General features: G+C 49.1%; 7 protein-coding genes across 22 annotated transcripts in view; 3 read left to right on the top strand and 4 right to left on the bottom strand.

The window, feature by feature from the left end:
* Positions 1-23153: 23153 nt before the first annotated feature.
* TAFA3 (TAFA chemokine like family member 3) lies at positions 23154-38626 on the bottom strand. Of its 5 annotated transcripts, none has more exons than XM_053963947.1 (7): positions 38512-38626; positions 34022-34106; positions 33826-33899; positions 33636-33754; positions 26491-26640; positions 25414-25538; positions 23154-24088 (listed from the first exon to the last, which is right to left on the bottom strand). In XM_053963947.1, the coding sequence occupies exons 4-7, from the start codon at positions 33751-33753 to the stop codon at positions 24077-24079; spliced, it is 405 nt and encodes a 134-aa protein (XP_053819922.1). In that variant the 5' UTR covers position 33754; positions 33826-33899; positions 34022-34106; positions 38512-38626; the 3' UTR covers positions 23154-24076. The 5 variants fall into 5 exon arrangements, with proteins under 5 accessions (XP_053819922.1, XP_053819924.1, XP_053819920.1 ...); XM_053963949.1 differs by having other exon boundaries at positions 33826-33883; XM_053963945.1 differs by having other exon boundaries at positions 33636-33899.
* Positions 38627-44344: 5718 nt separating this feature from the next.
* On the top strand, positions 44345-53080 carry PPM1J (protein phosphatase, Mg2+/Mn2+ dependent 1J). Its single transcript, XM_053963944.1, has 10 exons — positions 44345-44610; positions 45583-45709; positions 46175-46498; positions 46979-47091; positions 48658-48742; positions 50283-50401; positions 50577-50640; positions 50808-50915; positions 51059-51210; positions 51475-53080. The coding sequence occupies exons 1-10, from the start codon at positions 44345-44347 to the stop codon at positions 51620-51622; spliced, it is 1506 nt and encodes a 501-aa protein (XP_053819919.1). The 3' UTR covers positions 51623-53080.
* A 2026-nt stretch (positions 53081-55106) lies between these two features.
* On the top strand, positions 55107-64295 carry RHOC (ras homolog family member C). 5 transcript variants are annotated; one of them, XM_053964038.1, is made up of 7 exons: positions 55107-55253; positions 56510-56776; positions 56904-57031; positions 62424-62581; positions 62815-62935; positions 63225-63355; positions 63511-64295. In XM_053964038.1, the coding sequence occupies exons 3-7, from the start codon at positions 57028-57030 to the stop codon at positions 63682-63684; spliced, it is 588 nt and encodes a 195-aa protein (XP_053820013.1). In that variant the 5' UTR covers positions 55107-55253; positions 56510-56776; positions 56904-57027; the 3' UTR covers positions 63685-64295. The 5 variants fall into 5 exon arrangements, with proteins under 5 accessions (XP_053820013.1, XP_053820014.1, XP_053820015.1 ...); XM_053964039.1 differs by lacking the exon at positions 56904-57031 and having other exon boundaries at positions 56510-56736; XM_053964037.1 differs by lacking the exon at positions 56904-57031 and having other exon boundaries at positions 55108-55253; positions 56510-56582.
* A 370-nt stretch (positions 64296-64665) lies between these two features.
* On the bottom strand, positions 64666-71357 carry MOV10 (Mov10 RISC complex RNA helicase). 3 transcript variants are annotated; one of them, XM_053964120.1, is made up of 22 exons: positions 71133-71357; positions 70279-70372; positions 70050-70183; positions 69729-69967; positions 69406-69646; positions 69097-69219; positions 68855-69008; positions 68612-68766; positions 68315-68491; positions 68085-68232; positions 67833-67994; positions 67635-67738; positions 67305-67402; positions 67094-67213; positions 66903-67005; positions 66619-66742; positions 66348-66539; positions 66144-66218; positions 65916-66041; positions 65644-65732; positions 65371-65492; positions 64666-65208 (listed from the first exon to the last, which is right to left on the bottom strand). In XM_053964120.1, the coding sequence occupies exons 1-21, from the start codon at positions 71264-71266 to the stop codon at positions 65378-65380; spliced, it is 2907 nt and encodes a 968-aa protein (XP_053820095.1). In that variant the 5' UTR covers positions 71267-71357; the 3' UTR covers positions 64666-65208; positions 65371-65377. The 3 variants fall into 3 exon arrangements, with proteins under 3 accessions (XP_053820095.1, XP_053820096.1, XP_053820097.1); XM_053964121.1 differs by having other exon boundaries at positions 64666-65149; XM_053964122.1 differs by lacking the exons at positions 70050-70183; positions 70279-70372; positions 71133-71357 and having other exon boundaries at positions 69406-69626; positions 69729-69860.
* Positions 71358-72276: 919 nt separating this feature from the next.
* CAPZA1 (capping actin protein of muscle Z-line subunit alpha 1) lies at positions 72277-83500 on the bottom strand. 2 transcript variants are annotated; one of them, XM_053963708.1, is made up of 11 exons: positions 83392-83500; positions 79222-79285; positions 78927-78978; positions 78026-78089; positions 76493-76699; positions 76029-76108; positions 75520-75598; positions 74969-75040; positions 74346-74408; positions 74073-74113; positions 73604-73755 (listed from the first exon to the last, which is right to left on the bottom strand). In XM_053963708.1, the coding sequence occupies exons 1-10, from the start codon at positions 83428-83430 to the stop codon at positions 74102-74104; spliced, it is 732 nt and encodes a 243-aa protein (XP_053819683.1). In that variant the 5' UTR covers positions 83431-83500; the 3' UTR covers positions 73604-73755; positions 74073-74101. The 2 variants fall into 2 exon arrangements, with proteins under 2 accessions (XP_053819682.1, XP_053819683.1); XM_053963707.1 differs by lacking the exon at positions 74073-74113 and having other exon boundaries at positions 72277-73755.
* Positions 83501-83576: 76 nt separating this feature from the next.
* ST7L (suppression of tumorigenicity 7 like) lies at positions 83577-106399 on the top strand. Of its 5 annotated transcripts, none has more exons than XM_053963702.1 (17): positions 83577-83942; positions 85585-85667; positions 86629-86788; positions 87296-87350; positions 87877-87992; positions 89865-89943; positions 90753-90907; positions 91025-91122; positions 91537-91651; positions 93343-93415; positions 94119-94221; positions 97350-97500; positions 97640-97732; positions 100289-100428; positions 100668-101293; positions 105581-105650; positions 105872-106399. In XM_053963702.1, the coding sequence occupies exons 1-15, from the start codon at positions 83651-83653 to the stop codon at positions 100761-100763; spliced, it is 1809 nt and encodes a 602-aa protein (XP_053819677.1). In that variant the 5' UTR covers positions 83577-83650; the 3' UTR covers positions 100764-101293; positions 105581-105650; positions 105872-106399. The 5 variants fall into 5 exon arrangements, with proteins under 5 accessions (XP_053819677.1, XP_053819679.1, XP_053819678.1 ...); XM_053963705.1 differs by lacking the exon at positions 83577-83942 and adding an exon at positions 83980-84223; XM_053963706.1 differs by lacking the exon at positions 83577-83942 and adding an exon at positions 83996-84195.
* Positions 106400-111311: 4912 nt separating this feature from the next.
* The window catches only part of WNT2B (Wnt family member 2B), a 15993-nt gene continuing 4586 nt past the window's right edge, over positions 111312-122718 (bottom strand). The window contains exons 2-5 of the mRNA XM_053964192.1: positions 115868-116088; positions 114043-114320; positions 113383-113647; positions 111312-112341 (exon numbers count right to left, since the gene is read on the bottom strand). Coding sequence (XP_053820167.1) covers positions 112112-112341; positions 113383-113647; positions 114043-114320; positions 115868-116088 — 994 coding nt within the window. The 3' untranslated portion in view covers positions 111312-112111. The remainder of the gene's footprint in view (positions 112342-113382; positions 113648-114042; positions 114321-115867; positions 116089-122718) is intronic.

Here is a 122718-nt window from a genome sequence, read left to right as displayed (position 1 = left end):
ACCCAACTCTGAACTTACTTGCATAGAAAATGTTACCAGGTTAAAACTAATTTTCCCTTTCTGAGTGGAGTTGTTCTTGGTTCTGCTGTGTCAGCTCACCTCCCATTTTCCACACTGACAATAACCCCATCCTGGGGCTGATCCTGGTGGGACTATGTCAACATCCCAGCCTTCATCCTGCCACTGTGTCACTCAGTAGATAGTATCCAAAAGGTTATTTTGTTGGCATATACTGTATTTACTGTACACAGTAAATAGACTTAAATATTTGATCGAGGGAATCAAAATATTTTTCCTTTGCTTGCTCCTTTACAGGAGTTTGAGTTGATTTTTAGTTTGTCATTGGTAATTAAGAGTGGAAATTACCACTTCTAATTCCTCATTTTATTGTCCTCTGGTGCAGACAAGTTTCTGGTATCAGGGAATTTGCTGTCTGTGCCATGCACTCACAAGGGTGAGAGAGGGTGTGGAGCTCACTGTGTAAAGAACCATTAGAAGTGGCTCCAGGAGTCAATAAGCTCCCAGCTTCAGTTGTGTTATCAGTATTGATTCAGTTAAAAATTATTTATCTTAATCCTAGGCCTGCAGCTGCTGTTGGTTTAACCCTTTGGAGAAGGCGTGTTATGAAGGCATCTGCCTGGCTTCCAGGCTGTGGGAGGGTTTCTCCATGATGAAATCTCTCAGGGATTTTCTGCTGTGCTCTCCCCTGATAACTGACTGGAAGGTGAGATGAGTGGCAGAGCGGCTGGTACCTTGCTGGTACCTCGCTGGGATGTGAGTATTGATCCCACTCAGTGGATCTGGAAGGGGCTGGAGCATCCCAGTGCCAAACCCGGTATTCCCCCATCCAGGGGGTGTCCATTACTGCACTGGTTTCTCCTAAGACATTCATGCCATTTCTTGGCTTGACTGTGCCCCTTCACTCCCCTTAACCTCCCATACACCTTCCTCCTCCTTTGACTCTCCAGTATTAAACACTAGTTTCCCATTTATTCTCAAGAAAAAACATTCTTTAACTCCTAATAGCTTTCCTAAAGCCATAACCTGCTTTGTCTGCTGTTTAATAGGGAATCAATATTGTTGTAATACAATGAAATTTACATTGATTTGTCTCATTTTAACTGGCAGCTAAACCAATAAGTTATTAGTCCATGTGCTCCTACCAGGAGGCCCAGTCGGCTTCTTCAAGCCTGCCGTGTTTCTCTTTGCCAATAATTAATTACAGAAATCTGGCATAATGTTTGCAGAGGGGGTTAGGCACAATTACTACTTGCAGCACTTTTCTAAATTAATGAAAAAGTGGAACCTGTCAGACTGAGATGTCTCTTAAATGTGCTCACATTGGCAGGTGCAGGCTGGACAAGGACATCTACCTTGCCAAATCATCATAGAATCCCAGAATAGTTTGGGTTGGAAACAACCTTAAGGCTCATCTCCTTCCAGCTCCCCTGTTACAGGCAGGGACACCTTCCACTGTCCCAGGTTGCTCCAAGCCCTGTCCAACCTGGCCTTGGAAACTTCTGGGGATCCAGGGGCAGCCACAGCTGCTCTGGGCACCCTGTGCCAGGGCCTCACACTCAGGTGTGTCAACAGAGTTGAAGAGTGTGGAGCCCACGCCTTGGAGCCATCAGTGGGTGCCCAATGTCCTGATGATCTTACACTTATATTGACTTTCACTGCAACCATCTAATTGCCATCATTTCAGCTCCCTGATGCACACCCTGTTCTTCCACTAAAAATGTGGTTTTAGCATGAACTGTCTGCTCTGGAGACAGGGGAAGTCATTGTGAGCAGTGGTGCTCCTCTGCCAGTCTCAGCCCTGCTCTGTCCCTAACACAGCACAGGCAGCAAAGTGTGGGCTGGAGATCTGAGCCTGAGGTGTCCATGCCATGCTCTGAATACCTAATTAGCCAAACAGCTGCTGTAATTACAGCAGCACAACCTGCTGCAGGAGTATTCCCTAACTGGCAGCTTCAGGGAGTCGACTGCACATCTCTGTGGATCAGGAGGGACCTGAGAGGGACCTGAGATCGCCCATACAATGACAAATGCAGGGGGAAAGGTCAGGGTTCTTGTTGCTTTTGTTTCAAGAGCTGGTGTGGATCAACCAACAAGAAATCAAAAGGTAAAATGGATTTCAGACCAAGGGAAAAGAATGTCTCTGACTCAGGGGACTGGGAGAGCCATTTCTCGTTCTAACAAAGCAGTAATTAACTCAGAGACAGGCGGGACTACTCCTCTGAAACAGGAATGCTCCCAGCTGCAGTTTACATGGGATCAACGGTAATTCTGTTGTATTAATATAATTACCAGACAGTCCATTTCAATAACACAATCACAACCCATATTTCATTCCTCAATTAGAATTCTGATGAGAACAATTTCTAAGCCATAACCTCCTCACAAACCCACCACTAAAAAGAGAACAATCCAATAATTTGTCTCACTATGTTAAGCCAATTAGCTAGTGGCTACAGAGCAGAAGGGATTTTTCTTACTGGCTACTCATCAGCAGTGGAAAGAGAAGTTTCAGAGGATGTGCATCTGTCTCTTCAGAGGCCTATTTTTAAGATTGAGCCATTTCTCCAGTCTCTCAGTTCTGCCTTGGCTATGCTTTTCAATTTAGCTGTGGGGTTTTCCACTGTTTTTCCTGCTTCACCTTCCTGCACTTCAACAGTGTTTTCGTGCTGATGGTGACACCAGGCTTGGCCAGCTCCTGTTTCTGCACCCAGTGGAGGGAAGGGCAAGCGTGAGAGACAGCTGAGCTCAGAGAGGACTGAGACACCTAACTCAGAATTTTTGGACTCTCCCTGTCTCCGAGCTTGATCTGGTCCCAGCTGGTGATACAGCAGGTCACATCATCCTCCTGCAGGTCCAACAGCCTCCAGAGCCTGCACTACCTCCTTCTCCAGAGCTGCTTCAGGCATCAGCTCTATATATCCTAAATTTAAACAAATTACATTTTCACCTCTCAAGGATAACACAACAACATGCATGGGATGAATCCTGCTTACCTCATCACTGGAATTAGGGAGTAGAAATGTGATTGTTTGCCACAGGAAAGCAGTTCAGAAAGCTGCATATTACACATTATGTACATCATGTTATATATTATGGCTTTGCATTGCAGTCCTTGGAGATTGTAATGAATAAAATCTTGACAGAATTTTCTCCTGCATTAATCATTTTAAGCTGATCCTACAAGATACAAGGGCAGATTAAATTCTATTTGCAATTTCATGCATGATGCCCGGCACGGCCGATGCCTGAGCCATCAGTTTTTCAGTAAGACAAGCGTGTAAGCTGCAATTATGCAGTTACCATCTCCCACGTTCCAACTCTCTTATTACTGACAAATTTATAAATGAAAATGTATGAATGGTATTAAACTCACCTTCAAGGATGGAACAAATTAAAATTAATAGTTTATAAGACTGTATTTGAAGAAAAACACTACTTTTAATGGTTAAATGATAAATGGAACATGTGTGCCTTCACAGACTGCAGGGACCAGGAGGTTCTGATTCCAACCTGCTGGGGCACACCTGGAAATAAGCAGAGGCACACCTGGCTCCAGTGGGATGGTTGTACCCTGTCTAGAAGTGCTGGGTGAGACACCCTGTCCCCAGGCAGGCAGGGCTGTACAGGCAGTTCTCAGGCAGCACAGGGATGGGTCTTCAGCCAGAGATTTTCCAGACACTTCTGGCTCCTTGTAGTAATTCCAGTATGCTTCTTTCTTCCTTTTTAAACCATAAATCACAGGAGGACCCTGGCTATGGAGCACTTTAATGGGACAAGGGGGAATGACTAAACTGACAGAGAGCAGATTTAGATTGGGTATTAGGAAGAAATTCTTCCTGTGAGAGAGGTCAGGCCCTGGCACAGGTTGCCCAGAGAAGCTGTGGATGTTCAGCCCTGTGAAGTGGCAGCCAGCTGATGTCTGAAGTTCTGTACATTTGCATTATAAAGGATCAGATTCAGATGCAAATTATATATCGTGTTTCAACAGACGTTTTAAGCAAGTGAAGATTGTCCTTTGAAGAGCTGATTCCTGTGATAACAGACCTATACCACACTTGTGAGGAGCTCACTCCCTTGGCAGAGCAGGGATGGCAGAGGTGTGCCACCAGGAGCTGGTGGGGTATAAACAAAACCAAAATCTCTTGGCAAGAGCCACAGCCAGGTAGGAACTGGCACCTTGATGCATGGAGCTCACTTGGCACTGCTGGGCACAGACTGTGTGAAAGCCTCCAGTTTTTGGCAGCCTTGGCATTAAAACCTGTAAAAGTCTAGTGCTGCCCTCATCTGCTTGAGGGACAGAGAAAACTCACCGTCATCATCCCAGGGACTTGCACAGTAATTTCCCAGCTACATAATTTTACTGAGCCTGTCCCTGCCCATTACCTGTTAGGGTCACTCACGTGTGGGGTCAGAAGGAGGCAGAGGGCAGGGGGACCCCAGTTTTGCAGTCACCCCTCATCTCTTCACCTGGACAGCCTGCAATGGAGCAGACCTCTCTCCAGGAGGAAAAGAAAGAAAAAATGAATGTGCATGCTGTGCAGCTGGGGCTGCAAATAAATGCCTTTGCTGCCAAACAGTTGTCTTGATATGGGGGTGCACAGAGCCATAACCCCAGTTCGGCTCTGCTTGTGTCCCCCAGTGCCTCTCAGCTGGCTCCCCTTGCTCCCTGTGCCCTTGCATTCAGCCCTGTTCTCACCTCAGAGCCTCTGGGCAGCCCTGCTAGCATGTCTGGAGCAGCTCCTGGCACAGGACAAGTCCAGGCACTCCTACAACCTCTGCCCACACAGAGGTGTAGCTGTATCTGCGGAGGTCCAGAGCTGGTCTTGGATCACAGCTGGAATAAGACCTTTTTCTGTGTCTATGGGGAGATGAAGAAGTGGTTTCCACCCTGGGAGCCACAATCTGTCATGTACATGTTTTTGTTTTCTCCTCCAAACATATTTAGAGGATTAGAGAAAGCCCACATCATACAAGGGATTTAAAGGTTATTAAGGGAGAAATGCATTTTTCAGCACCTGCTGCCTGAAAAGTGTGCAGCCAAGTGTTTTAAATACCCTGGTGCTATTATTCATAGAAAATGCTTTTCTTTCCCATTTTTTTTTCTTTTTTTTTTTTTTTTTTTTTTTTTTTTTTCAGTGTAGCTGTAGTCATCACTCAGCCTTATAACTATAATGGATGGTTGCTAGAAGCTTTCCAAACAAGGCAGCCCAATGAGATACAGACAGTTAAGCCACATAAATTCTCTAAGGAAATTTCATGTTGGGCCCTTTAATTCACTGCTTTTGAAATTATTCTGATCAGTCAGTGCATAGGGCACTGCTGTAGGGAAAAGATTGAACATGGAATAAAGTGGAATGAGATTTGAAATAATAAAAATAAAGAAAAAACACAGAGGAGAGATTCAGGTACACTTCCAAAATTCTAATGAACTCATTTGCAGAGCTAAAAATTTCTCCGGGACTGCAGTTGATTCAAAGAGAAATGTATTTAATTTAAAACAACTCACTTCAGGGAACTCTGCACTGGGATGAAATATATTAAATAATTGATGAACCAGAGAATAAGAAAGAGAGGGGAAAAAAGAAAGGAAAAAAAAAAAAAAAGGGAAGAAAGGTACCTGGAGGGTGTGTGACCTGGAAATGAAAGCCATCTCTACCAGGAGGGTGGGTGACACACTGAAGGGGTGAGAGGGATCCCAGAGCCACCAGACTGTCCTCAAGGCTTGGTGGCACCAGCCAAAGCAGGGACACATCGATGTACCACTCCAGCTCTTCACCTCATCCCACTGGAGTAACACAAGTTTTATTACATTTCCTTCCAGTGCCAGAGTCACACAGAGACCCTGCGTCCTGTGTGGCCCCTGCTGTGGGATTGGTTTCCTTTCTGCTTCATTGGGTGTTTTACAAAGAGTTCAAAATGAAACAAATATACTTCATCCCTTCTCCTCAGCAGCTCTAAGGGCAAATTACAATGGAGCTGATATGAAAATCCACACTGACAATTTTTGTGCAGTGGCTTGGATTTGGATGTAAAATGGAAACACACATTTAGTGCTTGGCTGTGGCACTGCTGTGCATGCAAACAGCAATTAAAACCTGCAGCCAAATGCCATAAATCTGCCAGTGACAGAATAAATGCTGTTAAAGACAGAAAATGAAAAGGAACTGCAGCTCATTTGCATTTTGTAAGAGTAATTTTGTTCAGGCTACAGTTGTTCTGAATGAAATGTAACTTCTAAGTACAGTTTCACTGCCCTGAGGCCAGTCTGTGAGCAAGAGGCTTCAAAACACAGAGGGGCTGCTCTGGAACGGGCTGTAGAGAGCAGCAGGCACTGGGGCCCATCAGTCCAGCCTGGCTGGTGACCAGCAAATGCCCCCTCCCTCTCCGCAGGGAGGATCTGAGCAGCCCTATCCTCCTTGACAGCACTGCCTCTCTGCATACCCTTTTAATGATTTTTATTTAATTAGCTCCCCCTTATTAACCAAACCAGGAGATGGCACAGCCCTACAGACAGTATTCTTGATTCCAGCAGCAGGGAGTTGGTACATTCATACATCATCGAGTTAAGATCCATCTCTTTTTGCTGCAGACTTTGCCCACTCCTTGCCAGGGAGCCCCCAGACACATGGGCTGGAGAAAGCCTGTGTGAGTGTTTGCTGATGTCAGGGAGCAAAAAAAGGAGCAAAGCAGATGGATGCCCCTATAACCTCAAATAATTAAATTAGAGGCATAAATGTAATTGTTATCCATCTAATTTACTCTTGTCTGGGATATTCCTGCTCCATAAAACTGATTGAGGGAAACTGTGATGCACGTCAGATCATGGCTCTCCCCAGCAAAGACCTCTGTATAAATCACAAACAAATGCTGCTTGCTTGGAAAAAATTAACTCAAATTGTAGGGCTTATAAGGAAAGTGAGGCAGAGATGGAAGTGGAGGTATCATTTTATTCATCTTAATAGCAGATGATGAAGCCAGTTTTTAATTAATAGGTAAAGGAACCAAGAGGACAAGAGGAGTAGGTTCACATTGACAATGAGCAGGTTTAGATTAGATACTAGGAAGAAATTCTTGCATGTGAAGGTGCTGAGGCCCTGGCACAGGCTGCCCAGAGAAGCTGTGGCTGCCCCATCCTTGCAAGTGCCCAAGGCCAGGTTGGACAGGGCTTGGAGCATCCTGGGACAGTGGAAGGTGTCCCTGCCATGGCAGGGGGTGGGATAAGATGAGCTTTAAGGTTAATTCCAACCCAAACTATTCTGGAATTCTGCGGTAGTGGCTCTCCCTTGTGTCAATAGGCCAAGAAAAATCCATGGATTTAACCCCCTCCTGCCTCCTCTCTTTCCATTTACTACACCACCCTGGATTATTTTCTTTCATACCTCATTAGGATATATAAAATATACAAAACTGTAAAGAGCACAAACAGAATTTTGAACATTTGTTCCTCTGCCTTTGTTCTGAGAGTGTTGATGCCAGAGATTTCCAGCAATGTTTGCTTCTCTGCAAAACATCACTGTCAAAACCGACCTAGTTTGGGATACCAGTTGTGCTCCTCAAGAATTCAAAAGTGCTTTATGCTAAAAATCACAAGAGCTTTGTTTCATTTTCCCTTTCTTTCTAGATCCTAAATAAAAAGAACCATTCTGTTTTCGCATAAGTAAGTGCTTCAGGAGTATTTCAGCTCTCCAAGAGGTTTCAATTATCCAGCAAGCATTGGTACTCCTCACCAAAGGGTGAAGCAGAGGTTAAAGGGTCAGAAACACAATTGTTAAAAACAATTGGGACTTAAGACAATTCCTGAAGCACCAATTCTTTTTTGTCCGACAAGTATGTGCATATGTGGCATCATTCAACAAGTGAGATAAACCCTTAGGGTGTAAAGCACATTAAAATACACAGCTGAAGTCAAAGTGACAAATTAAAAGAGATTATTTGAGTAAGTGTGAATGTGAATTTTCGGTCCTTTTCTTGCAGGAGCATTTTTATCCTCTCCACACACCCAATTTCCCTGGCAAGCTAATTGTTGTGATTGCAACCAATTTTTTTTTTTTTTAATGTAAATTTAATGAAAGACTGTTTTCAATGTTTAACCAGCTCATTAGAAGGTTTTATCTTTGTGGAAAGGAAAAAAATAAACATGCAGTGACTAGAAACCCCGATGGGATGAGCCTCTATGGATCAGCCTGAACCCAAGGGTCCATTTCACCTTCCAGGAGTCCCAGGACTGGCTGAGCCTGAGGGACCCCGTGGGATGGGGATGCCAGTGAGGCCATGGCACTGCTGCTGCAGGAGGGAGCCACAGTGGTGGGCAGCGAGGGACCAGGGGTCCCATGGGGAGGGTCTGTCTGGGCTTCAGGGTTGGAAATGTCTTCACTGTGCATCTGAACTTCTCTGTCAGGCTGTCCCCACGGAGAGGGGCTAGCAAAGAATCCTCTTAACAGGGGCATCATGAGGTATGAACTGAGGAATAAATTTAGGCTGGAAATAACAAAACTGTTTCTGAGCTTGTAGCAGGGTGGGTCTAGGCTGTAAAGCCCTTCCAAGAACAGTGGGGAAGAAACCCACTCGACTTCTCCAACATCTAAGGTTTGAAGAGTTTCCACAAAGACTTGGAGGGAGCAGTGCTGATGGTAGGAGAGGACCGGGTTTCCCGGGCGCCCTCCAGCTCTGAGCTCTCGGCACAAAGCAGCACCAGTGCCTGGGGCAGATGTGCCACCTAAAGCAGGCATGTCACCTCAAGCCTTGCTGGAGTGGGGCAGGAATGCCCAGGCCCTGCAGGCTGCAAGGAGATGATGACCTGGGCAGTGCCAGGGCAAAGGTGGGGTCTGCTTTGTAGCAGGGTCAGAAGGGAGAGCTTCCAGGGAATGCTGAGGAAACTGATGCACATCCTCTACTGAATGGAATTGCACTGCTCAGCATGGGGAGAAGCCAGAAAATTGTAAAAATAATCCCAAAAATTCACCAAAAAACAACAAAATCAAAATCAAAACCAAAACAACCACCACCACCACCAAAAAATCAAACCAAAGAACTGAAGAAAGACAGACAGTGACAAACAAAAATCTTCTTGCACTCTCTAGAAAGCACCAGCAGAAGGAACCATGTGCATAGTACGGCCTTTGAAGTGTGCTCCCTTCCAGAGCCAAATGCATCCCTTGGAAAAATTACTGATTACATGGAAATGGATTATCAAGGGGCAGGTAGCACCAATGAAAGCAGTTAACTGCTTATTGCACTTTCCTTTGCCTGGTCCTTGGTGATTTTCTCACCAATGAATAATTCAACAGCCACTGACACATGAGTAACAGCTCCTGATTTGCATTGAGCATCATTCATTAGGAAGAGGATCTAGACCTCATCTGTCTGCCAGCTAACACCTCATCTCTGGAAGTGTCCAAGGCCAGGCTGGACAGGGCTTGGAGAAACCTGGTCTAGTGGGAAGTGTCTCTGCCCATGGCAGGGGGGTAGAGCTGGGTGAGCTTTAAGAGCCCTTCTATTGCAAGCCATTCCATGATTTGATGATAATGCTGTTCAGTTTCTTGTCCAGGACCTGGCAGCATAACACGTCCTTCTGTGGGCAGGAGGGGAGCACCATGCCCTGATCCCAGGGAGTCCCCACTCCATGGAGAGAATTTTGGGATCATCACCCCATTCAGTGCTGGCCACATGTGGCCTCCAGCCTCCATCACCATGGCAGGGATGGGAGCCTGCCTCTCCAAATCTGCCTTATTTCCAGCATCAGCCTTTTGGTGCATTAAATCACTGAGTGCTACGCAGAGCTGATAATCAGATTTACTGATGGAGCTTCTCTGTCTCAGACACTCAACTAATCCCTTTTAATCCTTTTCTTAAATTCTTTCTTACAAGTGCTTACAACAGACTTTATCTTTCAGCTTTGCATTTAATTTTTTGTTTCCAAATGTGTTTATTTTTTTTTCAAGCAAGCATGTAACTCTACTCATTATTTCTAAATGGCTGAAGTGGAACATATTATATGTGCTTTACAATTATTCCACTGGTCTCCCAGCGCATGCACTATCCTGAAAAATGCATCCAAACATACCAAAGGGGCTGGGAGGGTCATGAACATGGAGTCTGGCAGCAGTTTTGCCTTCCTAAAGGCTATGTGCCAGCATCTGCCTAACATGGGGCTGAGGCATGTCCAAGCTCCAGGTTGACAGAAAGGAGGTTTTTAGCTCAGGGATCATTTTTAGGAGAGATTAGTAGTTTGTCGTGTGTGATACACTGTCAGGATTGAGGCTCAGCAGTCCTATGGCTTCTTTTGTTCCTTTCCATAGCTGGCAAGAATCTCTCAAATGGAAAAAGAGTCCATTTTTAACCCGTGACCAATACTGGAGAGATCAAGCCGAGCAGGGACAAGGGAAGGAACAGCCTCTTGCCTTCCCACCAGCAGCAGGTGCTCCTCATGCCTGAGCAGTGACCTTTATGAGTGAGGTTTAGATGGGCTATCAGGGAAAATTTCTTTGCTGGAAGGGTGGTAAAGCATTGGAACAGGCTGACCATGGAAGTGGTGGAATCACCATTCCTGAAAGTGTTCAAAAAACATGTGGATATGATGTTGAGGGACATGGTTTAGTGGTGTACCTGGCAGTGCTGGGTTAATGCTGGACTCAGTGACCCTAGAGGACTTTTCTAACCTTAATTATTCCATGATTCTAAGTTCAAGGTGATTTAGAAATTAGTGGACAAAAATAAATCACCCATTTCCTTTTTTTTTTTTTTTTTTTTTTTTTTTTTTTTTTCTGAGTGGGCACTACAATCATTTCAACAAGTGATGAGATTGTTCTCCTGTGAACACCTCCTCACTGCATTCCAACTCCAGTGCCCAGGCACCTTTTGGAATGGCTGCAAATTATATAAAACCCAGCCTGAGTCACACCAATTAATCTCTTCATCCACAGCCCCACTCACTCCTCTTGCTTCTCCTACATGTGGGCTTCCAATCAACCTGCTTAGCCTGTTCCCATAGAAACTGAGTAGCACATCACTACAGAGTCAGGCTGCAAGGGCTTTTTAAGTTCTCATCAGAGCTTTGTTCCACCCCTCAGAAAGCCAAGCTGTTTGCTGTGACTGGGGACAGCCACTACGCCTTGGATGCAGAAAATGGGACTCAGCAGCCAATGACCTCATGCCAGCACTCGGGAAAGTTAGGAGCTGAAGTTTGCTGTCAATATTTGCATCTTATTAATCAATTCCAGCTGCAAATGAAGCAAGAAAGAGAGGATACAAGAGAGGGTAAAGTCAGGGATGTTTGTTTGCCTTTTGGCACCAATATTGGTTCCTTTACCAGTAGGTTAAAAACTGTTTTCATCATCTACTATGAAGATAGTTAAGGTCCTTTCAAAGCCAAACCATTCTATGATCCTATGATTCTAATACTAGCAAAATTGCACAACCTCTTCCATCTCTTCCTGTTCCATGACTGTGTCCAATTGCTGTGCAGGCATGGGCTGCATGCCAGCTCTTGGATCAGCAGGAAGATTGAGGCAGTTAAGTCTTTCTGCATCCCACCACTTCCAGAACATCCCTCAAGGGCTTGAACCAGGCTTGGGTAGCAGCAGCAGCAGCAGCAGCAGCAGTTTCCTAGTGTTTCTCAGCTGGGAGTTCCAAAGGGCTTTGGAAAAGGAGGCAATGACCACTCACCAAGCCCTTCACACAGGGAAATTGAGTTTAAGGCCTCCAGTGAGGGTAACAAGTTCTTGTGAGCAAAGGTCTTTGAAGGATGTTTCTGAAAAAAGTGCTGTCCCTGGGTTCCAGGGGATCCTTCCACATAAAGCCAGGCAGAGTCACCCAAAAAAATCCCACTCCACTGGGGAGAGCAACAAGAAACCAGCAAGTCTCAGAGCTGCATCTGGTAGGAAACCTTAGATCTTCTGACTGGAGTTTTGGTTTTCTATCTAAAGCTGCTAATATAAATATTTACTGGCAATTTTCTCCATTCTATTAACGATAGCACTTTGTGCAGGCTGAGTTTCTTAAGGAAATACTTTTAAAATCTACTTTACATATTCAATTAATCTCCAAATTTTTTTTCCCCAGGAGTAGAACTCCTGCACATATGGCTTTGCTTATACAACTAGTTTGATTAGATTTTATATTTCCATCTGTAATTTATGGTAAATTGCCTACAGATTCATTAAAAAAACCATCCTTTAAATATGTCCTGAATAATCTCTTCCATGTATTTTATATATAGAACAAAAGTGGGGTGATTCTGTATTCTAAAGGGACACCTACTGATAAGAACACGTTGCATTTGTAGCAGTTTAAATGCAGGGTATAGAAAATGTCTATCTTGTTGGGATTTTAAATCCCCACTAAAATGCATTTCAAGGAATCAGTCAGTACCAAGTCAATGTACAAGAATTGCTTTAATAAATCTAGAGGTGTCAGACTCTAAGTGAGTTGCACATTAAATAAAATCTGATTCTTCATTGAATGTATTGATTATTATCATTAAGAGCAGATCTGCTACTCTTGGCGAGCAGGAGGCTGACAGGATGACAGCAGCACTGCTGAGCTCCAGAGAAAGGATGCTTTGTGTGCAGCCTGGGAAGCATCACAGAATCCCAGAGCAGTTTAGGTTGGAAGGGGCCTTAAAACTCATCTGGTTCCATCCCCTGCCCTGGGCAGGGACACCTTCTGTTTCAAGCCTCACCCAGCCTGATCTGATCTGAAGGTCAACTCCGTGCACATCTTCCCTGCTCAGGTTGAGAGCCTAGGGTAAAGCAGGAGCTCACCCCTGGGATGGGGATGGTGGAGATTGTGGGGATAGAGGTGATGGCTCACACCTCTGCTCCTGACACAGCACCATGCCCTGCACTCACCCGAGCCACTGAGCCATGACTGTGGCAAGTTCTTAGTTCATTTCTTGTACACAGATAATGATTGTAAAAGAAAATGTTCAACCACTGCCCTTGCATTTTCTTTAACTCATTTAACCAGTTCAGGACAGATATTACATAAATATATATTCTCCCCAAAAGGCCATTTTCCAAGTATGGGTTTGATGTAAAACAAACTATTACAATGTCTGATTTATAAGGCATGTGAAGTTTCTAACTGAAAAAAAAAAAAAAGAAAAAAAAAAAAGATGATTAATTTCTCAGGTGTCTTGCTGATTTATTTGCCATGTGGCAATTGATTAGTCATGTCAGCAACTTCATAAGTAACACAATTAATTCTGAAGTTATCCTCAAGTTATCTAGGTCCTGTGTCACTGATGAATGTGTGATGAGTCTGAGTTATAGGTTGTCTCTGAACTTGACTGACTCGAAATAAGTCACCAAGCTGAGTTGTAAATCACAAGAGATGATCTGAGTACATCGCTGAGTCACAAGCAGGTTGTTAGATCACACACATCCCGATTTACGGGCTGGTGAGGTGGCCTCTGCTCTGTCTTACGCTTTGGGAGTAAATGTCAAAGTGTAAATCTGGGATGCCAATGTAAGCAGCACCTTCCTTGGGGACATGCAGCACCCACCCGCAGGCAGAGCCGTGATGCTCCTGTCACACGCAGGAGCACTCTGGAATCAGCACCGACATCTTCTTGCAGAGGAAGAACTCCAGGTGTGCCTCATGTTTCCGTTCTCACTCTCCTCCTGAGGTACCCTCAGTAAGCCTGACTGGTGCCAGCAGACATTTCAGGCTATTAATTAAGATGTCATTTACAGGCCCACTGGGTGACCTTAATTAAACTATAAAATGGCAAACACTAATAAGGAAGATCATATTACTGTGGGGGGTGAATCAAGCACATTAACCTCCTGGTGAGGAATTCTTTCTTCATCTGACAGACATAAGAGACCTCACAGCTTAATGCAAGGTGTCCTCAGGGTCACTGCTGGGCTGTTCATGGGACACGTTCCTCCTGCACAGCTGTGATTCCTCCTGTGGAGCACAACTTGGTGCATAACTCCTGCAGACTTCACACTGGCACAGGGAAGGTCCTTGGACCTCTCTTCAGAGCATCAGACACTGCTTTCTAGGAGCATCAAGATGGGGTTCCTTTCTTCTTGCCCTTCACTTTTTGGGCGTCTTCTCCCTTTTCTGTTTATTACCACAGACTGAGGTGGAGATCACCAGAAACTCTGAGGATGTACATGAAGCTCTTCTGTTTGTTTTCCTTCCTGTGCATCGCTCCAATGCTGTTACACTAAACACTCATTTCATATTCCCAGGAGGTGAGGGAGATGCCATGAGAGACACATTTACATCTCTAAACTGCAATCAAAGCTAATTAAACCCTACACAAATACTGATTAATAGAAGAGGGAACCTGATGTCAAGTCCCACGGCCCCATCCCAAGTAACAGTGGCTTCTTTTTTAAGACACAGATTTGCTTGTTCTCTTTAATTCCCAACATCTGGTGGCACATTTCCAGCTCCTGGCTCCAAGGCAGCTGTACTGCATTTGGAAGTGATACAGGGAAAACCATCTGACAGCCAGAGCTCTCCCTGAAATGCAGCTTCCCTTTAAAAACTCACCACTGGGACACTACAATATGACATAAGTTCCATCCTTGTGCTCATTTTGCACCAGGCCATTGGTTTAATTTTATTTCATTAAAGCTGAATTTATTCCAGCAAAGCAGTTAAAATATTAATTAATAGCCTTGCTGCATTTTAGAGTCCTAGATTCCTTGCTCCAGGAATCAGCTTTCCAGATGAGGTCTCAAATGGAAATAGGTGCTAACAGGAGAAATGAAGGTGCAGAAACAGCTCACACTGGAGTGAGTGGCCACAGCAGCACCGCACCTGCAACCCTGTGCTGAGTACAAGCAGCAGGAAAAAACCCCTGCCCATGGACTCCGTAGGAAAAGCACAGAGCATGATACTTGTTAAGCATGTAACGTACATGGAGCACTGAGGGGAGCTTGGGGGAATGGCACTCAAGGGAGAAAAAGCCAGTTTGTTTAAAAAACAAATTATTGATTATTGTGGAGAGAGCAGAATCACTGGGTGGAGTATGAGTGATGGACATTTCTAGGAATACTGGTTTGGAAGTGTCAGCTGTGGCATCAATCATCAGCTGTGTCCTGGCAGACACAGACCCACCTGCCTGAGCACCAGTGATAGGACACCCAGCACCCACCCCCGCCCATTCCCCCCAGTGATGGGAGTCAGGGAGCAGCAGCCCAGGGCAGGAGGGGCTGGGCTGGATGACAGAGGCAGGCAGTCCTCAGTGCTCCCCTCCCAGTCCCAGGGAGGCAGATTAGTTCTCTTTCATTCCCAACATCTGGTGGCACATTTCCAAGTCCTTGCTGCAAGGCAGGAATGTAATTAATGTCTGTGAAGAACCGTTATGACACTGGCTCATCTGGCATTTCCCTTCACAACGAGTCTTTATGGGGACGGTGCCTGACAGTCACTATTGTCACATCACAATTTTTCCACAGTATGCTTTCCCCTGGCAGACAGTGGGGATTTTATTGCTTAAATAGTGTGAAAACCTTCTTTATGAGGCTACTTGCCTTCTGGTCTACAACAATGGCCTTTTGCAGCATCCAACACTCCCTTGTTATCCCCAGCACTATTTGTTAGAGAGACAGCCTGTCCTCCCCTGCCCCACCATCCTGCTCCACAGGTGCTGCTCTTGAGGATTTAAAGATAAAGTGAAGGATGTAGATGAGGATTTCCAGGCACTGTAGCCACAGGTCGTTAATCTTCCCATTTCTTTCACAGGATTTAAAAAACATTTCCTGGTGGAAATGAGAGGTTTGCTCTGCTTGCACTTCTTGGGCTCTGCTGTGCAAGGTTTTTTGATTCAAAGTGAGGGTGGAAAAGCCAAACCCAAATATTAATCAAATATTGACCAGACCCCAGAGTGCTACGGCTCATTCCTGCCTTTTCCCAGGAGCGATACCAGCTCTGAGAAAGGCAGAGATGGGGCTGAAGTGGGAGGAGTTTCTGCCCAGGGCTATCCCTGTGCCAGGGCTCTGCAGGGCAGACATGTGGGTGGGCAAAGCTCTGAGGTCTCCTTGCCATCAGCCAATATCAATCTCCTGACACTGACAGTGGGTGGTTCAGTGTTCAGACACCCTATATGGCAAGGGCACCAGCTCACAGTGATCAGTGTCAGTCTGATCAGATAACGTTGATATTCTGCCTTCAGCTCAATTTATTAACCCACTGTTCCTTTCAAACAAAATATCACATTGCTTAATTATGTCTTGGCTGACCATTTGCAAATGCCACCAGATATGGAGAACATGACACCATTGCCTTTTGCCAGGCACTGGAATCAGACTGTGTGTCAACCTCTGACGGGAGTACTGTAAAACCCCATTAATCAAATTGTGTATCAGTCACAAAAATTGAGGAGTAATTTGTCTAAGTCGAGGCTGGGCTCAATAACCATTTGGAGATGACTAAGTAATTAATCAATAATGTGTTCTCACCTTTTCATTTCCCTAGGTTCCTGTGACTTGCACAGCAGAATGACTGGAAGATAACAGACTGAGTTGTCTGGTGGCTTCAGAAATGTTGGCTGGTGTTTACAGGGGAGTGGATTCAGTCCTAGCTTCCCTCCTGTGTGGCACGTCTCCAGCCCAGTCCCAGTGGGAGCTGCACCTCACAGCGACAGGTGCTGATGCACAGAAGACCATGTCAGGTCACATGCCACAAACAGAGGCCAAGGCATGAGCAGAGGCACCTTGAGAGGGAAGGAAAGCCTTGCCTAGTGCCTGTGTTCCCAGCCAGACTCCTGAAAGAAATCCTGCCCAAACCCTCTGGTGGGATGGCTCACCTCAGAGCCAGACACAAGGTGCAACTGCTCAATCAAAACCAGGTTTTTAACCTCAATGCTCACCCCATAATTTAAATAACTGTTTACCAGAGATCCTGTTACTCTAAATTCTACTCAATGTTTCTGAAAGAACATTAGAACCCTCTAATGCAACCCCAGAATAACCCATCATTGCAATGAAAAAATTTACCCATGAGACTGAGTTGCTACTTCTTCAATGCCATAAAAGTGATAACTTGATTAATAAAATGGTCAGATTTGCAGTACCACAAGGCTTTCCAACTCAATCAATCGCTTTACATCTATTGCTCAATGTTGAATTCACTGAACGCATTGTTGAACTCACTGAAAACTGTGTTAGCAATATTAAATAATTAGTGAGATTAATGCTGTTGCAGAGCTATAATCTGGGCAGAGTCCAGATTATTTAGAGTTAATTATCTTCTGCCCGCTTAAATAATTTATATTCTTATTTCCCTGCTATGTAAGAGCAGAAAACCCTGAAGGAAGACTGCTGTCCTCAGCATGGTCATGCATGCACCCAGTGGAGGATGTTTCAGAAAGATACCCCTCCCCAGGCAGTCACTGTCTCATATTCATTCTCTTTGTCCTCCTTCAAGTCAGGTCAGTTAATTTTGTGCATCCAGAACCCAGCACTCAGTCCTGTGGTCCCCCTGCATCCTGGATGGATCTGGCACCCCTGTGTCCACCGCAAAGCCAAAATTCTCTTCAAAGCCAAAATATTCTCAACTGAATTAATGGATTCAACACACTGTTTGGCCTGGAGGATGGATTCAGTAACTTATGCATGATCCTGGCTTTCTAATCAAAACTTCATTATTACGACTGATTGCAAGAGTTTTTGTATTTTACATTTTGTATTTTACATTTGTCTTTGCAGGGAATTTTAAACACTAATTTTGTCCCTTGATGCTGGTGTAGGTAATAATCCAGCTGATCCATATTCATGTCCTCCCAGCCTTGCAGTTCCTGCACAGTTTTCACAACTCATAGAAAAAAGTCCTTACAGAACTGAGTATCCACAATATTTATTATTGCTGTTAATGAACATGATCTCAGCCCCTGTAATAATCACAGGATTCCCAGTGTATTTAAGTATTATTGTATTTAAATAATTGATTGACTTAGAGCTCACTAATATGAATATATCCAGGAGTGTTTAATTGGATCATTACTTAATCCTGGCTCCGTGCACTATATCATGTTACCAATAAATCAATTTTGCATCTCTCTGCCTGCAAGATCTCACTCCTGATGGCTCAGAGGACCAGGCTGGGCTGGGAGCATTGCAGAGAAGGGGACACAAAGGAGTGGCCAGTCCTACTCCACAGGACTCCAGGGACACTGGCTCCTGACACACATGGGGAAGCTGAGAGCAGAGAAAAGCACACCATTAGAAGGAAATGGAGCATGTGCTAATTTGTCTGCATTTTCAGTTAGCAGGCATTTATTAGGGATGTCTGACTTGCTCATATCCAGGTCATCCTGGTAATATATTAACCTCTGGTGCCACAGACGTGCACAGGAAAAAAATCAAACCACAATTCACAGGGATTTTACACACTGCCCAAGGCACTTCCTGACCATGCCCAGCACTGGCAGCTGGAGGCACCACTGGTTGCCACCATCCATCACCCTGACAAGGGAGAGATGCTGAGGCTCCTGGCTCTGGGGCTCTGGGCCAAACAGCAGAGGATTGGGACCCCTGTGAGACTGGGAACAGGGGACTGAGATGCCCATGAGACAGAAAAGAGGGGATTGAAACTATCCTGTCATGGGGAGCAGGGGACTGGGACCCCTCTGAGACAGGGACCAGGGCATTGGAACCCTGTGAAATGGGAAGCAGAGGATCAGGACTCCCATGAGACAGGAAGCAGGGGATGCTGAATGGGTCAGGAGAGCCAGTGCTAGATCATAGACTGAATGCTCCTGCAAATGTCAACAAAGCCATACGCATATTTTCATTTCTACCTATTTGACCCATGAACTAACTGCAAAATTTCTCTCTAATCCCTAGTAGATGAGCATCAGAGCAGACCTATGGTCCAGGCTAATCCCTTTATTATGAAGCAATGCTAGGGAAATCAAATACCAGCAGTAAGTCGGGAGATTAACAAGCTGGGAAATGCACAAATTAAATTGCATCCTCCCTCTCTGCTCTGCCCCAGCCAATGGCTCTTTTTCTGTGGCCACTGCAGCTCCTCCAGCAGGAAAACAAGGCTAGAAATCCCTTTATAAAAATAAGCCTCTATTTAATCCCTGATCCAGGTAGTAAGCAGAGTCTGCCCAGGATGAACCCATGTCCGTGCATCCCCTCATGTCCATATGCCTTTCTCTATGATTCTATGATTCTGTGATTGTATGATTCTATGATCTGGCTTTGCCAAGCACGCAGGGATCCAGATGTGGAGGTGGACAGGAGAGACATGTGGTGCTTGGGACTCCGGACTTTTCCTGCCAGCTTGAGATGGGACTCAGGCATGGGGTTTTGATTGCAGCAAGATGGGACATGGGCACTGCTCTCTGGTGCAGTGCCACCTCTGCAGCTCTCCCCAGGCTGTCCTATGTCATCTGCCTCAGTGTGGCATAGGTGGACTGACCCTGGGCAGAAGAAAATATGCAGCAGCAGAATCGTAGAACTGTGGGATGGTTTGGATTGGAAGGAACCTTAAAGATCACCTTGTTCCACCCCTGTCATGGGCAAGGACACCTTCTACCAGACCAGATTGTTTCAAGGCCCATCCAACGTGGCCTAGAACAATTCCAGGGTTGGGGGAGACACAGCTTCTCTGAGCAACCTGTGCCAGTGTCTCACCATCCTGTTCAGCAGTAACAGTTCTAGGGCCAAATGGATCCACGGGTTCTGCATGGAGGGCTGCACCAGAACCTCTGGAGAGGGCTGGGGACTCCTAAGCAGGTGACAGCAAGGGCCAGCATCTCTCATCCACACCAGACAAATGGTGAGCTTCTTGGGGATGTCCTGTGCAGGGCCAGGAACTGGACGCAATGATCCTTGTGGGTCCCTTCCAGCTCAGGATATTCCATGATTCTGTGATCCCCAGGGATCAGGAGTCAGGCTGCCTGCAGCAGGGCCAGCTCTGCCCTGACCCGGCAGCATGGTTTCTGCCCTGACTGCCTTTATTGCATCTAAATGAATATTTTATTCATTCCCTTAAGAACATCTTCACAAATGCACATTTGAATAAAACATGAGGATGCATTTTTGGAAGAGCCATCTAATGCTTCCAACAGCCCCATCATAGTGCATTAACCAGACAAAAGACTCTGCTGTTGTATTTTTATCTTAGTGATTCTAATGGAGTCCCATGGCATGCAAGGCAATGGGGAAGGCGCCCACGGCCCCATGTCTCTATGGCCACATGTCCCCACATCCTGGTGGTGGGGGCTGTGGCTGCTGTTGGCTTCTGTCCTGAGGGTGGGAGGGATGGGGCAGCAGGTCTGGATGCTGAAGCCATTTGGTTCACATCCCCGAAACAGGGATATATCTACTTACAAACAAGCCAGATAGGGAAAAAAAAAGAGTAGAGTTTCTTAGTGAAAGGTATTGGCAAAGTAGGAAAAAACCTGACCCACGTGCTCACGTCCAAACATACTAGTGCCAGAACAACCACATGCACCTGCCACCTCTGCGAATCCTGTAAGCTTGATGAGACAGATTCTGCTTCTCATCTGATAAGCCAATTCCAGGTGTCTCCATTCCTGAGCACAGCACAGGAGATGCACAAGGGTGGTTTTGCATAGCTGAGATGATTCTAACAAAAATCTTTCTACTTCTGGAAAAGACAATTCTTTTCTTGTTTGAATTCATTGAAAAGCAGCAATAAAGCAAATCAGCAGAGAGGAGCAAGCAGAGCAACGGCAGGAGAGTGGAGGGGGCAGAGGTTATAGGGAACAGGAGCCAATTAAGCCTGAGAGGAGGAAATTTAGCACAGTTAAAGAAAATGTTCCTCCAGCCCTAAATTGGACTTCAACTCACCAGTGCAAGAGGCCACTGATGGTAGGTTGCCTGTGAGATGCCATAGGAGCAACATTTGCAAAAGTCACAAGGGTGGCAGCAAAGAGCAGCAGAGCACCAGGGAAAGGGAGACAGCTTTTGGGGAAGAGGATAGATCAGATGTGGCCTGAATGCACTATGGCTGGGTGAAGGAAAAGGGCACCAAAGATGTGACCCTTGGAGGCATCACCTGCTCCTACAGTGACACAGAGCTCACCATCCAGGAGAGCACAGCAGCCCCAACATAGACAAGGTGAGGTCTCTGTGAACAGCCTCCCTTGGAAAGCTCCTATTCTGGAATAGCTTGGCATCGCTGCTGACAGGTAGCACTGATTTATAAAGCAGAAATAAATGAGTCTGCTCTGCAATTTCACCTAATTTTGTCTCCCATTTCAATTTCCCATCTTTCAGCATAATGCTGGGTGGTTAATTATGTTTCCATCTTATTTCTTTGATAATACTGCACCTTGTACTGCTCAAAGGGTTTTATTTTACTTTTCATTTCACCTCCTAGCACAGCTCTACATTTAGTCAGCTTGTAATTTGGGGGTATTTTATGCATTATGCTTTTAGTATTTTTAGGTAAAATGGAATCCTTGTCTTTTAATTCACTGTCTAATAATTCTTCACCAAATCTTAATACAAAAGAATTTTTTTTTTCCTGAAGATTAATTGAATGGGGTGTAATTATAATATCCAGGGAGATGATATTGAAAGTATGTTAACTGTGACAGTTTCGTCTGACTAATCACCTCTTGGGCAACTTCAAATCTTGTCTCTGCAAGCTGCACAGATGTTCTGAGACGGAACTTGGCACAAGACTTCCCCACCAAGATGGGGACTTGGGCAGGGTGGATCTGGGACCCTGGCATGAGAGCTTGGGGCGTCCAAGCAGGGGTTGATCTGTCCTTCAGCGACCAGCAGTGTGGTCACATGCAGAGAGAAGTGATCAGGGTGTCTGTGGTCACTGGGGACCATGCAGGTGGCAATGTCCCACTGAGGCAGTGAAGAGACAGGGCACTGAAGTCCTTGGCTCAGCTCAGAGATGTTCCCATCACCATCACCCTCTTCCTCGGTTTACTGCTCCTGCTAGGACTGTTAAAGGAAAGCACTGAAAATACAGCGAGTGGAAGAAGGGCAGAGGGCCAGAAGTTGTGTCAGGAGCATCCTTCCCTGGCTGCTCAGGAGTCAGAGGTAACACCAGCAGTCCTGCAGGCTGCAGCGTTTTCCTTGGAAACACATTTACCTGCCAGGAGAGGAGCAGCAATTTGCAGTATTTGTGTACTCTGATGGTGTGATAGCAGCGAGGTCAGCACTCAGCAGAGACACCAAGGGGCTATTTCCTCACTAAACTGTGGGCTGCAGTAAGTGAAAAATAAGCTTCAAGGGTGCCTATTATGCAGACAATAAAATGTTTTTATATCAATGTAGGTGTCAAGCTCAACACTTCCGCAGAGTGGATTCTTCACATTATGAGCCAGCTATGAAAATGCTCAGCCACGCAGGGGTGTTCCCATCTACAGCCCGGTGTTTTCTACTGGAAATAAGAGATTCCCACTCTGTATTCAACAGCCTAGTTTCTCAGAGGGCAGAGGACTCCAAGTGGGAACCTTAAAATCACAGTCTGGCCTTTGGTAGAGGTAGCATCTCTGTGGACATGGCACTGCAGCAGTGGGAGCTGCCACACCAAGGTGAAGCAACAGGATAAGAGAAGCTCTCAGCAAAGCATCCTGTAGAAATGAATGCACTTTTCTTTAGGATCACTATGAGCTATTCAGTCTTTGCTGGCCACAACAGGCTTTCAGCTCTCCTCCAAAGCCATCGTTGCACAAGTTGGTTGGGACTCTGGAATGGCCAGGGCAGAGTCCCCAGACCCTTTACCTCAGATTCAGCAGCATGAGAAGCACTCCCAGAGCCTCCCTTTGCTGCTGAGTGAAAAGATCTTTTGCAGAGATTAAAATGAATTTATTATTTCACAGTCTGGTATTTACATCACATCTGGAGAGGGTATTACATACCCCATTACAAAAGCGTCGCAATAATGAGTCCTGTGGTGGAAGCCAGGGCAGGAGGCAGGTGGCAGCAAACACGCCAGTGACCCCTCACTACCATGGTCCTCACACCATCTCCAGCCCCTCCTGCACCAGCACATCCCCTGCAGGGTCCCAGAGCAGTCACAGAGCAGGGCTGGAAGTGTTGGTCCCACAGCCCCAGGGTCCCAAGCACCTCTGACATCGGGGGCACAGAGCTCACATTCTCCCCCACCCTGAGCTGCTGCACCACAGGAAATGGTGTGTCCTGGAGAAGGTCATGAGCTCAGGGCCAGGAGGTGGTACATTTTTCTTTATTTTGGATTACGACAACAAAATCTAGCTTGGTCTGAGGCTCTGTCTGATGCCCCAGACACCCCAGAGCTGCAGACAGAGAGATCGCCTCACAGAAGTCTGAAATTCAATTGCAAACACAAGCAGAAACTCAGTGCCTGGGATTTGCATGGTGGAAAACATTAAAATTGCAACCTGATTAATGCAATTACTGAGGAAGGAGAAACCAGCAGCATGCACCATGGGGACATCTCACCATCCCTGGGAGCCAACAGGGTGTCATACAACCCTCTGACTATGCTGCCACATCTGCTGCATGTGGTCATAGCAGGAAGGCGGTGGGGCAGGGAAAGCCCAGTCTCCGAGGGCAGAGCAGCCCCCAGTGACTCAGGATCAGGCTGGAGCTCAGCAGCTGCTCCTAAGAACCCCAGGGCCAGGAGCCACATGGGGAAGGGTTTCACATAACCACTGACTTCCCGATTCCTGACTGCAACTTGGATTCAGCATCTTGGGAGATAGGGAAAGGCAACTCACAGCAAGGATTTCAGCTATTCAGATTAAAGCCCATTGTGGGGGCCTGCTGCCTGTTGGTCTCTGCATTGTCAACTCTTACATAGTGGGAATATTTTATTTAAGAGGATTAGAAAATGAGCCCATTTCTTGGTTGGTGAATGTGTCCACAGAAAAGGAGGAAACCGTGGAGTGACGGGATTCTGGCAGCTGCACTGGGATCCCTGCCTGCAGCCTCCAGGGAAGCTGGGGCGCAGCGGATGCTCTGATCCAGCAGCTGTCACAGTCCTGCTGACAGGTGCAGCATGGTGGCCCTGGAGCAACCCACCTCTGCAGGCACTGGGCCACATCCTGCTGCTCACAGGAGCACCAGGACCCATGGCAAGGCTGCTCAGCCAGTGCCACGCTGCACGGAGGCTATCGAGTGACCTGTGGAGAAGAGGAGAAATTATCCAATGCATCCAGCTGATTCCCCATCCATGAATTATCAGCAAACAGCCTCAAGAGGTGCAAATAAGATTGGCTCTTTACTTTCATTTAATGGAGTGGCCATTCCAAATGGTACCTTAAGGATGGTTTGTGATTTTTGTGCTCTGGCTGCAGCTCCCACTGAGGTCTGTCTGCACAGTGGACTGAGATGCAAATCCAGCCCTTTGGCACCATTTTGAAGTCACTAAAGTCATCCAAAGTTACTAGAAGTCCTTTTGAAAACACAGATCTGTGTTCCCAAACTGCCACCTCCCTAAGGAGGGCATGGCACCCAAAAGGAGGTTGGCCATGGAGGGGTCTGCTGAATGAGGCAGACGAGCAGAAGCTCCTAAGTCCTACTCCCATTCCAGATGGGAATGGTCCCAGTGAGAATTCAAGAGAGCAAAGCCAGAGCAGAGGCTTTGTGCTAAGTTAGTTGCTGGAGGAAACCAACCAAACAACACTAAAAGGGGAAAAAGACAATGTAATGCTGTAGTTACTGATCAGTGATAGATGCTCAGGGCTGGAGGAACCTTTTTGGATGTCCATAAAAACACTTCAGCATGAAAGTGCTTTCTGTGCACAAAAGTAATAGCAGCAATGAAAAAAATCCTGACATTGCTTAATATGATAATTTTATGGTGGGGGATGTGGGGCGAGGAAAACGAAAGCATAAGGAATAATTACACTCAACAGTATGAACAATGATTACAAAATTATGCAACTGATTAACCATGGCATATATGTAATTACTAATGAGTTTGATAAAATTTTAATTACACCTTGTTCTTTGGGGCATTCAGCAAGCCATGAAAATAATAATCGTGTAGTGCTCTGTCACAAATGATTGCCTCAGACGGGGAACAGGGAGAGATTTGGGGCTGTGCCACTGGGCTGGGGAGGGCAACCTGCGGCCCCGGAGCAGGGGGCGGTGCTGGGGAGCAACCTGGACACCCTGGGAGCCCTGGGATGTTACACAGACACACCTAGGATGTCTGCTCAGGGGTTGAGCCATCCAACACCAAACCTTCCAGCAAGAATGATCAATGGGAAAAGCTCTGGGATCCACTCAGGGCTGTGGTATGCCTGCCAGCCCCTCCAGCAGCAGTGACAAGTGCACAGCCCAGCCCCTCTACTCTGCTTTGGTGAGTCCTTATCAGTGTGTGCCCTGACAGAGCTGGAGCTCTCTCCTTCCCCACAGAACTGTGGGTGCTCTCCTGAATTTTGCTTGCTCCAGGCGGGGGAAGGCACAGCTGGGTTCCCCCCATCACCTGACAGGGACGTACCTTGGTCGTTTTCACTTTGTTGCCACTGCTGCAGCTCCATCCCGAGAGGTCAGGCAGCACTTTGCATTCCTCCCCATCGAGACACGGCTCCATCTGGCACCACCACTTCTGCAGCACGATGGAGGCTGGAGGAGAGGAGGGGATGAGCAGCCAGGCTGCAGCACAGGCTGTGGAGGAGCAGCTCTGCCCACCTTTCAGTGACACCAGGAGATACAGCCCCTCTCTCCAGCACAGCTCACAGCTCAGCCCTGGACAAGGAGCTGCTCGTCACCTTCCTGGCCTCACCTGACCCAGCTGCTCTACCTGCCTCAGAACACCCTGTTTTCTTTCACTACCCAAGGGAAAAAAAAAACCAATGTCCTTGCTCCCAGGGAGAGCAGTGCTGTTCAAGAACCTGTTTCAGGCTCCACTTACAGAGCAAAGGGATTGTCTCCTACCACTCTGCTCTAACAGAATCTTATGATTCATGGCTCCAGTTTGGGCAGCCAGAGTGGGCTCTCTTATATTTGGGAACAATATGACCTGAGCAGCTAGGGACAACAAGAGCCTTCCCTGATAATTTATTCTGGCATTACTTGGTGTTGCACAGAACTGCAGTCACAGGGCACTGGCAGTCAAACAAATCCATGTGGCAGGGGCTGGCAGTGCTCCTGATGGCTCTTTGGTCATGGAACACGATGGCATTCAATAAAACATACAGTTTGTATGCTTGGTGCTCCTCACAGGCAAAAGTGCTGCGGGGCTGGAATCATATCCCTGCTTCCAGCTGTGGCAGCTGGGTGAGGAGATGTGCAGGAATCGGTGCTGCAGACCTGACCCCAGCACAGTGATGTTGGAGCCCCAGTAACTCCCCCACAGCACATAGCCCAGGGCTGCACAGAGTGGAGCATCACAGCCACACCAACTGAGTGAGTGACCAGTGAGAGAGTTTCCCCAGAATGTGCCCCCTTTCCCACTGCTCTGCTGCAGGATCCCAGGGCAGGTTAATGCCAGGGACATGGAAAGCCCACACCTGTTTAACCCATGAAGATGAGGTCAGGGATTGAAAAGGAAGGGGCTGCACCATGGGGTACTCACCGTCCACGCAGGAGGGAGCTGCCCGTGTTGTCCCTGCCACCTGCCCTGGGAAACAGGAGCATTTCACCGTCTGGGAGCGCTCCTCGATCTTGTTCTTATTGCAGCACCGGTGAGCTGCGATGACTTCGCATGTGCCTGGCTCTACGTGCACTGGAGAGAAACAGCCACTGTGAGACCTCAGAGAGCTCAGGCCATTTCCTGCCCACTGCCCTGGGCAACACTGCTGGTGGGAGCTGTGACCAAGGCACCAGGAGAGCCCAGTATGTGCAGCACTGTCCTGGCCTCTGGAATCACCCCTGGGGCTGCTGGTGACATACAGATGTCTGGGCACAGCATCTTCCCAGCTCACCTGTAAGGAAAAGTGGTGTTTCCTGCTCCACACCTCTTATATCTGAGCTCTTACTTCTAATTGCCCCCACACCCATAGTACCCTCCAAAATTCATCCCCTCTTGCCAGGGCCAAGCCAAGAGCTTTATTGAAACTAATGAGCACATTAGCTAATTGCAGCTGATAATGAGATGCACATTGCTACAAGAGGGGATGGTGCATTGTGCTGCTTTTGGCTTCAAGCAGAGCACCATCACTTCCGACCACAGCTACAATCAGTGGCTCCACCTCACCATCACCCACCCTCTGCATGGAGAAGGAAGGATCAGGATGGCGTTTCCACCCTGCAGTGGCAGAGAAATGTCACGGTGTTCATCGGCAATTCAAGCTGCTCTGCTGCTCCCCCTCCCAGTGCCATTAAAATATTAAGGAAAATAGAAAACTACTGTGTTGGCTGATCACCTCTGGGATCAGAGTTTAGAGCTGGTCAGCATCTCAAATCAGTGCTTCAGCTGGGTAATGGCCCACACAAGCACAATACAAATCAGCCACAAAGGGCTGAGAGACTTCATTCCCACGACCCCAGAGATCCCTGCAGGTCCTGCCTAATGAGCACTGGAGGAGCAGTGCAGAGCCACACATGGGCATGTCCTGGGTCCTGTGGGTCACCAGGAACAGGCTTTTATTCCCTAGCAAACAGGAGCCAAGCTGGGTAGAGGACAAGGAAGCTGCATTCCTGCAGTGTGGCATCCCAAAATGTACGCAGGTAGGCGGGCATCAGGGCATTCCTGGTTGCTCCATGCCCTTGGCACAGGACACCTCCCACATTCCGGAGTGCCCCCAGGAGCTGCCACCAGAGGAAAGGCTTGGAAGGAGGTACAAGCAGGACATGCAGAGCTGTGTGGAATGATGGCTGCTGCTGCTGCTGCTGCTGCAGGAACCTGTGAGCACGAGCCCCCACTCAGCCCTCTCCCAGCACGTGAGGCTCCAGCAATTGCTCGGACCCACCCTGCATTTGCCTCATCCTGCCCTTGCTGTCCCCGCTCCCAGCTCTGCCTGAACCCTGGGCACTGCTGGAGCGTCCTGCTGGGGATGCCATCCCCCCCAGTGGCACAATGTCAGGGGGACCAGGGCAGCTGACCTGTGTCACGAGGAGTGCCCCTGCAGACCTTGTCGGGTCCCCACACTCACCGACAAACACTGCCCAGCTTTTGGAACGCGGCCACTCCGCCTCTCCAAGGAAAGCTGAGGGAAATGGGATCTCTCCCCCACCACTGGGGGAAATCCCTTTGCCTCACAGACATTCTTTTCACATCCCTGCTTGGAAATGCTCATCTAAGTGTAAACGCCTGGCTTGTAGCAACTGGGCATGGCTCTGCCAGCTTCCAGTCAAAGCACTCCCTGCCCTTCTGTTCCCACTGTGTCCGAGCACCGGATGGGAGACAAAGAGCAGGATGTGAGGAGCTGCTCCAGGACACATCCCTCTGCCCGGCACCACCGCACAGGCAGGACAGGTTATGCAATCACCATGTCTTTAATTTACTTCATTTACTGCTATTTCATGGTCATTTTCTTTTAATGAACCCTTACTTTCATTTCTGTCCATAATAATCATACAATTATTATATGGAATATTTTGCAATAATCTCTCTGGCCACAAATTTTATCTTCTCTTTCAAATGTCATAGTAATTCAGCTTTAATAATGAATTCCATTCTTTATGTATACAGAAATGGTAGACTTCGGTGAAAGTTAAAAGGAAAGCAACTCTTTGCAGAACAAACATGACTGTTTTTCCCTTTCTTTATGCTTCATGGGATTTTTCAAATAATCTGAGGAAGAAGTAGAGATCCTTGCCTTTGGCTGCCTATGAGCCCACATTCCTATCCCACAAGGAGTCACTCTTTCACCCGATGCACCTCACCAGGGAATTTTACACCCTCAAGTCTCAGTGTTCACAGGTAGTTACAGGTTTGATTCATTTTCAGAAAAGCTTCATTAGCAGAGCTCTTCCCGGGAGGGCTGCCCAGGCAACCCCTCCGCTCCCTTGCAGTCCTGCTTTCCGGCTGCTCATTTTCAGCTAATTTTAAAAGGTTCAGCCGAGGGAGAGCCAGGCAGAACTGAGAAATCGGTCATTACAACCATGCAATAGCAGTTTGCTAACGTGTCAAAGCCCTTTTAATTTGCTCGGAAAGGTGCAGCTCAGAGATAAAGAGAAATTTGACTCCCTCTGCCTTACTGCAGCTAGCTGAGTGTGGGGCACTGCGGTGCTGGACCTGCAGCCTCAGAGTCCTTGCCCAGGAAAAGCTGCCTGTGTGGGGCAGGTACCCCATTGCCCTGGCACAGCCCCACAGCCCCTGGCACAACCCAACAGTCCCCTTGGGGCACACACAGCCTCACAGCCAGGGCCCTACTGATGGCAGAGCTGAAGAAGCAGCACGCAGCCCCAGGACCCATCCTGCTCTCAGGCCACAAAACACTTCCATTTGCCTGAAGGTCTTAGAACTGTAGAATCAGAGATTGGTTAGGGTTGAAAAGGAGCTTAACAATCATCTTATTCCACGCCCTGCCATGGGCAGGGACACCTTCCACTCGACAAATTTACTCCAAGCCCCATCCAGCCTGGCCTTGAACACTTCCAGGAATGCATTCAAGGACAGTCTGTGCCAGGGCCTCACCACCCTCACAAGGAAGAATTTCTTCTGAACACCTAACCAAAACTTGTCTCCTTCCAGTTTAAAACCATTCCCCATTGCATTGTCTTCTGACCATCTGGCACCCTGCCCTAGGACATGATGCCACTGGAAATTTGCCCCCTCCGGGTACCAGCCGCAGCCCTGGCAGCAGGACACAGTGCATCCCCTTCCCAGGCCCTGGCATTTGAGCAGAGGTGATGTGCCCATGGGAAGCCGGGTAAGGGCTATCCCAGCTGGCAAAATGCACCTCAGCTCCTACACACCAGATTCACTTGTTTCCCCACCTCTGGCCCACAGGCAACATGAACCATGCCAGCCCCCAGCATTCACATGAGCACAGGAGCTTGGGGAGATGTAACTGAGAGCAAAGAAACTCTGAGAGCAAAGAAAACCACCATATCTCTGCCTCAGATACGGTGATTCCCAGGATGTCAGCAGGAGACACTGCTGTTTCCTCGCTGCAGAGATGAGCATCACCACACCGAGGGACACCAGCAGGACAGCGGTGTGAGAGGCTCCCAGCCATACCAGAGGCTCCCTGCCACACGAGGTTTTCATGTCCCATGCCTGGGAAGTGTGAGCAGAGGGGCTGAGCCCACGTGCAGTGCAAGCAACGGGCTCCAGAGCTCCCTGCAGCTGCTTCTCCTTTTGCTGAGCAGCAGGAAACTTGGAATAAAAAACATATCAGATGGATGGTGCGTTTAACACCGACAGCAGGAAACCTCCCAAGAGCCTGGGATAAGTTCCAGAGCTTCTGGCATGCTTCTCCCTCCCATTTAACTGGTATTTCCCCACTGGAACCCTTTTCTAAAAGACACAGCTTATCTCGTGGAACCATGAAGAATTGTAAGAGCAAACGGCTTTTGGATTCTGCATGCAAAAATAAAATAAAAATGCTGTCCTACTCTGATTGACCTTTAAATGAGCAGCAGAACATGGGATTTTTATGGCATAACCTGAAATGACACATTTTGAGTGTCTCAGGGAGCGTGGGCACCACTCCACATGTTCAGTGTAAAATACTGCTTGCTGGGGGAGAGCTACAAAATGAAGAGAAGTTGGATGCATGTTAGTGCCAGGTAATGCCCAGAGAACCTCATTTCCCAAAAGAAAAAATCCCAGCTGACTTAAATATCTTTTTACTTCTGCTTCAGGTTGAGTGATGAGCATAAAGGCAAAGACAGCCCTTTGATTATCAGCTTTAGAAGGTGCTGGGACCACCTTTGTGGGAGTTGGATCCAGACATTCCAGCCTTGTTCATCATGAAGACCTCACTATGTTACACAGGGGATTAAACTTCTGATGAATCATTCTTCACCAAGGAGTCTCCTATTCTGTTTCCAAATGACTGTGCTTGATTCATGTGGCTCTTTGAATCCAACCACATTCTGCAGGAAGCAGTGCTTTGCTTGGACAAAGCAGCATCTCCATGTGCTGGGTGGGCACAAGGGATCTCAGGCACATGGTCTGATTTGTGTGCAGGGCCAGGAGCTGGACTTAATGATCCTTGTGGACCTCTTCCAACCTGAGATATTCTGTAATTCGATTATCAGACCTGGTTGCCACAGTCAGATGTGTCCCTGGACAGCAAACAGAGGGTTTGCATGTGGACTGTCTCTTCAAGAAATGTTTACATTTGAGGTCACAATTAAAGACCTTCCTCTGCTATTGATCATTTTTAAGTGGTTCTACCTGTGAATAAACACAATTCTTTAATGGGATGAAAGCTCTGGATGTATCTGTCCCTCAGCATCTCTGACTCTGGGGGTCTCAGGCATCAGTGACAGTTATCCCTGTTCAACTCCACACAGAAACAGAACTGCAGCTTCCTTGGACACAAATGTCACTGCCACTAAGAATGCAGCATTATGAAAGCAGCATTATTATGCAGCATTATGTTTCAAACATAACCTTCACTGAAAACTGTCCCAAATGCAGCAACAACAGGGCAGACAACAGGAGAGTAAAGTCCATTAACTCAGCAAGTACACAAAGAATTCTTGTTTTGAGACCATGGAAACCCAGCCCAAGAGATGAGGCAGTCACAGGAAGTTCTTACAATATCCGGAAAGCAGGATGGGCAGAGAGAAACTCTGTTCACAAAGACATAGAGCAGGGTCAAACTTTTAAGTGTTTGCTCCTGGTCTGCCCTCTTTTCTGTGGATCAAATTTTCCTGAATAAAAACCACACCATTTGGTCTGCCGTGGATAAGTCTGTGAGAGCAAAAAAACCCTGACTCAGGCCCTGCTGGCACATGAATCCATGAGCCTGGCTGCTCGTGGACAAGTGAGACTTATACATAATTCACACCTACCAGTACACCTGGGCATCTGCACTTCAAACCTCAGTGATTGCTGCTTTATTAATCCCAGGTATGACTCTTCCCCAAAGAAGCAGCTCCCTACAAAGTGATACCATGGAGGAGCACGGCTCTCTGGCACTGGGATTGGGCAGGTTGACTGAGTACTTAAGCTGCCAACAGTGCCCATATCCCGGGTAGACCTGATTCTGTGCTGAAAAGTCATCCCAGAAAAAAAGTGAAGAGATTTCTCCCAGTTAGAATCACAGAACGGTTTAGGTTGGAAAGAAGCTTAAAGCTCATCTTGCTCCACTCCCTGCCCTTACCAGGCCCACCTTCCACTAGACCAGGTTGCTCAGAGCCCTGTCCAACCTGATGGGATACCCAGGGTGAGGAGAAGAGAAAGGCAGGTAGCTGCTGACTGGTTGGGTGAGGGAGTCACTCCGGAAGATGTGTTTTGGTTTTAAGCAATGCGGGTGGGGATTACAGGATTAGAACTGCTTTAACTCTCAGGGAAAAATGACAGAAATAGGACAGGGTTAGGTGTGGGGTCAATCAAGAGTGTGAATGGTTTCAAATTAACCCATAAGTGCCCCTTCCAAGCAGAGGCATATGAAGCATACAGCAGGTGCCCTGGGATCCAAGTGTTCACCTGTGCAGCCAGGTGCACAGCTCTGCCAGTAGCTCCAGTACCACCAGCAACACCAGTACCACCAGCAACACCAGCATCCACCTCCCCATATGTCCTCCCACCATGCTCCAAGGAGCCCCCAGCCCTGGACCACCAGGTTCCCCCACTGGCCCATCAGGCTCCTGTGTGAGGGAGGATGGGCACAAAGGGCTGAGCATAACTTCTCAGGTGCTTCTCTTCTCCAGACACAAACTTCAATCATGGGTTCACATAACCCCTCCAAAAAATCACATCCATGCCACAAAGCAGCATTCCAATGCTCAGAGAGGAAATTTCAAATTCACAGCTGGGAATAACAAATGAACATCTCAGAGCCACAATGATGTTTTCCACCAAGACTTTCAGTTCTACATTACTTTACACTTGTTCCATCTTCCTAGATGATCTTTGCAACCAGGGCAAAACAAATTGTTATTTCTAATAGGTGGAGAGTGGAGTGAAGAGTGTCCACCACATATCAAGTGGGGCTTGTGATACTCATAGCAACTCGGGTGGAAAGAGTTACATCCACTGCCCACAGAGCAAGAATTACCCCAACAATAGGTTCACATAGATGTATCAGATGTATAGGTGGATCATTATATGTGTCTCAGATTCTGCTACAGACATGAAGAAATTCTTTATTTAACTCCTCAGACCATCCCAACTCACAAAGCCACTGGTTTTAAATGCCCCATAATGAGTATTCACAACTTCTAACTCAAGCAGCAGCTCCTATGGCTGCATGCTCCTACCCATCTTGAAGGAGCAGTCCCGGGAGCTTCCTGCACACGTGGACACTCCAAAAACCAATCCAACAGCTGTCACAGTGGCACTGTGTTGTGCCTCTTGGTGTCTGTTTGCTGGATACTGCCCAGACCCCAGAAAAAGGGAAGGACACTGAGCTCCTTGAGGCTGTCAGCATTTGGTCCCCAGAGAGATGCCCGCCTGCTCCTGGTGTGCACCACAGCCTGAAACTGCTCCTCCCCCCACCAAGAGATATGAGACAGAACTTCACCAAGCAGCTCATCCCCATGTAACCCCCACCTCAGGCATCCCATGAAGACCCCAAAGTAGTACCATTATCATGAGGACCCAGATGTTTGCACAAGCATGTGACACATACAGTAGCAAGGATCTTGCTCCCCTACCTGAATGGCTTCTGTGATGATGCGTGGAGGCCAGCGTCAGTCGTCCCCACAGCGTGGTAAGGCAGAGACTGAGCACGAAAACCCATTTGCTCAGGCTCTGTATATCTCTCTCACTCATTCTACCGAAAACAAGAAGAGATATGTGGAGGAAGAGGGACTGCGGAGGGCTGGGAGGTGCAGATCTACTCACCAATGCTCCTGCACGCAGTGGTATGACTCCTGAACGTTGTGAGGACTGGGGTGTCTGGCTGTGGGGACATGGCCCTGGGAGATGAAGGGATTCACCCACCACCCTCAGATGACCTCAGACTTCAGCAGCAGCATAGGCCATCTCAGCAGGACAGAAAGAGATCCCACCAGCAGTAGTACAGGTGAATGATGGTTACCTTTTACTGGTGATTCACGGTCACATCTGTGCATCTGCCAGCCTCAGGTGGGTCAGGTCTTTGCAAGGAGCAGACATCAGCACATCTGAAAGGAGAAAGAACAACATGGGCAGTGATACCTGCCATCAGTGCGAGCCACTGTGTCTCTGGGAGTGGCTGGGGACACCTGGGAGTTTCACCTACCCCACTTCAGGACACACACTCCCAGGTGCCTGTGTCCATTGCACCACTGAAATTTCTCCAGGAGCTCAGCCCATAACCCTGCTCACCCCTTTTTGAACAACAGGACCTGCAGAGCTGCTCCTGATTTTTACTGAGAGCTGAGAGCACAAAATCAGGTCCTTTATAGTAGGTTATTAAAGCAGATGACAAACACTACATGCACAGCCACTGTGTGTGGGAAGAGCCAGAGTAGATCAGCAGCAAGTCATTTCAGGTTTTGCCTTTACTGTGCGTGGTTATGTGCTGTTATTGTCCTTGTGTCACTGAGGTCCCTTGCAGTGATGCCCGAGGCTTGGCATTTGTAAACCACTTGCTGACAAACAGGAGGATGGGCTGATCCCGCTGGATGTCCCGGGGCCAGCACCCCACAGGAAGCCGAGGAACAGGGCAGCTGATTGCCAGTGGGATGCACCGAGCCCATGGCAGTGCCAGGACCTGCAGTCCGCTCTCTCAGTGCGTCACCTTCTTCTGGGGCTGCTCCTCCTTCCAGCACAGACGCCAAATTCATGCAACCACACACCCAAAACTGCATCGGCCACCCCTGGACACACCGAGAATCTCTCTTGGCACCACACTTGCACCACTCCCACTCCATGCAGCACTTGCTGGGAAGAAGCCAAGTTTTACATCATCTAAAGCCCCTAGGGAAAAATGTAAGTCCCAAAGGGTTTTGTATTTTACTGCTGAGTTCTTTAAATATGTTCTCTTCACTATTTACAGCCACAGCCCTTCAGATGGGAATAGCTCCGGCGCTCCGCAGGCAGTGGTGTCACTGCTTGGCACCTGCCAAGTGATGTGGTGACCTCCCAGCCTCCATTATCACCTGCTGGGGTCTAACCAGGTCCAGCAAACAACTATGTCTCCCATAAAATGTTAGTGCTGGATCATAACTTACTAACAAGACACCACAAAGACAAGTGGTGGTGACACTGAGGCTGGAGAGTGCTGCCAGGGCCAGCAGCAGGTGCCAGGGGTACCTTGCCCTGTACCAACATTGCACAGTCCTCTCCACAAGCAGTGCACAATTCCAGCAGTGCACTGGACAAACCCACACCTCTCAGAGAAGAAATCTTCAATTTTCAACCATGTTTGAAATTTGTATCTGCTCTGGACCATGAGACAGTGAAACCACAGACTCCTCTAATGAAGAGCCAGGACACAATATGCTGACATTTTTAATCAAAATGAAGTGATTTGAAGAGGTAAAAAGGACATTTCTTATTTGGAAGCATTTAAAAATGAATTTTCCTGTTTTAAACTGGCATTTCAAAATGAAAAATGCTTCGTTCCGAATTGGTGATTTAAAGTGAATTTTGCACTTTGATTCTCCCATCTGGAAGACAAAAATCAGAAAATGTCATCAAAAGTGTTGACATTTGCGCAGGAAGAAACCAAAGGTATATTGACAAAACCACATATTTTATGCTAAAAAAGAATTTAGAGGTAAGGAAATACTTCTAATTAGTGCTGTGGGATGGTCAGCTTGGCCAGGAGCAGACTGAAGAGTGGCTGGCAGCATCCCACTTGCTGTCCTGACTCCATCCCTGCCCAGTGGGTAATGAGGGGCTGCTCCTGCTCCAGCCCCTCCATTGCCAGAAAGAATCCAGTATGGCTCAATGTGCAAGAAAACCATTGCTCCTCGAGGTGATGTGGTGGGACTGTAAGACTCTCTCCTGTAAACCCATATTCAGGTGATCTCTGATGTTCTGGCAGAAAATGCTCTGCATGAGGCTTCTCAGAGGGGGATCATACAACAGCTGGTACTGCTGGAGTCCCTTTGGAGACGTGACAGCCCACTGTGTAAATACTGATGTCAGCTTAAAGCATGCACTATTTGCTCAATGACAAAGCAAACAGCTCTCTCAGACCTGCTCAGTCCTTCACCTGAATCCAGAGGCAGTTCATGCCACAGCACTGCATCCAGCAGGGAGTGGGGCACGTGCCCCACGCCTGGGGCCACCCCTGCACCACGCAGGAGCCGTGTCCCAGCTGGACAAGCACGCAGCTGTCTTGCCCCATGATGGGGCACATCTAGCAGCCCAGATGTGAGGACAGAAGACACAGTGCTAGTGCAATTTTTGCAACGGTGAGTCCCCAGTGCCAACGAACCTCCCATGCGCCTTCCAGCAGAGCAGCCAGGTCCTCATCAGGAGACCCTGGTTTCCTGGCTGCTGCTCCAGCTCCAGCTCCTGCTTCATGCAGGGAGAACAGCCCAGCTCCCAGGCACCAGGCCTGAGCCCCACAGCACACACCAGAGTCCTTCTGGAGGTGCCCATCCCCAGCTCACGCCCATGAGACCCTCCAGGCCATTTGAGTTTCCAGGAGACATTCCTAAACCTCTCAGCTGGACCAAAACCCAAGCACTCCACTGGTCTCTCCATCCCACAGAGGACAGCAACATGCCCCCAGTGCAAAGTATATTTAGCTCAGAAAGGCTGAGCTGTTTGCTATAGCCAAGGAAGCATAAATAAATTACAGTGTTATCAATAATGCAATCCACACTGTCCATGTCACACTCGGAAGGGAAACCACTGAGCTGAGCAGGAGCCATGCTGGTGGCCAGGAGAGCACATGTGGCTCAGAGGAGCAGGAGGACAAGGTGCATCCCAGTGTTCCATGCTGGCAGAGGCACTCAGAGCTCCCACTCATGCCCAAACTCACATTAGAAAACACAGCTCCACAGAAATTGCTGTTTTGACAGTTATCAACCTCCAGTGTCGTGATATTACAACTACAAATGTTTGGTCTGACTTGAGATTTTTCAGCCTGCAATGTCAGTGAAATGAAGAGTGGTGTTCTGGCATGTCAAAACACTTAATTTTGATTGAAAATCTTGGTATTCTCCATTCTGTTAGGTGCTGTTTGGAATTTTGTAGATTTTTTCACTAACATTTTTAAACTGCTTTTGCCTTTTGGGTCTGAGCTGGGACCTGAAAGAACTGTCAAATTCCTCAGTATCTCAGACTATCAATCTCAGTTGCAACCAGTGTGTCAAGAGTTTATGGTTCCTCTGTGAGGGTCCATGTCCCTCCCTGTAGCCACATGTGGGCATGGACCATCATCCACATGGGAGCTTCATGGAGGTTCTCCATCACAGACACACTACAGGAACAGCTCCCTGCTGCCCTCCCAGACAACGACCACTCTGCCTGTCACAGGAGCTATGGACGTTTTCCTCCTCCTCCATTAAAGCCAGATGTGGAATTGTGCCCCTCCAGCCAGGGACTGCAGTTTGCTGGAGCACAGCCCAGTGCCCCAGAGTGCTAATGAGGCTAATGAACAGGCCCCCAAGCCTCTCCCTGCAGCAAAAGGGATGGCTGATGAGCAGGAGGAGGAGACTCCTGCTTCCCTGCCTTGGCACCCACAGAATGGACAAACTCATGATGCCAGAATGGGACTGGCACAGCTCACGCTCTCCTCTGAGCCACTGAGCCTCTATTCATGGTGATGGGGCCATCTGACCCGTGCCCATCCCGTGCCCCTTGAGCCACCCCATGAGGTAGCTGGCTCTCAGTGTCACTGCCCTTCTCCAGCCTGGTGTTGGCCAGAGGCAAACCCATCCTGGCTGGAGGAGCTTCAGCAGAGAGGGAGGAAGCAGAGGAAGATTAAAGCCCCCCATCCCATCCTGTCCTTCTCACAGCTTTGGCCACACTGACAGCTTGTGCTGAAGGCAGCAGCAGTTGGGATCTGTGGTTCCTTCCAGAGTAAAGGAGCATCCTTGGCTGCAGAATCTGGGATCTCTCCAGCAGTGCTTTGCCTCCCAGAAAGGCGAGTAGCTTCGCAGTGCTGGCAAAACCGCATCCGTGACGAGCTCACTCCCGGAGCCGGTGGCCGGACCCACCGGGTCCGAATGCCCTCACAGCCCGCAGGGACCGTGGCCGCCGCTGCTGTCGGAGTCACCGGTACCGGGGAGCAGGGCAGAGCCGGCCCCGTTAAAGTCACTGCAGGGGCCCTCCCGAGCCCCGCACCGGCACCGGGGAGCCCCGGCGGGCGAGAGGGGACCGGGACACGCGGGGACCGGGAAGCGACGTACGGCGGCCGGGCGGAGCCGGGAGCGCCGGACCCCGCGGCGGAGCCCTGGACCGGCATCCCGGTGCCGCCTGCGCTCGCTGGCACGCCGATCCCGGCGGCTCCCCGGCCCCGGCTCCCCGGCCCTCGTCAGGACTCAGCGTCCCCTCGGAGCGGCGCCGGGCCGGCGCTCGGCACCGCGGCGGGGGTCGCCCCGGGGGTGCCGTCTCGACCCCCCCCGCCAAACTTTCCGCACGTACCTGCCGGTGGCTTCGGTGCGGGCGGGGCCCGACGCTGCCCATGGCCGGGGGCCGCTCCGCTCCGCCGGGTCAGCGCCGCCTCCGCGGGCCGCAGCCGCCGGGGGCCGCGGGCATCGCCGGGCGGCGGCGGCGGCAGCGCGGGGCTGGGCGGGGGCGGCGGGCGCGGAGCCGAGCGGAGCCCGGCGGACCCGGTGCCGGCGCGAAGGGGCGCAGCGCCGCCTGCTGCTGCCGCCGCCGCCCGGGGACCGGCCCCGCGATCCCGGGCTGGCACCGGAACCGGCTGCTGCCGCCGTCCCGGGACCGGCCCTGCGATGCCGGGCTGGCACCGGCACCGGCTGCGCACCGAGCCGCTCGCCGCCGCCCCCGCCCTCGAGGGCGCTGCCCCGCCCCGGTCAGCCCCGGTGCCCGTCAAGGCTGTCGGGGAGGAGGAACAGGCAGAGAGAATTTACCGGAAAAATTATTTACACACACAACCCCTTTCCCTCCCCCCCGCCCCCCCCCCCCCCCAGAAAACAAAGAGGGGGGTGATGGCCCGCGAGCTCCGAGGGATATGGAATGGTGCGGGGATGGACGGACAGCCAGCCAGACTGATTGCTGGCATTCTCCTCCTCAAAGGATGAGCCTGGTCAGAACTAATTTACCCAAAAACTAATTTTCCCTGCCAAAAAAGGTGTGATGGATCTGCGAGCACAGAGGGGTGCTGGATGGTGTGGGGATGGACAGACAGACAGATGGATCCACTCCTGCAGCCCTCTTCTCCTCAAAACATGAGCCTGTCTTTGGTGTCAAACCACCAAAACAGCTTTCCTGGAACTGAAATAGCACCACCAGCCTGGATGGGGCTCTGCAGGAGACTCTCCCTGACACAGGGGATTCCAACACCTGGGACCACAACACCAGCCTGGGCCAGTTCCTAAGCCCAAGGCAGCTCCAGGCTTGTCCAGAAAACCTCTCCTGGAGCCCCCAGAGCAGAGCTTTCATGGCTCCTCTCGCAACAGGCAGCAACAGACTTTAAAACACCAACAAATAGCAAGAACAAAGGTTGGATTTTCACAATTGTTGCCAGGAATTAGACCTGCAACCTCAGCACAGCTGAGATGAGAGGCTGAAGTTCCATGTACTCATTTTCGTTGCTTTGCTCAAACCTATTTGCACATCGATGAAAGCCTTTGGTTTCTGAGCACAGCTCACTGCTTACTCCTGGACCTTCCAACCCACCGCTCAGCTGGAAGCGTGGAAATATTTCCAAGACCAAGCTGAGTTACAGGTGAACAGCAGCTCTTCAGACAACTCACATGTGGGCAGTTTGCAAATTTCCCAGCCATTTGCTTTCCATGGGATCCCAAAGCCTTTGTGCATGCTCTCTCCCTTCCCCAGAAACCAGCCCTTGGAAAGGGCACTGCTGTGAGTCCCTGCCAAGTGCCACGTTGGGACCACTGGCACCCTCCTCAGGGCACCAAACAGATGGCAAGGCAGATGCCCTGAGGTGACTCACCAGCTCCTGGGGGACCCAAAACCCCCAAAATGCACACAGGTAGCCAGGGGAGAGTACCCCAGGCCTGACAAGAGTAGGTTATTTTGCTATTTTGTCCTAGGAAACTGAGTTCCTTTTCCCCCTTTATAGAGTCAAAATTGCCATATGTTAAATTCCAGTTAGTTAGACTTGGTTACTCAAAAGAAAAAGGAAAAGCTCTACAAGATTAACCCAAACCCCAGTAATAAGATATTAAGAAAATACAAGCATCTCATTCTTCAGATCAGAGGGTTTTAATAATAATGACAAAAATCAATATGAAACTAAATTAAATCTGCTGTTTATATTCATCAGGTAATTTGATCAAGAGCCTGCCAATGCAGGTCTCTAGTGCTGTGATAAGTAAATACAAACATACTACTTTCAGATCACAAAGTTTTAGTGGAATGATCAAGAGCAAATTAAATCAGAGCTATTTTCCACACCAGCCAAATTCCAATTAAATTAGGCCAGATTATTTAATAAGGAAGCCTACAAAACTCTAGCTCTTTATTGATGTAATGATACAGAAATATAAACTTGTTGCTTTCCAGATCACAGCATTTAAATGAAAGGGAAAAATTAAGATTCAGTAAAACTGGTTTCATTTAAATTCAGCTGGAAGTGAACATAGAAATTCCTTCTCATCATCATCCTGACTTCTTATCGAGTGTCCATCAGCAGCCTTCAGCCTTGCTTTCTCCCCTGGCTGTGACTCTTCAAGAAGCCCAGTACTTTACTGGATGAGGGGACCCAAGTTTCCAGTATCCATAACAAGCCAAGTTTGGAAAGGAAAGGAACTGCCCAAGAAAACCCTAGCAACATTTCCTGATGTATCCTTAGTGATAAATCCTGCTCCCATGTAAGAAATCTGTCACATGCCTGAAATCCTTCTGTACCTTCCAGGTGAGCAACCAGCTTTTTTTAACTTTTTCAGGAAGAAAACTCATGGATTTGGGCTTGAGGTACAAAAAGGGTTAGGGGCAAATGGTTATGCAAAGGCAGATGGACATGTCAGAAGACTTCAAATGCTCAGTGCAATCAACTTATCTGCAGCTGTTAATGGGCAGAAGGATACAAATTATTTTATTAAAGCTGGAAAAAGCAGAACTCCTGACATTTTATTCCTGGGGAAGATTTACCACACCCTGTTTTCAGTGGACCAGTGAATTAAGATTCAAGTTTATTTATTCCCTTCATCTGATGAGGCCCCAGTGCCTCCAGGCTGTCTCAGCACTGAGTACCTGCCTCCGAGGATTTTGTTCCCTTTTCAAAAGGTTTTGCTGACAACGGGGAATTTCAGTGCAGATTCCCAGCCTGTCAAAACAGCAGTCCAGGGAGATGATCTCTGGGAAGCCTGGGCAATGCTGCAAAAGCAGGGAGAAGTCCTGCTCCCTGCATCCTCCAGAATGTGGGTCTGAACTTCCAAATTGGAAAGTAAGTTCCCCAAAGGCTCCATAAGTGAGTGTTACTGTTATACATTTATTCTTCTTCTGTATTTCTACTGTCAGGTAATACTAAATGAGACCAGGAGGCTCATGAAGACTTTGAGAGCAGAATTGTGAATGAAGACCCCTTGGGAGATATGAAAATTGTATGGAAGGCTTTGAAGCCGCAGAGGGGAAAAGCCAAGTGACCCAAGGAGGTTAATGTGCCCCCTTCCCCCCTCCCCTTTGCAGGAGGGAAAGGGTAAAACCCTCTGAGAATCTGCACCAAATCCAGGTCATCTGCTCTGCAAAACACTGATGTACTCACCTACAGAGAGGTCACAGATATACCCAGAGCAGCAACACTCCAAAAGCTTCTCTGCACTCCAGCAGAAACAGACAGGGAATAAAGATGTGTGGTTGCAATGAAATTATCCCTTCAAAGAAATAACAATAAATGCTGAACTTCCCAATTACAGGGGACATACAAACCTTGGAAACCATTAAGAACCACTTCTTCTGCTGATGAATTATCCAGAGTGCACCGAGCTATTTGCTGAGCTTCACTGTACCATGCTAATTATAAATTAATATATTACTCATTACACAGTCAGGGTCTACAGTCAACTAATGCAGTGCTGCAAAGAGCCTGTTTTGAAACATCCTCTGGTACTTTTATGATCTAGATGTTTAATTTACTTCTGTTCTGGCTTAAATGCAACCAACATGTAATTCTTTCACAAAGAAATATCCCTGCCTCCATCCTACCTCCTCTGGGGCTGGGCAACATAGATGAAAGATGAAACTTAGAAAAGCTTTTTCAATGCTAAGCACTTGCATGATAAATTAACTAAAATAGCATAATTTAAGACTAATTTCTGTGATACTGATTTTTAAATCACTGTTTATCATGGCAGCATGCTGGAGTGCTTCACCTGAAGCTGTGTCCAGGGAAGGTGAGTACCTGACACCCCCATGCTTTGGGTGAGATGGGGAGACAGGGAAAGCATGAGCATCCCAGGCAGCACTCCCAGAGGGATGGGAAGAGTGAAGGGCAGAGCTGCTGGCATCCGAAGTGGTTGTTTATTGGCGTTAGTCTGACTCAGTCTACATCTGCATCCCCAGGCCCTGTGCCAGGCAGCCTTGTGAAGAGGAACATCAGCCTCGCAGATAAGGAGAAAACTTTACATGGATCTGTCTGGCAGGATGAACAGGGGGAAATGGAGCCCTCTTTCTTGGAAAACAGTCTTTAACACTGCATTGTTTCAGGGACCATTCCTGCAGGAACGTGTTTATTTGGCAGACCATTCTTTCCATGCTGTGCTCAACATAACGGAAACAACAAATATCAAGAGGGTCACAGAAGTCAGTCTGGAAACTGCCAATTCCTTCTTTCCAATGAAAGCATCCTGGTGACTCAGCAGTACAGGGCAGCTTGGCAGTCCCACAGTGGGGAGACACATCCTTTGGAGAATCCAGTGATTTTCAGCCTTAATAACACGATGACATTGCACTTAGAATATCTAAGAGCACCCCATGTGTGACCAGCAGCTGGACAGGGATGCTGTGAGGGGAAGGCATCAGGAGCTGAGGAGAGGACCCATGAATGCCCATGAATGACCCATGGACAGGAACTAGAGGGGTGTTGGCCTCAGGCTGGAAGGGTTGGTTTGGAAGGGACCTTAAAGATCAGTATTTCCAACCACCCCAAAAGGGACCTTAAAGATAACCTAGTTCCAACTCCCCACCCCCATGGGCAGGGATGCTGCCCACTAGACCAGGTCCTGAAGGGTACTGAAAGAGCCTTAAAGTGTACTGAAGACCTTAAATCTTGGGATTAGAAGGTGGGAATACAGGTATCACTGAGTCACTTCTGTACTGTGATCCTAATAATCTGGTACAGTTTGAAGATCTCTGGCTGAAGCTGGCTAAAGCCCAGAGGGCTCTCAGTTCTGCTTCTGCTTGTAACTTAGAATGCAAAAGCCCCGTGTTCACAGGAATCGGTGGTTCCTCTGTGAAACTGAGGCACAGGGGCACATGAATTTTAAGAAAAAGCCTCAATTTTCCTTTACAGTAGGCAAGTATTATGGTGGTGGTTTTGTTTGTTTGTTTGTTTGTTTGTTTGTTTGTTTTTGCTGTCACAGGAGTCCAGAGGCAGGGAGGTGCTAAGCCATGGTGTTTACGCTGGCGACTCTTCCCCTCCCAGCCAGGGAGGATGTGTTGTTCTGCATCAGCTAAATCCGCATCCTGCTCACGCTGGAGCGCAGCATCCTGGGTGAAAGGGAGGGAGAGGTTCGGCTTTCAGCCCTCTCACGGTACGTCCCTGCTCCTCCGCAGGCTGCGGGTTATTAATAGCGCGGAATGGCCGCGCGTGGGCTGATGAGCGCGACAGGGGTGACAGAGCGCCTGGCGCTGGACGGGGATGTTGTCCCGGAGTAGGTGGCTCTGCTGGAATCTTGGGACGACCCAGTTAGGAAACTCACCTGTCGGCAAAACGCGTGGACAGGGCCAGCCTGTTCCCCCGCAGCCCCACCTCCAGCCGGGAAAAGACTTTCCCAGAGCATTTTCTGCGCCGGGATGGTTCGTGTCCCCGGGGCTCCCGGCTGGCAGAGCAGGTCCCTCGCCGGGAGATCTGGACCTCCACTTCCATCCGGCTGCAGGATAACGGCGGGGGGGTTCATTACCCGGGAGGGCTCGTTCTCCGCCGACCGCGGGAGATGCGCGTACGCGCTGCGGCGCTGAGCTGCCGCGCCTGCTTCCCCCCCCGTACCGCGGCGGGGGGGGGGGGGGGGAGGCGGGGGGGGGGGGGGGGAGGCGGGGCGGGGCAGAGGGCTCGGCTCGGCTCGGTTTGGCCCCGCTTGGCTCGGTTTGGCCCCGCTCGGCCGGGCTCGGGATGCTGCTGCGAGTGCGCACCGCCGTGGCGCAGCTGGCGGCGGGGCTGGGCGCGGGGCCGGGCGCGCAGCCCCCCGCAGAACCCCGGGGCGGCGGGGCCGGAGCCGGGGCCGGTCGGGGATCGCCGCCGCCAGCCGCGTTCTGCCGGCCGGCCTTCCTCCAGCTGACTCCCGAGGAGCTGCGCCGCGCCGACGACCACACGGGGCGGGCGGTGCAGAGCCCCCGCGACGGCCGCCGCCGCCTGCCCTGGAGCACGGGATACGCAGAGTGAGCGGGGCCGGCAGCGGCCGCGGCAGCGGGGCGGCGGTTTGCAGCCTGGGGAGGGCTGAAGCCTTGGGGACGAAAGTGGGTCGCGGCGGGCGGTGAGCTGCGTCTGTCCCTTGTCCAGCAGCAGCAGCAGCAGCAGCGAGGAGCGAGGAGCGGGCGCTGTGGGTGCCCATGATGGGAGAGCAGCAGCGAGGGGCTGCGCTCCTACCGATCCCCGCGGGGTTCAGGCTCTTCTGTCCGTTTTGTTTTCTGCGCTTTCTGCACAACACCCGCTGTCACCGATGGGTACCGAGGGCGAGGGAGCTGCGGCGCCTCTGGCAGGACGCCTGGGGAGCAGGGAGCTGGGGATTTCTTGGGAGTGAGACTACTTGAGACTTCCCCTTCAAGGACCTGATTGTCGTCTTCTTTCACTAGCTGCGAGTTTCAGCCCTAACTGAAAGCGGGCGGGAACGTCACACTTTGAAGGCTTTTGCTGCTTATTGCTGTCGGCCCACTCCCACATCCCTTCCTCAATCTGATCTTCCCAATATCCTAGAGAGCTTTATGAGATGTCGATTTCCCCCTGGAGATAGTGGGGTAGGAGTACCCAGAATGAAAAAATCCCCTTTTCGGTGTCCCAAGAGTTCTTTCTGCAAACCACTTGGAAAGTCTGCCCGAAGAAAAATCACCCTGCTGTGTTTACAGCTTCTTCCTGTGATCAGGTTCTGCAATCTAGACCTGAAATCTGCTGTGTCAGCACAGGCTGGGAAAAGTCAGTGTGACTCTTTTTGCAAAATTTCTGCTGGTTTCATCATCATCACCTTCTCTCCTCCTTCCCTGAGCTCCCTGCTCCCCCCAAGAGGTGATGGGACATGAGTGAGATGTGATTCTCTCTGTGTGTCCCAGGGGTGTATATCTGAGGCTGATGCAGGTTTTGAGGCAATTATTCTGATGTGAAAGAAAGAGCCTTTACACCTTTTTTCCTCCTGGCAGGGTGATAAATGCAGGGAAGAGCCAGCACAATGAGGACCAGGCATGCTGTGAGGTGGTGTTTGTGGAGCAGAGGCCCAGTCCAAGGGGCTGGCTGTCATCCAGGGAAGGCAGCGAGGACCTGGATGGGGTGAGAGCCATGGTGGTTCACAAGCAGGGACATGACAGGGAAGATGCCCAGGGCATGGGATGGGACACATAGAAATGTGTGCACACTGGGGATCCCTTGGTTCGTGGTGCTTCTCTCTGCCTGCTCCTACCATCCTCCCTCCCCGTGTGACTACACCAGGGCTGGCCCAGGGACACCAGTGGCCCACGTACGCTGGTGGGCTGCAGAGGTGGCTGCTGTGCTGGCCCTGAGGTGCCTCCTGTTTGGAGGCTGCTGTAGGCACGAGGTGTCTGACGCAGGGCTGGGCTCCAGCCAGGGATCAGCTGTGTCCAGACATCCTTGGGCAGCTGCCCGCATTGCTCCTGCCAGCACTGAGACCTGTGAGACTCGTGTCACTGTCCTCAGCTGGTAGCCCCAGCTGCTCTGAATTGTCCATGCCATCTGCTTCCTTGCAGGCTCATTTAACCTTCCTTCTTCTCCCTGCAGGGCAGGAAAGGTTTTTATTTCCACTACTGGGCCTTGTTTGATGGCCATGCAGGCAGTGGTGCCGCTGTCATGGCATCCGAGAGGCTCCACCTGCACATCTGTGAGCAGCTCCGGGACCTCGTGGAGATCCTGCAGGACCCCTCCCCACCTCCCATCTGCCTCCCACACGAGGCACAGACTGGTTCTGCAGATCCAAACCAGATGTCCTATACAGAGGACCGTGGAGAGGTTCTGAACGATGCTGTGCCACGGTTTCACCTGGAGAAAGCAGTGTCCCATGAGAGCCTGGTGATTGGTGCCATTGAGAATGCCTTTAAGCACATGGTGAGGATCCTCTGCCTGTGGGATCTTCTAGGGCATCCCCTGAGAGCACCTCTTTGCTGTCTGTGTCTGCATCAGCTTGACCCCACTGGTAAAAGGCAGCTCTGCAGCAAGGAGGGAACTGCAGGGAGGGCTCCAAGCATGATGATCTCAGAGAGGGCTCTGTGATGCTCTGCATTTTGAGCTTTCAGAATGCACAGGCTTTGGGCTCCAGGCCTGTGTGGTGCAGAAGGCTCTGCCTCACTTTGTTCCAGGAGGCCCACCTGCTCCCCTCCTGTCTTGCTCTTTCCTGCCCCAGTGAAGCCACATCCCTGGCTGCCCCACAAGACCCCTGGCCCCTCAAGTCCTACAGCCACTCAGTGGCTGTGTGGGGAAAGGTACCCTGGCTGGTCTCTGCTTCCCACCTGGAGCTGAGGTGCTGCTGGAGCAGCCAGGTGGTATGTGGGGCTGCCCACCTACCCTGCAGCCTCTCTGTCTCCCCAGGACGAGCAGATCGAGCGGGAGCGGGCATCCCAGCACCTGGCCGGGGGGTGCTGCGCCCTGGCTGCCATCTACCTCATGGGCAAGTTCTACGTGGCCAACGCTGGTGACAGCAGGTACAGCCCCACAGGGCAGCCCTCAGCTTTTGCTCAGTGACTGGGGACACCCCAGTAGAGTGGGGTGGTGCCAGAGTTATGGCTGGTGAGGAACACCCAGCTCCATCCCTGTCTAGGGGAGGGTGAAGGTGGCAGAGCTGGGCAGTCATCGACTGCCTGCTCCATGCCCCGGTGACAATGCACTCTGCTGTGATCTCTGTGTTTGCCAGGTACACAGATAGGGCTGTAGAATTGCCTCCCAAAATCTGGGATGTGGTCTCTTCTTTTCTAACAACATCCTCTCTGCTACCCAGATGGCTCTGGACACCCTGGCCCCTGCTGCTGGCACTGGCCTGGGCTGCAGGTTGGAGAGTGAAAATTGCACTCAGCAAAGCTTTCAAAAATATGCAAGAAGTAATTTTAGAGTACACTTCATAGCAGAGACCTGTTTCAGGAGAAGGACACAAATCTATGTGCAGTGGGAGCTTGGAGCCCAAGAACTTTAATTGCTGTATGTATTTCCAGGGGTGGGCTACTGTAACTGCACCTGTGTGTGCCCACACCCCCAAGCAATGGCAGATGGGAAGGTCCACCTTATATTAAAGGTGACACTGCAGGTGAAGCTGGTTGGAATTGCCCTGTATTTATCATGGGATCAAAGAATGGTTTGGGTAGGAAAGCACCTTAAAGCTCATCTTGTTCCACCCCCTGCCATTTGCAGACACCTTCCACTAGACCAGGTTGTCCCAAGCCCTGTCTGACCTGGCCTTGAACATTTCCAAGAATGGGGCAGCTACAGTTGCTCTGAGTATTTACTGCAGGTTACCTTGTCCTCAGCAGTGTCAGACCAGCAAATACAGGCTCTGGTCAATTTTCTGAGCCTGGATGTGCTTCCAGCTCTGGGACAGAGAAGAAGGAGATCCCTTGTTTTGGGTGCAGGTCCCCCTCCATGGCAGCAGCAGCCAGGCACCGGCCAGGCAGGATGTCAGCATGCAGAGTCCTGAGGCTGTAACTGTGCCTCTGAGTAACAGCCACTGCCAGAGCTGAACTCAGCCTGGCCTTACATTGTTGGGGGAGACTCACAGCTGCCAGTGTTGGAGATCCTTGGGCCTACCATGACATCCAGAAACATCTCATAATCAGACCTTTATGTTTTCTTGAGACATTAAACTGTAAGAGCAGACCCAGCAGCAAGTCACAGTGCTGCTGTGGGATGGGCACATGTAATTCTGCTGCAGGCAATTTCTGTCCCTACTGTGTGCAGCTCCCCTCTAAAGGGAGTCTTTGTGCTGCTTTTCTAACCATATTCTGTCCTTTGATTTGGTCTGCTTCACTCCCCTCTGCCCCATGTTTCTCTCCCATTTCCCCTTCCTTCCTGCCCCTCTCCTGCACAGGAGGGAGAGATGCCATGCCCTGCCAGGGGGAGCAGTGAATCCAGGAAGCAGCCCCCACCTCAGGCTGGGAAAGGGGTGGGCAGCAGAGGGGAAGGGTTTGCACCACTCCTGGGAATCAGCCCTGGAGAGCCAGGCTCAGTTCCTCTGCCAAGTCTCCTTCTCTCTAATCTCATCCTTCCATGTTTCATTGCAGGGCCATTATCATCCGTAATGGGGAAATCATTCCAATGTCCAGGGAGTTTACTCCAGAGACAGAGAGGCAGAGGCTGCAGTTTTTAGTAAGAAAGACATTTCTTCTAACCTCATTCCTGCTGAAACACCTCATGGCCTCTTCCCAGTCCCCTGTGCTGCCTGCTGGACTGCTGCCATGGTGGGGTTCTGGACCCAAGGGCAGCCCCATGGCTGGGACCTGCTGTTGGCACTTGTCCATCCCAGACTGCTTCCTGGGATGGGAAGAGGCACTGGGATGCAGGGAGCTGGCACGGGGGCATCTTGTGGCTGGCAGAGCCCTGGTTTGCTGTGGGCTCAGTGTGAGGGTCTGTGACGGTGACACTGGCAGAGCTGGGACATGGAGAGCCCAGGCTTTTGGCATGGGGCTGGATTGGTACGTTTGCATGGAGCCAGTTTGGTCCATCTGGTCCTGTTGCTGTCCAGGGAACAGGGAGCATCCCCTGCCTGGGCTGCTGTGACCTGGAGGAGTGCAGCTTCGCTCCCTCCATCCGCTGTGCTCCCTTTCAGTGTCAGGGGAGCTGCAGTGCTCCTGCCGAGTCCTACTTTCTTCCCTGGCTGCTCCCCAGAGAGCCACAGCTGATGTGTGCCAACGGGTCTCTGTCTTTCGCCCTGGAAGCTCCTTGTCCCTCTCCTGGATGAACCCCCTGGTGCCACCCAGGGAGACTCTTTAAGCTTATAAAGACCTCTCTGAGGGCAGCACAGGGGAGGAGGAGTTTGTGTTGGAGAAGGTCTTGCTGGATGAAATTTCCTGGCTTGCAATGTACTTGGAAAAACACTGAGGTGTTTTTTCTTGAATCTATTTTTGAATGACCGAGAGGAGGAAACTGCTGTGATCAGAATCCTCCTCAGCTGGCTGCGAGGGGCAGGGCACAGGCTGGGCACAGGCACATGCTGCTCTGCCACGTGATGCTCAGGCTGTGGTCAGGGCTCCCCCAGAGTGGGTTGGGGGTCTCCATGCCTCTGCCCCAACCCCCTGCCATCCCATCTTCCCAAGGGATCTCCTCTTCTCTTCCTGCTTTTCTTTCCCCTTCACCATTTTCCAACACTCCCTGTTCCCGGTCCCCTCCACACTGTGCTCCACGAGGGCTTGGTGCTGCCCTGGGTAGGGCTCTGTGCTGCTGCTTGTCCCTTGTCACGGTCACAGCTGGGACACTTTCAGAAAGGACCCATCACTCTTTTCCTTGGGTGAGTGCCATGTCCTGCACTGAGCCTGGGATCCTGGGAGGTTTGCAGCTATGACTCCTTCTGGGTAAATTCTAGCTTCTCTTGGAATTTTTGGGGGTTTGATTGTTTGATCCCTTTTGGAGATCTTTATTTCCCAAAACTCTCTATGCAAAAGCTTCACCTTCTTGCTGAGTGCTGGCATGTCTGTCCTCAGCTCCAGTTTCCCCTCTGGCTTAGCACAGGTGGGTGGTTTGAAGCTGCTTTACCAGCATCTGTTCAAGCGGCTCCAAGCAGCCGTGGTTATCCCACCACGGAATGTTGTAGCCGAAGTCCCGGTGGATGGTGGATCCTGATCTGGGCAGGGCTGGATCCACAGATCCTGCTCTCCCAGCCCTGTGCCTGAGCCAACACTCCTTTCTGCAGGCATTGCTAAGGCCTGAGCTGCTGGGGAAGGAGTTCACCCACCTGGAGTTCCCCCGCAGGATCCAGCCCAAGGAGCTGGGGAAGAAGATGCTCTACAGGGACCAGAACATGAATGGCTGGTAACCCCCAACCCGCCGGTGGCACTGGGGTCCTGCTGCGGTGGCTGCTCATCTCTGGCACCCCATCCCACGGGGCAGGGGGCTCTGGCACACTGGGTACCCAGGTCCCAAGTGGTCAGCAGAGGTGCTGGAAGCTTCACCTGCTGACACCTTGTCTCTGGCTTATTTTAACCAGGGCTTACAAAAAGATAGAAGAGGATGACCTGAAGTTTCCACTTATCTTTGGGGAAGGCAAAAAGGTAAAGTACTGTGGCAGAAGCTTGGCAGGGGTTGTTTCCTGCCTGCTCTCACTGTTTTGGGGGATTTCAGCTCATTTTTGGTAGTGCTGTCATCACCAATTCTCAGCTGGGAATGGAACTGGAGATAAAGCTGCTTAAAGTTCTCTTTTGATTCCACCATTCTCCAGGCTCGGATGATGGCCACAATTGGGGTCACGCGAGGCCTGGGAGACCACGACCTCAAGGTGTTCAGCTCCAACATCCACATCAAGCCTTTCCTGTCCTGCTTCCCAGAGGTAAGCCTGGCTGCCAGCCGCTTTGCACCCAGGGGTCCCTGCAATAGCCAGAGCCACTCGGCAGGACCAGATCCATGATATGCCCAGGGCAGCAGGAGCCTCCTCTGCCGCTCACCCTTGCTTCTTGCCCTGTTGCCTGCCAGGTCAGGGTTTATGACCTCACGCAGTATGAGCACTGCCCTGACGATGTTCTGGTGCTGGGCACCGACGGGCTCTGGGATGTCACCAATGACAAGGAGGTGGCTGCTGTGGTGATGGAGGTGCTGACGAGCTATGAGCCCAACGACCCGTGCAGGTGAGCTGCAAGTGGACAGGGGGACGGGCATGTTGTGCACTCTACCACCTCCCCTTGGCCTGGCTCCTCGGAGCAGCGTTGTGGCCACGCATCCCTCTGGGCTCCACAGAGTGCATTGCTCCCCTGGATGTGCCTATCTGAGCCCGGATCTCTCCAGGGGACCCTTTCCTGCAGCTTTAGCTGCTCTAGCTTCTTCCTCCTTGCCAGGATGCTGCATCAGGGGGTCTGGGGTCACTGCTGAGCCGTACTCTGCTGTGCCTCCAGGTACACCATGGTGGCCCAGGAGCTGGTGGTGCGGTCACGGGGGGTGCTGAAGGAGCGTGGCTGGCGGCTGGCCAATGACAAGCTGGGCTCTGGTGATGACATCTCTGTTTTTGTGATCCCCCTGGGTGGCCCCGGCAACTACACGTGATGCTGAATGAGCCTGGGGCAGCAGGGCTCACCTTGCCTGGATGGAAACACTGTGGAGTGGGACACTAAGGCTGCCTCAGGGCCACGCCTCCTCTAAGCACTTGTTTTTTGAGCCAACTGCAAGAAGAGTGAGAAACCTGGAGCCTCAGTCTGTGCTGCTGTCCAGAGCATCCCCCTCCACCTGCTTGCATCCCTGTCCCAGGTGGAGATGGAGAGGCCTTGGATAGAGTGTGAACACTGGGGTTGAGGGATGTTTTTATGCTGCTACTTTCTCAATGCTGTGAAAAGCCTGAAGGCTCCTTGGCTCCTCAGCACATCCTTTGCCTCTTGCCATGCCTATGCTGACTGCAGCCCTGTGTGACAGCCATGGGGCCGCTGGGGCACTCATACCTGCTGCAGTCACCCCCAGTCTCCTGCCCTGTGATGCTTTGGCCAGTGACACTGAAGCTGCTGTTGGAGGTGGGAGCTGGGGCTCAGATGGGATGTGACTGGGAGTAAAGTCCCACAGGCAGCTGGGCAATGCTAAGCCTGGCACGAGTCCAGTTGTGGCCCAACAATGCCCATCCCAGCCTTGTGCTCCCAATTTTCACCCCCTCACACCTTCATTCTGTCATGGACTTCGTCTCAGTCTCCAGTCTGGGAGACTGGAGCAGTGACCAAGCTCTGCCATGCACCCAGAGCCCTGAGGAGGGATAAGCAATTGCACCAGCACTGGCTGTGCCAGAGGTTCTACCCCCATCTTCTCATGCCTTGAGTCGCTGCAGTGCTTCTGGAGCCAATTCTTTATTAACTAGAGAGCTGAGCTGGAAAATTTCTAAATCCTTTCTTGGTGTGGAGAGTCCATGAATGTATGTCTGTATTTTGAAGTGATTCTGAGTTAGCAGCCTTACACAGAGCAGCCCTATTCAGGTGAGCTTAACAGCTTAACTGCACTGGATCTGCTTAGCCCAGGGCTGGAACCCACAGTAAAAGCAGCTTGGTGTGACCAGGGCAGGGAAAGACAGCTCCCATGTTTTCCTTAATGATCTCAGAACTGGTGCAGAGGGGAGCTGAGCAGTTGATCTCTACACTGGATTTTTGCATCACACACGTCTCTAACCCAGAGCATCCATTTCCCAGACCTCTGCAGAGTCCTAAACTGTGAGGGATTGTCCCATCCTGCAGTGTGGGGATGGGGGGAGCTGAGCCATAGTTCCTTGTTTGGAAAGGGCTCTGTGGCACCAGTAGTTTGTGTCCTGTCACTGGGTGCAGCCAGCTTTTGTCAAGTGTCACCTCTAGTGAATGTTGTTTGTGTCCTGTAACCAGTGAGATGTAAATAAACTGGGTGCACACAATGGAAAGTGAAAGTTATGCACAAGATTTGAACCTGTTGGCATCCATGCTGAAGGGAGTGGTGCTGGGGCCGGGAGCCTGTCCTTGTGTAGCACTGTGCGTTTAAATAAAGATTTTGCCACTCACAGTCCTACTTCAAAGTCTTTCTTTGCAGGGCTCCTGCAAAGAAGCCTTAGTGAAAAGCCAATTAGCCCTGATTAATTTATGTAGGCAGGCAAACAGGCCTGCGCAGAGCCATGTATGCTGCTGTCCATCTGCCCTTGGCATGGTCAGAGCCCATGCAGCGTCCACCCAGCTCCCGTGGGCAGTGGGAACCGCTGGTGTGCTGCCAGGCTCAGCATGGTGCTGCCGCGGGATTCGGATCCCTGGGTCTGGCTGGGAGGCAGCAGCAATGGCCAGTCTGGTGGGAACAAGAACATCACACACGGAATGGAAGGGAGAAAAGGCTCATGGTTTTCCTGTCTGCGGGGGAGGGAGTGGGGCAGGCTGTGGCTCTGAGGAATGTGACTATCCCTCTCCGGGAGTTCAGGCACTCAAACAGCAGCTACTTCTGCCTCGAGGGTGGGCTGCCTGCCGGAAACAGCCATCCCCACCCTCTGACGGCCACCTGGTACCCCTGATACTCCTGATGCTCTCTTCACACTTGTTTGCACAGCCCCGTTCCCCTGGCACATTCCTTTTCATGCTGGTGGCTGAGAACTGGCTCTGCTTTTCCAGGTCACTGCCCGGCTGCTGGATAAGACAAGGAGGCTGTGGCTGCTGCATTTAAAGCTTCCTCTGTGGTTCCCTTTTTTACTAAGGAAACATTTCCTTTGGAACCAACTCCTCGCCTGGGGCTTGATAAATAAAGAAAAATAGTCTGCAAGTCCTTAAAATAGCAGCGGTTTATGAGCCTGGGTCTGGGCCAGGCTCCTGGGGCTGCCTTTCCCTGGCTGACGGACGGGAACTCTGCCCTGCAGCTGGATGTCTTGGGGGGAGCAGCCGCCTGGTCCCCCTCGACAGCCCATGGTGGGCACGGGGACCGGAGCCCCACCAGTGGCACTGGGGTCACCTTAATGCGGGGCGCGGCACGTCAGAGCCCCCCTCTGCCAGCGCCCCTTGGAGGGGACCCTGGGGACAAGGCATGTCCCTCAGCCACCTCTGTGCCTGTCGCTGTGGGAAGTGGCCTTTGCTGCTGCTCTTACCTGCCACGGGGGCGTTTGAGGGCAGCAGCTCAGCCCCTCCCGGCAGCTGGGGTCGCCCCCTCCCCACTTGGCCTCGGGAACCTCAACCGGTAAAACGCCCTCGGGGCGCCCACGGGCTCCGCGGGGAAACACCGGGGGCTTCGGGGTGTCCCGGAGCCGGGCGGCGGCAGCGCTGGAAAGGGCTCGGCTCGGCACAGCCCCGCACGGCTCGGCACAGCCCTGCACGGCACAGCCCCGCACGGCACAGCCCCGCACGGCACAGCCCCGCACGGCTCGGCACAGCCCCGCATGGCACAGCCCATCACGGCACAGCCCCGCATGGCACAGCCCATCACGGCACAGCCCCGCACGGCACAGCCCATCGCGGCACAGCCCATCGCGGCACAGCCCCGCACGGCACAGCCCCGCACGGCACAGCCCATCACGGCACAGCCCCGCACGGCACAGCCCCGCACGGCACAGCCCTGCACGGCACAGCCCCGCACGGCACAGCCCCGCACGGCTCGGCACAGCTCCGCACAGCCCCGCACGGCTCGGCACAGCTCCGCCCGGCACAGCCCATCACGGCACAGCCCCGCACGGCCCGGCACAGCCCCGCACGGCACAGCCCATCACGGCACAGCCCCGCACGGCACAGCCCCGCACATCACAGCCCATCACGGCACAGCCCATCACGGCACAGCCCCGCACGGCACAGCCCCGCACGGCACAGCTCCGCACGGCTCGGCACAGCCCCGCACGGCTCGGCACAGCCCCGCACAGCCCCGCACGGCTCGGCACAGCTCCGCACAGCCCCGCACGGCACAGCTCCGCACGGCTCGGCACAGCCCCGCACGGCTCGGCACAGCTCCGCACAGCCCCGCACGGCTCGGCACAGCCCCGCACGACTCAGCACAGCTCCGCACAGCCCCGCACGGCTCGGCACAGCCCCGCACGGCTCGGCACAGCTCCGCCCGGCACAGCCCATCACGGCACAGCCCCGCACGGCCCGGCACGGCCCCGCGCACCCGCTCCGCCCTCGGCGGGTGGCCCCGGACGGGGCGGTGCCCGGAGCCGCGCGGCGAGGCCGGGGACGGAGCCGGAGAGGGGAGCGGGACGGGGCAGCGGCGGAGAGAGGTGCGGCTCTGGGGCACTGCTGGGGGCTCGGGGGCTGCGGTCCGTGCTGGACGGGGGCAGCTGGGCAGTGGGGATACTGGTGGGATGGGGGATACTGGTAGGGAGTGGGGCCAGAGCTGGGGTCTGGGGGAACTGAGGTCTGGATTACTGGTTGTGATGGAGTCTAAGTTACTGGTGGAGTCTGGAGAAACAGGCTTTGTGGATACTGCTGGGGCTTGGGGGAGCTGGGATCAGGGTTTACTCGTAGAGTTTGGAGGGATTGAGATCTGGGGTTACTAGTGGGATGTGCGGCTACTGATTCTGGTAAAGTGTGGGCTCAAAGGTGGGGTTACTGGGGTGTGGGGTCAGTGCAGGGGTGGGGCAATGGGGCATAGGGTGGGTGGCCCAGCAGGGCTGCTGGGTGGGGTGCAGCAGAACAGGGTGGGGTGGGTGTGCCTAGGGTGGGGTGGGGGTCCCTGGGTGTGGTGAGGGGTGAGCTGCGCCTCAGTTACTGCAGGTTGTCATTCCTTGAGGGTGGCCTTGGGCTGTGGGTCCCAACTTGCAGTTGTCTCCCAGGCAGTGTCTGACCTGGGAAGAGAGCCTGGGGGCTGCTGCCCCATCCCACATCCCTCCCCACAAGCCCCCCTCCAGCAGTGTCCCCATGTACAGCCTTGCCCCTGGAGTGGCCACTCTGTGTTTTCTTCAGCAAGAGGGAAAAAAGTTCCCTTTCCTTACTGCTGAGCTCATTCTTAAACATTTATATTAGGGGGGTTTGTGGGGAGGGGAAATAATTGTGTAATGTCTTAGGAGCAGGGGAGCATTCCAAAAGCATGACTGCGTGGCCTTTTCCAGTGCTAGAAGTCTGGCAGCCAAGTCTCTCAGTGGCCGCCAACCTCCCCAAACCCAGCCCCAGCCTCTCAGCACCCCTGGGGAATGGGAGTGTGATCCCCGGCTTCCATCTGCGTGGGGTGGGCTGGGAGCAGGGGCCTGGCTGAGCCCCCCAAGCCAACATCCCTGGGAAAGTGTTCCAGGGGAAACTGGAGACTGGAGGTGGTGGATTGGCTGGCTGTGTGTCACGGGGACCAGTTGCATTTTGTTTCTATTTTGCCAAGTGCTTTTGGTGTCCAAACAGTTTCAGTTTATGTCCAGCTCCTCAGCTCAGGTAGAGACTGCATGAGATTTTGTGGACTTTCACTTGCATCCAGGCTCCTGACAGCTACAGCTTCTGCGGGGAAACGTGTAAGTGGAAAATAAGCCAAGTCACTGTCTTCCAACAGGTTATCAGGAGCGTTTAACCAGGCTCACCTCCCAACTTGCCGTTTGCACTGGAGAGGCGTATTGACATGAAAAGTAAGGAATTGTATTAGCAAACACTGATCGGCACTGGGGCAGGCAGGCGTTGCACAAGCACAGGCATCTGCTGAGATTGTGGCATGTTATTTGGAGCTTTCAGCAAGACCCTTGTGCTACCGTGAGGCTGGGAAGGCTGTCACTACTGCAGGAGGTAAAATAAGAACATGGCATGATGTCCTTTGGAAAAGGAGGTAAGGGCAGGCAGCTTTTCCCTCAGTGCTCAAACACTTGTGGTTTGAGCTTTATTTAGGCTTTCAAATTCTTCTGTTCCAAGTGCCTTTCTCTGTTTTGCTTGTGGATGTTTTTTGTGGGATTTAGCAATGAAAACGAGCCAGCCTGGACACTCTGCTCCGGGTCTGGGTCTGGACAGTTGCCCTTTGCCACTGGAGCGTGTGTTAAGCCCAGCCTGCCTGGTTGTGCCCAAAGAATATCTCCAAAAAAAATGGGTAAGGTCTAAACTTGAGCGCTGGGTTGAGCTCCTATTTTGACAATCACCTGTTTGGATACAGGAGGTCTAGAGGTCTGAGGAAGGTTTCAGGCAGTTCTCTCAGTGGTAAATACAGACATTTTCCTTGGAGCTGGGTAGTTTAGGCAGCAGAGGCAGGCGGGATGGCAGGCAAGCCAGGAGGCTGGGAGCAGTGGGCAGCGGTGGCACGGGTGGGTGTGGGTTCAGCCCGGGGTGTCAGCGATGGCTGTTGGCCTTGGTGAGGGCTGGGTGAGGGCTGAAGAGATGAGGGATGAGGGCTGAGGGATGAGGACTGAGGACTGAGGGATGAGGGATAAGGGATGAGGACTGAGGGCTGGTTTGCGCTGCACAAACAGCACAGCTGGGCCAGCCCAGGGGATGGATGAGTGTGAAATTACAGATGCTGCTTTGCCAAAGCCAGCGCCACTTGGATGGTCTTGAGCTGCGATCCACCCAGGAACCCACGCTCTGCCCTGCCCATTGCACTTCCCTTAGCATCACTGTTTGCTTCCAGCCTTTTTTGGAATTTTTTTCTGCCTTTCAACGTTAATGATTCTATGATTCTGTAGTAAGAGTCCCTCTGGTGCTTGCAACAGTGGCCGAGACGCTTGTCCTGCACTGCCTTGGCCATGGCTTAGGTGTCCCAGCAAATGAAATTCCCCACAGTGGGCATTCCTGTGGGACTTTAGTTTGGAAGTTTACTTACTTTATTATTGTACCAGTGAGTCCAAACTGCTAAAACCATTTCTGCAGTGGAACTGCCCCATGGCACTGGGGGTATCCCTGTTGAGGGTGTCCCTGCCAAGGGGCTGCTCCCAGCACAGCTCTTTCCCCCCCAGCCCTGCCCAGATTCAGAGCTGTCCCTCTGGCCAGGGCTGTGATCCCTGGTGTGACCGGTCTGACCAGGGTGGGGCCATCAGCAGTGCTTGGGAATTTCTGCTTTAGAACAAAACCCCTCTGTTACCTCTAGGAATTCGAGTCTGGCCAAGGAGGTTTGTTGAAAGATTTCTGTCCCTGTTTGGAGTCCTTCAAAGCATTAACATCTTTCTCTGCTATTCCTGAGTCCCCATAGCAGACACTGGATGATGGACACATCCTGCTGCCAGAGGAATTCCCTATATCCTGCTCAGCAGGAACTTCATATTTTGAGGCACAAAGCTGGGAGAGACCAGCAACACAAGGGCTGCCCTGGAGCTGGCTGATTTTATGGTGATGGCTTTAGAACAGTTGCATGGAAAGTAGAACAGAGCAATTTGGGGTCATGTTGCAGCTTTTTGGTGAGCTGAAGGAGATGCTTGCTCAGGATTTGGCTGGTGCTGGCAGTGGTGGCACAGTTTAAACCCACAGCCATGCCCGTGTGGGCCCAGCCTGCCTGCAGCAGCAGGTGCAGGGATGGGCACAGGAGCCCTGTGGGGTTGGGCAGTGGGAAATGCTGGCACACAGTTGCTGCTCCCTTTTGTTTTCTCCATGGATGAGCAGGAGGCATTTCCAGCGGGGCCCTGCGAGTGCTGCTCGCACCCAAGAGCTGCCAGTTTGGATTGCCAGCGTGGTCTGGGCAGCGCTGGCTGTGTTTTGGGGTGGTTGGCACTTTGCAGACTTTAAAATCTCAGCTCCCATGTCTGTTGTTGTGGGTGACTGTGTGCTTTTAATCATTTGGCCTGGTGGCACTTGCAGTAAAGCTGTCCTCAGATTATCATAGAATCCCAAAATGGTTTGGGTTGGAAGGGACCTTAAAGCTCATCCTTAAAGTTTCACCCCCTGCCATGGCAGGGACACCTTCCACTGTCCCAGGCTGCTCCCAGCCCCACGCAACCTGGCCTGGGACACTTCCAAAGATAGGGCAGCCACAGCTTCTCTGGGCAGCCTGTGCCAGGGCCTCAGCATCCTCTCAGGGAATAATTTCTTCTGGAAGGGGGTCTGAGGTCTCCCAAGTGCCTTCTTTTCCCCAGGCTGAACACCCCCAGCTCTCCAGGCTGGCTCCAGAGCAGAGGGGCTCCAGCTCCTCGCCTCGTTCCAGCAGCTCTGTGTTCTCCCTGTGTCAGGGACCCCAGGGCTGGAGGCAGCTCTGCAGGTGGGGTCTCACCTGAGTGGGGCAGAGGGGCAGAATTCCCCCTCCCTTGCTGCCCACGCTGAGGGATCAGCCCTGCACACGGGGGTGTTTCTGGGCTGCCAGTGAATGCTGCTGTCATGTTGAGCTTCTCATCCACCAGCACCCCCAAGTCTTTCCTCTCAGGGCTGCTCCCACTTAATTCTTCTGCATTTGTACTTGGGATTGTCCTGTTTGTCTTTATGAAGTTGTCTTCATGTTTTCCACTCTTTTTATCTGCTCATAATCTGGCAACAGTGCAAAGACCTTTGCATCAGAATCCTCATCCTGGGGTCTGGCCCCATCCTGCTGAGCAACAAGAGCATCCCCTGGCAAAGAAGCTCATCTCTCCTGGAACAGACAGCCGCTGGCATCTGGTATTGGTGCTGTGCCAGCTGCTGGGTCCAGGGCACGGACTGGGGCACCCAGCCGACCCCTCAGGCTCACAGCTCTCCCAGCCTCATTGCCCTGCTCGCCTTTGCACACCAGCTCTGGATTAGTAATGGGCTATTTCTGGATGGCTCTCCTGAGTAATGGAATGAATTGTGCTGAGATTTTGGGTGGGGACAGTGCCTCTGCCCTCTGAGTCACCACTCGGCGTCACGCCGGGCTCGGGAGCTGCTGGGGCCCGGAGCCGTCCCGGGTCAGGGAGGACGCTGGAGGCCGTGGGAAGCAGCTCTGGGCGTGGGGACTGTGCTCACATTGGGGCAGCTGCCGTTCCCCCTGCAGGGCAGGGCAGCATTCGGGCAGGAGCAGTGCCACTCCGGTTGGTTTTGGTTTCAATCCAGTGTCTGCAGCCTGGGCACGGACAGATCCTGGTGTCCACCTGGGAGCGGCTGTTTATGTCCTTGGGCATCTCCTGCTCCTTAGGCTGCAGATGTTGTCATCTGCCTGTGCTGTGGGTTAGATACTGGCACGGCCCAAACCGCCTTTCCTCTTGGAGATAGGGAGTCACAAAGCAGCATATCATGTTTTGCTGTGGGCAAAGAAGCTTTGTGTCCAAGTAAACAGGCTTTTTTCTCCCTGAGCTCTCTGTTTTCTGTGCTGTGGACATGTTGCTGGAGAGAGGACGAGCCTTTGGTCAGACAAGAAGGATGGTTTGCAGCAAGGGTTGGACTTGAACATCTTGGAGGCCTTTTGCAGCCTTAATGATTCAGTGAGACTGTGGGTTTGTCTGGACCAGCTGGGCAGGAAGGAGCAGCAGGGCATGAGGAATAGGGATGGGAGCTGTTTTCCCCGCCATGCTCAGCACTCGCCTCCCTAAAAAGTGCCCCTGGTTCCTAAAAGGGACCCTTTGGAGAACCTTTTTCTTTTTTTCTCTGACTTCAGTGTTGCACGAATGTGCTCACCTTCCTGTAGACATGCTGCTCCACTGGGATGTGAGCCTGACACCAAGGATCCCAGCTGAGGAACGTCCCATCTCCCGGATGCAGCCCTTGATTCTCACTCTTCTCACCTTACAAGTGCCAGCTTTCTATTTTTATTAACAGCTCAAGAGCACTCAGCAGCCATGAACCATTCCTGCCTCAGCTTGTGAGCCAAAATGCTTGGAGCCTACAAAGATCCATGGCTACAGCACGGTCTGGTCTGGGGATGGGTGAAAACTCTCTCTCTTTTGCCCAAACCATTGGGCACTGTGATTTGTGAACCTGGGGTGGTTCCCGGGGGTTTGTGTGACAGGGGTGACCTGCCAGGCACATCAATGAGACAAGCAGGTCTGCAGCCTGCCTTTGGAATGCCAGTCAGCCATTCAGGCTCATTTCTTAATCCTTCACTTGCAGCTAATTATGATGCAGCCGGACTCCTGCTTTACCCTTTTCCTTCCTTTTCTGTTGGCATAGGGTGAGGGTAGGATCACTGGGGCAAGGACAGATTCCTGGCCTTTGTTAAGGCTTAGTATGAGTGCCCTGGTTAAAGGCCAGGCTTGTGATATTCTGGCCTTCCCAAGGTGATCACAGTGATCCTGGAGTGATCCCAGCATGATCCACTCCCAGTGCTTGCAGCTCAGTGCATCAACATTGGTGTGTGTGTCCTTCCCACAGGGTTATTTCCTGTGACCCTTCCCCAGGCTTCCAGCATGAACGGCTCCTTCCCACCCTGCTGCCTGGGCAGAGGGTTTGGAGAAGGGATAGGGCTGAGGGGGAAAGCATGGAACATCCCTGCCTCCAGGAGAGGTTTCTTGGTCACCTGTAATTTTCCCCAGAGCAGTGTGAATTTTCAGGGATTAAACCCTGACACGTCAACCTGCGTCATTCCCAGGATCTCTGCAGGGACAGGGGGTTGGTAATGTGCTGAAGGCATGTAAGGAGTAGGACAGGCTCTTTGGACTGGGAATCTGGGGATGGAAAAGAGATTTTGGTCACAAGGCTGGGGAGGGATGTGGTCCTACTATGGCTGATTTTCTCATGCCTCATTCAGATGCTGTGCCAGGCACTTTGTGGCATTGTCCTGGCCGGTTCCCAGGCTCATCTGTAAACCCCTTTTGAAAGTGAGGGATGCAAAAGCATAGTTTTCCTTGCAGAACTGCATCCTTTTCCCGTGGGGCAGAAAGCTGCCTGCTTTGTCGTGGGGTTTCAGCTCTGTTTGCTGAGTGATGACTGGCACTTCTCCCACTGCCAGTGTCAGCGTCGGCTCTCTTAGTTCCATGGCAAAGGCTCCTTTTTCAGACAGGCTGGGATGGGGCCAGCCCGGTGGTGGGTGCCAGGCACACAGGTCCTGCTTGCCCAGACCTCCAAGAGCTTGGCTTGGTGTGCTCCAGCTGCTGATCAGATTATTTGGAGTCTGGTGAGCGTGCTGGAGTGAAATCCAAAGCACAGTTTCTGCCCTGAATAATTTATAATTTAAAATAAACCCAGCATATGCGTGCAACTCTGAGATTGTCTAAAATCCTGGTTACCTGGGTGGTAGCACAGCAAAACCAGGGAGGGTTGGATGTCTGGGGAAGGCAGAGTGGTTTGTCAGCTCCCACAAGGTCCCTGTGTGCAGCCAGCAGCACTGACCACAGCTGGGATGGTTCTCCCAGCCACAGCAGCAGTGCTAGGTGTAAATGATTCCAATCAGGCCAGTTCTTGTGGTGCCCATGAGCTGAGGGGTGTGGGAGCTGGAGGGGTGTCTGGCAGAGGGTTGGGTGACCTTCTGTCCTGTCAATCACTGGCTTCTCACAGTGGGATGTGCCCAGGTGCTTGTGTCTGGGATCTCCCAGGCTGTTGTGCACAGGAATTTGGGGGGCCAGGAGCATGAACTGCCTGTGCTGCTCTGTCCTGCTCATCTGCTGGTGTCCCTGCAGCGATGGCAGCCATCAGGAAGAAGCTGGTGATTGTGGGAGATGGTGCCTGCGGAAAGACGTGTCTGCTGATCGTATTCAGCAAAGACCAGTTCCCTGAGGTCTACGTGCCCACCGTGTTTGAGAACTACATTGCTGACATAGAGGTGGATGGGAAGCAGGTAAGGGCCATTCCCGTCCCCTCGCTCCATGTCCCACGCTGGCAGTGCCAGCCCAGTGCTGTTGCTGGGATTGCTCTGTGTGCTCGGATGCACCTGCAGCGCGCAGAGGAGCCCATGGCTCCAGCATTTCTGGGTCATCCTGAGCCTGTCCCAGTTTGAGGAAGAGCAGAGCTATACCTGAGGAAGATAAACCTATCACTCCTGGCTTAAACCATGCCCTTTTCCCCCCGCAGGTTGAGCTGGCCCTGTGGGACACGGCAGGACAGGAGGACTATGACAGGCTGCGGCCCCTCTCGTACCCGGACACAGACGTAATCCTCATGTGCTTTTCCATTGACAGCCCGGATAGCCTCGGTAGGGACCGGGGGGGTCCCCAGGACTCGGTGCTGCTGCTGAAACCCCTAGGGTCTGGGAAGCCCCCATGCTGCCCCTCGAGGATGCCAGAGCCTTCCCTTCATCCCCCGACCTTGTGTGCACTTCAGAGGAATGCTGGCAACTTGCTGACTGGGAGGAGGTGGTGGGAGAGGGGGGTGCTCTGGGAGCTCTCCCTGCTCCAACGGGAAAAGCTTGGGGCTGGTTTCTGTGAGGAAGCTGTGGGGTAGCAGCCCCTCAGCTCATAGGATTCCATGTGTGCTTGTTGTAGAGAACATCCCTGAGAAGTGGACGCCGGAGGTGAAGCACTTCTGCCCCAATGTGCCCATCATCCTGGTGGGGAACAAGAAGGACCTGCGGAACGACGAGCACACGCGGCGGGAGCTGGCCAAGATGAAGCAGGTGGGGACAGCCCTGGGTCCCCCAGCCAGCAAGCCCATACCAGATATGGGTATCTGCCCATACCAGATCCTGGCTGGACGGGGGCTGGATGCCCCAAGGGCAGTTGCTGTTGTGTTCCGGCAATGTTTCCAAACCCTGTTTTTACTGCTTCCTAGGAGCCGGTGAAGCCAGAGGAGGGGAGGGACATGGCCAACAGGATCAATGCCTTTGGCTACCTTGAGTGCTCGGCCAAGACGAAGGAGGGGGTGCGGGAGGTGTTCGAGATGGCCACCCGTGCTGGCCTGCAGGTCCGCAAGAACAAGAAGCGCAGAGGCTGCCCGCTGCTGTGAGCGGCCCCGCTGGCACCGGCACCCGCTGCCCTGCCCGGGGAGGGACAGACAGCCCAGGCAGCACCTCGTGCTGCCACTACCTGTCCTGAACCCTTTGCACCAGAGCTGCCACCCATGCTCACAGGGTGTCCCTGCGACATTCCAGGGTCATGAGGGGCCAGTGCCTTCAGTACCTGCTGCTCTCCGTGGGCCAGGTGTTCGTGTTGCTCCCTGCGTCGCCCTGTTTTGTACTGAGCTCCCTGGTTTTGCCTTTCCCATGGGCATTGCTGTGGTGTTCACTCTCTTTCCCCAGCTCTGGGCAGGTGCCACAGAAGCAGGAGGTGCCACTCACAGCTCACGTGTAGGGTGTGCCAGGCCCTTGGTGTGTTTTGCCTGCTCTCCTTGGCCGTGCAGGCAGCACACAGCAGTGTTACAGACTTGCCCGGGCAGTTCTGGCCCTGTCTGTGAGCAGAGCTGGGCTCAGCTGCTGCCAGCAGCTCTCCTCCCGGGACGTGAGCCCAGCTCTGCTGGTATCGCCGCCTTCGAGTCTGCCTCGGTCGTGGACTTGGCAGCAGTAAACCCAACTGCATAATTGGGAGAATAAATGCGAACTGGTATTTTAGTAATTGTAACTTCGCTTGTGTGGTGTTCTTCTGGCTCTCCTTTATGCCTCTCACAGCTCCAGGCTCCTGCCTGGGCTCAGGGCCTTATGCTGCAGGGTGAGGACTTGCCTGGCCCCCAGCCCCTGTTGCTTTAGCTGCTGGTGGAGGATCAGGGCTCACTACCCTGTACTTACAAAAGAGCCAGGAAACAGTTTACATGGGAAGGGCCAGGCAGGAGCTTCCCAGCTGTAACCAGTCCCTGGGTGACGGGCAATGCCATCGCTGCTGGAGCCATCCTGCCTCTGAAGCAAGTCAGGGCAGGGCTGCAGTGAGGCTGCTGCTGCTCTAAAGCCCTGTTTGTGTAAGCAAGGCTCACCTAGGACTCAACAGTACACTGCTTTTCTTTAAACATTTATTCGAGGGAAACAGAGTGCCTGCACAGCCATGCCAGCTCTCAGGCCAGGCAGCTGCCCAGTGGAGAGCTGAGCCAGCCTGTCCCAGATCAGGTACCTGCCTTCCCCAGTCTCCCATCACAGCAGCAGTGAGCTCTCCTGTGCACCCAGTGATGCTCTTTGGAGGCCAGAGTCTCCAGGTTTAAGCCTTTCACTGAATGGTGAGATCAGTCACAAAAAATTCTTTTGCCACAGACATGTAAAAAAATGATTAAAATGGAGAATTGTGCCAGTCTGATGCTGGTGTGGGCTTCGTGGCTGGCAGCAAAGGCTGGCAACACCTTCTGGTCCAGTGGGTTCAGCACCATCTCCACAGGGATGGATGGAGCACCCCGGGACTGAGACAGAAAAAGCAGGAGCTGCTGCAGGCTCTGGACAGGCTGAGGGGGATGCAGCTTCATGGGGCTTCTCCTCCCTTCCCAGGTGCATTTCCTGCAGAGAAACCTCATGGCAGAACTGGCTCCTGACTTCGAGATGGAGACATGCAAGCCCTAAGCAAAAACCTGTTGTAAGTCCTGTTGCATTTGGGGCAGGAGAAGCCTCCCGGTGCCCCAGATGTAACCTCAGCTGTGCTGCTGCCCCAGGGTGCTGGCATGTAACCCTGGCACCCTGCTGCTGTCAGGGCCCCACTGGCAGCGCCCAGCTCTGCTCACCTGGGTACTAAACATTGAGCTGCAGCATGTGGAGCTCGCTGGCAAGTCTGTCCTCAGCTGTGCTCTCATCCTCGTAGGGGTATCCGGTGTAGCCGCCCTGTTCCTTGCAGTACCTGAGGAACCTGCAGGTGCAGAGGGAGGGGAGTGTGGGCACGAGGTGGCACCGGCCTCGCTGCTCCGTGGCAGTGGGCATGGCCAGGGACCACGTGCTGGCAGCAGGAAAGGGCAGGTGCTGGGGAGCACGGCCTGTGGCAGGGGCCAGGAGCAGCTCACCTGCACCAGTGGTGGTCCTTGCTGAGCACGGTCGGATTACCCACCACAATCAGCAGAGCCTTGGCCCTGGTGATGGCCACGTTAAGCCTCTGAAGAGGACAAGCAAGAGGGCTTTACCTGGCCGCAACACCTCTCATCGTTTCGCAGCCCCACCTGGCTGCAGGCAGCTCCGGTGTGGCACTGAGCACCCAGAGCAGCTCTACCTGCCTGTGAGAACCAGAGGGAAGAAGGGGATGCCAAGGAAGAAAGATCTGCTCGGGGCTAGGCGATACCTTGGGGTTCTTGAGGAAGCCCAGCCTGAAGGTCTGGTCGAACTGGAGGTATGTGCTGCAGCTGCGCACGGTGGAGATGAGGATCACGAGCCGCTCCTGGCCCTGGAACTCTTCCACAGAGCCCACCTGGGGCAGGGACAACAGGTCAGGGGCCAGGAGCACCCCTGGGCTGGGGCTGTCAGGGCTCCTTCCTCCTGTGCTCCTCTCTCCTCCATGCCCAGGACATACCTTCAACTGGCTGATGTCCGGCAGCTTCTGCAGATCGGGATCCAGGGAGGTGATGGCTTTCCGGATCTTCTCTACCTGAGTGGAGGCATGTGGCAAAATCCAGCCACCACAGGGCCATCCTTGTGCCAGCCCTGGGGCTGCCCATCCATCCCAGTGTTCCCTGTCCCTTGGGGAGGTCTCTGCCTGCAGAGCTGTGTCCCTCACCTGCTTCCTGTAGGGAGAGATGATGCCGATCTCCTTGGGGGACACAGTGGGGCAGCTTCCCTTGCCCCGGCTCTGCAGCAGCTTCTTGAGGTAGTGGACCAGGACCTCAATTTCGGCCGTGTTGAAGAATGAGGGACTCCTGGCCTCTCTCTGATCTTCCCCACAAACCCCATGGAAGATGATGGGGAAGCCCTGGGAATGGAGAACATTTTGTTCTGCTCTGCCTGTGCCTCAGGGAACCCTTTGGGTCAGTTCCTCCTGCACCCCTCACTTTTTTGGGAAGCTCCTCCCAGGTACAATACACATTCCGGATGTCAAGCCCGTTGCTCTTGCACACCTTCAGCTCGTTGTCATAGAAGAGCTCGTTGGGGATCCTGAGAATGGCCTCGTGGGACCTGGGAGAGGCAGGACCGTGCCCAGGGTGGGTGCCATGTGGGTGCGCTCCCATCTCCCACAGCAGCTGGGGTACTACGAGGCTCTGGGGGACAGATCCTGGAGCGCCATGCTCACCAATCCCTGCCTGGGGATCCCTTCCTGCACTATCCCTGTCCCCACCTGTAGTTCCAGAGCAGTTTGGTGATGAACTGCGGGTCGTATCCTCCACTCGACTTCTTGTACAAGGGGTTGTGCAGCATCAGCCTCTCCAGCAGCGAGGTGCCTGTGCCCAGTGGTATCTTGTGGCTCCCCACAAGGCCACTCAGCCCCTGTGGGGTGCTTGCAGCACTCCCACTCCTCTCCCTACTCACCCAGCCCATACTGGATGGCCAGCGGTGAGGTCAGGACGGGGCCCAGCTGCTTGGGGTCTCCTGCCAGCACCAGCTGCCCCCCGTTGGGGTTGGTCTCCTCATCCATGGGAGCCAGGAGCCCTGGGAACAGGGAGAGCTCAGTGGGGAATGGGAGGGACCCCAGGCCATGCAGAGTTGCTGGTCCTTGAGGCAGCAGCCGGGCACCACTCACCCGCGATGGCGACCACGCTCTCCGGCTCTACCGCATGGCCACACTCGTCGATGAAGACGTGGGAGAAAAACCCAGGGGGGAAGTTGGCTGACACCAGCCTGGAGGAGAGATGGAATGAGGCTGTTCTCAGCATCCTGCCCCACCTGGCCATCCTTCCTCTCCTACCCTTCATCCTCATCCTCCCACAGAGGAGGGATTTCCCCCCCTGCTGCCTGCCCTCCTCCAACCCCTCCCTGCTGAATTTCAGAGAGGCTGCCTTCACAGCCTGGCTGCAAGGCAGCCCTGGGTCCACCTGCCACGGATGCTGGGGACAATCCCAGCTCCTCTGACCTTCCTGCTGTCACCAGTGTGGTGATGATGATCCGGTAGTGCCTCAGGCTCTCCTTGCTTGGGTACACGTAGCTGCTCTGCTCATCGTCCCAGTTGCAGCAGGGCTGGAGCGCAGGCACTGGGTGAGGTCCCATTATCCTGGGGGATGCCAGCCCAGATGTGCTGTCAGGATTTCAGGGTGGAGGGGCAGGGACCTACCATGATATCAGTGGGCACTTCCCTGTAGCTCCTGGAGCTGGCAATGAGCCTGTAGACATTCTGAGGGGCAATGTCCTTGATGAGGCACTGGCACAGCAGGTCTGCAGCACTGTTGGAGGGGGCACAGGCCAAGATACGGGCATCCTTGAAGCATGTCCACACCTGGGTGGGAGGAGGAGATGACAGCATTGAGCCCCATGGACAAGAATGGGCAGCAATGCTCAGGGCTGGATTTGGGCACTGGCCACTCACCTGCTTGATGGCCTCCACCATAGTGACCGTCTTGCCAGTGCCGGGGGGTCCAAAGATGAGGTATGGGGCTGGCCGGGACACCCCCGTCACGATGTGGGTCACAGCTCTGCACTGCTCCTCGTTGGTCTCCAGCTTGCGGTTAAACCACCTGTGGGAGCAGAGGCTGCGCTGCCGGAGCCCCATTGCCTCCATCCCTCAGACCCTCCCACCCTGCAGAACTGGGCACTCACCGGGGCTGGAAGGGGCCTGAGAAGAGGGACTTGTGGCAGGATGTGGAGGGGAAGAGGAGGCTGAACAAGCCACGGCGCACAGCCAAGACTGCAGCCCGGTGCTGCACCTGCAGTGGCAGCCGGTTGAAGGTGAAGGTCACATCGAACTTCAGGTTTTTCACAAACTTCTCCTGCAGCCTGGGAAGGAGTGGTGTGAGCAGGGCACGGGGCACTCTCCCATGCCCTCCTAGCCCTTTCCAACCCACTTCTGGCCTTTGGCATCTGTGAGAAAGGCTGCTGGGACCAGACATCACTCACTTGGAGGAGAAGCCCAGCCTGACCTTCTCCAGTTCCACGCTGTGCACGTAGCCCTTGTACTGGATGAGCGGGGAGTGGTCCCTCTCGCTGCTCAGGTGGGCAAACAGGTGGTCCCCTCTCAGCAGGGACGGGCGGTTCTCGGCCACGCCAGGCACCTGTGCCAAAGGGCCAGTGTGATACCAGGCACTCTGGGAGTGCCAGTGTTGTGCCAGCACCCCTCCCATCCCTCAGGCTCCTACGCACATCGAGAACCAGCAACGCCCTCTCCTGCACCATGGTCACGTCCTGCATGTCGTAGCGTCGGATGTCCACCTCCATCTGAATCTCCTCCAGGTGCAGCAGCAGCTGGAATTTCTGGTGGTAGTTCTCAGCCTGCAGAGGTGCTTCCAGCAGCGAGCTGAGGGCAGCAGCAATGTCATTGTGTCCCAGGGACAGCTTGGCACTCAAGGAACACTTCAGCATTGCTCTCAGCCCTTGGCACTCACCGCATGGCAGCCCAGCTGGAGCTGGCACTGCTGTTGGGTCCTAGCAGGATTGTGTCCTTGAGGCTCTTTGGGTACTGGTAGGTGCCCAGAGGGATTTCCCTCTCCAGTTGGTTTTTCAGGGAGCTGGGAGGAGGGGACAGTAGTGCTTCAGGGACTACATGGTGTCCCCAACCCCACTGTCACTGTCATCGCGCAGGGTTGAAGCACTGTCCTGTGGTGCCAGACAGTCAAGGAGCTGAACCTTGTCCTGGCTGGAGAACAGGCTGGGCCCCTCTGCTCAGGATAGCAGCAGGTGACTTCATCACATACCTGTCAGGAGGGATGCCATCCTCGGTGACGACTGTGACAAGGCGTTGGAGGCTGGCCTCGTAAGGCTGGAAAGGTGCCGAGGGCCCCAGGTCCTTGGCCAGCTGGCTCTCAGCAATGGCAGCAACATAGCGTGAGATGCTGAAGGACTTGTCTGGCTCCTCGGTGAACTCGAAGACCACCACAGCACTGAAGTGCCCATTGCAGGTGGTGAGGCACCGCACCTGGATGGGGTACATCGCACCTGCGGGGTGAAGTGGTGAGACTGGGTCCTGCATCCTCTCTGCAGGGCAGGGCATGGGGCAGGGGATGGGATGGGACCCTACCTGGGTGTAACAGCAGGGACTGGCCCTGCACTGCCCCTTGCTCATCGGTGAAGGACAGCTCCCGTGACTGCTGGCGTGGCTGGAACCGCTGCAGTGTCACCACCTCTGTGCCACAGTTCTGCACCAGGACAGTGACTGTCCGGGGCTCCCCCGGCACCACTGAGAAGCGGATGTTCCCATTGCCCTGGTCCCAGTCTGAGATGATCTCTATCCCGTGCTTCCCACGAATGAGCTCGGCCCTGTGGGGAGGGAGGGTCAGGCTTTCCCAGCCAGGGTGGGGGATCCAAGGGACATGCCAAGGTGGGGTGCTGCTGGTCATACCACTGCTTGGCATGGCTCGGGGGCATTTGCGGAGTGGAGCTGAGCTGCTGTCCTGAGGCAGACGTGGACACAGTCGGCTGTGCATTCCTTCTGGGTCGTCGGTACTGGTCTGCCACCACCACGCACCTCTTCACCTGCAAGGATCAGCCAGAATCAGCGTAGGCCTGGGATTCTGCAGGGGGCTCCTGAGGAGCCAGTCCTGGTGGGCACTGCCCCAGCATGAACTCACCTTGAATTTCACCACGTCTCCACGCACCTGAACCTGGTGGGTTGTCTTCAGCGCGTACAAGATGCAGGAAAAATTGGGTGTCTTTGCATCAGTCCTGTGGAAACAAGGGAGAGGGTTTCTGTGGGAGAGCGTGGCTCGGCTGCCATGGGCACAGGCAGCCAAGGTGAGGCAAATGGGAAGATGAAGCAGGACACTGAGGCTGCAGTGAGGGAGTTCTCAGCAAGTCCCCTCTGCTCCAGGAAAGGAAGAAGGACTTGGGCTCCCCACTGGCCTGTGCAAATCTCACTTCCCTGCTGGCTGCTCCAGCAAGTCCGAGCTGCGCCATTGTTGTCCCAGCTATGCCACAGCCATCCCAGCTGTCCCACTGCATCACTGCCTGGCCCTGACAGCCATGCAGTCCCTGTCCATGCCAGTGCTCAAGAGCTGAGCTGGCACAGGGCTGAGCTGGCACAGGTGGTGGCTCTGTTAAGGCACAGCCACTGTGCTCCCAGCAGTGATGACTCCCCAGGTACCTCCTCCCAGTCCTACCAGTGCACTGAGCCCCGGCTTTGCCAATAATTAACAGTGGTGACATTGCACAAGGGTCAGTGTGACTGCTGTCAGCAGGGTGAGGTGGGGGAGTACGGTGGGCAGTGGGTGTCCAAGGCCATCCCCAGGCAGTTGCTGGGGGTCCATGGAGCTGGGGATCATCCCAGCAGGGCTTTGGTGAGACAGACGAGCTTGGAGACCCCAGTGATGCTGCTGGGGACCAGTGACGCTGGCCGGGCACTGGGGATGCTGGCCTGGGGATTGGGAGATGCTGGCCAGGGGTCTGTCCCCGGTGATGTTGCCCGGGTCTGGCCAAGGGCTCTCACCTGCCCCGGAACTCCTGGTTGTAGATGGTCCGCAGCGCTTCCCGCAGGCTCGTCTGCTCCCGGCCCGTGTCCTGCAGGAACTGCACGAATTGACACCCCCAAAGACTGGCCTCCGCCACGCTGAACCGCGGCATGGTTGAGCCGAGCCGTGCCGTGCCGAGATGGTGCCGCGTCCACGAGTGCTGGGTTGAGCCGGTCTGGGCTGGGCTGGGCTGAGCCGAGCCAGGGCTGGTCGCGCAGGGAGAAACGAAAGCGAAAGGAGCCGCGGGCCCGCCCGCCTGGCACGGGGCGGATCGGGGCTGGCAGTGGGGCAGCGGAGCCCGGCTCAGAAGGCTGGTGGGGGAGAAGGGCCAGGAGGCAGGCAGGGAACCAGTCAGTCTAAAGGATGATTAGCTAAAGATTTGGAGAAGGACAAAGAGATAGAAACACTCTTAAGGCCGGAACACTGGCGGTGAACTGCTTCCAGTGTAACCAAGGAGCAGGGGAAGACTAGCCTTGAGGCAGATAAAAGCTGCGTTGTGTGCAGAGTCTTATCTTGGGCCCTGCTTCGGCTTCACATTCTTGGAATTGCTGCAGCGATTTCCTGGAGGGGTCCAGGACCGCAGCCCACAGCACCTGAGGCTCACAGAACCTTTCATCTCTCCTGGGTGCTGCCTCTTAAATTGTCCATGAGTAGCCCTGTGCAGAGCACTGTGCAAACCCTGCAAAAAACCCTGTTTTGTCCTGTGGATGCAACCAGGAGTGTCTTTAGTAGGTGTTAAAGTAAGACACCGAGGGTAAGTGGAATGACCTCCTTGCTGCTTTTTTTCTAGGGTGAGGAGCTGCATTAAAGCTCCGCGATTGTTTCTATTTTAATTTGGAAGCTCAGCCCTCCAGTTCCTGTGTGTGTATACCAGGGCGGGAGCATCACCCATGGGTTGGGAGTGATACCATCCCTGCCTTAATAACAGAACTGTTAAGGTTGGAAAAAACCTTTGAGATCATTAAGTCCAACCGTCAACCCAGCACCACTGCTGTGTTCACCACTAAACCAGGTCCTCAAGTGCCACATTCACATTTTTGAACACTTCCAGGGATGGTGACGCCAACACGTCCTAGACTTCAGGAATGAATAGGAGTAAGATCATGAAAGAACGGACACAAATGGCTTTAAACAAAGACTGGTGTATTTGCACTACACTTATTGATACAGAGGATGCCTGAGGGATGAATTGTCAGTCTCAGCAGCAAATACAAATATATTTTAATTAGATAAAACTCACAAAGGATAAAAACTTATTTTGCGGTGTTACTGTGCAAAACCTGAAGTGTAATGCCCGTGCCTATCTTCCCAACCCTTTTTCTTTTGTGTATTTAAAAACAAGACATGAGCCAGTTTAAAAACCAGAACCTGCAAGGCGCCCAGTGATAACCAAGTGCAAACAAAGCAAAGGGAGTTCACTTTGTAGTGAATCTATGTTCCAAGAACTGAGAAAGGCATATGTCTATCTCTTCATCCTCCCCTTCAGAGAAACTGTTATGACTGCTAATTTTGATGTCAGAGGGGGGAAAATAATAACACAGAGCAAACACATAGAAGAGATTCATTCCAAAATCCCCTCTAAGCATGACAAGAAACTGTCCACAACTGAGACAAATGGAAAGGATTTTTTCTTTCACTTTGGTGCAAGTTTATTTATTTTGTACACTATCCATCCATACACCTGTGATACAAATCTATGAACCTGCCACAAAGCATTAAAGCACAACATACCTATTATTTTGTAGACATTTGCATTTTTAATCACCATCCAGCCCTTGTGGATCAGCAGTGACTTATCTTGTAGTTCTGTAAAAATGCAGATGACTGGTAACCGTACGTACACGAGGGAGGGGAGAAGAAAGATGTTCACTTTTAGGGAACATGGCTCAAATCTTCAGATTAAAAAAAAGTTACGTCCCCAGAAGAGCTGGGTCAGTAGGGAATTCTGTAAAGGATCCTGTAAACTCATTTTCTACTCAAAATCTAAGCCTGCAGGCATCTGCTTTGTGGCGGTTGGGAATAAGAATACACGAGGACTCACTGTCTTGCACTTACTGTGTCTTGCAGCGCCGTGAGCTCTCGGCAGGTTTGACAAACTTACTGGATACCTGGAGTGCTGGATACAGGTGAAGGGAACGCTCTGCACCCTCTCCTGGGGTAGTAATAGGGCTTTTCCAGCTAGGAAGTTTTCCAGCCAGTGACTGAAAACAGCTATACTTCTGAGCCATGAATGGCTGAATTTAAATGACCTATTAAATGCAGCTACAACAGGAAGTTTATGTGACAGGAAACACAAAATACAAAGACAACTATTTGTTCCACGGTTCCCTCTCAGGCTAGAAAACCTGTTAACTTTGAAAGCCCTAAAAAATGCTGCTCTGGTTTAAAAACCATCTACTTGGCATAGGACCATATTTGTTTTTTTGCACAGAATGTTTCATACACCTCCTTGTTTCTGCATTAAGCATTCTGCATTTCTTTGCCAATCTTGTAGCTGAGGATTTTGTTCCAGTCAATCTTGGTGCGGGTGACGGGCAGCTGCCGGCGTAAGGCTTTGAAAGTGGTGTCTGACATAGTCTGGTAGTTTTCACTGATTGCTGTCTGCAAGGGCAAGCAGATTGGGTTAGGGCACGCATAGAACACTATGAGAGAGCTCAACTTTGTGTTAAAGCCACAACCTCCTTTCTATAAGGTGTAATGCACATGATTAACTAAATTAATAATGCAGCCATCAGTGTGTGTGCAAGTCAAAGGCTTTCTATTCACCTCCCCTGTATTGTAGCAGCATCTCCTTAGTTCTTTCACTGACTCATCTCTTTCCAGTCTCCTTGCACAGAGGCTGGGACAATGCAAAAGCTGTTGCACAAGTTTCCTCCTCAGAATTTTTAACTGTCACAGAGGAAAATACATTGACTCACCCACTCCCCTCCCATGCTTGTTCCAGGTATCATTTGTAACCCTTAAAAAAAAACATACAGCAAACCTGATAGTTAATTACAACACAGCTTTGTAACTTTACAGCTTTATAACTGTATTCTTTTAAACAAATACTGCTGTCCTTTTCTAAGTAATTCTTACAGGCAATACCAGATTCAGCCAGGAACAGAATCAGAGGTCAGTTTTCCATGTTTCCATTAACTGCAAATGGAGACTGATATGATTCTGTTCTATTTCACTACCACTGATCTTACCTGGTACTCGTTTTCTGCATTTTCTATGATCTTAATAAACTCCTTAGCAGTTTGGACATCACTCTGCAAAGGAAAAAAAAAAAGTTTGCATGTTTAAGAGCAACTTACATGAGCTGCACAATAGATTTCTTCTCAAGTGATAGGCTGAGTATAGATAAAGTAGGTAACATCAGCAGCTTGTGCCTTGGGGCTGTAGCTGGGTTCCTTTCACTTACTACATACTGGGTAGAGCTTGTGCTCCAAACTGGAACAGAGCTGCACCCTAGTGAGCAAAAAGGAAGTGGACCTTCATGGTAAAATGAGTCACTTTGCAGCTGCTGCTCCCTCTACCATACTGGCATATGTCTCTTACTGTTTCTTTCCCTTGCACAGAATAGAAAAGCATATTCTGTCTTTTTTAACCCTAACTTCCAAGAGAAGCTTTCCAATAGAGACTTTCTAATAAGACTGAATTTTAAGCAATTGTGACTCTGGGATTCCTACCTGACTCTAAACACCACATTGGCGGTTCACCCTAAAATTACTTTAAAGTCAAGAGATTGCAGTCATAGCAGTACATGCTTCATGAGCTGTTAAAGGAATGAAAACAGTTGCTTATCATAAAGATCTTTTAGCATACTTACTGACACCTGTACAGAGTCCTGAATGTCTTTGTGACTAACCAGCTGGACGTTGCCATCTTCATAGTAATGCACCTGGACAAAAAGACAGAATGCAGGTTTTATTATGAACACTCACTCCAGAATTCCTGAGCCCCCAAATGCCACTAAAATGGCACAACAGAGCATTGTGCCAGTGTTCTCTGTTTACATGGAGACTAAAAGCAGGATGGATTTTCTAAAAGGTTTCATTCTTTGTCAAAACTGTTCAAGATTATATTAATCAGTAAATGCCTAGAGCTAAGAGCAATTATAAAAGACTCAAGGTAGAGGTTTTAGCCCTATAAAAAGCGAAGTGGAGGACTATAGGGTAATGCTACATAATAAACTACAGGACAGATCTGAGACTACTCCTGAAATACTAGATTTACTTTCTTGAATTGTTTAGTTTAATAACATCCTGACTTGAGAAGGACATCTCTGCTGCATTTCAGCATCTCATTCTGAGCCAAATGCATTTGTGTAAGAGAAGCACAATGCAGCTTCTCCTTTTACTGCCAGGAAGAATAACTCACCTGGATTTTGAGCACTGCAGCCACTTGAGCTGTTGGTGGTGTGATGGTAAACTTCCATTCTGATCTCCAGCGCCCGTTCCTAAAAGCAATCAAAGCATGAGAAAACTATTTCCAAGAAGCTCTAACAGCAAAAAGAACAAAATTGTTCAACCAAGTTGTTTCTGATGTTGTCTTATCATCAATACCACATGAGATTTAGTTATTTAGATAGCATGGAGTTAAATTTCTGCAGCCTAGCTGAATACAATGCAGCTTCAGTACAAAGAAACTCCAGAGATGTAAAGGAGTATCTAGCTATATTAGCTCTGCTAATGCCTTTTCCTCCGAAGAAGTCACAGGAAGTTTTGGTAAGTGCCAAGGGGGCTGCAAGGAAAACAGACTACAGAAGGAAAAGAACTTCTTGGGAAGCCCAAAACTCCCTGTCCTTCAGACCATGTCAGAGCTAGAGGATGGGTTGGTGTGAGGAACCAGGCAAAGGAAGAAAACACGCTATGTTGAAATAGTCTTACCAGAAGTTTTTGGGCTGGAACTGGTGGCTCTCAATACAGGCAATAATTGTCTGCAGTCCATCTATAGATTTACCATAAACCTGTATTTAGAAAAAGAGTTAAAAAGGCCCAAGAGCTAAGGAAAGCCATTCTCTGTTCTTGGCAGCAGGGTGCAGGCTGCTGTGGTGGTACCTCACTGGGAACATGCACCACGAGTTACATTGTCCAACACCTCCCCTGGCAGGCATTTTATTATGGGTAGGTGTGAAGGTGCTTGGCAGACATGCCTATGAAAAAGGTCTAATTCATCTTTACCTCTGTGTGCATACCAAGACAGTTGCACCCTCTTTGGAACTCGTCATTCCAAAGTTAGCCAAAATGCTAGTGAGGATGGAGAATTCCAACAGCTCTGCCCAGCAGAGTCTGCTCTGGGACTGACAGACTCAGAGCAATACACTTTCAGGGAAACAAGATGGATACTCAACAGTGCAGAAGCCATTGGGGTAATGATCTTTGACGTAGGCTCTCAGTGCACTGTCACAGGCATCTCTCCATTGTTTTAAAGCCGATTCTGTGTCCTCGGGCTGGGGATCACTTGCTTCTTTCCTTAAGTGATCAAACTTAAAAGAAAGCTTGTTTCTTGGGTCTAAAAATCTGCCATTGCCCAGATCACCATGTTCTGTGATTAAGACCTGGAATAGAAGTTGAAATGATGATACATTTAGGCTGATATAGATATGGTATTTTGCATTTTTCCCTACTTGCATATCAGTGTTACAATAGGTTCTTTCATTGAGCTGTAAGGTCGCATAAAGAAAAGCAAGAATTTTCGGTAATAATTTATATTAGTAGTTGTTGTGAGGCTGAAGGTAACTCTCAGCTCTCCACAGTAATACTGCACTTAGACTTCTGTCCCAGAAAAGGCTGAACTACAATAATGTATATATTTGGCTTAAAATTGGGTATCCTTACAATAGAAGCAGGTTGCTTTGCCTTTAAAGTTATTTTAGCTGTTTTCCTTCTTTGTTCTAAAGGAAACAGAGACTTTTACTCTGAAATCTACCATTTATTGCCATGTTCCATGTTTTGCAATAGCTCTACTTCTGGGCAAGAAGGGTACAGAGATGTAACTACTTCTAAAATACGCCAGCTAAAGCAGACAGAAAGCAGCATTGCACAGTCCCTTCTTTTTTCTTTTTCACTTTAATTCTCTGTCTTCCCAAATATTGACTTTATTGGGGCGGGGTTTTGGTTTTTTTTTTTTTTTTGCAGGTTGTACTGTAACTTTCTCATCAAAGCTATTTCTATGAACAGCCCTCTTAATATATGCCTCCCATACGTCCATAAACATATCTGGGACACTAGAAAAGCTGGGTTAGAGCTTGGCTCAGAGAACAGAGCAGATGGTCAGGCAGCTTTCTGGCTTCTCTACGACTTGCTATTTGTTCTAAAAAAAAAATTTAAAAAAACCCCTGAAATAACTTGTTTTGCTGGCATAGACTAGATAGTATTAGGTATAATCACTACAGCAAATCAATGATTTGGTATAAACAAAGATAAGTTTGTTTTTTAGGGTAGCTGGGAATGGATTAAAATTGCAGAAAATAAACCAAACAAACTATTAAGAATCTATTATCAATTGTCAGTAGGAACTGTAAGCAAGTAGCAACATAAGGATTCGTAAGTGAGCTTTAAATAGACAGTAATCTTTAATCACTCATATTCTTAAGTAAAATTCCAGTGACTTCAGCATGGAACTTTAAGGACCAATGAACTGGATTTACTAAGTAGTACAACACAGAACTTAAAGAGAATATCTTGGTTATGCTTTGTTCTTATAGAAGAAAGCTTGTCATAGTGACATGTGGGGGAGGGAGGAGGGGTGGTACCTTGTGAGCAGAGTGAGTGAGTCAGCTGATGGTGATGTTGACTTGTGAGCCAACATTCTGATGAAACATTTTTATTGCTTTTTCACAGTGCAGTAATACAAACCTCAAGTGTACAAAGTTTCCTCTCACCTGATCATCGTACCCTTCTATCTTCACCGGAGTGAACTGGTCCATGTTGTACTGTGCAAACGCACTGTTGAGGATCAAAGGAACAGGAACTTTAGCTCTACATGCACATTTATTCTGACTCAAGGATAAGTACCCGGTGTGATTATATTACAGCAAACATCAACTTAATTGGGCAAACAATACACACCAGCACTGTTAAAAGATTTTCCAATACCTTTTACTGTAGATAGCTATAAACCCCAGGTCTAAAAGCAGGTTTGTTTAGTGATGGCCAGGAAAACACAGAGTTCAAAAGTAGAACAGCAGATAGCCTGGGGAAATGTGAGCAAGCCAAGGCAAAACAGGAACACCCCAGCTACAATTTAGACAGCAGCAAGGTAGACAAATGAATAGACGAATATTTACAACAATTTTCTTATGTAAAGACTTGCTGACTGACACATCACCTAGCTTGAAATAGATCTTAGCATCAAAAAGCCTGTATGTGTACTCTTTAAGCACCTTCTGATGAAGCTGTGGAAGTAAACAACAAATGTTGAAAACTTTTTCTAAAAGGACAGTTCTTTTTCTAAACTTAGGCTATGGATTAATCAGTATTTCAGGCTTCACTTACTTTATAAATCAGATGACTCAACATGATCAGACATTTCTGCTGCTGCAGAGTTAAACTTTTTGGCAGAATGCCTTCCTGTCAGTTTTATATAGCACAAATTCAAATTTAGGGCTTTTAAAAAGAAATCATCCACACCTTTCATTATGTATTTTGTTAGGTGGGCTAAGGAATTACGTAAGATTGCTCTGAATACAGCAAATAGTTTTCTTTGTCACAGAATGATGGGTATAAGAAAACAGAAGGATATCTGATGGTAATTTGACTTGTGTTTGAAATCTTAGTACTTACTGTGCTGCTCCTTCCCTGAGAAGATTGTCATTGTTAAGTAATAACCGGACATCTGGAAAAGAACGGGTTCAGGTGTGTTACTGGATTTTTTCATCAAATGTTTCTCTTTATGCACTTTATTTTCAACTGTACAAATGCAAACATTAAAAGATGAAATAATTTCATTAGGCAGAAGTAGTCCAGAAGGACTGCATGCTTTCCCTTAAAAGCAGTACGGCGTGACTCAGCCTTAGATTTTTATAATAGATAAAACATGAAGAAAACACCACAGATAATTTTTTCCTTAATTGCTTACCATTGAATACTTCATTGAACTCTCCAGGGGGTGCATGAGTGATGAATTTTGCAGCTATACGCACCTACAAAGAAGCAGAAAAGTAATTAAAGACAAAAGATAACGTACTGAGTTCATACATATTGAAGCCATTCACCAACAAAACCAACTCTGAAGTGACAGAAGGTGGCAGATTTAGGGAGAAATCTAGGCATGCATTGTCAAGGTAGAAATAGTCTTGTAAGACTGTTCAAAGCAAGGCTGGAAAGGGCTTGGAGCAAGCTGGTCTAGTGGAAAGTGTCCTTGCCCATGGCAAGGGGTGGAACTGGATGATCTTCAAGGTCCCTTTCAGCCCAAACCATTCTGGGTTTCTATGAAGGCACATGGAACTGTGATGATGAAGGCATCAGTAACTGAAAAAGCCAACTTTCGATGTCCAGAAACTCTGAATCTGGAAAAGAAAAACCCTGTCTCTTCTAAAAGTGTAATAAAACTGCAGTGTGTTCCAAAATCCAATATACATGTCTTGCACTGTTCGAATTTAGATGGTCCAGGTATTGATTCTGTTGGAATTGGTAAGAGTTTATGGTTTTCATTATAAAATCTTTTATGGCTTTTACAGGACCAAAGGGAATAGAAGGATCTTGGAAGGAATGAAAGAGGAAATGTCACAAAATTAAACCTCTCCCTTAGAATAATAAAAATGTCCCATTTCCTCTGACAGCTAACAAAGCTGACCAATGAGCCTCTCTGGTCTAACAAGATATTTATTGAAAGTGACTGCAGAATCGCTCATTACAACTCTGATTACTTTCTACTTTTCATTTTGAGCAGCAAAACAAAGAATTGTGTATATGTATGTAACTGCTTCACCTGAGTTATCACCAGAGCTGGAAATAACTCGCTTCTCTCAACAGTCTTCCCTGTTTTAATTAGAAATTGTTTGTATTGTTTGTCACATAATTATTTAAAGCAAGCCACAAAAAGAAATAAACACTTTTCTAAACAAAAGGTAATTGCCTTATTCCAACAGGATCAAGTAACATCTCTGCCTTAACTGGATTGAGCTTCAGATAAAAATAGACTGTCTTCCAAATTAGCAATGATTTTGAAAAATAGATACACATTATTTGTGCCTGAAGAAATTAAGCAATACAAAGAAAACATTAGAAAGACAGTATCGTGTGTAATTGATCCGATGCAGGACATAAAACCATTTTCTCTTAATCTTCTGGTTTTAGGTTGGTAAGTATACAGCCATTCTAGAAATGGAGCTCTTAAACTGTTTGAAAACTTTCACTATTTAAAGAGCTGTAATTAGGACAGATTGCTGCCACAATATTGTCGAATTTCACTGTCAGAAATTTGGATGGTGATGAAGAGAGCCTGGCAGTAGTTTAGAGAGACCCTGCAGCTCTATATCCTCAGTGGACTCTGCTCAGAGTCTGCCCCAAGAGGCTGGAAGATTTCTGAAGGGACACCATGTGCTTTTCTGAGCAAATACAACTGTTAGCACAGTTGTAACATCACTGTGCTAATGCTCTCTCAAGTATCTACCACTAATGCCTGCAAATTAACTCCCCGGATGAACAGATTCTCTTTTATAAGGTGCTTCAACATATGGCAAACAAAGACCTCTAAAACGCTATAAAATTTAATACCTTATAAATTTATGCAATGATGATGTGGCTGCAGAATATGAAACCCTTGCAAAAGGGACACTGTTTTAGTAGGCTGAGGTTTAAATCAATGGATTCTCATAAGGAAATCCTTATGGGAAAAACAAACAAACAGAAAAAAACCCAAGTGTTTAGTGAGAGATCTTTACAATCTTCCACAAATTCTCTCACTTGGAAGGATGAACTAAATTAAGTCAACAGAGAAAGGCCTCTGCACTTCAATCAAATGTTATTACAAAGCCAGCTCTGAACAAAGCTGCAAGTGGAAAGTGTTCACTTGGATAATTATCCCTTGCCCTGCCTCTCACAGATCAATAAAGTACAAAACATTTCAGTCAAACTATTGAAACCAGGGGTGCAGGAAACAGGCTGGGGAGTGATTAATTTGAGATGTCAAGCACTTGAATGGTTCTTGGTTTTCAGAGCTGGTTGCTTGGAGGGCGGTGTCAGGATGCTCCTCTGCAGAAACACCAAAATAGGACTTTCTGCAACCTGCCCCATTTCCTGTCCCCCGGGGCCATTTCAGGTGTCATTTCAGCTCTGCAGCATCAACTTCCTGCTTCTAAAATGGGGACAGTGTCTGAGGGGAAGGGAAGCTGCTCGGCCGTTAGTTTAAACTGGCAAAATGCGAGATTTCAGAGGAACTTATAAGAAAATCACAGAATCACAGACTGGTTGGATTGGAAGGGACCTCAAAGCCCCTCCAGGCCCCCCCTGCCATGCTCAGGGACACCTCCCACTGTCCCAGGCTGCTCCAAGCCCAGTGTGCAGCCTGGCCTTGGGCACTGCCAGGGATCCAGGGGCAGCCACAGCTGCTCTGGGCACGCTGTGCCAGGGCCTGCCCACCCTCACGGGGAACAATCCCTTACCAATATCCCACCCACCCCTGCCCTCTGGCACTGGGAAGCCGTTCCCCCCGTCCTGTCACTGCAGGCCCTTGTCCCAAGTCCCTCCCCAGCTCTCTTGGAGCCCCTTTAGGGGCTGGAAGGGGATCTAAAGTCTCCCTGGAGCCTTCTCTTCTCTGGACTGGACACCCCCAGCTCTCCCAGCCTGTCTGAGAAATTAATCTCTTACCTAAAATATGCCCAAAGAGAATAAAAGAGTGAAGCTTGGAGGATGGAAGGAATTAATTTTGTTGCTCAATTGACGTTTTTGGGTTTTTTGCTTTACTTTAAAGTACTGGTAAACTCAAACTTTAACATATATAAAGTTCTAGACTCATCTGAATAGTCACATACTACAGTAAGTCTTTGCTGCATGTTTCTCTTTCAGATCCTCCTTTAGGTTATCCTTCTTGGCCTGTGTGGGACACGGAGTTAGTTGAAATTGAATGTTCTAAAGGCCATATCAATTCTGCTCTGGAATACTTATCTCAGACAACATCACCTAAAATATTGACTAATAGATGAATTGCACCTCAAAGCTCTGCTTGTTTCAGAAATTATTTCACTGAAATGAAGCTGAAAATGCAGTTTAAGGGGAAAATGAAAGCCACCGCTGGACTTGGAGGATCCTTGAATTTCCACGAGCCTGAACAACTCCTCCAGAATGTTAAGAAACAAAGCAAGCACTAAGTGTAACACTTCGATGATGTAAGGAAGAGTAACAGTGCATTTTTAAACTACTATGTGTAGGCAACAGTGTATTACCTAGCAGAGAACTTGCAGTATGTAACTTTTCCACATTCCTACACAAGATGAACAAAATGCTCATTTCCCCCTTTCCTAAAATAATTATGTCTCTGTTTGCTCCAACTTAGTCTTTTCCATCCAGTATAATTCTCAGGACCTACATCAAAGTTCCTGTCAGCAGCTGGGGTGGGCAGAAAACGCAACAACACACTCAGAGGGTGTTTAGGAAGTGAAGCGGTTGCAAAGCACCTTACAGACACGCTGGTTACTTTGCTGATTTGGGAAAAGCAGCACAGAAAATACATTTTCACAAAATCATTTTGGTTGGGAAAGACCTTCAAGATCACCAAGCGATCCACCTTGTCAACAACACCAGAGCACTAGGTGCCACGTCCAGTCCTTCCTTGACCCTGACCAGGGCGGGGACCCCACCACCTCCCTGGGCAGCCCCTCCCAATGTCTAATCGCCCTTTCTGTTAAGAAGCTCCTCCTGATGTCCAACCTAAACCTCCTCTGGTTTAGGTTGAGACTATATCCATTTTCATGCACAACGACTGGCCAAGACATTGCATCGGCTGCACCGAGGCAAGGAGGAAATCGGAAGGCAAGGAGGAAATCGGAAGGCAAGGAGGAAATCGGAAGGCAAGGAGGAAATCGGAAGGCAAGGAGGAAATCGGAAGGCAAAGTGCTGCGCTGGTAAGGAACAGCTGGTCCTTCAGACGGGCGGCGGCGGCCCGGTGGTCTCGGGAGCTCGCCCGCCCCGAAGCACTCGCAGGCCGGCACATCGGCACCAGGCGAGCTTGCCCGCACTCCCCACCCACTGCCTTCCCGGGGGCAGCGGCGCAGACCCACAGCGGAGAGGCGGCCACCCCTTCCTTTACCTTCTCCTCATCCGACACCCGCTCGTCCAGGTCCGCCATCTTGGCAGCTGTGTGCCCGGCCCCGCGCAGTGCGTGCCGGGAGCGCCGGGCGGCGGACCGAACGCGCTGGTGGCGCCATCTTAGCTGCGGGCAGACGCCGCGTGGCCGCCATCGTAGAAACGGGTGGGTTCTCGCGGTACCGGCTGACAGAACCGCCGTCTCCCAGAGCCATTTAGGCTCCCGCTCATCGTGTGGGATATGCTCGGGCGGAGCAGCGGTGATGGGCTCGACAAACAGGCTGTCCACAGGAACCCCGCCCTGCTCGTCCCGGCGCTGTCCCGGTGTGCCCCGGGGGCTGAGACGGCCGGGAGCCATAGACCGGAAGCGCGGCCGCCGCCATCTTAGCTGCGGGCAGACGCCATGCTGCCACCATCACAGGAACGGGCAGGATTTTCGCTACCGGGAACACGGCGCTGGCAGACCTGCCGCGCCCCGGAGCCTCCGGGGACCACGGCTGTGGTGTGGGGGACGATCGGTCCGTGTTTCGCCCTGGAGCAGCAGCGATGGGCTCGGTGAGCGGGCTGCCCGCGCTGGCGGAGCCCCTCCCCGGAGCTTGTCCCGCCCCTGTCCCGGCGTGCCCCGCCGGCGGTGATGGCGGAGGGCAGCGGCAGCGGTGGCAGCGGCCGGGGGCCGCCGTGCCCCGCGGCGGCCTCGGCGTTCCGGCGTTGGGAGCAGCTGCGGCGGCGGGCTGCGACGCCCTGGGCCCGCGGGTTCCTGGCCGTGGCCGCCGGGCTCGGGCTCCTGTACGCGGTGCTGCGGGTGCCGGTGCGCCTCCGGGACGGCCTGGCGGCCGGTGAGAGCGGCAGGGGCGGACGGCGCGCCGGGGGGAGGCGGACGCTGCCGGTGGAGCCGGGCGTGCGGGCAGGGCAGGCTCGGCCCGGCCGTCCCGAGCTGTATCCGGGCTGTACCGGGAATCGGGCGGCACCAGGGCGGGATTGTCCCGCTGTGCTGCGCGCTGGCGGGCGGCTCCGCGCGCGTGTCCGCATCTGGGACCCGTTCCGGAGGAGCGCTGAGGGGCTGGAGCCTGTCCAGAGAAAGAGACGGGTTTGGGGCAACAGGAACGGCTGAGGGAGCTGGAAGGGGCTCAGCCTGGAGCAAAGGAGGCTCAGGGGGGACCCTGTGGCTCTGCACAGCTCCTGACAGGAGGGGACAGCCGGGGGGTCGGGCTCTGCTCCAGGGAACAGGGACAGGAGGAGAGGGAACGGCCTCAGGCTGGGCCAGGGGAAGTTCAGGCTGGACATCAGGCGGAATTTCTTCATGAAAGGGTGCTCAGGCTTTGGAGTGGGCTGCCCAGGGAGGTGGTAGAGTCCCCACCCATCGTGGTACTCAGGGAGCAACTGGACCTGGCGCTCAGTGCTCTGCTCTTGTTGACAGCGTGGGGATTGGTCACAGGTTGGACTCGATAAGGTCTTTTCCAAACTAATTGATAGTGTCATTCTGTGAGCCTGTCCCAGCCGTGCCTATGGGCAGGTTGTGCATTCCACCTTCGCTCGGTGACACTGAGCTTGTCACCTAACCCCAGGCTTAGGGACACGGCCGAGGACCGGGCAGTCTGGGGCAGCTGAAAGTAGCCAAGGCACTGCCCCAGTGCTGCTACGTGCTCCCACCTGGGGGTCTGTCAGGCTGGAGCCCTGCCCTGGCCGCCACTGCCCTGTCCAGCCTGTGCTGGTGGCAGGTGACAAGGCTGATGTGCAGTTTGAGTCCAAACAATGGTCAGAGCACCACTAGATAATTGCATTCTCTGCATTATGCTCTCGATAGCAGGAGGGAGAGCTCTGTGGAAAATGTATGTTAGCCCTGAATACAAATTTGCATCAGAACAGATGATGTTGCCTTAAAGTGAAATAATATATTAAATTGGCTTGTTGTGGTTCACCAGCCACTGTATGGATAAAACCATAAGATGCTTTGTCTAGAAATGTGGAATGATTTTTTTTTTTTTTTTTTTGGTGGGATATAAAAATTGGCTGTCACAATTTGTAGATACAAACAAAATAATACGTGGTGAGGATTCCCCTAACAGTGTAGCATTATAAACCTACTAGGGCTATAGTGTACTATGTATTTGCATGATATTTGGCATTCTTTAATAGACAAGCTATTTATCTTTTTCAGTTCTACTTATTAAGTTTTTGGTTTTGTTTCTCTTAACAGTGACCATGTTCTTAAGCACTTTGACTCCAAAATTCTACTTTGCCCTTACAGTAACTTCATCTTTTATATCTGGACTGATATTTGTAAGTATTCCACTTCTTTTTTTTTTTTTTTTTTTAAAACAACTTAGCACCTCTCAGATGACTTTATGAGGGGTAAAGGGAATGAATATCAGACTCTAGAGGGTGCCTTTGTGCTGGGAAGGAACTTCTCTGATGTATTGTTGCAACTCTTTTGCTGTGTGTGTTGTTTGTTGGGACTGTATGAGTCTGAGAAAATAACTTGTGCAGAATGCTGGAATGGTTTAACTCCCCTGACAGAGCTCCAGCTGCTCCCCTGGGGCCTGTCACTGGTCACCAGAGAGAGGAGGGCAGTGCCTGATCCAGGCACAGGATCCAGCTTGGGCCAGGCCTGGGAGTTTGGTGTCATCCTTGAGGGCTTGTGATAAACAGGTATTTTAAATAGCTTCAGAAAGAGTTGGTAATATTTTTGGCCCAGAATTTCTGCTAAGTGGCTGTCATTGCTGTTAACTTAGCCTCGTCTCTTTGTTAGCCTCTCTCTGGTTAGCAGCACATCTCAGTTTAATGGGCCATTTTATCCTTTATTCTTTTAGATTATTTTTGTGAAATGAAAAAACTACACCTGTGTTGAATACTACAAATTTGGTACTACAGGTAGGGCTACAGCTTGAAATATCCTCACCAGAAAAGAGGATGTAATGTTTTTTTGCCTCTGTTCACAGTTTTCCCTATACAGGTACTTCTGAAAGGGTTTTTGAGTTACCCTAATGACTTTGGGAGGGAGGAATATAACATTTGACTAAAATTTTGCTGTTTTTTTTTTCCAGTCTCTTTCATGTTCTGTGAGTGATCCTGCATGACAAGACAGGCCAAACTAGGTCATTAGTGTTTCTCTGTCTGGAGATTAGTTCCATCCCTGATCATTTGCAAGGGGACGTACTCGCTGTGAACGTTCTTTGTCCCTCATGTTTGCTGTGAGGGTGTCCCTAAGGAACTTTCTGGTGCTTTTTTTCTCCTGTGACAGGTGTTTGAGTGGTGGCACTTCCGAAAATATGGCACGTCTTTCATCGAGCAGGTTTCTGTGAGCCATTTGAGGCCCCTCATTGGGGGTGCAGAGAGCAGCCCCCCAGCCCCAGCAGCTTTCTCGGCAGGGGAGAATGAGACCAGCAGGCAGAACATGCCAGGTGATTTCTGATGTGTCCCAGGAGCTTTCCTTAAGCTTTGGCGTGGCTTTTAATAGCTTTGGCTCTGCATTAGTGCTTGTAAAAAATGGACAAAGCCTACATCTTACAAAGTGTTTTGTTACTAGTGGTAAAAATAAACTAAATAATAATGGTTTTTCACTCTAAACCATTCACTGTTAAAGATATGGTTTAGAAAATGTTATACATTTAGCTATAACTGTTTCAGTAGCATTAGTTATTTACTGTTCTAAATATGTGCAATATAAATATTGCATGAGTGTACATGCATTGCTTAATCTTCCTGCACTGTGCTTTTGTACCCCAGCAATGTTGGGGAGCAAAAATATTTATGGAATAGCAGAAGTTTATGAAGATGATGATTGCATACTAATAAAATTAAAGCAGCTTTTGAAAACACAACTGCTTTTGCATTATTGCATTTTAATGTCAAGGTAATATTTCCTGTGCTTTTTATTTAAAAAATACTTTCATTTTGTTATTCCTCAGAGTGCAAAGTGTGGCGAAATCCTCTCAATCTTTTCAGAGGGGCAGAGTATAGCAGGTATTAATTATCTTGCTTTCCACTGCATATTTTTAAATTTAATCAGGGGCATGCACATGAATTCTTCACAGAGCTTGCACTGGTAATGTCAGGAGACAGCTGGAGACCTGCAAGATTATAGGGGTGATTGATACCAATCCTGTGTTTAAAAGGCACCAAGCCAAGCTTTGGCAGTTTCAATGTTAAGAACAAAAATATTACTGTAACATCAGGGCTTTTTGAGAGTAAAGTAGGAAAAAAACAACTTTATTCGGAAGTTGAGACAGTGATTTTCAATCTAAATTCTCTTTTATTAAACTATATTGTACGTCTCCTAGTGTTACTTCATGGGAAAAGCTAATTTCTAGGAAGCCAGTTCCCAAGTTGTTTAGAACTTTACAGATTATTGAACAGTAGCACTTGAAACTTTGTGTTAGTAGCTTTAGTCTTTTATTACAGATTTTCTGCACTAGGCACATCAAATATTGCCTTGATATCAGCATTTCTAATTACTAGGAATGCCTCTTACTGAAATCTGTTGTTTTAGGTACATGTGGGTGACTGGGAAGGAGCCTCTTACTTATTATGACATGAATTTGTCTGCTCAAGATCATCAGACCTTTTTCACATGTGACACGGATGCCCTTCGGCCTTCAGACACAGGTACTGATGTGTGTGTAAGGTGAGGAAGTGTTGGACAGGGTCAAGAGTGTGTTTTTAGTGAGCTTGAAAGTAGTACAAGTTATCATGTCAAATATTTTATGAAGCTGCAGCCTTTCTCAGCTACTAAAGAGGTTTAATAGATGTAGAGGATCAGAGAGTGGTTTGGGTTGGGAGGGAGCCCATCACGTTCCGCCCCCTGCCGTGGGCAAGGGCACCTTCCAGTAGACCAGGCTGCTCCAAGCCCCCTGAAATTTAGTGGTCAGTGAAATTTAGTGGAAAGATGTTGTTTTATGTTGTGCATTCTCTACAACTTGAGTGCTGTCAGATTCCTGATATTTTTTAAGATCTCACACATTTCAAATAATTAACACAACATTGCAAACCTGGATTATATTCTCAACAGCCAAAATGCGGTCTCATTTAAACCTTAGTAATGAGTAGTGCAGGCTCCAGATTTTTTTCCTTGTGTTCCACATGTTTAGTGCAGAAAATGTTCTTTACCTGGTTATTGTCAGTGTGGGTATGAATTATTGTCGATTTGTCACATTCCGGAGGTGTTCCTTGTCAGCTGGCTGTGACATGTTTGATATGAAAGATGTGTTTTTATTTCACAAAAGGGAGTGAATTGTCTCGCTTGCTGAGCCAAGACTAATATTTTGTTTCCGAAAGAAAACTCAAATATTTTTCCACGTTATTCTTACTGGACAGCAGGAGGTTTTGTTCCAAAAGAAACATGTATAGATTCTTCAGTTTTCTTATCGTCCTTGAGATAGGCCAGATATAGAACTCCGTGAATGTAAGGTTTTTGAGTTCTTTCAGAACTGATTTTTAGTGTGAAACTTAATAATCCTGCAAAGAAAATGGCAGCTCTGAATGTGTTGTTTTCCTAGAAGTTGGTTTTCAGTTTGTGTTTTCCAATTTTACCAAATGGAAGCATGGTGGGGAGGGGTTTAGAGTCATTGCATTGAAATAATTTTGAATTCAAGTTGTAGTTCAAAGGACGCTTCATATTTCACCCTTTTTACTTGTTCCCTAGAACACTTTCTAATAAGCTGATAAATGTATATCTTGAATTGGCTTTGCCTTGTGATGCCACTCAAATGTGCTTTGTAAATTTAAAAAGAAATTGTTAACCCTTTATGATCTGACAGTTGTCTAAAAATAATCATGGAACAGAATCCCAGAATGTTTTGGGTTGGAAGGGACCTTAAAGCTCATCCAGCTCCACCCCCTGCCATGGGCAGGGACACCTTCCACTATCTCAGGGTACTCCAAGCCCCAGTGTCCAGCCTGGCCTTGGACATTCCAGGGATCCAGGGGCAGCCATAGCTGCTCTGGCCAACTTAATATTTAAGTATAAAACTCTACCTGTGCAAGACACCACTTACTCCATCACTGTTTTCTTTGAAGTTCTGTTTGAAAGCTTAAATTAAAGTTATTTGCAGGTCTATGCAAAAACCTGTGTTTAACAATTGCTCCTGCCAAGCTTTCAACAAGATTTGGGAAATGTTTCCAAAAATCTGTAGCAATTTAGAAATTGTACATCTGCCTGGTTATGTAAGCTGTTTCTGTGCTCTGTGTAGGAGTTCTGAAATGGGCAGTGAGGAATCTTCCTGGTGGTGTTGTTTTCTTAAACTAAATTTGGGGTGTAATAAGCTGTTGCAGGAATTTGATGCTTGTGGTAGGAAGAGGCTGAAATTAAAACACTTGTGTGTTCTTCCTTATAACAATCGTACAGCAAACAGGGATTTTAAGACTGGAAGGGAATGTTAATTAGAGCTGGCTCCAAGCAGCCAGTGTTGCCTGTGCTGGTTCCCAGGTCTTTCAAAGGTGTCCATGTCCCTCACCAGCCTTTCCATGTTTTTTCTACAGTTATGCAGAAAGCATGGCGAGAGAGGAACCCGCAGGCCCGGATTAAAGCAGCATATCAAGCTCTAGAGTTGAACAATGAGTAAGTTTGTAAGTTCAGTTGCTGTATTTCTAGTGTGAAGGATTAACTGGAAGGATACTGAGCACACTGTCAGTTTCTTCATCTAATAATTCACTTACAGCAAAGTTCTGAGTGCTTAAGGGGGACTCTTTGGACTGGGAATTGCACACAGGGCTGTAGATTGCCCTGAAATACTGAACTGTTCTACTAAAAAGATCTTTTGTGCAGCTTTTTTTCTTAAATTACTGTGTTAGTGGCAATAACAAATGAGAAATTATATTCAGGTATGGAATGGCCTTAATAGACTATAAGATCATGTATTTCAGAGATAGTATCATGGTAGAACTGTATTTGGAATTCACAGATGTCACTCCTGTAAAGGAATTAAAAATACTCTGTAGCATAAACCAAAGAATTTCACACACAACTGTGATCCGCTTTGCTATGTGGTCTTGTTATTTTTGTGTAAAATGTTTCAAAACCTCTTGGTTTTTAAAAAGCAAACCAAAAAGAGAAAAACCTTTCCAGACAATTACAGAGCATTTTTACAGTTTCAAGGAGAATAATTTAACTTGCTTTAACATTTTTTTTCCTTTGCTTTTGCTCTAGATGGGAAGGGTGTGTGTGGTTTTTTTCTGTAAAATGGAAGAGATTTCTTTTTTCCTGTCACTCTCCCTTTGAACTCAAGTCAGTATTTTTGAATTTTAATGCTGTCAATGCTTACATCTTAAACATAAGTGAATCTTTCCCATTTCTAACAGTTCTGTCACTTAATAAAAATACTAAACTTCCTCCCTCAAGATAACTAGTAGGTTTTTCCCTTATTTCAGTTGTGCTACTGCATATGTCCTCCTGGCTGAGGAAGAAGCAACAACTATTGTGGATGCTGAGAAATATTTCAAGCAGGCTCTGAAAGCAGGAGAAATGATTTACAGAAAATCTCAGAACTGCCATTCCCAGAGCCCCCAGCATGAAGCACAGCTGAGTAAGGACTTTGAATCACATGAACTCCTGGGTTTGTGTGAGCAGAAATATAAAACTATAATTAGGAGAGGTAAGGATTGAAACTGATAGACTAATATTTTTTTGTCTTTGTAATCAGGAAGAGACACCAATGTATTGGTGTATGTGAAAAGGAGACTAGCTATGTGTGCCAGGAAACTTGGAAGAATACGAGAAGCAGTAAAAATGATGAGAGATGTAAGTAAAAGTAAAAAAAACCAAAAACCTGAGTTAGCAATTGTTTTCAATCACATTTTCCTAACTGATGGTTTTAAGTTCATTTTTAGGCATCATAATTAATCTAATTTAATTATTTTCCCATGAATTTGCACGATTGAATGGGGCTTTGTGTAACCTGGTCTAGTAGGAGATGTCCCTGCCCTTCTGCTATGGCAGGGGGTTGGAATGAGATGAGTTTTGAGTGCTTCCAACCCAAACCATTCTGTGATTTTATGAAATGATGCAGTTCTTTTCATGCTGCTTCCATGCCAGTTTCTAACTGACACAACAGAACATTAAAAAACCCTAGATTATTGTACTGATTTCTATTAAGTATTTCAGTGATTCAACTGCAATTCTCTATGTAATTTATTTCTCTTTACTGATTTGCAGTTGATGAAAGAGTTTCCACTTCTCAGTATGCTGAATATCCATGAAAACCTCTTAGAGGCCCTTCTGGAGTTACAGGCTTATGCAGATGTCCAGGCAGTTTTAGCCAAGTATGATGGTAAGTGATGCCTGTTGGAAAACGTGGGTGTTTTTGAATAAGAGTATAAGTGAGGTGGGCAAGGGATGTCTGTCCACAGGCAGGAGTCTACACATGACCTCAGCAAGGTGAGCAGGTTCCCTTTGTCAGTAACAAATAGGTGCTTGTGGAGTGCAGGTCAAGTTCTCCTTTTGACTGCTGAGGTCAAATTTAGGCAAACTAACTTGCATATGAATTACTTTCTGTGTTTTAAGTTATTGCTAATCTGTAAAGAAATCCTTGCTTCAATTCAAGGATTATTTTAATTAATCTCTTCTACATCCCGGGATATGCCTAAATTCATCAGCCTTTTTCAGCCAGCACATAGCCCTGTAAGTAATTGATGTAAATAAGCTGGAAAAGGTAGTTTTCCTTTTTGTCATCTTCCAGGCTTGCTTTTGTGCTTCTGTAGTACTGAGGTTGCTTGTCAGAGATTAGCAGCGTGCAAATACGCTGCTGCCAGAGATCAGTGGTGTGCATCAAATGGTGTCGTTTGCTTTCACTTTCTGTCTCAATTAGTAGGTTTCGGATATTGTGTAAGTCTAAATAAAGGTTAATAAAGTATATACTTATTTTTTATTGCCCTCCGTTTTGCCACCTGGATAGTGCCCACTTCATGACTGTACAAAAGGCTGCTGTCAAAGCAGGGCCTTAAATCACTTTTGGAGTGGAGGGACATAGCAGTATTTTATGACAGCTATTGTCAGAAGTTGAGTTCTCTCTTATGTCAATTCTTTATTGCCTCAGGGAACCAAAGGTATGATATTTTTGCCCATATCCCGTGCCACTTTTACATGGCCAGCCTAGCACCCTGCTCCCATTCCTTGATCCTCTTCTGGGTGGATTCTTTTTACTTTATGAAAACCATTTACAATTTGCCAAGTGCTTCTTTCTGTTAACACCAGAAATTGTGACACTTTCTTGGTAAAGCATTGCTGATTTTTTTCTGAGCATCTGGAAAAATGAGTACAAACTTCAAACTCCCTGCAGCACCCCCTGCGTTTGGCTTGACACAAGAGCCAGACTTGTAGCAAGTGATGGACAGGCTCAGGATGGGATTTACAAAAAAAGCAGGAACCATCTGACTATACACAACGTGGTACTTGGGAATTAGACCCCAGACTTTGTCTGCTTTTAAAGTAAACTTGCACTGTGGAGTGCTAACCTTCCAATCTGTAATTGTCAGCTGAAACTTGGCTTGCAGAAGAACGGAAATTGCATTTTTGTTAAAATTCATCTACCTGACTGTAATGTCATTTTTTGCGGTCAGCTTCTGGCCAGTTTCTCAGTATTGTACAAAACTGTGTTAATGTACAGTTGCAAAATTAAGTGAAGATCAAAAGCTTACTTTAAGTCTTTGTGGTTAATACAGGAAATACATTCTGTTCTTAAGTGTATTTATATGCACATTTCTCTTTGAATTCAGTTTCGATGTGTTGGTACGTTTAGAAACAAAAGGTGACTATCACCTAAATACAACTTCGAGTTTTCAATCTGTGACTGACTGGTGACTGTCAGAAAAAAGAAATTAAAAGTTTCTAATCACAGCTGAAATGTTCCAGATGTTAAATTCATTGTCTCCCATACCCAAGAAAAAATCTTTAACTCAAAGGATGTGGGTTTAAAATGTTTGTATTGCCTTAGAATCTTACAGCTTAATTATTTTATCACAGATATCAGTCTTCCCAAATCAGCAGCAATATGTTACACAGCAGCGCTGCTAAAAGCCAGAGCTGTTTCAGAAAGGTAAGCAAGGACATGTGTGAAAACAACGCTATATCTTGGGTTCTGATGTAAAATATGAAGGAAAAAGGTCTAGATCCTTTATGTTTTAAAATTACTTCTAATCTGTAGAGAAATCTTTGCTTAGATTAAAGGATAATTTAATTTTTTTAGTCTTTTTTACATCCCTGGTTATGCCTAATTATGTAGCAATTACATTTCTAAGAGCAAGTTGAGTGTGTTTATATATATACATATATTTGTGTGTGTAATAAAATACAATTTAAAACTACATTTAAGTATCCATAAAGTTAGTAGAGGGGAGGATGTTTTTCACAAGCCCATGTATTGGCCAAGTGCTTTTGTGTAAATTCTGTTTTCAGTGTTTTGCTTGGGATTTGTTTTTTGGGGTGGGTGCAGGATATTTGTGGTAGTTGATGCTGGCATTTCACTGCGGTCTGAGCCCAGCTCTACCTCCCAGCAAGTGATGCTGTAGCAGGGAGCTGAAAGTCAAAGCTGAAAGATCAACATGAATTTTCATATGTCGTTATGGGCATGGGTAACAGTGAAGATACCTGACTTAACATGAACATTTTTCTCCTAGACGGGTTTGTTTGTCTTTCTTGATAAATCAGCCAATTTTTAATGAACTCTAAGCTTGCAGTGCAAATAAACATTTGGTTAGCATTTATTATTTCTTTTGTTCAAGGTGGGTTTTTCCTTTCAGGTTCTCCCCAGAAACTGCCTCCAAGAGAGGACTTAGTACAGCAGAAATTAATGCTGTGGAAGCAATTCACAGAGCTGTGGAATTTAACCCTCATGTTCCAAAGGTAAGAGTATTTTATTTCCTTTTGGACCACTTGTAATGTATTCTGAAAAATACCATATTATAATATAATTTTGTTATTGGAGCCTTTCTAGCCCCATATTTTCTTGAATTTGGTTATAACTCCCGCTATGGAGTTAAAACCATTAGTATTTATATCATAAATGTTCTGTAGCCAGATTTTTTTTTTTCTTTTAATAATAGCTGATGTTCAAACAGGATTTTTTGCACAGAAATTTGAAGTTTAAATTTCCTAACTCCTTGGAAAATCCAGTAATGTATTACTGAAGGCCCTTTACTCTCAATAAGGGTGGACATTAATAAATATAAATGTAGATATTTAAAGTCATAAAATAATCACAGAATGGTTTGTGTTGGAAGGGACCTTAAAGATAGCTCATTCCAGGACCCTGCTTCCAAGTCCCTAAAGCCAAATTAAGTTCTCCAGACAATAATCACTCTAGTATTCCAAACCCCTTTATTCTGCTGGGCTTTCAACCATGGCTCCATGGTTATTGAAAGATCTGCAGTCACTTATTTTCTTCATCCACGTGTAAACAAGATGAAAAGTCTGTATCACCACAGGCTGTAATTTAATGTCTGGCATCAAAACACAGATTCCACAGAGCATTGGGTGAAAATAAAGTTTTGCATTGCTTTTTACTGTACTAGTGATGCTTTCAGTATGAACCTTGAAGCAGGAGCTTGGCTCAGTGCAGGGTCTAATCCTCTGCAAATGATGCTGGAGCCCCAGTGGCTGCTGCTGGGGAGGCTGGAATGATCCGGCCGCTGCGTTCTGTCTGCCTGTCCAATCCAATAGAATGTGCACTGAGGAAGCTAATTGCTGGGAGAAATTGCTGCTTGTTTGCATGACTGATCAAGAGCGTAGCAAGTTCATTTCAGACAGTCTCAGACAGATTTTTCTTTAGCCTCTGCCTTTAGGGGCAGAAGATTATAATGCATTATCTTTATCTAAAAGTTCTTTTGTTTTGGGTATCCTCCAGTTGCTTCTGGAGCCTCATATAACTTTTTAAAGAAGTTAGAGATCATTTCAAACACGCTGTCGTTAAAATATGGTCTGTAGTTCTGCAGACAAATGCAGAAGCTGATTCCAGGTTTCAGTAACTTCATTTTCTCTTCTAATTGTGCATCTATCCATTCTTCATGAGTTTTTTATTAAAACATTGCCTCGAGGCACCAACTGGTTAGATGACAGAGCAGAATTTTACGGGTGCAGGCTGTTCAGAGGTCTGAAATGTTTATGGTCAAAGCAAACAAGTGAAAAAGGGCAGAGAAGTGAAGCAACTTGCCCAGTGGATCTCAGAGAGGGAAGAAAATCTGATCTTTGAATTTCTACTCTGTTCTATCCCATAGACTAAAAATGAGTATGTAAAGCAGGAAATCCCTCTGTTCGCACATTGGATGAAAGTGATTGTCTTTGTTCGTAACATTTTGCGTAAGGAAAATGAATTGTTTATCTTTGTTCTGCTTTTACAAAGCTGGGGATTGTTTGGAAAGTTAGAACCAGCTAGAAAAGTGGTCCTCTTAAGCCATTTCAAATTAGGAATCTGTAACTGCATTGTGGTACTTTATGAAACAATCTTTTGCAGTCATCTTCTGAACATCATAGAGATTTCTATTGTGTATAAAGACTTCAAAACCTTCAGTTCAGTACTGAGACACCTTCAGTACTGACACCTTCCCTGTTTTATGCATCAACGTGGATGTGAAAACCTGCCAGACTGGAATTTTTCTCTTTATGTGGTAACATGGGCTCAGAGAGAGCCAAAGCCTGGAGTCGAGCATTGGTGTGTTGTGGCAATACCTGCAGTGGAGCTTCACCACCACTGCTGGGTTTATATTCCCAGTTAGCATAATGGAAATGCAGGTACTGTGGAGAGCATGAGGAGTGGGGGTCAGGGGTCAGATATTTGAGACCATTTTCCCACAGCAGTGCTGTGTGAGTGATCCTTTACTGTGTTAAAAAAAAAAAAAAAAAAAAATTGAAGAGGATTAGAGAGGATTAGCAAGAATATTACCCTCCAGAGTGCAGGCCCAAGGCACTGAGAGAAGAACCTAGCCAGGCAGCAAATGTGCTTTATTTGGCTGGAGCACAAACCCTCCTACATTCCTTGAAGAGTCTGAATGGGAAAAGTTAAGTCCTCAAACTGGATTAGTAAATAATCTCATAGTTTGTGGCATCTGCTGAAATAAATCGGTGAGTTAGCTGCATTCTTACACTTCGGGGGACACTCCAAGGAATTACCAGCTATGTTGATCAAAGATGTGGATTAACTTTGGCTGTTATTGAATGAGACACTATATGGTAGGAGAGGACAGCTTACAGGTAAATACTAGAGCTGAAGCTGTCATTTCATTCTTGTGAAAAGTAGTCATCTGTTTTTAAAAGCTAAGCTCAAATGAATACCTGACTTTTTTAGTGTACCATGAGAAAACGTGGTACATTAAAAAAATTGCATGTTCTGTGTTGCAAAGAAATAGGAAATTATTCATCCTTGTGTTCTTTGACCCCTCTGAGCATCAGATTTTCTGCTGATGGAGGAAGAGGGCTGAAATTGAAAAAATCTGAAATCAAAGGTACTTTGTGGTAGCCCAGTAAGACCACATGAAAAGATTTTCCTGGGTTTGGTTTATTATTCTTCTTTTGGTTAGCACCATGACACTTTCAGGTTTGCTGCTCATACTTCAGAGCTAACAAGTTCTCAACCACCTACACTGAAACTTTAGGTGATGAAGTAATGAGCAAAAATACTGTTGGTTTGGGATTTTTTATCAGCCTAAATTTGTCCCTCATTGGTGTTGCACCTGCAGCATTATACTTAATGTCTGTTCCACAAGAATGTATTTTTATTTGTCTTACTGAAGCTGTATGTTTTTTCTTGTTTTTTTTTTTTTTTGGTGTGTGTGAAAGCCTAATTTAAGAGTCATATACACAGGAGTGTGTTTTGCTTCTTTTCATTTCTCACTTAGTGCAGCCTGGCTGCTGTGTGGTAGAAGCTTGCCCTGGCCCCTTATATGCTCAGTTACGCCTAAAATGATCAATTATTTTTCACAATCAAAGGTTTTGGAGCATTCTGTGTAACCAGGTGTACTTTCCATTTTTCCTTTCAGTATTTACTAGAAATGAAAAGCCTAGTGCTGCCTCCAGAGCACATTCTGAAGCGAGGGGACAGTGAGGCAGTAGCATATGCTTTTTTCCACCTACAGCACTGGAAGAGGATAGAAGGGGCTCTAAATCTACTGCACTGCACATGGGAAGGCAGTAAGTATCTCCCTTTATTTTTTTCTGTACAGTAGACTAGTATCTCTGCCTTTACCTCCCTCAGACATGATTGGTTCTCTTTATGAGAAGCTGGTTGCCTGGTCAGTTACAGATCTAATGTCACTCACCCTTTTTGCAGCATTTAGGATGATCCCATACCCATTAGAGAAAGGACATCTTTTCTATCCCTACCCGAGCTGCACAGAAACAGCAGATAGAGAATTGTTGCCAAGTAAGTGGTTTCTAAGCAGTAATGATAATAAAACACAAGCTAAGGACGTATTCAGTTTGTGGTATTCTGTATTTACCTTACTGTGATTTTTTTAGTTTGAGCTTCCTGTGAAGGGGATTCAACTATTTGTTGATGTCCCTCCCAACAGATCCTGAAGCACTTGACTTGTGTGTGTGGTAAATGTCAGCTTGATGCAGTAATAACACAAGTCCTTCAGAGATGAAATCTGTGTGCGGTACATTCAGACTGAGTCTGGCCAACCTTGAGAACAACAAAGTTGACCATTTGTTAAAAATTCCTTTTAAAAGAATTCATGGATTTGACTGCTGTTGTAGCAAGGAATCAATCCATGGTTGCAGTCCTGCATTGGGTATCCAGTAAAACCTGTCTGTGATCTTACAGAGACTCTTTGGTTAATCTGTAGCTTCATAGAACGTGTATTGCTTTCTGTCATTAACTCAGTGGTCTGTATTTGTCTGCTGGTTGCCTCCTGGAACTTTTTCTACATGTATTTCTATGGATTTATACTAACATTTGATACTGAAAAGAAAGTCTTATCCAGCTGCTCTTTGCTTCAAGGTTACTTTATGCAGTGATGAGCCTACATGTTTTTTACACAAATAGACTATATCATTACTGCCTGTACTCATGATATTTAGGAAAATAACATTAATTTAGATTAGAATTGAGCTGTTAATTATACATCTTAATTGAATTCCTTTGGGGTTGAACTTCTATATCTTGAAGAAACACAATTCCCCTGGGACTGGAAAGGGCTACTGCAAAAGCACCAGCAGCCCTACAGAGACCACAGCTGTGGAAAGGAAAACTGCACAGACGTGTTTCTATTTAAAAGCCTGAAGTTATATTTAAAATGTGTAATTTAAATTTGCCCCCAGACTGCTTTAAATTACTCATTTCTCACTTATGCAGGATATTGCACAAGGAATTCCTTGGTTAGCAACTAACCCTAAATTGTAGACTTCCCAGCATAATTAAACACCAACACATACAGATATTTCAACAGGATCACTCACGCATTCCTGTTTTGTTTTAAATATAGAACTACCTATAAATAAAATCATCTTAACACTTTTATTGCAGTACTTCTTTGAGAAATCTTGACACTTAATTAAAAAAAAAATTATCTATTTAAAGTAATGTTGACCAAATCAATGATTCAAAAAACCTGGATTGGTCTGATGAGTAATGCTTCTCAAATGTCTGTGAACATATAGAATTAGCTTTAGTTGTCTTTACCTATTTTGAATTTGGTTTTAATTTCCCAGTGTAGGAAAAGCTACTGCAAAAAGAATTAATTCCTATTTTTTAAACACTTTTCTAAATTATATTGCTCCATGTTTTAGAAATGAGGTGGGTTTCTGTAGAGTATGAATCTCTGGGTACCATTAACATCTCTGATAGATGTTAGACATGGATCTCCAAATAATCTATGTAATTGTGCTCCAAAATCATATCATTGAAACCAAAACAAACCCTGAGCACTTTGCCATTAATGAATTGCAAGAGCACAAGACACTTTTGCTGGGTTTATTCTTCTAATGGTGCTTTAACGTGCTAGCATTCAGAAGCAGTAACTGAGAGGGTAAAGTGTCCTTTTCCTCCACAGACTTCAGTTTAAGAAAGCATGCAATTGCATTTTCTCATTTTACCAAAAAAGGCTCATTTATAATTTTCATTTTTGTTAGATTTTACAAACGGCTTGTCTGTAAGTGCAGTCCTTTTATAATTACTTACGTCTATAGAAACTATTTTTTTCTTCATATAAAAATCTTCTCAAATCATTAGATAGAAATCAGAGCTGGAGGTATCCAGAGCTAGTAAGTAATTGCAAATTCACCCAGCAGGTCCTCGGTGAGTGAGCAGTAGTAGTGTTGTGAGTGCTGAAAGCTCCACATGCCACCCTTAGCCTGGCTAATCACCTGCTTTGGATTTTGTTACCAGAGATTGGAAATTGCAAGGAGCTGCTATGTACAGAATTTATAACCCCGTCCTGGCACTGTTTTCTTTGAGGTCTGCTCTGTCAGCTGCTCTGAACAGATTTACTGTAGTCTACCACCAGAAGTCTTCAAGCAGAACTAGGAAATAGATGTATATACAGCGTGCTGGTTGTTTGGTACTTGCTCAGCTTCTTATGGGCTGTGGAGATGTGTCGTTCTTTTCAGGATTGGAGCTCCAGAGAGTTGAAAACACCTGAACTGTTTTAGTTGGTTCGGGTAATTTTGGCAACTTGGGAACTTTACAGGTGTTCCCTCTGCCCTGTTAGAAAAGTAGGTACCAAAAACTGAGCCTGATTAAATACTTCAAAAATAAAGCCCATGCAAGTGAAAAAGAAGACTGGGACGAGAATATTAATAATGAAAACAAGCATGTGATGTAGGGAAAATTTTTTAAGAAGTTAAAGTACTGGAACCTAAGATGTGCTGCAGGAGTCTTTCCTTCTGAAAGTCCAGAAATGAGTTACAAGGCTATGAATAATTCAGAAAGCAGTCCTTGATTATCAAATGTCAACATTCTTCATTTTTTTCCTTTCAGCATTTCATGAAGTCTCCGTTTACCCCCAGAAGGAACTTCCCTTTTTCATCCATTTCACAGCAGGCCTGTGTTCCTTTTCAGCCATGCTGGCCCTCCTTACCCACCAGTTCCCTGAGCTGATGGTCATTTTTGCAAAAGCTGTAAGTACTGGCTCTGTCATGGGGCTTGCTAAGGTATCTTGTGGGTTTTGGGGAATTTTGAGGTCCAGGATGAAGTAGCCTCTAGTTAATCTCATGCTTATGGAGTAGAAATTATTTTTTCTGCTTTTATAAGAATCTTGGTAGTGACAAACACATGTTGAAATTTGGGCAAAATGTCTACTTTGACAAGAGGTTAACTCTTACTATTACATACCTTGGCTTTGATTTGTCACGGTTAGAGAGCAGCATTTCAGCACCAGAGAAATTTTTCCACAGAGCACTGTGGTGAGTATGGATTTTATCCTTGTGGAAGTGCACGACTGCAGTGGGGATGAATTTGCTGAGTGGAGACTTTAAGCAAAGTGAGTAAAAGGCAGGCTCAACTGCAGGCAAACAGGTCTCTGCGAGCATTGAAAACCTACAGCATGATGTAAATGGAATGGATGAGAGCAGGTAAAGTAACTGGTGACTTCAAACCAGATTCAGAACTGAGTTTAGCTGCCACTTAACCTTTCAGGAGCTCAGCCAGTGGTTGTATATCTCATCTGGTTTCATTTACTAGATGGAGAATGTGTTCAGTGACCACAGTTCTGTCATTTGAGTACCTTTTCAAGGATAGAAGTTGGATTCATTGGTAATAATGCATGATGCTTTAAATGTATCTTAAATATGACTGTTCCTGTGGGTGCCTTCTGTGCCTGTCTCTTTTCTCCCTCTCTGCCCTGCTCTTTTTAGGGTTTCTTTCCCTTACTTATTTGTTAGCATCTGCTGTCTGTAACCTTGTCATCTTTCCCTGGATTCTGGGAGCTGAGAAACAAAGTGCATAGACAGCTTCTTGCTCCAGCTTCTCAAACTACTCCAAGCAGTAAGTTTGGCCTTTACTGAACTGTGGATCTCGTGCAGTAGAGCAGAGTAGCAAGTAAAGAGCTCTGAACTCTTTAAGGGAATCATTTATTCTGGCTTTGCTAGTCAAAATAGAGGGTAAAAGACATTTGCATCCTATGTGGTTTAATGCGACAGGTAATGGAGACCCAGGAGGAAAGCCTTTCTTTTTTAAGAATATTTTGTTCCTAGAAGTGTTGGCTTTACTAGTGAGCCCAGTCTAGTGTCCAAGTCATGCAGGTTGGAGAGTGGGGGCTCATTTCCACACAGTGGTGTTGATCTTTATGCTGGAGAATGTAGTTGGACATGCCAGTGACAGATTTCAGGGCTGCTCATAATTGGCTGGGTTCATAGTAACTAGGGGCTAACTATTTGTTTGATTAATTCTGTAAGGGCTGCATTAGCAAAGTTGTATGATTTCCAAAGAGATACAAGGTCAAATGTTATGCTAACAAAGAATTGCTCGGTGAAGTTCTCTCTGCTGGGTTTCTTGAACCAAGACAAAGAAAAGACTTTGTACAATTGAGTTGGCTTTGCAGTTGGGATGTCCAGTGACCACCCCAGTGTGGGGATAAAACCTCCCAGGGTTTAGTCATTTGGCAGTGTGTTTACTTTGTTTATTTTCTTTAGGAAAAGATGGATAGTGTCTGTTTAGCGGAAAAGATAGATGATCAAGAAGAGTGTGCATTGCCACAGCATTCCCCCAACCAAATCAATGGCAGCAGGCACAGACAAAGGTGCTCTTGACACTCTCTGTGGCAGTTTATTATCAGCAAAAGTTGAAATTGTGTACTGAGATCAAGAAGGGAATTCTGTGTTATTCTCTTGAGATTGACAGCTGAGAAGGAAATACTGGCTTCCAGTATTCTGCTATTTTAGCTGGTATTAATGTTGACTCTCAATCATACTCTAATGATAAAAATTCTTCCACATTTTACTTATTAGATGATGGTGCTCATGATTCAATTTCTGGTGTTTTCAGAGGGATTCAGAAAACTTGTAAGAAGCAATGATACTCAACTTCAAAGTAAAATTTCTGTTTTTATTGCTCACAAACAGGGGTGTTGCAACTAGATGACTTTAAAGGTTCCTTCCAATCCAAACCATTCTGTGATTCTGTGTTTTAATTAATAGATTGCTTCAGTAGTTTCACTACGGATAATGCTTTGATGGCTGCTAACACTTTGTACATATTCTCTTGTCTTCTGGAGGTCTGTAGTAGTAGCATCTACTTGAATTTTCATACCAAAAATGGAAGATTATGTTCTATTTAATGATACCAGCCTTTCCACTCAAGCATACCCTAATAAAGCAATTATTATTTGTTATATTGAGCATTATATCTTCAAATAATTCCAGTACTTCAGGCTTCTAAAATTATTTTTTCCTATGTATTTCATTACTTCAAGTATTTTTCATCTTACTGTTCTTTAACTTATTAAATATAGTAATTTGAGATAATAAAGTTCTAGCTGGTATATCTGGAGTGCTTTGGCTGTAGATAAAAGCAATGCAAAATGTGTTTCCAACTCTCGAATTTCCAAGAAACCTAGAACACAGTTTTGGGAATGGCAATTGGAAAGTATTGTGTATATGGAATTTTTCACTGTAAATCTCCAAGCAGTGACTCCTTAGATTACATTTCAGTTACTTCTTAATCAAACTCTTTTTCCAGCAGTTGAATCCACAGCAAGCTAAATGCCTCAGAAGGGGTTTAAGAAGTTGAATACCTTTCTATGGACTTGAAAAGTCTGAGTTTACATATTTTCATTTGTTAGTGCTTGAGTTTGTTTCCTCCATAATAAATCACAGGGTAAACCTTGGCAAATTGCTAAAAATATTCCAAGTGGCCAAAAATCACAAGGAAGCATTTGCTAGTTCCAATGTACACAGTGTGATCCAGCATCAGCAGCGGCCGGAGCGCTGGCACCGGCCGCGGGAGCCGCCGCTGCCCCCGCGCTCCCAGCCCTGGGGGCCGGCGCCACGGGGATTTCTGTGTCTTGCATGGCTCAGGGGCTCTGCAGGTGCTGGGGACTGATGCTGGCAGAACACTGAGCGTTTACTGATGGACTTAGAGCCCGTGAAGGTGCCCGGGGAAGCTGTGGCTGCCGAATCCCTGGACTGTCCAAGGCCAGGTTGGATGGGGCTTGGAGCAACCTGAGATAGTGGAAGGTGCCCCTGCCCTTGACAAGGTGTTGAAATTAGGTGATGTTTAAGGTCCCTTTCAACCCAAACTATTCTAGGATTCCTTTAGGAATCCTATCCTATTCCTGTTCTAGGTCCTGAGATAACTGTATGAGTTGGTGCCGGGGAGGACAGTGGAACAGGCAGTGGCAGAGGATCCACAGGAGCTGCAGGACCAGCACAGGTGCTCCCTGGGCCTCACTGTTTGTTTCATTCAGATTTCTGATCTCTTGGAGAATCACACTGTTCTTGATCATCAGACAGCTTTGTTTCTGAAGAAGCTGCTGTTTAGATTCTTCACAGTAAGTGACAGGAGGGAGGAAGGTACGCAAATGACGATAATCTGAACTGTCTGAACAAGCTGAAAAATGCTGCTAGATAAAACAACTTCTGTCAAAATTGCAGACAAAAGGTTCTGATTGTTTTTTCATTCAGTATGAATTTTTATTTTTTAATAATTACATAGATGGAGGACTGGGTGGATGTGTATCATCTTGCAAATGTGAGGTTGCACAGTTCCTTCTGCAATACAAAGACACCAAGAAGTCTGCAAAGAACACCAGTGATGCAGAGTGATAGCAGGCACTGTAAACAGATCTCAAAAGGTCCTGAAAACAGTGGACGTACCTTCATAGAGTCATGGAATGGTTTGCGTGGGAAGGGACCTTAAGGCCCCTCCATTTCCACCTCCTGCCTGTGGGCAGGGACACCTTCCACTGTCCCAGGGTGCTCCAAGCCCTGTCCAGCCTGGCCTTGGGCACTTCCAAGCATGGGGCAGCCACAGCTGCTCTGGACAATTCAAGCAGATCAATCCCATCTTTGACATCGGAACCTTATGTTACTGGAATAGAACAGTGTAAATTATTATTAAAGTACTGAAAAAAATAGTGCAGCAGTGTTCCTGCTGTATCCTACTGAAAACAACTTTCTTTTTCATGGAATTGGACAAAATCCTAAGACAGTCCCTGTTCCAAAGTGGTTTAGATGGATTGCTTGATACTTTCATAACAAAGAAAGAAGTCATGGGATTTAAATTAAAAATTGGCTAATTTTTATGATTGCAAGATTAGGAGAAAACATTTTTCATTCTGGCTGTTCCCTAGCTCCCTGTTGGAGAATTCCTTGCCATTTTGTCTGTGGCGGCCGTCTAGGGACAGAAAATAGGGCAAAGCAGAGCCGTGTCTGGCAAGTCCTGTTTTGTGTGACACTCTGCTTTACTTTAAGAACAAATCCCCCTACCACTTTCCCCAAAGCTCATTAAGTGAGACTGGAGAATTAACTTTTTAGCCAGCTGCTGAACTTTTCATATTTATAAACACTTGAGTCTTTTGCTTATCTAAGAGAAAATGTGTATAGTTTGGAGATGTGCACTTCCCTGCCAATGTGTAATGAGTGGTTCTACACTTGGTAGGGAAAAAAAGCCTGAAGTTTCCTGTCAGAGCTGAGTGTCGATGCCAAGGGCAAAGGTTTCTTGCCTTGCTAATCTACATCTTAACTCATGCACTTAATGTGAAGGTGCCACACGCTAACAGGCAGGGAAGAAGTCCACTGCAAGGAAAAGCACCTACACTGCTGTGAATGTTATGTTTTAAAAGCCTTTTTAATGTAATATTTGAGGTTATGATAGAAGCCAGGAGGGCCAAAGTAAAACTTTCAAAGTAAATGAGTCCTGTTGTTGCTAACTTGTGAAATGAGGGTTTGCACAAGGATAACCTGAGTGCCAGTGGAATATCTGGGGGATGGGTTGAGAAGGTGCAGGGGAGTTTGCATGATTTGTTTTAGCCTAATCTTACTTCTGGAACTGTTTAGATGGCATCTAGAATATGGATCCCGTCTGGAAGCACAGACTGGTCTTGGTGGATGGGCTGTTCCATTTGAGTCAGTGACCTGTAAATAATCTATGCCTGAATATTGAAAAAATCAGGTGATCTTTAAGGTTCCTTCCAACCTAAACAGTTCTGTGATTTCTGAAAATCCACTGTCCTTTGCTCTCTAGTCTGTTCAGCCCTGAAGGCACAGTGCTGAGCAGCTGGAAGAGAGTTGTAGTATGGAGGAATGCCACGTTAACCCTCGTGCTTGTGCCCAGGTGCTGCGGGTGCTGTGGCCAGTGAGTGCTCCCAGCGTTCTGGCCTCCAGCTGAACGGACTGCGCCAGGGGTGAGTGGAACTGAGAGGCTGGAGCTGGGGCTTCTTCCATGGGTCTTCATTCGTATCTAACCTTTACAACAAGCCTGTTTCATGGCATCAGCAGTGAAGGGGTTGGAATTCTGTTGCCCTGAGGGCAAAACACGGGGTGGTTTTTGCTCCTACCTTGAGTCTGCAGAAGGAACTTGGTTTGGAAGCTGACCTGATTTATTGTTGTGTTCTGTTTCTTCCAGTGCTTTGGGACTCTTCTTTCACCCTTCATCTTCACTATGGAACACATTGAGGACCTGCTGCTCTCCAGCCCCTGGCATCAGCTGACTTGTGTGACTGGCTAGTGTATTTTCCATGACAGCTTCATTTTATTCTTATGAGCCTCACTTGGTGGTTGGCTGACCCTCAGTGGTGGGAGCCAAGGAAGAAATCTGGGCTCTTCAAACTGATATCCTTGACCGGCTTCCATGCTGTTGGTGCTTAACATGTGAATTTCTTCTTTGGCCTTAATCTGTAATCATCTAAGAAAATAGGTCTTGCTGAGCAATAGTTTATTGCTCTCTAAATCACTTGGACAACTGGAAGCTCATACTTCCTCTGTAAGAAAGGAGAATACGCAAACTGACCAGGTGTTTGGAGTACTGATGCTTCCTTCTCAGCTGCAGATGCACCAGATACTTGGCTTAGATTTAATTTCATAAGCCTTTTTCAAAATATTTGTTAACAGCAAAGTATGGTTCTGCTTTCTTTATTAAAAGGTTGTTACTTAACACATTGAATTTGTTGACTTCTTAAGTGTCTGTTAAATATAGATTACAATGTGCAAACAAAGATTTGTTTCTTATGAGCTTGCATTACTCAAGGAGATGGTAAACTCCTCTATTTCACATTACTTCTTTTCATGTAATTATGCATCTTTTTTTCTTCAAAACAAGGCATCTTGAAAGACAGGATGGCTTCTGAAACTGCCCAAAGTGTTGTGATATCTGCAGGGGAGTCTCTTGGGGTACCTGAACCTTCAAGTGTTAGTCTAAAGTAGTTTCGCTGTTGTTATGAAGACTTGAAGAGAATGGAGATGTGGAAAACTCTTCAAAGGATTTGCTTCACATATAGACCAGCCCTGGGGGTTTATTTACTGCAGAGGTGAAAAGCTGGCTGTGGCAGCCACGTGGTTTGAGATAATTGGTGTGACTTCCACTTCCACTCTCCCATTAGAGCAGAAGTCTTTTTCGCACGCAGGTCTGCTGCTTGGCATCGGGGAAGCAGAGTCATGTCAGCCCAGGCTTGTTAGAAGGGGAAGTGATAAAAATAGCACAGGCTTGTGGATAAATGCTAATTCTGAGCACATGAAAACCCATCATCTTGCCTTTTGCAGATAAGCACATCTACTTACCAATAAGAACTGGGGAGATTTTACAAGTGTGATCTCCACTATCTGTGTGACTGTTTGTGACGTTGATGGCTTCTTCCAAAGGTGGTGTAAATTAATCCAGTTTCTGAATCCTGGATGGAAGAAGCTTGCTGTAGCCTACTGTGTTCTCTGAAATAATCTCTACGTCAGTCATTTGAATTGACTTAAAATACCTCCTTACACTGAAGATCAAGAATTAATTATTTCTCTTTTTGCTTATTTTCAAATCCTTCTTGTAAACCAAGTTCTGTGAAGCAGAAAGTCACCTCTGCATCTCATGTAAGTGTAGTTTATTTGTAACTCTGAAGGGAAACATACTTGCTTAGGTAGAAATGCCATTGTTTGCTCTCACTGTATATTTCTGTTGACTGGACTTAAATCCGGGTTAACTATTTGAATTCATCAAGGAATCAAAAGGGAAGCCCTACAGAAAGATACTCCCAGTGTTTTTAGAGTTACCTAACTACTAGAATGTAATTTTCTCAACTTTCTCTCCAGTTGGTCATTGGGACTGTTTCTCACTTTGGAATCACTGGGGTGATTAATAGGCCTGTTGTGTTCATGTGATTTCACTTCGTGGTCTGCAGGGGCCCATAAGGTAACCAGCCTAATGCTTTTTAAAGTTGAACCTTTTCCAGCAGTTGTGTGGGGTTATAAATGAAGCTCTGCCTCCCATGTATCATCCCAAGAGCTGCTTTCTCTCACTGTCCTCCCTTGACATAACAGTAACAGAAAGGGGGTGGGCTTGTTCTGAAAGGAGAGCTGGCAGCAAGCTGTGTAATGAAAATCTTCCTGTCTCTAGAAGTGCCAGCAGTTCTTGAGGAAAGAGTGCTCTCTATAATTTTCCAGCAGGATTGTCCATGTTTTTGGGAAGTGTTTCTTTGCCAGTTAGGAGCAGAGACTTACACCTGACCCATGCCTTAGTAATATCATATCAATTATGTTGTGTGTGTGTGTATGTATATATACATTTATATATATATATATATATATATATGTAGATTAAAAATTACAGTTATGACTCAGGACAAGATGAATATTGATGTAACTTCTTTGAAACAAGAACTGTGGTGACTTTACAGCCATTGGGATGGCAATAGCTTTCCCACAAGGCTTTATGTGGCATTAACAGACTCCTCGACTTTTCAGTTCATTCAGAGTAGCCAGTGAAAGTAAAATCTTGAAGATCAGCATTTATTTCTATAGCTGGATCTGTGTATTTGTAAACCAGGGTAATTATAGGCTCTTTGATCATTTAGGCAGAGTTTGAGTTTGGGGTGAGTTTGGTTTGTTGGGGAGTTTTGGGTGCTCACAGTGTCTCACCATGTCACGACAGGTTAGTTCTTGATCAGGATGTCCAGGAAGAGAACATAGCTACATTTCTTCCTGCCAACCTCTGACTTCTCCAGGAGTATTTTCCAAAAAGGACAGAAGGGGTGGGAAAGGGGGAAGTGTTATCACATTAAAGTTATTGTTTGTGAAGCAATTAAGCAACTGAGTTCTTGTGTGAATTTGCCCTGTCTTACCACTGACTTTAATGAGAAGTGTCTGAAGATCTTTGTGAATCAGGAGTTTATTGTATGTGCATCTGGAGAGGTGACACAAATGTGATTTAACACATTACTGAAACGGCTTCCTAATGTTGTCTGACTTGGGAGTGTTTAGAAGTTGATGCTTACATGCTATTGGCTATTTGATTTCATGTAGCTACTGAAGTAGGAGCATTTCAATATAAATGTACCATGATGGTACAGTGGGTGCTAGAGCAAAACTTTCCACTGACTGTTGGCACTGTTAGAATAATAAAACTCTTACAGCAGAGGTGAGGCTGTTCAGACTAATAAATATTTCAGGGTAACAAGGTCTGTTCATCACAACCCTAGTTCATGTGGGCTATAAATCACATCAGAATTCTGGGGAGTAATCTCTGACATATTTACCATACTGGGAGCCCTCCATTTCTGAAATTTGGAATAGATGCCTGTTAGTGGCTTTTATGCATGTATGTATGTGGCAAAAGGACTTTTCATGCTGTCAGACACCTTGATCACTGAGGTTATGGGGACAAATTCATATGGAGATGGCCCTGGGGTGGTTCTCCATGCAGGTTTGTCACAGGCCAGTTCCCTTCCTGCATTTCTCCAGCACTGGCTAGGCAAGTTTATTCCCTGCTCCTCATCCTGGAATTGTTGTGAGGGTGCCAAGCCTCATAGATCCATGACTCTGAGCAAGGCAGGGTGTAAAGGTCATAGTTGAGACCATTAATAACAAGGTGTAAACGGCTGGTTTATATGTAATGTGAAGCTTTTTACTTATTTCATTTTTGCACTTTGGGGGCTCTGTTTGCTTATGGAGCACTTGGTGTCTGGTACCTATTTAGCCTGAGAGCAGGCAATTGGGTTCCTTCAGGCCTTCAGAGGAATGCAGAAAATTGTTCTCTGGTGTTGTAATTCTGCTGGGATAACTGGAGCTTATTTGTCTCACTGCTTATTAAATGCATACTTGTCTAGAGGTCCTCTTTTTTTTTTTTTTCTTTTTTTTTTCCTGAGAAACGTTGGGTGAATCCCAAGGACCACAAATGAGAGGAAGATTCCAGGAGGAGGGGGAGAGGGAAGTGCCTGCACCTCTCTACAAGCTGCATCATCCACCTCCAGTGCCAGCAGAATGAAGAGGTTAAATATGAGAGCAGACTCCCTTAGGGAAAGGAGATGTATGTATGGGGCTCGGCCAGACATAAATTAATATTGCCCTTCCCCCTGCTCAGAGGGGAGACAGCGAGGGGAGCAGCACCTCCCAAGCACTGACGTTAGGGGTGTGTGGTTGGGAGCCAGTGAGGCTGTGCTGAGGTGTCCGAATGGGCCCAGCTGTGCTGGAGCATGTGTGACCTGTGCTGTGCTCTTGGCAGAGGGCAGGTGGGGTTCATGGAATCACAGAATATCCGGAGCTGGAGGCACCTGCAAAGATCAAGTCCAGCTCCTGGCCGTGCACAGAACACCCCTATGATCCCCCCTATGCCTGAAGAGTGTTGTCCAAGGGCTCCTGGAGCTCTGGCAGCCAAGGGGCTGTGACCATTCCCTGGTGAGCCTGTTCAGTGCCCGACCACCCTCTGGGGAGAGAACCTTTTCCTGATAGCCTGTCTAAACCTCTTCTCCAGCATTCATGCACTGCTGCTGAGCAGTGCCCAGCTTGCCCTGTTTTGCTGTTTAAAGGGACACTCCTCTTGCCTGCATTTAATTAGGATGGCTGCAGAAGTGATGTATGAGCTGTTGTCACCTGCTTTTGGGTAAAATATCTACAAATCAGTCAGGATGACAGTAGCAATCACAGTCAGCTTCTGTGTTCAGTGTCCTGTGCTTTGAATTCACCCATCTTACGGTAAAGGTGGATAGGGAGTAAAGGCAGCTTCAGTTTCCAGCTCTGTCTCCTGGCTGCCTCCTCCCTGTCTGAAGCCTCCTTGGCAGGGTGTGCTCTGCACACCCCAGCCCTTACTGGAGGGACAAGACCATGATCAGGGATGCTGCTCATGTGCTTGGAATTTTCCTCATTTCCAGCCTCGACTGCAGCTTTGTGCTCTGTGGTGGGATCTTCAGTGAGTCTGGTCATTGGGGAGAGCAAGATAACACACCCTTGCTTACAGCATCACTGAGGGTGCATCCACCACAATGAGCGTGTTCCTCCGTTGGGATCTTCCCCCTTTGGTTATTTCTGGCCAGCAACATTTTCCTTTTACTCTGGATGCATTGAGTTGTGCAATCACAGTGCGGCCTCATCGGCTGGGCCCTTCTCTTAACAACCTCTTGACTTTTTTGCTAATTTGGCTGTGGGCTTTCATCAGTTATAAAACAGTGACACAGTATGTGACTATTGCATTCTCCTGCCTTGACTCACTGGCTGTGATTCCAGAGCAGTGACCCCCCTGCTGCTAGCTGGAGCAGCCCTCCGTGACTCGGCTTCAGGAATATGGGATGGGAAAGCTTGCACACAGACCGTGACAGGCTGTGCAAATGTTAGTCCAAATGCCACAATAAGTCTGCCCTGTCCAACCCGGCCTTGAACACTTTTGGGGATGGGGCATTCACATGTCGTGAAGTGTGATCCTACTGAGAAAGGATTCCCCTGGGGCTTTGGGTGCTCAACTCTGTAGGAAGCTTTGGGACAGCAGGAGCTGCAGACAGCAGGGAAGAGAAACGCTGTGGGCTGGTTCCTGCTCTGGGGATGTGCCCAACTGAGTGTGTAGGAATTCAAAAAACAAAGGACATAATTTTCTGGTACAGGTTTATAATGAATTTTGACTTAAAATAATAAGCAGTATACACAACATACACGTGAGTTGTACAGAGATGCTGTTGTATCGTTGACTTCAGAACCTACCAGTAAGTTCACAGGTTTCATTTGCTCTCTCAAGCCCTGTATGTCCACCAGCATTTAGAGGTGGCCTTTGTCTCTGTGCAGTCCTTCAGGGTTCAGTTCCAAGTTACAGCTCCACTTGTTCCTGGTGCTGGGGACACAGGGAGAAGCCTCATGCAGAGGTGACTCTTGCTCAGTGGTGTTAGTGATGTGTCAGGTCTGCTCAAGGGAAACACAGGTATCATGGAACTGTCTTACAGATTCACAACACCCTTCCTCTGGCCTTGCAAAAAAGAAAAAGCAAGAATGCTTTTGCAGGAGTGGATTATTCTGAACTAGTGTTTTTCGCTGGTGAAGCTTTACTGTAACGTAGATTCTCTGGGGAGGTGCAGGATTCCTCAGCCATCACGTCCTGACAGTCAGTCCTCTGAGTCTCTACTGGTCGCACCATCCCTTTGTGAAGAGAACCTTTGTAGGTTCACAGTTCAAGCAAGGATCGCAGCCTCCTGCTGGGTCGGGGATTAGTTTTGCTGAGCACGTCGAAGGGCCCACAGTACCTCCTGGGAACTGTAGTCCTTTCCTTAGTGCTCTGTAGAATTAATTAAATAAAAGCCATGCAGTTGAACTACAGCTCCCAGAACATCGTGGCCCTCAGGGCACAGGGGTTTAAAAAAAATTGCAAGGGGGGGTGGCAGTGGCTTCTTCCCTCAGTGCTCCTGTCTCATCAGGTCTGGTCCAACCACTCAGCCCGTTTGGGTGCTTTACACGTGTGCACATCCACAGTGTCCTCGCACTCCTTGCAGCGCACAGCGCAGCACCAGTGGAACTTGCACTCGCACTTGGTGACGCGGGTGACGCGCGTGGTGTCGTACCCCCGCCCGCAGCACATCACCTCGCAGCCGTCCGTCCCGCGGGACACCTTGTTGCACACCCGGCCAGCCGTGCCCAGGGAGCCTGGGGAGGGAAGCGAGAGCAGGTCAGGGTGTTCTCCCTCGTGTTCCAGCACTCCCCCGCCCACCCACCCGCAGGGGTAACTGGTGAGACTGGGCATCTCCATCTGCAGTGGGGACCTTGGGTGTGCCTGCTTTAGTGGGGAAATCCCCTTGTTCTGTCACAGCATGTGCTGCAGTGGGGTCTCCAAAGGCACCACTTCGAAGCCTGTGTTTGCTGTGCTTTGTGGGCATGGGATGCCACAAACCCAGCCAGGGATGCAGCTTTGATGTCTCTCATGTCCCTCCTGATGGAGGGTTGGAATGAGATGATCTTTCACATCCCTTCCAACCCAAAACCTTCTGAGTTTCTATGACAATCTGCATGGCCCCCTTCCCATGCCCACTGCTAGAGCCTGTGTTTGCTGCTGCCAGAGCATAAGAGCGGAAGGGGACAGGGATGGGCTCTCTGCAGCCCCTCTGTGCCTTGGGGACCCCCTGGAACAGTGTGTGCCCACCGAGCCAGGTTTTGCAGCTGACAAAGCTCAGAATGCCCTCTCTGCTTAGGCTGAGGATGGCAGGACCATGTTCTCCCCACTGAACTCCCATGGCTGCTGCAAACTAAACTGGGAGTGCTCCAGGCTGAGAAATGATTGATCATCTCTGCAGGAGTCCAGCAGCCCTGATGCCTCTTCCCTGCTCTCATCCCAGCCTCGGGCTGTGTTCAGAGGAACAGTCTGTGCATGAAACAGGCTCTTTGTTGCCTGTTCAAGGGAGCTTTGCTCTGCAGAAGATGGGCTCTGAGGATACACTCCACTTCTGTGATGACCAGAAGCCTGAGGGGTCTGGGGCCTTGGTGTAAAGCCCGGGGATTTCGGACAAACACAGTCCTGCCTGTGCAGGTGTGGGGTGCTGTGGGGACTCTTGGGTCTGGGTAACCCCTTCTCCAAAGACTGGGGTTGAGTGGGGGAACTGAGCCCCCAGGCTGGGCTACCTGGGAGCTGCTGGCCTGATGGGAAGGGAGGAAGAGATGCTTTTGAGTAATGACTGGAGCTCCAGGTTTTACCTGCTGACTTGTCCATCACGCAGTAATCAGGTGAGTTCTCAAAATACACCAGATCTGTTTTTGTGGGCTTCCTGAAGTTCTTGTTAGCCACTGTGAAGCCAGTGCCATCCTGATTCATCGTCACCTGGATGGCCCCATTGTATTTCTTCCTTAGGTAATCCCCTGTTTTTCGAAAATCTGACATTGCCAGCCAACAAGTCCTTAGTGTGCAGGAGCCGCTGACCCCATGGCATTTGCACTCCAGCTTCAGGAAGCGCTTCACAGCCTGTGGAAAGAGAGATGGGTGAGGACCAGTGGTCACCCTGGGCATCACATACTGCAGCAGTGTCTGCTCATTCCTGGTGCAGCTTATCAGCCCTTGGCTGTGTGGGATGGGGCTCCTAATTGGAGACAGGGGCTGTGTATGGAGGTCACCAATGCCAACATCAGCAAGGAGACAGGAGGCAAAGGTGAGCGAGGTCCTGCCATTCCCTAGGGCAAGGCATGCAGGGGAGCACTGGGAAGGCAGGGCAGCATCCAGCCTTATCCAGAGCAGGAACTGCCCTCCAAAGATGCCGAGGTCCCGTTTCTCTGGCCAAGCTGTTCCGGCTGCCCAGTCCCCTCCGGAAGGTCCCAGTGGGACAGGCGAGCACGGAGCTCTGCTGCAGGGGCTGCACTCACCATCCTCCCGCAGCGGTTGTTGTGCAGGTTCATCAGCGCCCGGGCATCCTTCACTTTTTTCTCCTTGGCATCCACAAAGGCTTTGGCAAAGCGGATCCCGTAGTTGATGTTGTCGCTGCAGCCGCCCCAGTCGAACTCCCCGCGCTCGTCCTTGGAGCGGCCCCTCTTGAGTGGGTCACAGCTGCAGACCTTGAGGTCCCCTTGGCTGCACGCCCGCGTGATGGCATAGACCACCCCGGCCGAGGAGATGGCGTAGACAAAGGCGGCCTCCCTGCTGCCTGCCACGGGGAGAGAAACAGGAACGGGGAGTGAGCGTGCCAGGCTCTGCCAAGTGCCTGCAGCCCATGAAGAACCGGGGCTTGGGGAGCGAGACAATCCTTTATGTGGATAAGCCAAGCCTAGCCATCTCTGCTGACCACAGCGTGCAGCCTCGGCTGCCCTGGAGCCCTTCAGACTAATTGCAATGCTCAGGGTAGATGCCCACGGGCGGCGAGACCAGCCAGCATCCTTCTGCCAGGGCCACTCCCCTCCCTCCCGGCGGAGCGCAGAGGCAGCGCCTGCTCCGGCCGGGCTCGGCTCTTCCCGCGCAGCACAGCTTGCCGCCTGCTATTTTGTGTCTCTGGTTCAAGTTCGCAGCTGTTTTTATAATGTTGTAAAAGAAGCTGCAAATCAAAACCATGTTAGTCTTCATTTCGAGAGCCTTTGAAAGCAACTTCAAAGGCAGCAGAGCTCTCTTTGGGCCTCGCAGGATGGGGCTGTGGCGAGGAGCTTTCATCATTCCCCATCCTTTGCCAGGAAAGGATGCGAGCAGGAGAAAAGGTGCTGTGATGGGAACAGAGAGGCTGAGCAGGGAGGCTGCAGCATGGCGGGGTGAATGCTGCATTCAGCATTCCAGTCCCCTTCCCTCCAGTCAGAGCGGGCATCTGGCTTGTGGCTCTGCTGCTTGTCCACCCCACGGGCAGCTGCCCCATCCCCCCGCCAGCTAGGAGCAAGCCCCCCACTCACCGGCTCCTTCTGTGGCACTCACGTGTCCTCCATACGAGCTGCGAGTGGAAAGATTCTTCCAGCCGCTTTTGATTTGGAGGCCACATGGCTGGATGCTCCCGGCACGTCATGGGATGCAGCAGCATCTGTCCTGCAGTGCTGCTGCCTGTGCCGGGGCTTGTGCTGGCTCCCAGGGCCTGTTTGCTCCCAGAGCACTCTCGGGGCAGCTGGAGCCCATGGTGCTGCTCCTGCTCTGGAACTGCCCCACCCCTGTCCCCGTCGTGCCTTTCCTCTTTGTTCCTTGGGTACATTTCACATTTCTTGGGTGTATCCCTGCTTGTGTTGTATCTGTCCCTCACCTGGAGTGGGAAGGTCTCTCCTGGGCAGGGCCATGCCCAGTCCTTTGTGCAGGGCTGGCACCTGCCCCGTAGCCATGGTCCTCCTCCACCTCAGAGCCTGAAGCAAGGATTGGAGCTGCATCTGTGCCTTGCCTCCCTTGCCATGCAAGGGAACAGCCAGTTCCCACGTGAATTGCTGAGTCCTGGCCAACCCCACTCTCCAAATATTTATATATCCCATTACTGTTTACATATGAGCCTGTTCTCCGGAGGTGTCTCCTCCTTCCCCCTTCTCCCCCAGTGCTCCCCCTGCTCCATCTCATCTGGTGCAGCCATTCCAAGCGCAGTGCTCTGCTCCCATTACTACTTGATTAATTTACAAGGAAAGGCAAAGCTCTCCTCAGGGAGTAATCCAAGCCACCGGGCATGGCAGCCCAGTGGGAGGAGCGACTCCCAGGAGGACAAGTCCCATGGTGGTGGGAAGGGGACAGGGCAGAACCTACTTCGCAGCATGACCCGGCCAAAGACAGTGTGGTCGCGGTCCAGGGTGCTGCAGTTCCAGCGGTGGTGCCGGAATTGGTGCTGGCACTCCCGGATCCACTCCTTGGCTCCCTCCCCAACTGACTGCATGATGTCAGGGTACCTCTGGCAGAGCTGTCGCTGCTTGTTCACCAGCCCGGGGATGTTATCACAGATCACCCTGGCGCCCAGTGCCCCGATGTACCTGCAAGAGAGAACGGTTCCACTTTACTGCCCTGCCTGCAGAGGGGAGTCACAGAATCACTGAACATCCTGGGTGGGATGGGACCCACAAGGATCATCGAGTCCAACTCCTGGCCCTGCACAGGACACCCCCAAAATCCCACCCTGTGACTGAGAGTATTGGCTAAACACTTCTTGAACTCTGGCAGCCTTGGGGCCACAACTACTGCACTGGGGAGCCTGTTCAGTGCCCGACTACCTTCTGGGAGAAGAACATTTTCCTGATATCCTAAACCTCCCCTGACACAGCTCCAGGCATTGCCTTGGTTCCTGTCCCTAGTCACCGAGAGCAGAGATCAGAGCTGCCCCTCCACTACCCCTCAGGAGGAAGTTGCAGACCCCAATGAGGTCTGACCTCAATCTCCTCTAGCTGAACAAACCAAGCAACTCCAGGTCCTCACTCTGCTTGGTGGGTCTTTTATTGAAGTCTAGTTTCCCTCTTTCCTTTCTAGCTGTGTCAGAACTGCTCCAGGCTCTGCCCCGAGTGCCTCTACACAGAAATGTGCCCCCTTGCAGTATCCCCTTGGCACGGGCAAGCTGTGAGGCACATGTCAAGACCTGCCTGGGGCTGTGGTTCAGACAGGCAGGACACAGGGACAGGGCACAGTCTTTTTGTTTAATAAAATAATCCTGAGATGCATGAGCCAGGAGCAAGCAGAGCTTTTCTCATTGTGTGCATCACTGCAGGAAGGAGCAGGGAGACTGTGGAGCCCATCTCCCCCAGCAGACAGCTCTGGGTGCTGTGAGTCATGGGATGTCTCCCATAAGCCTGGCCTGTGTCAGCTCCTGGGGCAGCAGCAGAGAAACTTGCTGATGTGCAAAACCTCCCTCCCACCCTCTTCCCAACATCCCAGCCCCGCGCTGTCGCCCAGCCCTGCTGAGCACAGCAGGATGGAGCCCAGCTGAGCCCAGTGTGGCTCGTGCAGGCTCTGTCCTTTCTCCTGCCTGCATTCATCAGGAATGTCCATGGCACAGACACCTACGGCATGCGCGGGTGAGGGAGGAAGAGGAGCAGGCTTCACCAGCTGGTGCCGCACTCCTCACCCACACTGCTATCCCCCAGCTGTCGATTTCTCTCTGTGCATCTCCTGAACATTTACTCTCGTGCCCCGAAGCTCCATAACTGGCAGAACTAAGCTGTGGCTCCTATCTTGCCTGTATCCCACCTGTATCCTGGTCCTCTCCCTGCAGCGGTGGGGAGAGAGCAGGAACTCGGAGCAGAAAGACAAGGCACAAACAGCAGCCTGCCAGAGCCTGGCTGAGCCCATGGGCAATTTTCCACAGCCACGGGGGAGGGACCTGAGCTCTGCCCCACACTCTCTCCCCATCCCGGACAATGGCAGCAACATGGAATTTTCCATCCCAGTCAGCTCCCGCCTGCACCACCCGCTCACCCCTCTGGCTGCTTGTGCTTGAGGATGATTTTTTGCCGCAGAGCACGGAGCTGGGATTCTGGCTGGAAGGGATGAGGTTTGGGTGATATTCAGATTTTTTCTAACCCCCAGACTGGAAGCGAAATCCTTCCTTCAATAATAATAAAAAGCAATAAGCTTGGACAATATTTCATTGTCTGTCTCTGGACATGTTCTCTCAGTTCTATCCACCCCAGAGAGAGCTCCCAGGCTCAGGAACACCCTGCAAGCATAGAAAGCAATGGGATCTGCTCCCTCTTTTAAAATATTTTGTTTAAATGCTGGCAGAAGCACAAGGTCATCTCGGGCTGGAGCTGAGGATAATAAACCCAGCTCCCCATGGCTTTGCAAGCCCAGACTCCGAGGGGCAGTGAGCATTATTGTCACAGACATGCTCACCAGCCTTTCATCCTGAAGCAGAGGAACAGGGAAGCAGCAGAAGTTGTTTAGGAAAGAAAAGCCAACAGGAGCTCCCCGAGCACTGCCGACTGCGGATGTTTCACTGCCTTGCTCGTGCCAGACTGAGAGCAGCCCATTCCTTCCCATGGGGGCAGGGCAGAGCAGCATCCCACCAGCTGGATGATGGCAGGGTGACATCGACTGGGACTGCAGAATTCCTTCCGGGAAGCATGGTCAGGTCCCCAGCCCTAAATTCATTCTGCCCAGCAAGGATGGGGATGGCTGGCTTATCCCTGCCTGTGTTGGCAAGAACAATGATGAGATGCTGGGAGGCAGCAGGTTGCAGGATGGAGGTTCAGAAGTAGCCAAAGCTCCTCTTTGCTGGAGAAAAGTGATGCCGGGGAAGCTGGGAAAGGTAAAATGTTCTGCGATGGGCCACCTCAGCAGGGACCTTCTGGGGCTGGGGCACTGGCCTCCAGTCACAGCAGTGGGCTGCGAGTGGGCTGGGACACAGCAGCTGGCAGCAGAGCTGCCTCCCAGACTGGAGAGTGATGGATAAAGCACTAACACCATCCCCTGGGAGACCGAGATCAAGGGAAACCCTCCAGACAAGATAAACACTAGGCACTCCCTTTTTCACACTGGAAGCTAATTACTTCTTCTTAATTCTCCTGCCAAATACCCAGATCAGAGCAAACATTATCAGCAGGAGAAAGTGGAGGGAGAGCAGTGCGAAGGGCACCAACTGCTGCAGTAGCAGCTCACCATGCACATCCCGGAAGGGCCAGGGTCAGTGGCTGCATCTCCCTTTGCCTGTGGCAGCACATTTACAACAGCACCTACAGCATTCCATCAGAGTTTATGTATTGAAATCTAACACAACTAAAGGGAAAATTCCTCCCATGTCCTGGAAAGGCTGTGGTTGTCTCGGCAAAGACAAAAGCTTCCACTTGGTGAGAAATGCTCCAGTAGAGTTCAGTTACTCTGAAATAGAGCAAGACGAGGAACATCAGAAAATTCTGCCAAGCAGAGTTTTGGGAGGGAAAAAACCCAAACATTTGTTTTGGATAGATGAAAGTATCCCTTCAAATTTTATTTCTCAAAATCTGTGACATTTTGAAAACATTGCAATAGGAAAGACAATGGATATTCTGAGAAGTCCCTAGCTGCCTTATCAGAACTTTGTTTTCAAACAAATGAAGCTGTGCTGGAAGTGGGGAACACTTCTGCAGTGCTGTTCTCTGGGGTAATCTGCATTTTTCTAGCTGAAAAAAAACCCATAAACCCCAAGCCCTGAGTTCAGAAGAGTCTGTGGGAGATAACTTCTCCTGATGCTGGAGGCTACTCAGGCCTGAACTTCAGGGTTGGGAGGAGAGAGGCAGGAGCTGGGCAGCCTGCAGTGAGGAGGAGCTGGAAGGCAGGGAAGAAGGGAGTGGATAATTAAGTGCATGTGGGGATAACAATCCCCCACCCTGTCCAACAGAATTCCATATGCTGCTGCCTCCTGAGGGTGTGTAAAGCCCTGGCATCGCCCTTTGCCAAGTGCAGAGCTGTTTGCCCAGCTTGGGTGAGGGGCTGGCACAATCCCTGGGCTGCGTGATGCTGCAGTGTCACCTCTTGCCGATCAGTGTACAATTCCCAGCTAGGTGCATTCCCCACGTTCCCCCAGAGCCGGGTGCGAGGGTGTGAGGGGCCGTGCTGCGGGACGCTGCGCTGCCTCTCTCGCCCTTCCTTCCCTGCTCCTCGCAGGGCGGCTACAACAGCAGAGGATGGAGACTTTCTCTTCCAGGGGCAGGTGCTTCTGGAGCCTGCGAGGTCAAGCCCTCCTCTCTCCCTGCAGGCTGCAGGGCTGCATCCGGAGGCTCGGCTGCAGCAAGCTCACCCCAACATCCCGCGAGTGCCGAGCTCCAGGAACAGGAGACAACCGTCAGGCGCTGCCTTCCAAGCTGTTGTTCTTGTGGAGAGTCTGCTGACTTTGGCTCTTGTAAACAAGAGAAACCTAAATTGCTTCTAAGATAAACATGCAAATCAGAGGCAGACGCATCTATTTAGCTGGCAGCGTGCAGGCTGTGCTAGCCCCCTCCACAGCTCGGCTGTCCCGCTCCTGGGCTCCCCGCTCCTGGGCCCGGCCTCGCCCAGGACTCGCAGCTCCTGGGGCCATGGCGTGTCTCTGCCCTCTGCTCAGGTGACAGTCTGAACAGCTCCTCCCTGCACGTGCTCACTGGGAGACATCAGCTGGGAAATGTCTCTTGGAAATTGAGGTTTTGAAGAAAGAAGTTAATTTAATGGGAATTCATAAAATTACATGGAACCGGAAACTGTCCCGTTGCTCTTCCATAATACCAAGGTGTTCCTGCAAAGTGAGTGAGTGCCCTAATTCAGCTTCCAATGAAATTTATACTAGACACTGCTTTAGCTAGGATTTGATTTTTCACCATTTCATAAGGCATTGGAAAACCTATTTGAACATGACTTGATTTTAAAAGGGAAATCTTTGGAATTGCCATTCTCAGACAAATCAACATTTTAGTGCTCTGAATTAAAACAGCTGCTTGAAACATCATAAAATCCCACTGTGGGTTGCACCAATACCATTAAAGGCACAGTTTTAAATTAGTTTAATAGAAGCTAAGCTTAACTGAAAACACTGTCACAACTTTACCCCCGGCTGCTCCCAGGGGTTCTGGACAATCTCTGCTTCTGAGGTTTGCTGAGATCTCTGAGGCTGAGAAGAGAACATGGTCTGGCTTCTTGGTGGCATCAGAGGCTGTTGGAGTCCATCCCCTGGGAAGAGTGATTCAGTTCCCCATTGATCTGTAACAGCTTTGGCAGTCCTGAAGGATCAGCTTGGGAGCCAAGCTACCCTGGCCTCTGGTCTCTTCCCATCCCACTGAGTCCTCATGAAATCTGTATTTTGGAGGGAGGCTGGAAAGCCATAGCCAGCTATTTGAGACAGCTTGTGCAGATAGGATCAAATCCAACATCCCTGCCTCTTTGCCTGCTAAAGAGCAAATTCCATCATGCCTGGCAGCATTTCACCTCCTCAAGTTCTTTGCATACTTCCCAAGGATGCTGCACCTTCCTTCCTCTGCTCTCCCTGCTGTGGCAGACAATTTACAGCCAACTGCCAAGCACTTTGGGTTGCAAGGTGCTATAAACATCTGAGATATTATTTTAGTATTACAAACCCTGAGTACTTTATTAAGCCCCACTGGGAACAGGGCCATCCTGGCCTGCTGGAATTGTTAACGCCTTTGAGTGATTAATAGTCCTAATTTCCTCACTTACAGCCACTATGCTGCAGGTTGAAAGCCTTAGTCTCACTTCAATAATTTTTAATATCATAATGCTGAGCCACTACCAGTGCCACTCAGGGGACATGTTTTTCATTTTCTGCACCATCTTTCTCTTTCTTGTGCATCCCTCTTTTAAAGTTGCCTGCCTTCAGATCCTGGTCAGAGTCCCCTCTCTGTGGTTTTCCTGCACCCCGTGCAGTCATTGGGATGTAGTTTCTGTGAGAAGGACTGAAACACTGTGGTCCTGGGGAGAGGGAGCAGATGGGTGCTGCAGTTTGTTGTCCCCCGGGCGGCTGTGGGAGGCTTTGCTGTTGGCATCTTGCATAACAGTAACCTGAACACTTTGGTCAGCACTGGGTTAAAGCTGTTCCTCAGGGACATTGTTGCTGGTGCATGAATACAAAATAATTGCTCATTAAAAATATGCTCTACCCTTAAGAACCAATTTTATTTTCTCCCCAGATCTCAAAGTCCTTTGCTAAAAGGTGGGGAGGTAAGACAGCCTTTGGTAATAAATCTGGATGTACAATTCTCTTTTCCATGGCATACCCTGTGTGTTGGGTGTGAGCTGCTCCGAGAAGAAGCTGTGTTTCCATGGGCTCTGGCCCAGCACAGGTATCCTCATGGCACTGCTGAAATCACTTTTGGTAGTAGTAAAAGCTAATGACTTTGGAAAAGCAGAAGGATTTTTTTTTTTCCTTCTGTATTTCTTTCTGAGAAAGATTTCCCATAGGTGAAAGTGACCCTAATGAAAAATGGACTGAGCAGCACAGTTAGGATTATTATAACAGCACAGAGTGACTGAGAGAACCCATCTGTTCCATCCACCCTAACCAAGAACACCAGGGCTGCTGCAAAGGCCACGGGGTTCATTCTCCATCAGTCTGACATTACTTTAAAACTTATTTTTCACAGCATGGCTGCCTGGACAGCCGGAGCTATGGAGCGCCTCAGGATAAAGACTTCCTGGTCACTGACCTCCTGCTTTTATTGCCATGCAAAGTGCTCTGCAACAACAAACTGACAGCCGGGGCGAGCGCCCGGAGATCTGCGTGTCCCAAGTGCTGCACGTCCTCTCCCCTTGGAGGTGGCAAGTTCCGCTCCTGGAACTTTGTCCCCTGTCCCTGCCCATGGCAAAGGGGCTGGAACTAGATGCTTTAAGGTCCCTTCCAACCCATTCTGTGATTCTCTGATTCTGTATGGTGCCTGCAGCAGTGCCACGACTGAAAGGGTGATGAGCTGCTCTGCTGCAGAAGCACTGGTGGCGGAGGCAACAGCTCATCCACGGCGCAGGATGGGATCACAGCTACGGACACACAGCCCTCGGAGCCCCCACACAGCCTGCGAGACCCTCTATGAGCAAAGCCCTCCGGGGGCTGCTGTGGGCCTGCCCAGCTGAGGCTGGCACGGAGAGGAGGAGCGGCGCCCCCGCGCCCCAGAGGGTCACACGGCGGGCTGTGGAGCTCCTCCATGCAGCTGTCTTTC

This window comes from Vidua chalybeata, chromosome 24 (assembly GCF_026979565.1).
Source record: "Vidua chalybeata isolate OUT-0048 chromosome 24, bVidCha1 merged haplotype, whole genome shotgun sequence".
In the NCBI taxonomy this organism is placed as follows: domain Eukaryota; kingdom Metazoa; phylum Chordata; class Aves; order Passeriformes; family Viduidae; genus Vidua; species Vidua chalybeata.
This window is presented reverse-complemented; position numbering and strand designations above follow the sequence as displayed.

What these genes read in the sequence shown, in the direction of transcription:
- TAFA3 (XM_053963945.1), bottom strand. Translation starts at nt 34,055, where the DNA reads ATGCACAGATGTGACCGTGAATCACCAGTAAAAG. An exon ending in TCATCACAGAAGCCATTCAG is followed by an intron (nt 26,641 to 33,635) that starts GTAGGGGAGCAA and finishes GTTTCTCTCCAG; the next exon opens with TGCACGTAGAGCCAGGCACA. An exon ending in AGCTCCCTCCTGCGTGGACG is followed by an intron (nt 25,539 to 26,490) that starts GTGAGTACCCCA and finishes CCTCTCCTCCAG; the next exon opens with CCTCCATCGTGCTGCAGAAG.
- ST7L (XM_053963702.1), top strand. Translation starts at nt 83,651, where the DNA reads ATGGGCTCGACAAACAGGCTGTCCACAGGAACCCCGCCCTGCTCGTCC. An exon ending in TTATATCTGGACTGATATTT is followed by an intron (nt 85,668 to 86,628) that starts GTAAGTATTCCA and finishes CTCCTGTGACAG; the next exon opens with GTGTTTGAGTGGTGGCACTT. An exon ending in AGAGGGGCAGAGTATAGCAG is followed by an intron (nt 87,351 to 87,876) that starts GTATTAATTATC and finishes CTGTTGTTTTAG; the next exon opens with GTACATGTGGGTGACTGGGA.
- MOV10 (XM_053964120.1), bottom strand. Translation starts at nt 71,266, where the DNA reads ATGCCGCGGTTCAGCGTGGCGGAGGCCAGTCTTTGGGGGTGTCAATTC. An exon ending in TGGTGGAGGCCATCAAGCAG is followed by an intron (nt 67,995 to 68,084) that starts GTGAGTGGCCAG and finishes CCTCCCACCCAG; the next exon opens with GTGTGGACATGCTTCAAGGA. An exon ending in GAGCGTGGTCGCCATCGCGG is followed by an intron (nt 67,214 to 67,304) that starts GTGAGTGGTGCC and finishes CCCTGTTCCCAG; the next exon opens with GGCTCCTGGCTCCCATGGAT.
- RHOC (XM_053964036.1), top strand. Translation starts at nt 56,755, where the DNA reads ATGATGTCCTTTGGAAAAGGAG. An exon ending in GATGTCCTTTGGAAAAGGAG is followed by an intron (nt 56,777 to 62,423) that starts GTAAGGGCAGGC and finishes GTGTCCCTGCAG; the next exon opens with CGATGGCAGCCATCAGGAAG. An exon ending in AGCTGGCCAAGATGAAGCAG is followed by an intron (nt 63,356 to 63,510) that starts GTGGGGACAGCC and finishes ACTGCTTCCTAG; the next exon opens with GAGCCGGTGAAGCCAGAGGA.
- CAPZA1 (XM_053963707.1), bottom strand. Translation starts at nt 83,430, where the DNA reads ATGGCGGACCTGGACGAGCGGGTGTCGGATGAGGAGAAG. An exon ending in TAGAAGGGTACGATGATCAG is followed by an intron (nt 76,700 to 78,025) that starts GTGAGAGGAAAC and finishes CTTCTATTCCAG; the next exon opens with GTCTTAATCACAGAACATGG. An exon ending in CTGCAGTGCTCAAAATCCAG is followed by an intron (nt 75,041 to 75,519) that starts GTGAGTTATTCT and finishes CTTTTTGTCCAG; the next exon opens with GTGCATTACTATGAAGATGG.
- PPM1J (XM_053963944.1), top strand. Translation starts at nt 44,345, where the DNA reads ATGCTGCTGCGAGTGCGCACCGCCGTGGCGCAGCTGGCGGCGGGGCTG. An exon ending in GACCAGAACATGAATGGCTG is followed by an intron (nt 50,402 to 50,576) that starts GTAACCCCCAAC and finishes TATTTTAACCAG; the next exon opens with GGCTTACAAAAAGATAGAAG. An exon ending in TCTTTGGGGAAGGCAAAAAG is followed by an intron (nt 50,641 to 50,807) that starts GTAAAGTACTGT and finishes ACCATTCTCCAG; the next exon opens with GCTCGGATGATGGCCACAAT.